Source organism: Ovis canadensis, chromosome 24 (genome assembly GCF_042477335.2).
Source record: "Ovis canadensis isolate MfBH-ARS-UI-01 breed Bighorn chromosome 24, ARS-UI_OviCan_v2, whole genome shotgun sequence".
Taxonomy (NCBI): domain Eukaryota; kingdom Metazoa; phylum Chordata; class Mammalia; order Artiodactyla; family Bovidae; genus Ovis; species Ovis canadensis.
Window position 1 is genome coordinate 39,957,168 of NC_091268.1, and position 139,666 is coordinate 40,096,833.

At 48.1% G+C, this 139,666-nt stretch overlaps 2 protein-coding genes across 13 annotated transcripts; one reads left to right on the forward strand and one right to left on the reverse strand.

The window, feature by feature from the left end:
* The first annotated feature begins 58,385 nt into the window (after positions 1-58,385).
* On the forward strand, positions 58,386-79,859 carry KDM8 (lysine demethylase 8). Of its 3 annotated transcripts, none has more exons than XM_069570771.1 (8): positions 58,386-58,552; positions 69,507-70,002; positions 71,205-71,371; positions 72,411-72,543; positions 74,471-74,515; positions 77,772-77,921; positions 78,715-78,807; positions 78,883-79,859. In XM_069570771.1, the coding sequence occupies exons 2-8, from the start codon at positions 69,535-69,537 to the stop codon at positions 79,045-79,047; spliced, it is 1,221 nt and encodes a 406-aa protein (XP_069426872.1). In that variant the 5' UTR covers positions 58,386-58,552; positions 69,507-69,534; the 3' UTR covers positions 79,048-79,859. The 3 variants fall into 3 exon arrangements, with proteins under 3 accessions (XP_069426872.1, XP_069426874.1, XP_069426873.1); XM_069570772.1 differs by having other exon boundaries at positions 58,419-58,548; XM_069570773.1 differs by lacking the exons at positions 77,772-77,921; positions 78,715-78,807; positions 78,883-79,859 and adding an exon at positions 76,044-77,440 and having other exon boundaries at positions 58,416-58,552.
* Positions 79,860-83,382: 3,523 nt separating this feature from the next.
* Positions 83,383-118,646, reverse strand: NSMCE1 (NSE1 homolog, SMC5-SMC6 complex component). Of its 10 annotated transcripts, none has more exons than XM_069570784.1 (10): positions 118,379-118,425; positions 117,382-117,549; positions 111,447-111,593; positions 92,572-92,693; positions 91,478-91,555; positions 90,128-90,274; positions 85,265-85,381; positions 84,043-84,163; positions 83,783-83,858; positions 83,383-83,598 (listed from the first exon to the last, which is right to left on the reverse strand). In XM_069570784.1, coding segments are annotated over exons 3-10 (798 nt in total). In that variant the 5' UTR covers positions 111,583-111,593; positions 117,382-117,549; positions 118,379-118,425; the 3' UTR covers positions 83,383-83,597. The 10 variants fall into 10 exon arrangements, with proteins under 10 accessions (XP_069426885.1, XP_069426878.1, XP_069426875.1 ...); XM_069570777.1 differs by lacking the exon at positions 117,382-117,549 and adding an exon at positions 117,904-118,027 and having other exon boundaries at positions 118,134-118,406; XM_069570774.1 differs by lacking the exon at positions 117,382-117,549 and having other exon boundaries at positions 118,379-118,631.
* Positions 118,647-139,666: the final 21,020 nt, after the last annotated feature.

Sequence of the window (139,666 nt, forward strand, 5' to 3'; positions counted from 1 at the left end):
CTCAACATTCAGAAAACTGAGATCATGGCATCTGGTCCCATCACTTCATGGGAAATAGATGGGGAAACAGTGGAAACAGTGTCAGACTTTATTTTCTTGGGCTCCAAAATCTCTGCAGATGGTGACTGCAACCATGAAATTAAAAGACGCTTACTCCTTGGCCGGAAAGTTATGACCAACCTAGATAGCATATTAAAAAGCAAAGACATTACTTTGCCAGCAAAGGTCTATCTAGTCAAGGCTGTGGTTTTTCCAGTAGTCATGTATGGATGTGAGAGTTGGACTATAAAGAAAGCTAGCACCGAAGAATTGATGCTTTTGAACTTTGGTGTTGGAGAAGACTCTCAAGAGTCCCTTGGACTGCAAGGAGATCCAATCAGTCCATCCTAAAGGAAATCAGTCCTGAATATTCATTGGAAGGACTGATGTTAAAGCTGAAACTCCAATACTTTGGCCACCTGATGCGAAGAGCTGACTCATTTAAAATGACCCTGATGCTGGGAAAGAGTGAAGGCAGGAGGAGAAGGGGATGACAGAGGATGAGATGATTGGATGGCATCACCAACTCAATGAACATGAGTTTGAGTAAACTCCGGGAGTTGCTGATGGACAGGGAGGCCTGGTATGCTGCAGTTCACGGGGTTGCAAAGAGTCGGACACGACTGAGCACCTGAACTGAACTGAACTGAACTTGCCCACCCAGTTTTCCCCACATTCAGTCCCTCCCCTCAGGAAGTTTCCACAAGCCTCTTATTCTCATCTATCAGAGAGCAGACAAAATGAAGCCACAGTCACAGAAAACTAACCAAACTGGTCACACGGATCACAACCTTGTCTAACGCAATGAAACTATGAGCCATGCTGTGTAGGGCCACCCCAGATGGATGGGTCTTGGTGGAGACAAAACATGGGCCACTAGAGAAGGAAATGGCAAACCACTTCAGCATTCTTGCCTTGAGAACCCCCATGAACAGTATGAAAAGACTTAATGACTAAACAACAACAATCAACCTGGTAACTTTCTTTTGGAGGAGCGTCATTCTCTCTGGAAGATCCAACGAGCATCTCCAAGGTCCCTAGGATGTAGACACACATACGGGCTTCCGGGGGGCACTAGTGGTAAATAATCTGCCTGCCAATGCAGGAGACATAAGAATATTTTTGATCCCTGGGTTGGGAAGTTTCCTTGGAGAAGGAAATGGCAACCCACTCCAGTATTCTTGCCTGGAGAATCCCATGGACAGAGGAACCTGGTGGGTTACAGTCCATAGGATCTCCAAGAGTCGAACACGACTGAAGCGACTTAGCATGTACACACACACTCACACACCCATTGCCATGACCATCCCTTAAGCAGTCCCGTCTGTTTTAAGCCTCTCTATTCTCAGAAAGACTGAATCCTCTTCTCCCTCCTCCCAGCGCCCTGCACCGCTATCCGCCCTGGGCACTCATTCCAGACGTATTATTCATGGTGAATTCATTGGCCCCAAATGCAGATATAAGATGTAATTCCCGAAGAATTCAAATGTAATTTAAAGTTATTTTCCAATATCTAATTTGCCTTTTATTTATTTAGGGCAATATTTCAGCAGCCGCCTCCCAGCCAAAGTGCCAGGGTTCGTTTACAGTGTCAGGCCCGGCAATGGAGGGAAGCCACGTGCCCAAGACACAGACGTTACCAATTTAAAAAGTAATTACAACATTGAACACAGCCTTAGATAAAAGCGAAAAGGCCGGAGACAGGAGGGGAAGCAAAAGCATAAATTGGGAACAATGCCGTTTTCCCCAGACGTTTTGTCATATTTGCAGCCTGTCTGGAACTGGCGCCCTGCCTTGGATGCATCAGGCACAAACAAAGCATCCAGCAAGGAGGGACAGGGTAGCTCCGTTCTGTAAAGAGGTGGAAAGACATTTCTAATTATGAGAAATCGTCTATCTGCCTGTCTGTCTTTTTGGGTAATATCTTTCTCTAATGAGAACACTCTTACACCGGTTCTCAGGAGATAAATTAGTAAACTATACCGTGAGAAGTGACCAAAACTCAGGCCAGCTCAAACGGACCTAATTAGAAAATGGGTATGTTCTGGCTCATGAAAGGACATCAGTATGAAGGAGAAGGGGATGACAGAGGATGAGCTGGTTGGATGGCATCACCGACTCAACGGACACGACTCTGAGCAAACTCCAGGAAGTGCTGAAGGACAGGGAAGCCTGGTGCGAAGAGTCGGACATGACTGAGCGAGTGAACAACACCAAGGGTTAGCTGCAGCTGCAGCTGGATCTAGGCCCTCCAAGTCTTCAAGAATCTCTTCATTTCATCTTTTGCCTCTGTTCCCTGCAGAGTTACTTCATTTTCAGTCAGGCTTTCTCCAGCCGCAGGCCAAGATAGTATCCCAACAGCTTCATGCTTACATCCTTTCAGCCTAGCTTTCTCAGCAGAGCGTGCTTCTCTTCCCACGGTTCTAGCGAAAATCTCAGGTCATGCTTTCACTGGTCGTCCCTGGGTCACCTGCTGATCCTGGAACCTGTCACGGTAGCTAGGGAGTTTCAGTGCTGTGATTGGCCAGGCCTGGGTCAGAGTCCTGCCCCTTGAGAACAGAGGAAGGACCAGTCTTGCCCAAACCACTTGGGCTGAGAGTGGGGAGGGAAGGGTGGCTCCTGAAAGGGAAATTGGGGTCCTCGGAGAGTTGAAGAAGCAGTGGGACTCTGGACAGGCAAAGGCAGCTGGTTTCTACCACAGATATGAATGGTTTCTGTCTGTTTTTAACCCCTGAGCTCTTCCTACATCATTTCTGGACCATGTTTAGAGATATGTGAGCATTGAAGAGGGTAATCTACGCTTCACTGTCAGGAGGATAACAGGACCATCCTGAAGAACATCATACCTCTGGTTTCCTCCCTCAATTTTACTTAAGTGAGTGAAAGTTGTTTGGTCATGTCCAACTCTTTCAACCGCATGGGCTATACAGTCCATGGAATTCTCCTGGCCAGAATACTGGAGTGTGTAGCCTTTCCCTTCTCCAGGGGATCTTCCCAACCCAGGGATCAAACCCAGGTCTCCCGCACTGCAGGGACATTCCTTACCAGCTGAGCCCCAAGAGAAGCCCCAGCTTTACTTAAAGAAGCTGTCAATTACAGACAGCATGACTGGAACAGATGGCCTTTTGTGATCACTGAGCATAGCCTGCAGCGTAAGGACAGGTACAAAACAAGTTGCCCTGAAAGTGGATTACCTTCAAGATGTAACAAGAGCTTTGAGGCTTGAATGAGCCAAATAATTGCTTGTTGTTGTTATTGTTCAGCTGCTAAGTTGTGTCCACCTCTTTGCAGCCCCATGGACTATAGCACACCGGGCTTCCCTATCCTTTAGTACCTCCAGGAGTTTGCTCAAACTCATGGCCATGGGTTGGTGATGCCATCCAGCTTCCTCATCCTCTGTTGCCCCCTTCTCCTTTTTCCCTCAACCTTTCCCAACATCAGGGTCTTTTCCGATGAGTTGGCTCTTCTTCAAATAATCGCCAGTTGTCTAATAATTAGGTCAGAGGGGAAGCAGGATATAATGGTTATGAACTGACTCCATCTTTTACCCAAAGAGTGACTGTATATGTGAAGCAACTAAGTTGACCATAGAGCTGTAACCGCGGGGCCAAATATATGTAATTCTCAGCCAAGCACAGCATTGAAGGAGTCAGATACCCAGAAACTAAACCCATGGTAACCACAGAACAAAGCATCCCCAAGACTGTGCAGAATTTCGCTTCAACAGCGACCCCTTTGGTAAGAAAAAGCAGTTGCAGCAGTGGGCCAACCAGACTCCTGCTCTTGCTATGAATGAACTGAAGGAAGACAAATTCCCTCATGAACTAAGAAATTCTTTGAGGTTCAGAGAGCATGCAAGGGAGAGGTGGGCACCAGGAAAGAACCTTAACAGGACAGTGGTAAATGACCTACCAGTAAAGCAGGTGAGTGTTGAAATAATTGATCAGAAAGATGCAAGCAGTTATGTATGCCCCCACGGAGGTGGAAAGCTCTTGCTGATGACACAAGAAATAGATAAGAGACTAAATCTAAGTGACCATTCCTGGTACGTTTGTTGCTGTTTCGTTGTTCAGTTGTGTCTGACTCTTTGTGACCCCATGGACTGTAGCCCCACCAGGCTCCTCTGTCCATGGGATTTCCCAGACAAGAATACCGGAGTGGGTTGCCATTTCCTTCTCAAGAGGATCTTCCTGATGCAGGGATCAAACCCTCATCTCCTGCTTGGCAGGCAGATTCTTTATCGTTGAGCCCCCAAGGGGGTCCTTCCTGGCACATAGTAAAGGCTATTATTGTCATTGCTGTCCAGGTTCCATGGCCATCTTTCACTCAATACTACCTCATTTTCTTTCATCCTTTCAGACATTCTGTGAGGTAAGTCGTCTTATTGCTATTCATCCTTACATTGAGTTCAGTTCAGTCACTCAGTCGTGTCTGCCTCTTCGCGACCCCATGGACTGCAGCACGCCAGGCTTCCCTGTCCATCAGGGGTTCAGAAAGATGAGCAGAGATGCCCAAAGTCACATCATGGACTAAATCTGGACTTCTTACTTTCCACTCTAGTGCTTTCACTAACAGAAGTCTTTCTGTTTTTGAAGGGAGGGGGCAAAAGGAGCCAGGAAACTTGTGTTTATCAGACACTTATATTGCCTGGCCCTGTGCCCAGCACTTCCCCCCATTAGCCCATTTCATCTTCCCCACAGTCCAGTGAGACCATTATATTATTTCAGCCCCATTTTAGGAATGGAAAGTGGAGACTCAGAGAAGTGAGGTACCTTTCCCTGCATTACTTTACCAGATTGGGCCTCTGGTGAGATTCAGCACACGAAGAAACCTAGAAATTCTCCAGGAACAGAACTCCTCACTCACCAGGGCTGGCACAGCCTCGTCTCCACCCCAACTCCCAAGACATCACTGGGATGCCCTTGCTTCCCAAGAAGCCAAGTCTGTGCACAACCCTGGGCCCACTAAAGAACCCCCCAGCTCTGCTAGCTGGGTGCATCCAAGAGGAGAGATGTCCAGGCTAACAGTGTGATGCCAGGTGATTCTAAGGTAAAGAGACAGACACAGACAATCAGAGCCAGTGAAGATTGGCGGAGAACCAGGAAGAAGAGAGAAGAGGGGGATGTGGAAACGAAAGGAGAGGAAGGAATTAAGAGGAGAGGAGGAGAATGGGGAATGGCAAAGTGGCAGAGGAAGAGGAGAAAGAGGAGGGGGCATCTGGGTGCAAACATACAGAGATTTTGTCATAAAGGAAAAAGGCAAGCTCTTTGTTAAACAGAGTCAACTCCTAACCTGTACTAACCATTGCCAAGATAAAGTCACCACTCTTGAGCGTGTAAATGAACAAGTGTAAGATGATGCACAATCGACGCTGTGGTTGTGGAGGGACTCGATTCCCCTGGAGACGTGAAGTAAGTCTTCACTGAGCTGCTGACGGGGATGCCAAGAGCGTGGAGCAGTTTCCCATGTGGACAGGGGAAGAAAAGTATTCCAGACGATGGGAACAGCATAAGCAAAGATGCAAGGATATAAGAGAGTGTGTGGAGTCCAGGAATGGCAAGGAGCTAGTGAAGGCTACAGCAAAGAATGGAACAGGGCCCAGGAACGAGGCAGTGCCAGAACCTGCTAGAAACTGGGATTTTTATCTTGAGGACCGGTGTCTAAAGCTTTCATTAAAGAGTCCCTGAGAGCTGGCTGATTCACACTTAGGGATTTATGAGTGCCCAGCAAGAACCTGTAAAATGTTGGTGTGTTCACCGAACACTAGCAGGTTCTGATCATCTCCTTGGCAACCAGCATGGGATGTCAATGAACAGGTGATATTTTTGTCTATGATCACTTTGAGGTCTAGTTACAATGTTTTAATTGTCCCAAGACTAAGGGAAAGGAACATAAATAGACCAGATACAGAAATGATGTGTTTGTAACAGATAAAAGCCAATGGATGGCTTGCCATGACAATTAAAGGTTCTCAGAGAGAAAGGGTAGGAGAATTGAGTCTCCACTCCAAACAATAAAGGCAGCTGAACTCAAAAGAACCTTGGCTAGGACAGCAATTCATCTTAGTAAGTGGCAGTTTAGTTTCACCAAAACGACATCACCTGTTTTATTAAGTAAATATACTAATTGAATTTTATCACTTTCATTTGCACTTAGCTTCTCATTTTCTTTAGTCTTACAGCCATTTGTGAACTTTGTCATTGATTCTAAAACAACTATAAAATTGGGATGCATCTCAAAATTTAGAGCCTCTTACAATTACAATTGACAGCATTTTTCCCTCTTACTGCTACAAAAAGTAGTAACGTGTCTTCGTGCATTTTACTTTTTAAATTAATTTTTGGAGTATAGTGTATATATATAGTAAATATATCAGAGTATAGTTGCTTTACAATGTTGTATTAATTCCTACTGTACAGCAAAGTGAATCGGCTATACGCATACATATATCCCCTATCTTTTGGATTTCCTTCCCATTTAGGTCACCCACAGAGCCAGAGTAGAGTTCCCTGAGCTATACAGTAGGTTCTCATTAGTTATCCACCTTATACATATTATCAATAGTGCGTATATGTCAAAACCAATCTCCCAATTCATCCCACTTCAGTGCATTTTAGATTCAGTGAAGATAGCATTTGGGGAATGAGATCAAACTTAGTTTTGTTTGTAAATAACTAAGTAACATAAAAAATTTTAAGTCGATGTGGAGCCCATGGAATGTCTTCCATAAAAGCAATTTATATTGTTTTTATATAAATCAGTAGTCGATTTGGAATATCACCGATGACTATGAGGCAATAAGAAAAAGTTTTAATCACAGCAGTCAAATTCCCAGATTAGAAAGATGCCCTAGCACTGTGTTGGAGAGAAACAGGGAGGCCAGTTTTGCAGGAGACCAGCTGAGAAATTACGAAGACTCAGACTGAGAAAATATAAGGGAAGATGAGGACTTCACCTGAAAAGATATGCAGGAGGCAGAATTGATCAGATTAATGACTGATTAGATGTAGAAGGGTGAGGATGTGTGGAGAGGGAAAGAGGGAGAAGCCGTATCCAAGGATGAGAGGGAATCACATCCCCCGGCTGCAGAAAGGTCATGAAGGTTGGGCTGCTGCGCTTGTGCCAGTAATGACGCTGCTGCTGCCTGTCGTGTTGCAGGCTGCGGTGGTGATGGGGTGGCGACGGGCATGCCGAGAGTGAGGATGGAGATGATGGAGGTGGTGATGTGACGGAGCTGACGGTGTGGTATTGATAAAACTGGCCTGGGTGGTGATGATAATGGGGCTGATGCAGGTGACGGTGGTGGTGATAATGGTGGGGATGGTGATGATGATAGTGACAATGGAGATGATGGAGGCGGTGCTGTGACAGTGTTGATGGTGTGAAAAGTGAAAGTGAAGTCGCTCAGTCGTGTCCGACTCTTTGCTACCTCATAGACTGTAGCCTACTAGGCTCCTCCATCCATGGGATTTTCCAGGCAAGAGTACCAGACTGGGTTCCCATTTCCTCCTCCAGGGGATCTTCCCAACCCAGGGATTGAACCTGGGTCTCCCACAGGTTGTGGGCAGACGCTTTACCCCCTGAGCCACCAGGGAAGCTGATGGTGTGGTATTGATAAAACTGGCCTGGGTAGTGATAATGGTGAAGATGGTGGTGACGATAATGCTGATGGTGGTGGTGCTGGTGGTGCTGATGGGGATAAAACTGGTTAAAGAGGAGACCAAGGCTGCAGTGGTCGTGGTCGTGGCAGCAGTGATGACAATGAGGACTATAGTAGAATCACAGTCAAGACATTATATATGACCATTGACCCCTCAGCTTCCCCATCGACACCAGGCACCTACTGGGGAAGAGGCTACCTTCTCCTGGCCTCATCCATGAAACAAAAATCACAGCTCTCTTTCCCCCATCACAAAGGTAGCTATCACTCTCCCGCTCTACTCACTCAACGATAAACAAATTAAAAGTGAGCCCTGGAACCAACGGATTCCCTCCACAGCAGGGAATATCCATTATTTACCCATAAAAATATTTCAAGGGTTATTAGCATGTAAACTGTGATTAATTAAATTCACAAAAATTGTTTCTCATGCATGCAAATGAGATGGTTCCTGCTGGGTGAGGCTGAGGTTTTACTCTATCTGCCACTGCTAGCAGGTGGAGGGTGAGGTGGACTTTACTGAACTTGTCTCCCATTCCAGAAACCTCAGAAAAAGTAAAACTATAGGGTCCATCTTAAGTGAGGTTCCGCTCTGAGCTCTTCCCAGTCAGGTCTGCACAATTAAGGAGGAGATACATTTGGATGTTGGTTTCCCTATTTGGAAAATTATTCACACCCATGAATCTTGAAGGAGCCTGAAGGTCACAGAGCTTGAGGAAACCAGCGGGAGAAAACCAGCTAGCATTGGTCCACTCTGACCACTGAGTCCAGGAAAAGGCCAAGACTAGCTCCAAGTTACATTGACTCTTCTAGGGCTCTCTGTGTGTCTCCCTAAATTCTTATAGGATTTTCATGAAGTCCTCAAGACCCTGACTGCATACCCAAAGGAAACTGGCCCGGAATTTGTAGCCAGGAAAAAAAAGGGGTGGGGGCAAAGGAAGACGGACAGACCAGATTGAGTTGAATTGCAGTGATCTCCAGCACCCAACGGGATTGTCCACTGTCTCAGTCTTTTAAGCCTCCAAGATCCACCTGGCTGTCTCTCTAGGCATTGGATGCCACAAAGGGCTCACGAGGGTTTCAATTATCCAAGAACTCATCCAGGTCCCCAGCGCCCACCCTGGTACAGACAGTCCTCAGCAAAGGTTGCTCTTCCTGCAGCCTCCACGAGTTCAGTCTTCTTTTCTCCAACCCCAGCAGTGCCCACCTCACCCAGACATCTGCCTGGGTCAGGATGTCTGGAGAAGAAACATACTGTGCGTGTCTGCATGGAAGTCCCAGCGAGTCGGCTCCTTGGGGACACGCCCTCTCCTGCTAGGACCCGCCCACATCCAGATGCGAGGAGGACTTGTCTACACCTATGGGCGGCCAGATGCTCTGATGTGTGTTTTCACTCACAGCCCTGCAGGTGATGCCATTACTCAGGTTTTCCTGATGAGGAAGTGGGGTCAGCCATGCCTGAGGGTACTAGAGGGTAGCGCGCGCTCACCACAACTAGAGAAAGCCAGCGGACAGAAACAAAGACCCAGCACAGCCAAAAATAGAAAAATTAAATTGTAGGTGGGAAAAGAAACTGGTTTGGTATCCAAATCTCCCTTTTTTTTTTTTTTTCTGCTAGTCACAAATAAAGGGATAAGTAAGAGATACAAATGGTAACCAGACTTAGGAGATGAGGGTTTGATCCCTGGGTCAGGAAGAATAGAAATGGCAACCCACTCCAGTATTCTTGCCTGGGAAATGCCATGGATGGAGGAGCCTGGTGGGCTACTGTCCATGGGGTCACAAAGAGTCGGGCATTTCTGACCACAGAACAATTGAAGCAGTATCAGAGGGCGCAGATTCAAAAGGTAATTTCCCCATCTAATCCAGTCACCCGTCCTCATTTTCAATCCCCACAAGCGACCGCTGGAACAGTGTCAGGGGTATCCCTTCTAGGGAGGGTCTCGAATACACAAGAGGACATGAATACCTCCCTAGGCTTCTCCTCTCCCTTCCAGATAGAGACACACCATCAAGACTCTCCCCATCTTGCTTTCCCCCCTTAATATTTATTGGAGACTATGCCATTACAATATGTGCAAATCTGTCTCATAATTCTAAGCAGCTATGGATAACCACAATTTATTTAATGAGTCCCCTTCTGAAGGGCCTTTAATAAGTTATTAAATGCATCCCATTTAATCCTCACAATCACCTCTGAGACACATGTTATTCCTGTTGAACAATTCAGTGCTATTCAAAGGCCATCCTTGTACCATCTAAACTGATTAGGAGTCCTGAGATATTGTGATTATGATTTATAATAAGAAATATGTATATTTGGCTTTTGTCCCTGTTCCTAGCACAGAGTTCCTAAAACCCTTGGAATTTCCTGGGTGATAAGAGCAATAAAGGTGTCCTGATAATTATAACAAACCCCTTTTGATCGCATCTGAGTTTATGTTAATGAGATTACTTTTGGAAAGTACTTTTAAGGGGAACCAGCCACACGATTGGAGGGTTAGACCATTCAATCTGTCGACTTCAAAAAAGTATTCACAACCTAAAAGTTGAGAGTTATGTCTTATTTGGTGGGAATTTTTAGGACTTCAAGCCCGGGAGGCAGCATCTTAAGTAACCCTAAGAGAACTGCTCCAAGGAGGCAAGGAAGGGGAGAAGCCTGATTATATAGAAGCTTTGCACCAAAGCACAGGTAGTCTGAACATCAAAAGATTTACTGTTAGTTAAAGACAACCAGTGGAGAAGGCAATGGCACCCCACTCCAGTCCTCTTGCCTGGAAAATCCCATGGATGGCCTGGTAGGCTGCAGTCCATGGGGTCACGAACAGTCGGACACGACTGAGCGACTTCACTTTCACTTTTCACTTTCATGCATTGGAGAAGGAAACGGCAACCCACTCTAGTGTTCTTGCCTGGAGAATCCCCGGGATGGGGGAGCCTGGTGGACTGCCGTCCATGGGGTCACACAGTCGGACACGACTGAAGTGGCTTAGCAGCAAAGACAACCAGATATCTCAAGTTAAGGAATTTAACACTTTCCTATGCATGGAAAGATGCAAGGGTCTGCGTCCTCTGAAATCAGTCCTCTCATATGCATGTTCCTATCTGGGGCCAGTACCCTGTGTTTCTCACATCCTGAGCTCCTTGGGGGCTCACCTTAGGGAGTGGCTGCAGGCTGGTGGCTATTAGAGCACAAGTATTCTTCTCCGTTCTCTGTGCCCTCAGGGTTTGCCGGGGTACAGCCCTGGTGGATCCAGGGTAATTCGAAGCGGGGATGCAGTCAGCGTCCTAGGAATTACTTGCTTAATTAAAGATATAGAGGGAGATTAGAAAGAAATAGTGTAGTAGGAAAATTAGTGGAGAAAAAGAGGCTGAATAACTTGGTTTATGTGGGATACCAATAAAGCTTTGAGACAAGAAGCTTGCACCACCTACGTAGGCCACTGGCACCCACTTGAATATCGGAGGGTGCCCCACCTTGGGCTCCCTCTCACATGGAACTTAAAAGCCAGGGCAAAATAAGCAGGCTTGGTGAGCACCCACGCTCCAGATGGGAATTCAGCCAGAAAAACGGAGAACAAGAAAGAACCACACGGGGGAATCAGTCTTCCCAGAAACTGATCCATTTTCTTTATTTTCAGGTTTGCTTATATACCTTTTGTTACACATAGAGACAAATGGAAATTTTAAAGTCACACGGGGGTCAGCAGTCCTGACCTTTATCAAAATCAGGTGCTTCATATAAATGTATACCAAAAAAGGTCTTAGGGGTTTTACATCATCTTCTGGCCATGAGGCCTGCTGATATTTTATGATCCTTTCTTTCTGATAACGGTCAGTCAACCAAAAAACTTATTTTCCAGGGGTAATTTTCTTAAACCAGGCACCACCGTCCGAAATTACCAAATAAAATTGCATTCCTATAGGGTGAAGGTGTAGTGGGTTACAATTAAAAAAGGAATTTACTTAGCCTAAGGTTAACATGATTAATCTTAAGGGTTAATACTTATTTCTTCTATATGTTAGTTATATTCATTATAAGGGTGGGGAATATGGAGACTTAGCAGCAAATATTGGCCCAACAAATGAAAAACCCTTCACCAATATAATTCCTAATCAACCCACTATACTAATAATTTCTAACTTCCTAAAAGAATCTGCCTTTAGTAAGTCTAAAACATCTCGTGCCTCTCATGGTTGGGAGGCTGTAAACAATCACATGTGGCTAGACGAACCTGTACAGGCAGGCTAGGTAACCTTCAGAGGAGTTCGTAAGTCGAAACACTCTTGTCACACCCAGGAATTTTTATTAACTGGAGCTGTAGGTTAACTCCTTCTCCGAGAGAGGTGATGGGAGAGAGCCCCCCATAAAGTCAGAGGTGTAGGTGAGAGCATAAAACAGTAAAGTGGGCAGACTCTGGTTTTGGGGGGTAGATGCTCGGGAACAGGGGGTTTCCTGAGGCTCGATCCCGCCTTTGGGTATGCCGAAGCCTCCTTCCTCATGACCTTTGCCATGGACAGAGTTCCTCATGCTGGCTCCCAGCAAGGGTTCACTGGCTCACATTGGAGGGCTGCAATTGCTGATGACTGTGACATCCTTATTTACTGACAAGGCAGGAAATAATCCATTTCTCAAATCCCGCCCCCTGACCTTCCAAGAAGGGAAAGGGGCTGGAAATTGAATCAGTCTCCAATTGTCACTGATGTAATCAATCGTGCTAATGTAGTGAAGCCTCCATAAATACCTGAAGACCTGGATTCAGAGAGCTCCCTGGTTGGTAAACACGTGGAGATTTGGGGAGAGAGGTGTGTTTAGGGAGAGCCTGGAAGCCTCACTTGCTTTCCTATGCCTTGCCTTGAGCATCTTTTCCACCAGGCTGTTGTTGAATTACACCCTTTTACAATAAGCCAGCAATCTATTAAATAGAATGTTTCTCTGAGTTCAGAGAGAGCTCCAGCAAATTTTTGAAACCTAAGGAGGGGATCTGGGGAAACTCTGACTCGTGCCCAATCATTCAGAAGCACAGGTGACAACTTGGATTTTGACTGGTATCTGTGGTTGGGGTGGTGTTGTAGGACTGAGTCTACCTCCAGGTAGATAGTGTGAGGACTGAACTGAACTGCAGGACACCCCACTGGTATTCAAGAATTGCTCAGTGTAGAGCTGGCATCAGAACCATAAATCCTCAGTCCTGGCTGGACCACAGAATTACCCAGGGAGCCAGGCTGCCCCAGAGGTTCTGGTCCTGAGGGGCCTATGCTCCACCCCATCCCTGGGCTCAGCTGCTGGATCCTGTGTGGGGCATGGTCCAGCTTTGTGATGATCAGTCCATCCATTTTTATTTGGTATTAAAGGTGCTATTTCTACCGCCTGCCTCTGCCACCAGGCTACTTCGGGACATTAACCTTTATGGCCAGCCCTCCTCTGCCGCTGTATCTTGGGTAGCATTTTACTCTTCTCAGGAGACCTGGAGACAAAGCAGCTGTGGCTACAGTAACTGGACAGTTAACCCTCCAGGGCTGTTGAAGGACTGCCCTTCCCAGCTGGGACTGGTGGCCTTTGGTTCTGTCCCCTACACAAATATAGTAAAAGAGCAGCTGAGAGGATGGAGACAAGATACCAAGGGAGGCAGAAAAACCGAGAGTTGTGCCCTTGCCTCAATTGACTCGTATGAATTGGCTCAAGGGCATTTTAATATTTTTTTAATCGTATATTCGTGTTTGGCTGTGCTGGGTCTTCGTTGCTGCGCTCAGCCTTTCTCTAGCTGTGGCGAGTTGGGGCTCCTCTCTAGCTGGGGTGTGCCGGCTTCTCACGGCAGCAGCTTCTCTTGTTGTGGAGCACGGGCTCTAGAGCACGCAGGCTTCAGCAGTTGTCACCTGCAGACTCTATAGAACACTGGCTCAGTAGTTGTTTCACAGCATGTGGGATCTTCCCGGACCGAAGATCAAACCCACGTACCCTGTACTGGCAGGCAGATTCTTAACCAGGGAAGTCACAACAGCATTTTAAATCAGATAAATCATCATTTATTAAGACACTACTATCAATAAAAAGCATTATTGGGAGTGCCCTACTGGATGCCAAAGGTAATACAGACATCACTTTGGGTTCTCTCTGAAATCCTACAAGGAGGTATTACTGCAAAGAAACTAGACTACAGCCCAGAGGATTAAGTGTCTTTACCCAAGTGCATCAGTCAGTGGAGACTAGGTCTTGCTGTGGTAACGAACAGTCCCCCACATCCCAGTGTCATGAAACACTAGCGAACAGAAAGCTGGCTCCTGCTCAAGCTACGTGTCCAGCAAGGAATGGCAGTGACTCCACTCCATGTCACCTTCTTTTACGGACACTCTGCTTCATCCCCAAGACAGAGGATGAAGGGCCTAGTCCTCAGTAATGTCCTGGTACATGTGCAGTAACAGTTCTCTGGGAGAAAAAAAAATACATAGATACACATACTTGTTATTTTGCTGATATCAAGACTGTATAGTATACAGTTTATATAAAATGATAAAATACGTAATATTCTTTATTGCAAATTCCATATAGCCCAATAGTTCTCACAGAATGCTGTTATTGGTTTTTACTGAACTCATACATCCACAACCTACCAACAGTAGCAATTCAACAATGATTTGACATATTTTTTACTATTCACAATGGAACAGCTACCCATAACACTGTCTGCTATTTTTTCCTATCACTTTCTCAAGTCTAGACAGTCAGCCAAACAAAAGACAACACCCTGACTGGTAGCATTTGCCAGTTTCGGTGGGATGGATTTCAAGCTGCTGAGGTCACTGAATGCAGAGCTGGAGTTGCATGACAGGACAGCGTGTAGTGTTTCCGCCGTCCGAAGATGTAAATCAGCTCAAGAGCTTCGGGAAAATAAAATGTAGCAAAGCAATTACTTCCTCAAGCGATGTGTTTTGAGTACTTATTACCTTTGTTTCTAATAAAAAGTATCTAACTATACACTTATGTAATTTAATTTTCAGTGAGGACTATATTTAATAACCGGCTCACCAAATTCCTGAGCATTTAATAATCGGTTCTCGTGGGCTGATAGAAACCAGCTCCAGTGCATCGCTGTTATTCTCCAGCTGCTGGGAGCCCTGCCTTCCACCTGCAGCTGTCATTCCTCTCCAGGAACGGCTCTCAGCTGAGGAGCTCCATCTCCTCCAAGACTGCATCCCCTTCCTAAGGGTAATTTACATCCAGTGAGCGACTGACATGAGGTATGAAAGCTCAGGCCATTGCCCCAATGTGGGACATGTCTGAAAGAATACCCCAGCTTCAGAGCTCTTTGCAGAGTCCAAATTCTCCATTTGCCCAACCTTACTTTATTTCTCTCACCCATGAGCATGGGCCCTGACAGCATCACTTCGAAACTTCATGCGGGTTATATACTTTTCAGAATCTGCTTCCCAGACAGCCCAGCCTTCTCTCTGAGGTCTGGGTTGTCAGATCAACACATCTGTAACATTTGTGTGGGTCATCACGGAAGAAGGAAAGAGACGTTTCTGAAGGGTGTCACTTCTGCTCACAACCCACTCACTGATCAGAGTTAGTCACATGATCCTATAACCATCCTGTTTAGTTCCCCCCAAATGGGTGCTCCAGACTATTTGGCAAACAGCATTGGTGATTACCGCTGCACAGACACACAGCTGGGAAATAGAAGCTTTGGGATGGGACTCCATGTTTCTCTGACCACAGAGCCTATGGTCCTTCCTCCAGAACCTTCAGCTCCTTCTTCCTCACTAGGTCCTGAGAATATGAAGATGAGTAATATCCATTCCCCACCCTGAACACCACTCTTAAGCACCCACAACATGAATGCTGATACATAGCTGTGTCAGGTCAGAAATTCACACACTGACTGGATCTTAGTACCCCCAAGAGACCCCAAGAGACCACCAGTTGAGGTGGGCAAATACACTCCATCCTCCCACCTCACATGATACATTGGTGACATCACTAGTCAATCGTGACACTTCCTCCCAATAAACGTGGTTGTGGTGAGATGGCCACTGATGGTTCCAGACAGACATTACTAATCAATCAGAAAATGAAAGCGAAGTCACTCAGTCCTGTCCAACTCTTTGCGACCCCGTGGACTGTAGCCCACCAGGCTCCTCCATCCATGGGATTCTCCGGGCAAGAACACTGGAGTGGGTTGCCATTTCCTTCTCCAGGGGATCTTCCCGACCCAGGGATCGAACCCAGGTCTCCTGTACTGCAAGCAGACGCTTTAACCTCTGAGCCACCAGGGAAGCCCCAATCAATCAGAGGAAGCACATGATTTAAAACCACTTGCCATTCTGACATCCTCCGGAGAAGAAACGATTATAAACCACATCCATGGTAAGTCAGCATGGCCACCCTGTCATTGCAATGAAGACATATATCCTGGAAAGTCAGAGGACAGTCTACCTGACATTTCCAGTCTCAGCCTACAGCTTTCTCCACTAATCCCCTTTGCTTGGTTGGTAATAACTAACAGGAAAAAAAAAATGATGTTTGTCTTTTATTGGGCACATTCCCTGTGTGAGCCCCAATGGTAAGTCCTTGAAATGCACGAATCATTTCTCATCCTTACACCATCCCCAGGTTAGCCATAGGTAGCTTGATGTCTACCCATTTCGAAGATGGAGAAACTGAGACTTAGAGAGTGAAGGTCCTATCTCTCCTGCAGCGAGTGTTTATTACACGGCAGATTCCACCTCTTTGGATCCTCAGAGCAGCCCTATGAAAGGGAGAGTATCACTCCCTATTTGGCAGACAGAGCACTGGGGCTCTGTGAGATTGTGTCTGTGACCTAAGGTCTGGAATCCAGAGAGTCTGACTCTATCATCCAGCTCACGGTGGTGCCTGTGTGCATGTTAAGTCGCTTCAGTCATGTCCGACTCTATGCGACCCTATGGGCTGTGTCCTGCCAGGCTCCTCTGTCTGTGGGATTCTCCAGGCAAGAATACTGGAGTGGGCAGCCATGCCCTCCTGCAGGGGATCTTCCCGACCCAGGGATCGAACCTGCGTCTCTTACATCTCCTGCATTGGCAGGCGGGTTCTTTACCACTAGCGCCACCTGGGAATCCCCTCCCATTGGTAGTGAATGATGATAAACAGAGAAGTTAGGATCTGAACCCCCGGTTAGTCTGACACCCTCAACCACTAAGCTTTACTGACTGCTCACTGCCCATCTGAGGGTGATGTTAAGGAGAGGCTTTGGGGCTGGATCTGGGGTGCCGAGACCTTGCAGTCTGCAGAGCAGGACAGGGCAAGAAAGTGGGATGGCCCACCCAAGGCAAGAGGTGACTGGCCAATAGGAAACTGATCCGGGCAACAGAGTGTTCTGATTGGCCAGATCTCATGCCCACCACCGGGCTATACATCCCCACGGCTCAGTGCAACGCCGGACCAAGGCACCCACGAAATACTCGTTGAGTGATTGTTTCAGTTTACTTTTAGTGCATAGAAACTACCCCTAGCTGCAGTGGCTTGAAATAACAATCACTTCATGTACACACTGGCTAACCAACAAGTTCCTACTATATAGCATAGGGAACTTTTCTCAGTGTCATGTGGCAGCCTGGATGGGAGGGGAGTCTGGAGAAAAATGGATACACGGTTACGTATGGCTGAATCACTGTGCTGTGGGCCTGAAACTATCACAATACTGTTAATCGGCTATACACCAATATAAAATAAAACCAGTCACTGCATTTAGCTCGTGGATTCAGCAGAGTTGCTGGGCAGGCTCACTGGAGGTGGATGGTCTGAAGAGGGTTCACACACGAGTTAGCGGGCTGGTTCACATCCGCCGGGCGGCTCAACTGAGTTTCGCCTCATCTCTGCTCATCCAGCAGGTCCGCCCAGGCTTCTCCACGTGGAGGGAACTAATAGCTGGCACTGTGTTTGCCAGCATCCCATTGGCCAAAAGCCATCCCCTAACCAAGCTCAAATCTGCGATCTGGAGTAGAGTTCACTTCCTAGTGGATGAAATGCATCGCCAAGGGGCTGGATAATGGAAGAATTTTTGTTGCCACCTCAGACAGCGATTAAATAAACAAAGTAGATGAGTAAATAGAAAGGCAGAACGGAACTCACAAAAAGGTTATGTCCAGGTTGAGCCCCTGAATTCTGTCTGACGTCAGAAACTCTTATATTCCTCTGTCCATGGCGAGTAGCAGGGGGCAGAGCACCCACAGCCGTCCGATGGGATGAAGTGGCTGTGGAGAAACCAGCAGGAGTGAGAAGCTGAGCAGGTCCAGGTGCTTGGCTGGGTCTGAGCTCCAGGAAACTCTCCTGTCCAGAGCCCAGGCCTCCTGCTAGCCCTGGGGAGGAGAAACGGGCTTGTGAGGTCACCAGGTCCCTGGGGACCATCCTCCCACCTTCCCCTGCCCCTCCCCAAAGTCTGCACCCCAGCCTCTTGTCCCAGCCACCCCTCTGCCCACCTGAGCATTCTTCCAAATCCCGCCGGTGCCCCGTGTGACGCACAGTGCAAGGGAGTGTAATTGCTGAAGTGATTACTTACAGCCATAACATTAAGTTTTAAAATGCTCCCTTCAAATTGAACAATGTTTTTTCAAAGTCAACAGCTGGTTCACAGCTTGAATGCAACCGTTAGTATAAATTAAATAAAAAGGGTAATAAAATCACAGCCTAAATTTAATTTCTGAAGAGTGCAGAGACTCAAAAAAAAAAAAAAAAGAGCATTTAAATAATGCCTTTAAAATACAGCCAGAAAAGCAGAAGTTAACTCACTCCCTGATTATGTCGGCTAATGGACACACTGTCACGATTAACCACAAAATTGCCCTGGTGTGGACAAAGTCCTGAACTCACTCTCAGGGTTCTGCTGTACAGCCCGCAGGGTCTGCGTGGGAAGGGGTTCTCAGAGAGGGGACTGTATATGCAGAGATCCCCACAAACTGGCTACCACAAACACACGCCCACACACAGGTGAGCACATCATCTATAAGGGACCAGCTGTCCCTTGAAACAAACTAACAGCAAAGATAATGCACAAGGCAGGTCTCCATCCCAAAGCATCTTCCCATTACCTGCAGCTGCCTGAGCCACCATTACCTGGCAGTATGGCTGGAGCCTCTTTGAATTTGCTTGTATGCAAGGTGCAAAATCCGGCTATAAAACCCTTTGGCTCTAAGAGGCTGCAGAATATACCAGCCCAAAATATACCTCTTTGGCCTGAGGATTCTTTTGAGCTAAAGGCAATTGAAAAAAAAAAGGGGGGGATACAATAAAAGCTCTCCATCATCCCCCATTTGTCTAAAGGCAAGACATATATTTGTAGAGGTGTCCCTCTTCTCTGCAAGAATGGACAGAGGTTCATCAGAGACAAGCCTAGACTCTCATCAGCATGGAAATGGCACCAGAGGAGGCCACACAACAAACCTACTGACTAGCTCTCATCTGCCATTTTTGTTGTTCAGTCAGTCGTGTCCGACTCTGTGTGACCCCAGGCACCCCTGCCCTTCACCATCTCCCGGAGCTTGCTCAGACTCATGTCCATCAAGTCAGTGATGCCACCCAACCATCTTGTCCTCTGTTGTCCCCTTCTCCTCCTGCCCTCTATCTTTTCCAGCATCAGGGTTTTTTTCCAGTGAGTCAACTCTCTGCATAAGGTGGCCAAAGTATTGGAGCTTCAGCTTCAGCATCAGTCCTTCTAAGGAGTATTCAGGGTTGATTTCCATCTTCCATTAGTTTCCCCAAATAGTTACCTTCCCACTATTTGCCATCCTGGATACTCAAAGTCCGTTTCCTTTTCATGTCACTTCTCTAGCACTATCCTGTGCCTTCATTAAGACGCTATGTAAGGGCTTCTCTATGGTTTAGTGGTTAAGAAACTGCCTGCAAATGCAGGGGACATGGGCTTGGTCTCTGGTCCATGCACAGCAAGGGAATTCCCTGGTAGCTCAGTTGGTAAAAAAAAAAACTGCCTGCAGTGCAGGAGACCCGGAGTTCAACCCCTGGGGTTAGGAAGATCCCCTGGAGAAGGAAATGGCAATGCACTCCAGTATTCTTGCCTGGAAAACCCCATGGACAGAGGAGCCTGGCGGGCTACAGTCCATGGGTTTGCAAGAGTCAGACACGACTTAGCGACTACACGACCACCATGCACACAGCAACAAAGACACAGCACAGCCAAAAGTAAAGAAATAAATAAAAATAGAGAAATAAAAAAATTTTTAATTTAAAAGATGCTATGGAAGCCCAAGCTCTAACCACCCCTTTGAGTTACATAACACTGTGTACTCTCCGGTATGTATGCTGAACTTACATGTTAACTAACTTCGGTTTGCGTTCCTCTTGTGAATCTGGCTTCTGTGGGTCTAATTCACAGGGCCCCAGCCACTGAATCGAAGATGAGTCCAGGTTCGATCCCTGGTCAGGGAACTAGATCCCACATGTCACAATTAAGACCCAGCACAGCCAAATAAATTAATAAATATTTAAAATGAAAGAAAGAAAAGAAATCCCTGCTTGAAGGAACATAGATCCTAGCAGGCCAGACAAACAATGAAAATAAGCAGGAAGCAATATGCACAGACTGAGAGAAGGCAATTCGAGTTTGGGGAAAATAAGGAAGAGGAGGGAGGGAGTGGGCGTTGTAGTTTTAAATAAGGTGTTTGGGGAAGGTCCTACTGAGAGGGGCCAATTGGAGTAAAGCCTGAAGGAGGGCAGGGAGCCAGCCACGTGGATATCAGCTGATAAGCATCCAGGCAGAGGGAGGAGAATTGCAAAGGTCCTGAGGCAGGAAGGAGGTTAGTGTGTCTGGAGCAGAGTGAGCAAGACAGTGGTAGCAAGTGACGTCAGAGAGCTGCCAGGGGAATAATAAGATCCAATGCAAAGGGCTAATCCATTCATTTGATCAGTATTTAACACACACATCAGATAGGTTTGTTGTGAGAATTAAACAAGATCAAGCAAGGGCAGTTCCGGGGGCTGACTAAGCTCTCGGTACATAGGAGACACTATGACTGCAGAGAGGACACCTGCATTCTGGGCCAGGGGAGGCAGACACACTGCTCCGGGCAGCCTGGGTCCTGGCTCTGCCCCCTGGTCAGGCCACGGACTCACTGCCAGGGAACCTGGCTCCAAAGCCAGAGCCTGAAAGTGTAAACTGTCCTTTAATGGGCTGCCCAAGAGGTTGGGCTCCTCCAGTGCCTCAGACAGTAAAGAATCTGCCTGCAATGCGGGAGACCTGGGTTCGATCCCTGGGTTGGGAAGATCCCCCTGGAGAAGGGAACAGCTGCCCACGCCAGTATTCTGACCTGGAGAATTCCATGAACTGTATAGTCCATGGGGTCACAAAGAGTCCGACACAATTGAGCGGCTTTCACGTATACTTTTCAGGTGGCTGGGGGATTTCTCCTTGGCCTCTAGTCCAGGCATGGAAGGTCTGCATCACAGCAAGAACTCTGCTGTCCCCTCTGCCCTTAGAGGAGAGGGACACAGGAGCTGGTCCCATGGAGGGAACCAGGGGAGAGGGTGAGAAATCAAGAGAAGGTGCTCCTGCTCTGGAAACTGCCCTGCGCAGCCTTGGCTAAAGTGTGTGTGTGTGTGCGTGTGTGTGCGTGTGTGTGCATGTGTGTGTGCGTGTGTGCGTGTGTGTGTGTGCATGTGTGTGCGTGTGTGTGTGCGCGCGCGTGTGTGTGCATGTGTGTGTGTGAGTGTGTAGGCAATCCACCTCTAGAGCACCCCTGCTACCCTGCGATTTTTCCCTCTTCCTTTACCTATTATACCATCGGGCCTGGGCACCCAGGTTCACTCACTACCTGAGTTGGCCACAAGGGGGCTCTCAAGGTTCCCCTTTCCTCTCCCATGAAGGTTTCAGACCAAGCCCATCTCACACACACACACACAAACACACACACACACTCACACACACACTTCCTTCTCCATCTTCTCTCAGTTCTTCCTCTTGAAAGTACTGGTCCCAGGGCTGGCCTGGTAAAGGGGAACTCAAGGTCTCCTCTGGCTTCTGAAGGACGTTCACCCTGGGATGGCCTGCTGAGTCACATGGATCAGAGTTCTACTGAAGCAGGGGGCAATGGCCTCCTCTTTCCACTACTGTGCCCTAAGATGGTCTCTCCTCACCTGAGTGATATAAGACCTTAAAAAAAGAGCAGCCGATGCTTCTTCCTTTTAGGATGAAGCTTCTAAAAGGATCTTTAGGTGAATGAGACTCCCGTAGGCCCCCACAACCTCCCAGCTTAGGCTGTGGCATAAAAAAGATTGTCCAGGGAAGCTTCACAAACACTTGGGCACCTATGGACTCCCTGGGCTTCTTGTGAAATTGCAGACCCTGACTCGGGAGTTCTGGGGAGAGGCCTGAGAATCAGCATTTATAACCAGCTCCTCCTGGACACTCTGATGCAGTTGGTCCAAGACCTCATGAGTGGAAAGGATGCGGGCTTATATGAAGTTTCCACCCCTATGTCTTTTGCTATACCCCCACTCTTTCCCTCTCCGGACAGAGAGCAGGGATTCACTGAAGCACTATTTACCTTGTAAGAAATATTTGACGCAACCCAAGTATCCATCTGTAGGAGTCTAGTAAGCTATTATACTATACTAAATTTTAGTATAGCCCTACAATTAGTGGAGTACCTTACATGTTCATGGCATCCAGCCCTCTGAGAGGGGAAGCCCTGATTGGTAGAGCTTGCCCGCTTCTGTGGAACAAAAACTTCCTCCAAGGCCAATTTCAAGCTACCATCATGGTGTCAGCCAGCTCACACAATTTCTGACAGTTTGACAAGCAGTTCTACTGATTCCAGCACAGCCCACTATGCAGCTATAGAAATATATATACAGTAATAATAGTAGAATAGTTAGAAAGCTTCCTCTGTTGACAGAGGTCCAGAATATACTGGTAAGTGGGGGAAAAAAGCAAGATATAAAACAGTACATACAGTTTGATACCTTTGGTGTAGTAAAGGAGGGAAATACACACACACACTCACACACACACACACATACACGCTTGATTGTATTTGCATAAAGAACTGTCAGGAAAAGTTGCACTAAAGTAATAAACGTGGCCATCTGAGGAGAGAAAGAGAAAAAAATACGATGAACAGAGGTAAGAAAAAGAGTGATGCTGTTTTGTAAATATATCCTTATATTACTTTGCTTTTTGAATGATGTAAACACAATACAGCAACAATTCAAAAACTTACGAAAGAAGGCATATCAAAAAGGCAAGCAAGTGAATGTGACATTCTTATTGGGGCCACTTCTAAAACTCCCGAAGTAAAGATATGTCTCATTTCTTTAGATTTCTAAATCAAGTCATATCCCCATTAATAAACTCAATTGTAGTGAATTTCTGGAGCCTCCTCCTTTCTGTGGATCATAGGATGATTCTAGGGTTTGGTCCAACATAATTAGGAATGATCCTCTTTTCATCTCCTGTAATCATCACCCTCACAGTTACTGCCTGTGGCTGTAGATCACAGGGGCCAAGCACAGACTCTACAGCCTACTGCCTGTATTTAAACCCCAGCTCTCCTTTTCACTGGCTGTGTGACCTTGGGCAAGTTGCTAAACCCCTCTGTGTCTCAGTGTCCTCATCTGCAAACAGGAGTAATAAACAAGACCTATGACTTAGTGTATTTAATAGGAGACCAATCCAATGCCTGGCCCTAGGGAACGATTGATAAATGTTTGCTACTGACATTGTCACCATCGTGCGCAATGCCTCTCTCAACAGCTGCCCTTTGGGATGGGTGACAGATGCTCTTCAATGGTCCTCTTCACTGATGCAGGGCTGTTTGGGGCCCCATGGATCATATTCCCAAGACTGCAGGATGGAGAGTCCAGCTCCCAAAGCCCTAGTGGGCCCACGCCACTGAGGACGTACCACTTGGAGGGCCCTTTGCAAGGAGGCCTCACCCGTCTCACCATTACCTCCAGAACTTCAGCATCTCCTCACCCAGTCCCAGAGGCCAAAAGATATCTCTTGCCCCTCCAAACACCAGCCCCTTGCACCTCTGCCGCCCAGACCTGCATGCTCAGTCGCTCAGTTGTATCCGACTCCTTGTGATCTCATGGACTGTAGCCTGCCAGGCTCCTCTGTCCATGGAATTCTCCAGGCAAGAATACAATAGTGAGTTGCCATTTCCTTCTCCAGGGGATCTTCCTGACCCAGGATCAACCCCACCTTTCCAGTATTGGCAGGCGGATTCTTTACGACTGAACCACCTGGGAAACTCTCTGCCTCCCAGAGGAGCCAGCTAAATTCCCCTACAGGGAGCCTCAATAACCCAGCATTCTAACCAACGACATCAGAGTTTCCTAAGCGCCTGTTTAAAATGCAGAGTCCCGGGGCCCACCCCAGAACTGGGGGTGGGAGGGGGGTGCTCGGGAATCTGTGTTTTCAGCCAGCCCTCTTCATCCTGCACAGCTACTCTTGAGGGTGTGGAGCCTCCAATTTTGCAGCAGGCCCTGGGAAAAGGAAGAAAGATCCCTTTCATTGCTTTCTGATGAGCCTAGAGCAACAGAGGGAAAAGGGGGGGAAAAGACACCAATTAATTTTTCAATAATTCACACCGTTCCCTAGGAATAACTTTGAATCAGCTCTAATTCTGTTAAAGTTAATCATTCCTTGACGTCGGTACTTTAACAGCTTTTAATATCAAATGACTGTGATCAGCCTCACCTCCAATTAGAGCCCCCCACCGCACATCTGGGAACCCAGTAGTAGGGTCTCAACTGTTTTAACCCTCAGAAAACTTTTTGCCCACCAAATCTTGTCTGGAACTCCAAAACCGAGTGTCCCATTTTATGCAAATTTGCATCATGTGACTTGGAAATTGGGCGATTTAAAAATATTAATACAGACTCACCGTATGCTCCGATTTTGAAATCATGCAGATCTTGCTTTACGTTTATCCCTCTGGGAAATTTAGCCTTGAATAATGCATGGCTTCGGGAATGAGTTCCTCGCATAAATCTGATGAGAACCAATCTGCTCTGATGTGGGGAGGGGACCCCACACTTAACCATTTCTTCCTCTCTCTCACCCTCCCGATGTCTCCCACAGGAGCCTGTAGCCTGCAGTCAGCTTGGGTGTACATTCAGCTGTTTAGCTAAGATTTCCTGACCAGTCACCCTGCTGAGACCTGCCCTCTCATCCACTCAATCCTAATCTGTTAATCGCCTACTGCGTGCCCATCCTGTAATGCCAGTGTATCATCTTCACAGAGTCTACACATTGGACCAGTCTTCCCAACAGGCTGAGAAGCCAGCATTATGACCATCCCCAGCTCAAGATGAGGAAACTGAGGCTTAGGTCAAGGTCACCCAACAACTATGCTGTGCAGAGGCCACAGCTGAAAGCAGATTGTCTGATTCCATCTGTCGGTTGAGGGGCAGGATACTGGGGTGGAGGGATCCCAGACCCTGGCCAAACACTGTTGCATCTCAACTACAGGTCTGCGTGGGGAGGTCACTGAGATCATGATCATGCTTCTGTGGTCAACCCTGGAGAGGTGGGCAATGCCTATGTCACAAGACCCTCCTACCGCAAGGGACGTCAGGAAGGCGTTTGGTGAGCACCCTATAAATATAAATATATATACATGAGTTCCGTTATCAGAAGGGGGAGTGGATATTGAGAAGGCAATCCAGAGTGTCTCGTGCAGAAAGGAAGCTTGAGGAGGAGTCTGGGAGAATGCTGGGAACGTTCCAGTTGAACAAAGGCAGGGGAAAAGGCTCTGCATACTGTAACATTCAGAGGCGGGAGAAGGCGGCTATTGACCTGGAGACCCAGAGATGGAAGAGAGGGCCCGGGGGCAGAGAACAGGACGGAAGACAAGACTCCGAGCTTCTGTGAGGAGATATCACCAGACTCGCAGGTTCCAACAGGTAGGACCCCAGCAGGAAGGAAGAGGGGTGGGAGCCTCTCGTCACACCCGTATGGATTCATAGAAGGACGGCCCATCTCCATGCGGATGTGTTTTGAGCTCCTGCGAGTTAAGCCTCTTCTTCATAAGACTGTGGTACTTTCTCCCTGGGAAAGTCTAGATTCTATGAAACGTTACATCTCACTTTGTTTCTGTAAAACCAGCCCAAAGGCCCTCACTCCTCTCACTCTGAATTCTGCATATATTTCTACATATAAAGAGAAACCGCCACATGGGGGGCCGGGGCGGGGTGTGGGGCGGGGAGGGGGCTGGTGCCTGGGAGGGTGGGCATCTCCCTTCTGTGCCTGGCATGTGGCGGGTATGGAGTTAATGACCATCTAACCTGGGGGTCCCCAGGCCCACTTGCCTGATTAATAGCAGTGACTCCGATTTACCTGCTTTGACAAGAATTTTTGGCCTCCAGAGTCCTGTCTCCCCATCAGCAGCATTTACGGGGTCACTCAAAAGTACTCAGGTGCACGTACGCTCACTCACTGGTAGCTCAGTTGCTCAAAGGTCGTGTTCAACTCTTTGTGATCCCACGGACTGTAGCCCACCAGGCTCCTCTGTCCATGGGATTCTCTAGGCAAGAATACTGGAGTGAAAAAAAAAAATACTGGAGTGGGTTGCTGTTCCCTCCTCCACGGGATCTTTCCGACCCAGGGATTGAACTCGTGTCTCTTTCATCTCCTGCGTTGGCAGGCAGATTCTTTACCACTTTACCACCTGGGAAGCCCTTAAAAGGTAGCCACATAATACTCACATATATTGGGTTGGCCAAAAAGCTCATTTGGGTTTTTCTGTAAATGTGATGGAAAACATGAAAGAACTTTTTGGCCAACCCAATAGATCTGAGCCCACCAGGAGTATGTGCTTCTGCGCCAGGCATCAACATTCCCATCACCCCAGTCCTCCAGGTATCACTGCTGTGTACCCTGTGGGGCAGGGGAGAAAGCAGAGGAGGAACATGGATTTTTTTTTTTAATTCACTGTTACAGCAGCCTCAGGTCAGAGTCCCTTGGGGCCAGTGTGTTCCAGAATGAAAGAGCTCTTTCTGTTTTGAGTGATCGCCAACCCCCACAGGGTAAGGGCTGCCAAGAAGTCTGAGTGGCCTCTTTAGCTCCAGCCACAGAAACTTTCTAGACTACGTTTAGATCCTTGGGGATATGAGTACAGCTCCCAACAAATCCTCCTTCCCGAGGGCTGCCAAAGGGAGGGAGTCCAACAAGAGCATCACCCAGCTCCCTGGACACAGCGAAGGGACCGGGCCTGGGCAGCTGACCCACGCTGAGCCAAATGAACTTCTCATGATAACTGGATGCTGAGACCAAGAGACATGGGGTCCCTGTCTGTGAGGACCAGAATTTGCAACCATGGCCCCTCTAGAGGCAAAAATCTGAGAAACCTCACCCACACTCAGGGCCAGGCAGAAACAGAGATAACAAGCACAAGAAAAAATCACATGGATGTTTGTCCTCTTCCCAGGTCCAGGCCTCTCCTTCCCCTTGACTTCCACGAGGCCTCTGTATCATCCACGCTGGCCAGGGCCCTTGGGTACCTGCAACCGGCTCAAGTCAGTTGAGGAAATAAAGGCATTCACCAGACAATGTTCGCTGAGTCTCCAGAAGAATTAGAGAATCGAGCTTGAAGCCCATAAAGCCAGGAAGATTCCCCAGGGGTCACTGCAAAGATAATCACAGCTGAGACCCTGCAGTGACCACTTACACTGTGGGGGCTGGACCCACGGCACTGCTGCCAGGACCTCCTGCTGTCGAAAGCATGGTCCACACCCAAGCGGCAATGAGGGCTGCCAGACCGCACCCCCTGGCTTCTATCTTGAGGAGGAAGGGCTACAAAGAAAGACAGTCTCCCAAAGGTGTTCAAAAGAAATCACAGATGTCCACTACATCACTGTAGTAGTCTCTATCTCTCTACTTTGTCAGTGCCTGCTGCAAAGTCTGATGATGAAACTCTGGGCTCAGCATCCTGACCTCGCTCTGACCACTGGAGCAGCTGAACCAGTCTGGCTTCCTACCAGGGTCAGGAGGGGTGAGACAAGTGTAGTGCTCGGGATGCGAAGCTTAAGGAGGTGCCTACTCTCAGGCTCCTGGACGTGCAGGGCTGGCACCTGGGAGTGAGCATCTCCTTAAATGGGGTGTCTTTGCCTTGCCCTAGTCCAGCCCTGCCCCTTGCTGCTCCCCTGAGCTTTGCTCTTCAGGTTGTCTCAATCTTCACATAAACACAGACGGGGGAACCTACACCCCCACCATTCCCAGCACATTTCAACAGGCCCAGATCCACTTAAAATTCATAGGAACCACTGACACATTTGTTTGGTTGAGTGATTAATTAACAATGATAGAAACAAAGAAAAACGCTAATCACGCACTGATCTTGTGCCAAACGCTTGAGTATTTCATCAACCCCATAGCTCTTTGACCTGATACTTGGATTATCCCCATTTTACAACTTCTAAGTCACAGAGAGGTTAAAGGACTTGTCCAAGGTCACATAGCTAGTTAACAGCAGAACCAGGAATCAGCCCCAAATCTCCACACTGCCTCTTCCAAGCCCTCTTCAAGGAAACCACATGCCTGGCTGTGAGAGTCACAGAAACATTGGAAATGAACATTCTGAGTTCACCGAAGGTGTTTAGAATGGCCACAAGGTAATTGAGTCATCACCTAAATCTACGAGCTATTGCTAAAATTAGTAGCATAAGTGTCAATACCACAACCATGACTATGGACCAATTCTTTTTTTTTTTTTAATTAAAGATGCAAAGCTTTTGCACATGCTTCGATTCATGGGGTCGCAAAGAGTCAGACACGACTGAGCGACTGAACTGAACTGAACTGAACTGAAGGGAGAATTTTTCAAACTTCAGTTTTTCTTTTTTGTTGTTTTAGAATTACATTCACATTATTTACCATTGTCTCATCCTATCATTGTTTTTCTTTTTATTTATTTATTTGGCCGCATTGGGTCTTAGTCACTGCTTGCAGGCTCCAGGGCGTGAAGGCTGCATAGCTGCACTGTAGGCTTAGTTGCTCCAAGGCATGTGGGATCTTAGTTCCCTGACTAGGGATCGAACCTGCATCCCCTGCATTGCAAGGTGGATTCTTAACCACTGGACCACCAGGGACGTCCTGGAGCAATTCTTTGTGTTGGATTTAGGTGGGTGATCCATGTAACCTTCACTACAAGTAGAAGAGATGTCATTATCCCAATTTTACAGTTGGGGAAACTGAAGCTCAAAAAAAATCAAGTGAGTTGCCCACAATCACACAGCTAAGAAGTAACATCAGAGCTTCATGCAGGCGGAGTGACGGGGTGGGTGTGGGTTCAGATGGGCAAGAAGAGCCCATGAAACATATCCAACCCGTCAACCACAGATTCTTGAAATGGACTGAAATCTGCCTCCTCCCAACTGCTCTTTGGGGGCCAAATTAAGGCCCCCAGGTGCCCCTTTCCTCCCCAGAGCCTGTTCAGAGGAAAGATCATTTTCCCCGGAATCCCCACACAGTCTCCAAAAGACCACAGCCTTCCAGAGGCCTCGCATAACCCTGGTGACGGGAACCAGGTCTCTCCCATCTTCTGCTGTCAGCCAAGTGACATTTAATTCAGGCTTATAAAACCCATATAACACATGGTAATAATTATATCACCATATTGAGGGTGAGAAGCAGTAAAGTTCAGCATTATATAAGTCAGACGAGCACGAAGAGGCCTGGAAAAGGGTGGAGGGGGCAAGGGTCCTTTCTGGTGACTCCCAAGCAAAGCCAGCAAGAAATCGTGGGTGGGACTGGGCTAGGGGACACCAGGAGGGGAAGTGGGAGCTGGGTTCCGGGATGGGCTCTGGTATTGGGTGAACACACAAATTTTATAAGATTCAGTTCCGTTCAAAGTAGGGCTTCCCTGGTGGCTCAGATGATAAAGAATCTGTGTGTAGTGCAGGAGACCCGGGTTCCGTCCCTGGGTTGGGAAGATCTCCTGGAGCAGGGCATGGCAACCCACTCTAGTATTCTTGCTTGGAGAATCCGTATGGACCAAGGAGCCTGGAGGGCTACGGCTCATAGAGTTGCAAAGAGTTGGACAGGGGGCTGGTGGTGAGAAGGTGGAGCATGGTGAATGGAGCTGACTTAGCACACACAGCACATTCTTATCAAAGTAACTGTTTAGTCAGAGAGGGTGTGTAATACGGCATTCATGAGGTTCCACTAATAACTGATGTTGATACTGATTTGCACAGGAATCACCGTCCCCTTCTTAGTCATGTTTACACCTTGGCATTTAACACAAGGTGCTTCAACTACAGGGGAGACTCATAAAGTATCTGTGACTTGTCATGAATTGTATCGGTGGTGATGAAAACCGGAGTGATGGTCGCGGTGAAAGCTCTGGTGGTGGAGATGCCGGTGGTGCTGGTGATGTGGTGATGGGGAAAGTCAAGCGGTAGTGCCAGTGGTGGCTTGTGGGGAGTGGTGATGGTGCACAGGCTCACAGTGTAAGGATAGTGAGGGGCAGCGCTGCTGGGGTTGATGACAGTGGCGGCAGTGGTGACGAGGGTGTCACGCTGATGGCAGATGTGGCACCACTGATGGCTTGGTGATAGTGGCAGTGGTTGGTGATGGTCATGATATAACACAATCCTAATGTAACAAGGACAGGCGGCTGGTGGTGAGAGGGTGGAGCATGGTGAACAGGGATATTTATAGAAGGATGATGATGATGGTGATGAAGGCTGTGTCGATGGTAAGTAAGTGAAGGAAGATAAAGGAGGATGGAGAAGGGGAAAGAATCTTGGGGCACTGATGTCATCAGCCCTGTTGACAGGGCCTTTGTTTCATCCCCCTCGGTCACTGGAGGTCAAAAAGCTCATCGTCCTCCAGGCGAGGGACCTCTCCCAATACCACCACTTCCACCAGAAAGCACAGCCTCAACATGTCATGTGTGCTAAGTCGCTTCAGTCGTGTCTGACTGTTTGTGACCCTGTGGGCTGTGGCCCGCCAGGCTCCTCTGTCCATGGGATTCTTCAGGCAAGAATACTGGCGTGGGTCACCATGCCCTTCTCCAGGGAATCTTCCCAACCCAGGGATAGAACCCGTGTCTTTTACATCTCCTGAACTGGCAGGCAGGTTCTTTACCACTGAGCCACCTAGAAGGAGATCCCTTCCTAGAGGGGAAACTGGCCTGGACCAGGTTTCATAAATACATAGATGCCCTCCCTCCTTCCATTGTCTAAATCATGAAGTCGGCTCCAGGAGAGTAAATACGGCAAGATGATTTGGCAGTCAAGAATCTGGGCTCTGGAGTTCTCCCGGCTTTGAATCCTTGCTTGTGTTGTTCAGTTCAGTTCAGTTAGTCAATCGTGTCTGACTCTTTGCAACCCCATGGACTGCAGCACGCCAGACTTCCCTATCCATCACCAACTCCCAGAGCTTACTCAAACTCATGTCCATTGAATCAGTGATGCCACCCAACCATCTCATCCTCTGCCATCCCCTTCTCCTCCCACCTTCAATCATTCCTAGCATCTGGGTCTTTTCAAACGAATCAGTTTGAATCAGGTGGCCAAAGTATTGGAGTTTCAGCTTCAGCAGCAGTTATGTCCTACTCTTTACAGCCCCATGGACTCTTTGTGACCCCACAGACTATACAGTCCATCTCATTCTCCAGGCCAGCATTCTCCAAGCCGACTGGAATGGGTAGCCTTTCCCTTCTCCAGGGGATCTTCCCAACCTGGGGATCGAACCCAGGTCTCCCAAATTGCAGGTGGATTCTGTACCAGCTGAGCCACAACAGAAGCCCTGATGGTGCTGTGTGACCTTAAATAAGTTATTGAACCTCTCTGAGCCTTGGTCCCTTCATATGTAAAATGAAGCTCATAACAGCATCTATCTCCCATGATTGTTGTGAAGACGCTGGGAGACAATGCCTTAAAACATGTGATTCAATAATGTTAGTTATTAGTATTATTGGCCGCCACTGCTGTTAGACAAATAGAAGGGACTTCAACAAAGGCTCAGGTCCCCCAGATTCTATGGAGCAGGGGGACTGGCAACAAGAGGCGCTCTCTCCCGGGCTCTGCATGCTGTCTGGCGCCATCTGTCCATGGGAACCCACGGGAGAGGCACCCTGCTTTCCGAGCAGCAATGCAGAGGTCAGAGTGGGAACCCTGTAAGACTGGGTTGCCTCTGGCTGGGGATGGCAGGGATCGAGTCTCCATCAGAGCACCTGGTGCTGTAATTTAGCTGTTCCTCCTGTCTGCATAGCCTCCAAACCTGACAGTAGCCCTCTGGAAATGCTGTGATCGACCCCTTCATTTGTTATTCCTCTTCAGCTTAAGACTGCTGGAGTGGCTTCTGTGGTCTGCAACAAAGAGACTTAACGGAAACGGCTGTGTTCCCTTGTTTATGGCCCATCTCCTCTGATCAGATGCTGTCCGTGCTCAGCCACACAGCTTCACTTTAGTCCCTCACCCTCTCCCAGGCACTGCCTGGAGCAGTTTTGCCTAAAGAGCCCCAAATCTCAGAGGACTGGGCACCAACCAATATTTCCCTCCTTCATCCAGTCTTAATGGATCAGGAGTCGGCTCAGCAGACTTCCCTGGTAGCACAATGGATAAGAATACACCTGCCAATGCAGGGAACACAGGTTTGATCTCTGGTCTGGGAAGATTCCACATGCCGCAGAGCAACTGAGCCCACGCACCACGGCTACTGCAGCCTGTACGCTCCAGGGCCCGCCACAGAACTAATGAGCAGCTGTGCTGCAACTCCTGAGGCCCACACGCCCTCCAGCCAGTAAGCTGCAACTCCTGAGCCCGTGCACCCACAGCCTGTGCTCCGCACGCAGCAAGAGAACCCACTGCAATGAGAGAGGCCGGTGCCCGGCAACAGAGTGGCCCCTGCTCTCCACAAGCCCACACAAAGCAACAAAGACCCAACACAGCCAAAACCAAATAAACAAAAAGTAGTTTGTACATGTCCGAAAAATAAAAGGCAACAGTTAAAAAATAAAAAGAATCTGCTAAGTATCTCACAGGCCCATGGGAAACCGTTATCACAAGAGGAATGTGCCAGGGCAGGAACAGCAATGAGAAGGGTGTAATAACATGATTTTAGCATGCACTCAGCCCTGGCCAGATAGCAAATGTTTTTCAAAGCACTGTAATTCACTTAATTCCCACAGCAACGTGATGAGATCGATCATAATATTCCCACTTTATAGATAAGGAAATCGAGACACAAACAGGCTGAGCCACTTGGCCAGATTCTTAATGGCTTTAAGTAGAAAGTCAGGATCTGAAGCCCAACAACTGAACCCGCGTTCAGCTCATAACCACGCTGCTATCCTGTTTCTCTAAGGTTATTTAGGAGCACGTAAAAGAAGCACCAGCCCGAGTTTTGTTTTATTTTGTTTTGTTTGGGGGCAGGGGCGCACAGGAGGAAGGCAAGGTAGCCTAGAAGCAGTGGTGCGGTTACCTCAGGGCCTGAAAGATTTGTAGGCGACCATGTGGTGAAGCGAGGGGGAAAGAATGTTCTTGGCAGAAGGGTTAGGAATTACTTGTGCAAAGGCTCAGAGGTGAAAGGAAGCCCAGTTCATGCCTCTGATCTATTCCAAACGCAATAGTGTGCGGAGAGCTGTAACACGATAGCTAGTAAGAGGAAGACAGTCATTTGTTGTTTGCTTTCTGTGTGCCAGGCATTGCACTAGTTAGGATAAGTAATTCCAGATGCTGTAGCAAACCGCCCCCAATAAAAAGTAACTTCTTGCTCGCGGTGAATCAGTCCAACGTGGCGACTCAGGGCAGGCATGCGGCCTTCTACGCGGTTACTCAGGGGTCCAAGCTCCTCCTGTCTTGCAGCTCTGCTATCTCCTAGGGCCAGGGTCGGCAAACATTTCTATCAAGGCGCAGATAGCAAATAGTTTTGGTTTTGGGGGTAATAGAGACTCTGTCACAATTACTTAACTCTGGCATTAGAGCACAAATACACAGTGATAGATGATAGATGATCTATAAGTGAATGGACATGGCTGTGTCCAAATAAAATTTTATTTACAAAAACAGGCAACACATGATTTCTAACTCAGTTCAGTTCAGTCGCTCAGTCGTGTTCGATTCTTTGTGACCCCATGAATTGCAGCACGCCAGGCTTCCCTGTCCATCACCAACTTCCGGAGTTCACTCAAACTCACATCCATCGAGTCGGTGATGCCATCCAGCCATCTCATCCTCTGTCATCCCCTTCTCCTCCTCTGTCATCCCCTTCTCCTCCTGCCCCCAATCCCTCCCAGCATCAGAGTCTTTCCCAATGAGTCAACTCTTTGCATGAGGTGGCCAAAGTTTCAGCTTTAGCATCATTCCTTCCAAAGAAATCCCAGGGCTGATCTCCTTTAGAATGGACTGGTTGGATCTCCTTGCAGTCCAAGTGACTCTCAAGAGTCTTCTCCAACACCACAGTTCAAATCAATTCTTCAGTGCTCAGCTTTCTTCACAGTCCAACTCTCACATCCATATGTGACTATTGGAAAAACCACAGCCTTAACTAGACGGAACTGCAGGGCATTATTTGCCAACCCCCAGGTGGTGCTAATGGTAAAGAACCTGCCTGCCAATGCAGGAGACATAAGATACCCGGGTTCGATCCCTGGATCAAGAAGATCCCCTGGAGGAGGGCATGGCAATCTACTCCAATATTCTTGCCTAGACAATCCCATGGACAGAGAAGCCTGCCAGGATACAGTCCATATGGTCACAAAGCAACATGATTGAAGTGACTTAGCACACAGGCTTTCTTTCTTTTTTAATATTTATTTTTATCTGTTTGGCCGTGCTGGGTCTTCACCGTGGCGTGTGGGTTCTTTAGTTGAAGCATGCGGGGTCAGTTCCCTGACCAGGGATCAAACCCCTGCCCCCTGCATTTGGAGTCCAGTCTTAGTTACTGAACCACCAGGTAAGTTCCACCAACCCTATTCTAAGTTATCAGAGCCTTCCACTGGGGCTTCACATTCAGCTAAGAGACAGGGAGAATAAGAAGGATCTTACGGTGGCGGGGGGAGTATAATAGGTCTGGCTTGGCATTAACAGCATCACTTAGGCCCACATTCCACTGGCCAGAACATAGTCACATGGCCACATTCAACAGCAAATGGGACTGGGAAACGTAGGCTATGTGCCCAGAAGAAAAAGGAAAGGGATTTTGGTGGACATACAGCTGTCTCTGCCACACACACTTTACATGCACCCTCTCACTAACTGCCGGGTAGGTAGCAAGAAGGTATCAGTGGTCCCAATATACAGCTGAGTATACTGAGGCTCAAACAGGGCTAGAAACTGGCTGAGGTCACCCAGTCAGTGGCAAAGGCCTGACACTTCCAGAAGCAGTCTCGAGGGAGAAGAGGAAAAAGTAAGGAAGTCAGCCTTCAGTGAGGAGAGTATAAGTAAAAATCCTCCACAATGGAGGATGAATTTGGACTAAAATTTGCTCGAGCCAAAAACCGAGGCGTGGACTTCCCTGATGGGCCAGTGGTTAAGAATCTACGTGCCAATGCAGCAGACACAGGTTCAGCGTTGCCCACATGCCACAGGGCAACGAAGCCCAGGCACCACAACTAGGGTCCATGCCCTGGAGCCCATGCTCCGCAACAAGAGAAGCCACCGCAGTGAGCAGCCTGCGCCAGCTAGAGAGTAGCCCCCATTCGCCGCAACTAGAGAAAGCTCATGCACAGCAATGAAGACCCCGCACAGCCCAAAAAATGTTGTATAAATACCCCAAGCATCATTCCCTGATGTCTCCCTTGCCCTCACCTGCTACAGCTCCTCAATCCAGGCGAGAGAGGATCCCACACTTTGGAGAACACTGCCCCCATCTCCCGTGGCCGCCACAGAATTAACAGCATCACTTAGGCCCACATTCTACTGGCACAGAACCCCCAAGAAGTCACAGAAATCCTAATGTAAACCTGGCTTCCCGAGGCCTACGAACAGCTGTCTCCCAGGCCTGGACAGCAGAGGGTGTTTCATTTCATAATGGTGTTGGCTCGACCTCTAAATATTAGACACATATAGGGATCCCCATTGGTGCTCTTGCCCTGGTCCTAACCAACAGTAGGGGTGGGGGGACCATCCTTACCCTGCAACTCCACTTCTTAACCATGGCAGGTACCATCTCTCTGTGCCTAAAACATTTCCTGAATTCACCCTCTTCACTCCAACTCCATTGCTTCCACCCTAGTCCATGCCATCTTCACCTCTGCCTGGGCTGGGGTGGTGAATGGCCTCCTAACGGGCTTCCCGGCTTCCCTTGGACCCCTCTCTGTCCTGTCTCCATACAGCAGCCAGAACCACTATTGCTTAATGCAGTTCAAATCCCATTACTTCTCTACTCAACATCCCCCAGTTTCTGCCTGTTGTTCTTAAAATGTTATCCAGATTCTCATCACGAGAGCCATGTCTCATATTCATCTCTTGCTCGTTGCCTGCTATTGCCCAAGCGTTTGCCACTCCTTCAGCAAGCCAAGCCTGTTCCTACCTCAGGGCCTTTGCACTTGCTATGTCCTCTGCCCAGACCATTCTTCCTCTGGAGAGCCACGTCTTGTACAGGATTCCCCAACAATCTGAAAGTAAGAGTGTTCTAGGAAACCTTTCGTAACCTGAAATGGTACAAAGCAAAGAAGCAATTACCTCAGGACACATCTTGTTCACGGATGCACAAAATAAAACAAGGCAAAGCACAGATGCTCACAGACACAGTTCAGAGCAATGGTGGCTTGATGCTGAGCTGCTGGGTGTGGTTCCCAGGGCAGGAGTTTGACGGGGCCACTCACTGCTGAGGGTGCTCCACACCTGTGTTTAACAGCGTGCAGGAGTGCTAAGTCGCTTCAGTCGTGTCCAACTCTTTGCAACCCCATGGACTGTAGCCAGCCAGGCTCCTCTGTCCATAGGATTCTCCAGGCAAGAACACTCAAGTGGATTGCTGTGCCTTCCTCCAGGGGATCGTCCCGACCCAGGGAGGTCTCCTGCATTGGCGGGTGGGTCCTTTACCGCTAGTGCCACCTGGGAAGCCTGTTTAAGAGCTTACTGCCAAAAAAACCCTGACTATGGCTGATTCATGTTGATGTTTGGCAAAAACCAACACAATACTGTGTTTTGTGCCTCTGTTTCCCTATATGCAAAACGAGGATAGTAGTAGTTCTAACCTCATAGGGTTGCAGTGCGGATTTAATTGACTCGACATTTGCAAAGCACTATGCAAAACAGTACATAAAGGATGCTATGCCCGACACACAGTAAGTGCCCTGTTAAATAAATAACCTATCTCTCCCTTCACCTCAAGGGGAACACCAATTGAATAACCAAAATCATGAGCTTGTAGCTCTTCCTCTCTCTCTGAGAGTAATAGCCCCGAGGTGGCACTTACTTGTCTCTCGCTGCTCCTGCGAAGCGGCTTGTTCAAATGCCAGCTGCCACGTGTCACCTTAGCTGGCGGAAAGTTGTTCCACTTGGTCACAGCCCAGAAATTATGACGCTTTGCTGTTCTGCATGGAAATACAGGCTGGGGCAATTTGTAAATTTCAGCACCTGCCAGTCTCAGCAGAGCTGATGGGGGAGAGAAAAATCCAAGGCCAGAAGCAGGCCCTCGTGGCTTTTCCGCGGGGCTCCTCCGCTGAGATGCATGAAATGGGTCAGGCCTCTCCTTCTCTGAACCCTCCAGCCCAGCTAGCCTGATAACTCCCTAAAAGAGTCTCAAGATCAACTCCAGCCCAGCCCTAAAGGCTTTCTCCCACTTAGAGACGCTGGACTGCTTCACTCCTTAAGTAAGGAGGAGGTAAGTATTGGTCCAAGGACTCCCCTAGTGGGCCAGTGTTTAAGAATCTGCTTGCCAGTGCAGGGGACATGAGTTCCATCTCTGGTCTGGGAAGATCCCACATGCTATGGAGCAATGAAGCCTGTGTACCCTGACTACTAAGCCTGAATACCTAGAGCCCACGGCCCACAACTACTGAGCCTGGGGGCTGCATCTACTGAAGCCCACGTACCTAGCGCCCAAGCTCCTCAACAAGAAAAGCCACCGCGCACTGCAAGAGAGGGTAGCCCCCTCGCGCCACAACTAGAGAAAGCCTGCATGCAGTGACGAAGACCAGTGCAGCCACAAATAAATAAAAGAATCGGTCCATTCTGATTGAAAGTCGGTGTCATGGAAGGGGGGCCAAGCTGGACCCTGAAGGAGGGTAGTAGTAGCCCTGCAGCTCAGTCACAGACGGGGTTTCTCAGGAAATATATCCATTTTTTGAATTTTTCAGTAACTCACTGAATCTCCGACTCTTGCCCTTTGTTTAGCTGTGCCAGCATAAGAGTCAAGTTCAGTCTACTTGACTTTCCCATTCCTTCCTGGGGCTGGGGCTCGGCTCTTGGGTTCCACACAGGGTTCAGATGTCTCTATCAGTTTCAGCAGGGTGTGGGTCACCATCCACATGGTTACCACTGAGACTTCTAGCCTTCCATCCACATGACCACTTCAGAAGTAGAAGTTCTCTGTCACTTTCAGAACACCCTGGGGACCCCAGACACTTCACTGAAGCTGTGTCTGGCCCCATCATCCCAAGGTCAAGACGTGAGATGCCCACAGGGGCCAGGCTAGTCAGAGACAGAAGCCAGGTGGACTGGCTGTGATGCAGGTGAGGCTTCTCTAGAAGTAGCAAGTTCAGGCCCGCGGGTTGCGGAGGGGTGAGCACAGGCCCAGGGTTTCACGATCTCTTTTTCACGTGAAACTGCAAATCCAAAGCGGAATTTTCAAGCATTAGTCGTCGCTCAGTAGTGTCTGACTCTGCCACCCCATGGACTGTAGCCCACCAAGCTCCTCTGTCCATGGGATTCTCCAGGCAAGCATACTGGAAGGGGTTGCCACTCCCTTCGGGGGATCTTTCCCACCCTGGGATTGAACCCAGGTCTGCTGCTTTGCAGGCAGATTCACCCTGAGCCACTGAGAATTGGGAAATATCCAATCTCTTAAATGTGGACCAAAATAAATGGAAAAAAGTTAAGACAATTCTCGGGCCAAACCTAGCATCTCTGTGGGCAAGATTCGACCAGAGGGGAGGCTGAGCTGGGGTCTCCCGCCTTACAGGCGGCCTTCTGGCTGAGACCTGGTGGGGGAGGTGCCCGGAAGTAGAGTTCAGTTTAGGCCCCAGCTCCCTTCATCACCCCTCCCCTGCCCCAGTCACGGGAAGCCTCTCTGCATCCTGGGGAGGGGATTGTTCTCCCGACCGATATCCAAGACAGTTCCGCGGTGCTTCAAATCCCTTGCAGCCTCTTCAACGGAGAACGATCTAAATTCTCCTGAAAGAGAAAAAAAAAAAAAAAAAACGAAGAAGACTTATGGATTATTTCCTTCTCCCCTTCTGCTGTATCTCTCCCCTGAGGCAACAGCTGCCTGCCCTGATGAGGAGGGAAAATGGGGGATCTGGAAGCAGGAGAAACAGAAAAGATAAAGTCGTATATCAAGATAGGATGCCGCTCTGCGTACAAAAGCGAAGGGGAGGACGTGGGGGAGGGGACGGAGCGGAGAGGACTGAAGTCCCCGGGACCAGGACAGGACTGGGATGGAGGCCATTCCTCCCCGTGGGGCAGGGGCGTGGACTGGGTTACTGGTTGAGATGAGATAGTCAGGGCAGGCCTCTCCTCCTGAGAGATGACATTTGAGGTGAAACCTGAAGGATAAAGGAGTCGTGGGTGTGAAACTAACCAGAGGGAAGGCTTTCTAGCAAGTACGAAGGCTGCGTGAGTGCTGCGTGCCCAGTAGCGTCGGACTCTGCGATCCCGTGGGCTGTGGCCCGCCGGGCTCCTCTGTCCATGGGATCCTCCAGGCAAGAACACTGGAGCGGGTTGCCATTTCCTTCTCCAGGGGATCTTCCTGACCCAGGGATCAAACCCCGGCCTCCTGCATTCCAGCCCGATTCTTTACTGACTGAGCTACAAGGGAAGCCTCTCTTCTGGGTCTTTTAACAAATTTTCTCTCAATCTGTGACACCCTCCTTCCCTTTGTTTCCTACTCAGCTCTCTGCATAGAACTCAATTCAGACCCAGGGATAGAACCTGCGTATCCCACATTGCAGGCAGATTCTTTACTGCTGAGCCACTGGGGAAACCCAAAAAGAGCAATGGGTCCCCCCAAAATGAAAATCTTTAAAGTGAGCCGAAAATATTTCCTGAGCACCTACTATACGCCAAGCACAGTTCAGCAGGGAACAAGGCAGGCCAGTTCCTGCAATCAGGAGCTGCAGTCTACAGAGCAGACCGGAAGTAATCATTGAGGACTTCCCTAGCAGTCCGGTGACAGAATCTGTGCTTCCGCTGCAGGGGGCACAAATTCAGTCCCTGGTCAGGGAGGATCCTGAGCTGTGCCAGTGCAGCAAAAAAAAAAAAAAAAGAAGAAGAAGAAGAAATTTATTTAAAATGCACATCATGGGGATTTGCCTGGTGGTCTGATGGTTAAGAATCAGCTTTCCACAACCTAGATGTCCATCAGCAGATGAATGGATAAGAAAGCTGTGGTACATATACACAATGGAGTATTACTCAGCCGTTAAAAAGAATTCATTTGAATCAGTTCTGATGAGATGGATGAAACTGGAGCCGATTATACAGAGTGAAGTAAGCCAGAAAGAAAAACACCAATACAGTATACTAACACATATATATGGAATTTAGGAAGATGGCAATGATGACCCTGTATGCAAGACAGGGAAAGAGACACAGATGTGTATAATGGACTTTTGGACTCAGAGGGAGAGGGAGAGGGTGGGATGATTTGGGAGAATGACATTCTAACATGTATACTATCATGTGAATTGAATCGCCAGTCTATGTCTGACGCAGGATGCAGCATGCTTGGGGCTGGTGCATGGGGATGACCCAGAAAGATGTTCTGGGGAGGGAGGTGGGAGGGGGGTTCATGTTTGGGAATGCATGTAAGAATTAAAGATTTTAAAATTTAAAAAATAAAAAACTAAAAATTAAAAAAAAAAAAAAAAAGAATCAGCTTTCCAGTGCAGGGGATGCAGGTTCAATTCCTGGTCAGGGAACTAAGATCCCACATGCCACAGGTCAACTGAGCCTGCATGCCACAACGAAGAGCCCACCTGCGGCAACTGCTAAGACCTGAGGCAGCCAGATAAATTAAAATAAAATTTTTTTTTAAACACATGTCATGTTAAGAAGGCTGTGAGTATTAGGGAGAAAGACAAACCAGCAGAGAGAGGAGAGGAAGGCCAGAGCTGTAATGTTAACTAGTAGGTTCTGAGAAGGGATGTCGAGCACGGCTGTGAGAACAGTGACCCCTGGAGACTGGAGGTGGAGGAGGAGCACTCCAGGCAGAGGAAGCCAGAGCCTCAGAGGCCCTGAGGACCAGGAGCATCTGGAATGTTCTAGAAGCAGGAAGGAACTGGGCTGGCTGGAACAGACAGAGTGAGGCAAGCAGGAGGACCACATTAGCAGGGCCCTGTGGACCACGGTAAGGACTCTGGGTACCCCCCGAGTGAAATGGGGAGTAAGCAGAGGGTCCAACTCATCGAGGTCCACTCCCCTTGGCTACTCTGCTGCCCTCCCCCACATACCCATTAACCCCCTAGAGTCCTAGGGAGGGCCAGACATAGCCCCCTCTTCTCACGGGCTTTTCTAGCCCAGCTGTCATTTCTGGGGCCAGCAGTATATGTGATTTACCAGTCCCTCCCCAGGATGCTGGATTTGGGGGCATCTGGTCCGTTTTTATTGCTTCTGGACAGGGCTTTGGTACTCCTTCACAGATCAAATCACTGCCTGCCTTCCCGCTAATTCAAACAGCTGGTTACCGCTCACCGATTCCCCCGCTCTAATTGCCAAGGGAAGAATTATAAATAAATGTGTACAAGCAAACAGATGCTGTCATTTAAAAAATCGATCCATCTAGCAAAAATGCCCCACTTAGGATTGAAGTGGCAGACTGCAGAGCATGTGTCTTGGTGACATTTTTAATGAAATCAGAAAAACAATGGCGCTAATGGGTTCCCAATGAGGAAAAGACCAAGGACGGAAGGAGGGACGAGGGGGTATGAACCCACTTTGCAGCTCCAACACACGAGACTCAGAGCCGTAGCAGAGCCCCAGGACCCCAGTGGTGTTCTGAATGAGCATCTCTGTTTTCCCCTCCTCCCAGCCTTCTCCTGCCTCTTCAACCTGTTGTGACATCAAGTCAGATCATTTGTTACTGCTCTGTGAGTCTCACGTGCAACTGGTGGTCCTCACTTGGTGGTTTCCAGGAATCTCAGTCCAGGATGAAGTATCATCCCCTTTGCTGTCCTGAACACACAGTTAGACTATCTCCCACCCTTCCTTGTGGCCAGCTTTGCCCTGAGAGGCCCCTGGAACCCAGAACAGAAATGACTGCTGTCAGACATGGCCCATAAAAATCTCCCACGTGAAATCCACCACCATCTTTCCCATCCTCAGACAGAAGGGAGAAGACTTTGAGAGCCCTGCAGAGGGTGGAGCCTTAACTGGAAGGAGGGCAGGTCCTTGAATGACTGTATGGAGCAGAGCCTCCTTGTGTGTCGACACTGGGATGTGGTGAGAGGGAGAAATAAACTTAATGTGTCTGGCCAGAATGTTGGGTTAGTTTCTTCCTGTAGGGATCCTACCCTGGCAAATACAGAAATCACTTATTCACTCACTCACTGAGCACATAATAAAAATAATATTCAATTGTTTCCTTCAGACATCACAACAATCTGGTGTAATGAATGTCATGAGCCCAGTTTTCAGATGGAGAAACTGAGGTTTGGAAAGATTAAGTAATTTGCTAAAAGACACAGAGCCAATAATAATAGTAACAATGGCTCTCATTAATGGACACTTTATATGTGCCAAACACTGTACTAAATGCCTCATCTGCAGAAAAGATACTTTTCTATTCCTCATAAAAATTCCCATTGCTGTTCAGTTGCTCAGTCTTATCAGACTCCGCAGCCCCAAGGACTGCAGCGTGGCAGGCTTCCTTGTCCTTCACTGTCTCCCAGAGTTTGCTCAAACTCATGTCCATTGAGTTGTTGATGCCATCCAACCATCTCATCCTGGCTCCCCTTTCTCCTCCTGCCCTCAATCTTTCCCAGCATCAGGGTCTTTCCCAATGAGTCAGTAAGGAGATCAAGCCATCAATCCTAAAGGAAATCAACCCTGAATATTCATTGGAAGGACTGATTCTGAAGCTGAAGCTCCAGTACTTTGGCCACCTGATGGGAAGGACTGACTCAATGGAAAAATTCTCATAGGCATTTTTATGATCCCTGTTTACAGATGAGGAAACTGAGGTTTAGCAAGATTAATCAAAGGGAGGAAGGGAGGAAGGAAGGGATAGAGGGAGGAGTAGGGGAATAAATAACAGCAGAAAGATTCAAGCTTTCTAGTTTGAACAGGCTAGCTAACACTGCCTGTTCTTGCAATCCCAAGGAGTCTCTAATAAACGAATCACACTGCATCTTAAAATACCAGCTTATCTCAAATCAAGTCAGCCCTAGAGAAACACACACGCACACACACACCATAAAGGTTAAAACAGTTACATCAAAATAAAACATATGGCCACCCAAATCTGCATTTATTACATCTAATTGGAAGAGACGCAGTCAAGTACATGAATATTTTAGCAGTTTCCAACATGCAAATCACCGTGCCAAGACCCAATTACTCTCTAATCTGCACGTGGCCGGCTGCTGGTGGTGCTGAGTTGGAACGGGCTCCATCCTTCCCCTCTGGGGACGCGGTGTTTGGGTGGTCTCTCATTCTGAGTCAGTTTGCATTTGTTTCTGCCTTTAAAGAGCACCCCAGGAACAGAAAGAGTTGAAAAGCTCCCTCTCACCAGGTTTATACCCTTGATTAGTGTCTGGGGAACACTATCAGCAAGCTATTTGTCTCTAAAACCAAATAGAAAATTCAAATCTTTTCATGTAATCTCTGACTAATCAGCTTTAATGAAGAGATTCTAGTGATTGTTGCTTAAGCCATTGGACATACAAGGAACAAATGGGAATTAACAGAGATTTATTTTTCTGGCCAATCCTGATAAAGGCCAGAGTTCCCATGCAGAGATCAAGATGAGAACATGACAGCAGTATTTCCCCAAATGCTACTCATTTAAGTCCTTGCCCTGAAGATTTCCACTGTATCTGAGTATCATGTAGCAAGTGAGTCACTTATTTTTCTTTGAACTAATTCACTTTTTATTTTGGTAAATTTTGCATCATTTTACAAATGAAAACCCAGTAACACTCTATTTAAGGTGTATTAAGGAAGGAAAGTTATGACCAACCTAGATAGCATATTGAAAAGCAGAGACATTACTTTGCCAACAAAAGTCCATCTAGTCAAGGCTATGGTTTTTCCTGTGGTCATGTATGGATGTGAGAGTTGGACTGTGAAGAAAGCTGAGTGCCAAAGAATTGATGCTGTTGACTGAAGACTCTTGAGAGTCCCTTGGACTGCAAGGAGATCCAACCAGTCCATTCTAAAGGAGATCAGTCCTGGGTGTTCTTTGGAAGGAATGATCCTAAAGCTGAAACTCCAGTACTTTGGCCACCTCATGCGAAGAGTTGACTCATTGGACAAGACTCTGATGCTGGGAGGGATTGGGGTCAGGAGGAGAAGGGGATGACTGAGGATGAGATGGCTGGATGGCATCACCGACTCGATGGATGTGAGTCTGAGTGAACTCCGGGAGTTGATGACGGACAGGGAGGCCTGGCGTGCTGCAATTCATGGGGTCGCAAAGAGTCGGACACGACTGAGCAAATGAACTGAACTGAACTGAACTGAACTGAAGTGATGCAGCAATAAGATTTGATCCCAAGAGTTCAAAGGTTTCACATAACGCTTGTTTCATTTTCAGAGTGGGTTGGCAGAAGACCTGCTTCACTCGGTCAGTGAGTCTTGGGCAGAGAAAAGCAATATCATCTTAGAACAGCCAGAGAGAATGGGAGGGTTGCTCACAGGCTTTTAAATCTATGCACAGCCCATTGGCCACAGATAGTCACATGGCCCTGTCAAAGCGCAGGGAACTGGGATATGGGTTGGGGGGGGGGGAGGCGGAGATGAGAGTGCATGCTGATAAGCAGTGGATGTCTCTGTTCCAAAGAGTAACAGCCAAAGTAAAATAAATAGATATGATTAAATTCTACCTAGAAGGTTGTGCTGTAAGAATGCTCTGAACCAGAACATTAGAAAAGAAAAGAAATGAACATGTGTTAGAAATGTGTTAAAGACATTTGTAGCACCAAACTGAGACCTCCTCCTTGACCCCAGGAGAAGGACTAAGAGAGCATGGAGAAGGCAATGATTATCTCACAATGTGGCTTTAATGTTATTTAATGTACGTCCCTCTATCCTCTAAAACCATCAAGAAAAACCACACCATGGAAAGAGTTTCTTTGAGGCAAAATAGAAACCAGACAGGAGTGAAATACATTTTGAATAAAATAAGAATCCTTGGTTGCGTAGCAGTATTGCTAATGTGACAGATATTTTCCAAAAATGATGGCCAAGTATATCCCAACTCATAAGCTTTTACCATATGATAATAACAGACCTCCAACCAACAGGCAGAGAATCTGCAGTCTCTCCCCTTCATTCTGATTACAGCAGAAGGGAAATCCATGACTTCTGAAGCTATGCTTAAAAAAGTGATACACCCCAGTGACAGTGAGCACACCTAACACCCGAATCTTGGTTTCTAATACCATCCTTCAATAAAAAGGAACCAGGGCTTCTTTGAGAAATGGCTGATTCTAGACAAGATCAAGTAATAGACACAATGAGGCTGGAACATCTTGTAGAACCAAAATGTAAGGAATGAACACACACACACACACACACACATGATGGGAGGAGTGAAAGGGACACAGGAGTCAACCTGAAAGGGCTCCCAGTGGGGGCCAAAGCTAGAAGAATTCCAGCGACAAAAAAAGAACATACCCTGAGCACAACACTGAGCCTGAGCCAATGCTAACATAAATCAATGGTTGCACACAGAAATAAACGAGGGAGACTAGACAAATCCCCCAGGCAGAAGAATTTCACATAATTTATGTAAGATACTCTACCCTTAAGAAGATGGAGCCCGACTCCCCACTCCTGAAGCGTGGGCTGTGAATACTGAGCGACTTCCTTCCTCGAAATACAGTATGAAGCAGCGGGGCGGGGGGGGGGGGGGGGGGGGAGGGATTTTACAGTGGAAAAAACTCACAATCACCACCTCAGCCACCTGATCAAGCTTAACATCAACAGTGAACAGTCATGCTGATGGTATGTGCCCTTGGTATGATGTGATAGTAACCACATTCACCACTGTGCTTTTCTGCACCCCCCCAAACCCATAACCCCAGCCTATTCATGATAAAAAAAAACAAAAACAAAAACAAAAACACCCAAGAGATCCCAGTTGAGGGACTGGAAATTGTCAGAGTCATCAGAAACTACGGAAGTATGAGACTCCGTCACAGCCCCAGGGCACCAAAGGAGACTAAATGTCCTGTGGTACCCTGGATGGAACCCTAGGACAGAAGGGGATGTTTGGTAAAAACTTTCATGGCAAATAGATGAGGAAACAATGGAAACAGTGACAGACTATTTTTCTGGGCTTCAAAGTCACTGTGGACAGTGAACTGCAGCCATGAAATTAAGAGACTTGTTCCTTGGAAGAAAAGCTATGATAACACTAGACAGAGACTACAAAGCAGAGACATTACTTTGCCAACAAAAGTCCGTCTAGTCAAGGCTTTGGTTTTTCCCCGTAGCCATGTATGGATGTGAGAGCTGGACCAGAAGGCTGAGCACTGAAGAACTGAGGCTTTCAAACTGTGGTGTTGGAGAAGACTCTTGGGAGTCCCTTGGACTGCAAGGAGATCAAACCAGTCGACCTTAAAGGAAATCAACCCTGAATATTCATTGGAAGGACTGATGCTGAAGCTGAAGCTCCAATAGTTTGGAGCTGACTCATTGGAAAAGACCCTGATGCTGAAAAAGATTGAGGGCAGGAGAAGGGGGCGACAGAGGATGAGATAGTTAGAAAGCATCACCGACTCAATGGACATGAGACTGAGCAAACTCTGAGAGATAGTGAAGGACAGAGAAGCCTGGCATGCTGCAGCCCATGGGGTTGCAAAGAGTCAGACACGACTGAGTGACTGAACAACAAAGGAGATCCCAGCAAAGTATGAGCTTTAGTTACAGAACTGTATCGATATCGGTTTATTAACTGTGATACGTGAACAACACTAACCCAAGAGAATAGGAGAGACTGGGCATCAAGTATTCGGGAACTCTCTATGTTACCTTGGCAAGTTTTCTGTTAAATCTAGAGCTATTCGAAAACTGCTTTGAATTTTTTTAAGTGACAAAGCTTCCTTCTGGTACTTTTACGTGGAGCATACAACTTGGGTGCCCTGCATTGACGTGTAGAAGTCCAGCACCCTGACACCATCCTGGTGCATAGACTGTGTAGCAGCTGCCTGAATTCTCCCAGCCCAGGGACCAGATATGTGGGTGGGCAGCCTTCCAGCTGCCCCAGGTGACACGAAATAGAAACATAGGCAAGCTATCCCCACCCATATCCAGTTCAAATTGTAGACTGGGGCACAAAATTAGTGTTAGAAGTTCTAAGTCACTACCTATTGTGGTGGTTTGTTGGGCAGCATTAGATAAATGGAACCACGGTTCTGCATAATTGACTTTGATGACTGATTGATTGATTTCTTTTACACATATGTGTTGACCTTTGATAGGTGCAGGGCAGTGGAAACAGCAATTCACAAAACCTGGTCCCTGCTCTTGAAGAACTCACATTCCAGAGAAAGAAGCTGAGCTCTAGGAGAGTAAGAACAAGTGAGAAAAACAGCAGATTTGATCGAAGAGATGGATGCAGCGTTTCAGACAGAGAAAGGTGGTAAATGACTCTGAGAGATCCTGAGATGTAAGCAAAGAGGAGAAAGAACAAGCATTTACTGAGCACACAATATTATGCTGTTCTAAATGTGTTACAAGAGTCATGTGGATTAATCCTTCCAATTAACCCTATATATATACACACACACACATATACCAACACACACATGTATTATATTATACAGATATATTTAAGAGACTTCCCTGGTGGTTCAGAGGGTAAAGAATCTGCCTGCAATGCAGAAGACCCAGGCTCATCCCTGGGTTGGGAAGATCCCCTGGAGAAGGAAATGGCAACCCCCTCCAGTACTCTTGCCTTGAGAATCCTATGGACAGAGGAGCCAGGCGGGCTACAGTCCATAGGGTCCCAGAGTCAGACACAACTGATTGACTGACACACACACACATGTAATCCTTCCAATTAACTCTATATTTTAAAATATATACATATATATATGTATGTATGTGTATGTATGTATATATATATTGCTACCCCACACAGAATGCAGAATGTTAGTCACCCAACCAGCAATCAAACCTGTGCCACCCACAGTGGGAGTTCAAAGTCTTTTTATTTATTTAATCAATTTATTTACTTATGGCTGTGCTGAATCTTTGTGGCTGTTGCAAGCTTTCTCTGGCTGCTGCAAGCAGGGGCTACTCTCTGGCTGTGCGCTTGAGCTTCTCACTATGGTGGCTTCCCTCATTGTGGAACGTGGGCTCTAGAGATTCAGTAGTTGCAACACTTGGTCTCAGTAGTTGTGGCACATGGGTTTATTTGCCCCAAGGCATGGGAGATCTTAGTTCCTGGACCAGGGATCGAACCCATGTCCCCTGCATTGGCAGGCAGATTCTTAACCACTGACAATGGTGGGGAATCACAACCAATGCCAGTGAAGTCCCTCCAGTTAATTCTATGATGTCATTGTTCTAGTTGGTTTAAAGATAAGGAAACTGAGGCTTGGGGGAGTGAAGAGATTGCTTAGGGTCAGTCAGGTGGCAGAGATGGGATTTGAAGTTTCTCCCATCTATAAAATGAGGGTATCAGATAATGCACACCAAGGCCATTTCTGCCTCTGAGGTTGTGTTATGTATGGGTTTTGCCTGCTCAGCATCTGCTTCCTTTCTTCCAGTAACAGCATCCCAATTTTCAACAGCAGAACTGCCCAATCCTGACTCTCAGTTAAGGGGGAACGCATATCCAGTCTCAAGCAAGCACAGTATCACAGCCAGCTTACACAGTGATTGGTTCAGGCATATACGTGGGGATCCAGGACACCCAATGGGAGTTCTCTTCAGGACTTTTGTTACAACTCTTTGGAAAGAGGCACTTTATTCCCCTGGAGTTTCTAAGCCCAAGTTGTAAACTTGTAGCTTCCAGCGGCCACCATAGGAAGAGAGTCTACCTAGAAATAAGGCCAATCAATTTAGCAGAAAGAAGAGAGACCAAGAGACGTTGCAATATCATCTGAGTGCCTAGATCCAGCCTTGCCTGAAGCCGTAAATCCTTAAGATTCTCTGTGATGTGATTCAGTAAATGTGACCATTTCAGCTAGATTTCTACAATTTATAATCAAAATATGTCTAATATAAATCAAAAAGGATGATATGTGCTAGTTTGTCCTTATTCTTACTCTCCCTGCTACTAATGCTAAGTTGCCAAGGACATAAAATATGCCTTTTCATCTTTGTAGCTTCATCCTTGCTGCCCCCACCAGAGTCTAACAGTGCCTGGCTTATCAGAGCACTCAGGCAGTTATTTGTGGAATTGCCCTGATGGGGATCACTGATCAATTTCACGCCACACTTCTCCAGCTCCTTCACTAGAGGCAAGCCCTCTGAAGGTCTGGGGTACTCAAGATTTGGTCTGCTCCCTTAAGGAACATGAGGCTCTGGGCAATTAAAGTGTCTTCCTGCATTTTTTGCAATCAACCAGGACTAGAGGACTAGGGGACAGCTGTGCCCCAGTAATTGTATGACCTTGGGTAGGTAACTGCTTCAAGTTTCCCTTTTCTCCACTTTATAATGGACATCTAAGGACTTCCCTGATGGTCCAGTGGTTCAGTTCAGTTCAGTTCAGTTGCTCAGTCGTGTCCAAATCTTTGCGACCCAATGAATCACAGCACGCCAGGCCTCCCTGTCCATCACCAACTCCCGGAGTTCACTCAGACTCGAGTCCATCGAGTCAGTGATGCCATCCAGCCATCTCATCCTCTGTCGTCCCCTTCTCCTGCCCCCAATCCCTCCCAGCATCAGGGTCTTTTCCAATGAGTCAACTCTTCGCATGATGTGGCTTCAGCATCAGTCCTTCCAATGAACACTTAGGACTGATCTCCTTTAGAATGGACTGGTTGGGTCTCCTTTCAGTCCAAGGGACTCTCAAGAGTCTTCTCCAACACCACAGTTCAAAAGCATCAATTCTTCGGCGCTCAGCTTTCTTCACAGCCCAACTCTCACATCCATACATGACCACTGGAAAAACCATAGCCTTGACTAGACCAACTTTGTTGGCAAAGTAATGTCTCTGCTTTTCAATATTCTATCTAGGCTGGTCATAACTTTCCTTCCAAGGAGTAAGCGTCTTTTAATTTCATGGCTGCAGTCACCATCTGCAGTGATTTTGGAGCCCAAAAAAATAAAGTCTGACACTGTTTCCACTGTTTCCCCATCTATATCCCATGAAGTGATGAGACCAGATGCCATGATCTTCGTTTTCTGAATGTTGAGCTTTAAGCCAATTTTTTCACTCTCCTCTTTCACTTTCATCAAAAGGCTTTTTAGTTCCTCTTCACTTTCTGCCATAAGGGTGGTGTCATCTGCATATCTGAGGTGATTGATATTTCTCCCAGCAATCTTGATTCTAGCTTGTGCTTCTTCCAGCCCAGCGTTTCTCATGATGTACTCTGCATGTAAGTTAAATGAGCAGGGTGACTATATACAGCCTTGATGCCCTCCTTTTCCTATTTGAAACCAGTCTGTTGTTCCATGTCCAGTTCTAACTGTTGCTTCCTGACCTGCAAACAGGTTTCTCAAGAGGCTGGTCAGGTGGTCTGGTATTCCCATTTCTTTCAGAATTTTCCAGTTTACTGTGATCCACACAGTCAAAGGCTTTGGCATAGTCAATAAAGCAGAAATAGATGTTTTTCTGGAACTCACTTGCTTTTTCCATGATCCAGCGGATGTTGGCAATTTGATCTCTGTTTCCTCTGCCTTTTCTAAGTCCAGCTTGAACATCAGGGAGTTCTCAGGTCAGGTACTGCTGAAGCCTGGCTTGGAGAATTGTGAGAGTTACTTCACTAGCGTGTGAGATGAGTGTGAGGTCCAGTGGTTAGGGCTCCACAATTTCACTGCAGAATATGTGGGCTTGATCCTTGGTCAGGGAACTAACATCCCACAAGCTGTGTGGTGTGACAAGTAAACAAAATGAAATGAAATAAAAGAGTTTTAGTATCAACATCTCTAGAACTACAAGCAAAGAGAAAAGGTAACAATGTGTATACAAAGCATCTGGCTCCTAAACACTCTAGAAATGGGAACTATTTCCACTGTTGAAAACAAAGGTAGTCACAATCAATTAAGCTCTTTGTCCATATTTGCCCCCTTACTGCCTCTCCCAGTGGACATGGGGATGAACACAGGCGAGGACAGGGCGTCCTGTCTGACTCCTGCTTCTGCTTCATCCTCAGAGGCATCATTACACCAGGCTGAGGGCAGCTCTCAGAAACCTCCTGCAGCTGGGGGACAGCAGGGCAAACAGGCAGCCAGGCTGAGAGAGATGCCTCAGCAGCAGGGACTAGAATGTTCTGTGAGGAGCAGAGCCCAAGCTGTCCCCTCTCAGGACAGCCCAGAGTCTCACACTTCTTCCCTCCCCTCTTTCAGTCTGCACTGAAATTCCTGGAGGAAGGAAGACAGAACAGCGAGATCACAGGTGAGCACTGGAGATGTAAGAAAAATAGCAATCGCGCTGAGCCCGGAGCCAGCAAGACCTGGTTCGGTCTTGGCAGGACCAGGCCAGAAAGGGCCACCATCCCGCCGTCTCCCTGGCCCCTTTCCCCGCGCCCTCTCACAAGCCACAAACCGAAAGTCCTTCCCAAGCAGCTCCCACTCTCCGACTCCCTTTGCCAGTTTTCCCATATTCTGCCAGCCCCTAGTGTTGGTACTATCTTCTTACCCCTCTTGATCTATTCCAAGATAAACGCGCATTTTCACATTTAGCACCTGAAGCCAGGATGCCTCTTGCAGACAATGTCTTCGTGTAATCGCTGCAGAGCAGGTGGCACTTGTGACCAAAATGTTATTGCCTGTACCTGTGCAGACCGGGCGGCTATTCCTGATGGAATGAATGTGACAGTGACACTTCAGCATTCCCCAGCGCGGGAGAAAATGTCTCCCCAGGCAGTCCTTAATCACCAGTGGGAGCACCCACACTTTGGGGGTCTTTGCTATAAATCACCCCTATGATCTCTTCTGCCCCCTCGCCCTCCAGACAGCCTGTTTACTCTGCCTGGAACAGCCACCCTCCTCATGGAAGGTGTCTGAATTACTCCCCTTCCCCTTATTTAACTCTGAACTATCTCAAGCTCATTCATTCAACCCTTATACCAGGCTTGCAGATTTGATGGGGTGGGAAATGGCATGGCAGAGGCAGCTTGTCTCTACTCCATCATAACCAGGGTTCGGCTGGGAAGACTTGCATGCCTAGGGCTAGAATATTCAGAAGCACCCACTACCTGGGCTTCAGGGTGGCCAGACGTCTTATATGGCCACTCTGGGCTCTGAGACTTCCAGCGAACAAAGCAGACGCGTCATCAGTTTCTAAGACTCAGGCCCAGAACTCCCATAGCATCACTCCTGCCATATTCCACTGGTCAAAGTAGTCACAGCCCTGCCAGAGACAAGGAACTGGAAAGGGAAGGGGAACCTGGACCAGTAGGTGGAGCTGGGACACACAGATTCTGGGACAAACAAGGGAATAGGGGATATAGCTTGAGACATATGATTGTCTTATTAATACTCACCATGTAGTAGTCACGGGTATGGAGGTTCTCATACCCATTTCCTGGAGAACACTAGGGCTCATAAAACCAGTAAGTGTTCCGGCCTGTCTGACTTGACGTCAGAGATTTCTTGCCTCCATCCCGGTGGAGTCCAGCTAACAACACACCATGTGTTTTCCTGCCTAGACTTCTAAGATCATCTTCAGTTTACTAACACCTTGCTGAGGCAGTGAAGGTCACATGCCAAAGTGGAATGAAGGCACAGAACAGGCAAGTGACCAGCCCCAGGTCACACAGCAAACCATTGGAAGAGCAAGTATATGGGAGGTTTCCACACCATCTTTAAACAATGGGAGTAAATTAAGCGTCTCTCCTGTTGCCAGGCTAAGTGTTGCTTTCCAGTTTGAGTTTTGTTTGCATGTGTATATTTTAAATAAATGTGATAATTAAGCCACAAACATCCCCAGCACACTGGGGTATATTAAAATTACAGGCTGCTGATCAAATGGAGAGAAATCACAAACAGGGACATAAATGATGACTTTTATTGCTCAGTGCTTCTTGAAGCACTCAAATGGGTCTGTCAGCTTGATGGCCAATTCCAAGGCTGCGGGAAATGAGGGGAGGTGGGGTGGGGGTGAACTGGTGAGGCTGCAGGAAGTGGAATCCCATAGTGAAAGACTGTGGTTCTTTTCTTTTCTAAAACATTTCATCTGTGCCCCTACTTCACCTCAGCCAGTTTTGAAAACACAAACAAGCTGGCAAAAGGGGTATTTATCATTGCCTGACTGGCAGCACTTCCCACTCAATGTTAAAGACCAGAATCTATTTCCTGATTGTTGAAGAAAATCAGGGTACCCTTCTAGAGTTAGGGGGTCCTGGTTTCAAATCTCTTCTGGCCCCTGCAGTGGGGTCTGTCTGGGCTCCTAGAGGCCAAGTGCCCCCACTACTATAGTCTCTGCCCATCCACTGTCAAATAAAAGTAAAATCAGACTTAGTAAGGGGAGGCTTTGATTTGAAAAGAGGATTGCAAAGGGGAAAGGGGGCTATTGTATCAGACAGTGCTGTGACTATAGTTCTGCAAGCGCCTCAGTGAAAGTGAAAGTGAAGTCACTCAGTCCAACTCTTTGGGACCCCATGGACTGTAGCCCACCAGGCTCCTCCATCCATGGGATTTTCCAGGCAAAAATACTGGAGTCGGTTGCAGGCTCTTCTTGACCCAGGGATTGAACCTGGATCTCCTGCATTGCAGGCTGATTCTCTACCATCTGAGCCACCAGGGAAGTCAGGGAATATTTTGTCCTGAGGCCAGTCTCTTCTCAGAAGGGGTTAGGCTGATAGTGGGCCAAAATTAAGGGATTTGGGGGAAGGAGAGAATTTAACCATAGTTTAGTTAACAAGCGTCAACCAAAAAAACCCTCACAACCTAAACACTGAGAGTTATGTTTTGTTCAGACATTACTGAGGGCTAGAGTCCACGATGGGACTTCCCAGGTGGCTTAGTGGCCAGCGTTTTGCCTGCCAACACAGGAGCCGTAGGAGACATGGGTTCAATTCTTGGGTCGGGAAGACCCCCTGGAGGAGGAAATGACAACCCACTCCAGTATTCTCGCCTGAAAAATTCCACGGACAGAGGAGCCTGGTGGGTTGCAGTTCATGGGGGTCTCAAAGATTCAGACACAACTAAGCATGCATGCATAGCTCAGGATACAGCCTCTCAGATAGGAACTGTTCCATAGTAGTGAGGGAGAAGCCAAGATATAGAGGAGTTTTTGCAAAACAAACAAGCAACAACCAAAAACCCATGAAGTGGAACATCAAAAGATTATTGCTAATTACAATATCAGATATCACAAGTTAACAATTTTAGAGCTTTTCTATGTTTGGGAAGATGCAAGAGTGTGAACTCATAAAAATTTTCCTGGGGATATGCATCTTAACTATGGAGGGCCAGTATCCTGTTTTTCTATATTCTGAATTCTCAGGGCTCACTGACAGGGGTGGTTCTAGTGGCCCATGGCTTGATGATGGGCAACATTTGTTGTTTACTGAGATGGTGGGCAACGTTTTCATTTGTCCACAAGAAAATTTGGTTCAGATTGACTGCTGGAGACAAGCAGTTCAGCTAATCACTTATGAGGCAAAGAACAGGGATTCAGAGAGTCTGTGACTGGCCTTGTCATAGGTAAACAAAGTAGGCATCCATGAGTTTTCCCCAGGTCATAAGAGGAAGGGTGGTTCTTTGCAGCAAGTGGTTTTCCAGAACAAAAAAAAAAAGGTAAGGGGACTTTCTTTCATCCTGTTTCCCAAGAGCATAGGGTACAATTGAACCCTATCATCACTCAACTGGGGATGATAATTAAAATAGCTCTCTACAATTTTAATATTTTTAAAGTAACTTAGAAGCACTGAGTGCACAGTAAAGGCTCAATAAATATCCATGACTCTCACTGTGAGGTCCCTAAGGGCCGGGTACGTTGATTCAGTGTGTTTTCTCAGGTGCTAGCACAGTTGCCAAAATCCACTGATTAGCTGAAGTGGCCTTCAGCAAGCTTCAGTATCCTGGACTATAAATGAGACATTTATAGTCTATAGGACTATAGGACCATCTATAGGCGATAGATGGGCCTCAGACTGAGCAGCTGAAGTTTGTCCCAGTGGACAGATATTCCAAGATGAAGAGTTAGAGGAGATGAGCCCCGCCCAGTCAAAAGACAGAGACCACGTATTTCTCATTCTCAAAGTCAAGGAGATCATCCCAACTATACATATGCTCAGAAAGCTCCCTTGGAGGTCAAAAAGAAAGCGCTGTCATCCAGCCCACAAGCCTCTACTGGAATCCACCTTGGCTAAGAGACACATGTGCATGCAGGGAAGGACCGTGAGTAACCAAATAGGGACTCAGAGCCAGACAAAGCAAGATGATTGGTCAAAGAGAATCCGGAAGAAATGCCCCATATGAGTGACTCAACCTACCGTGAGGGCATGACTCTTTCTCTGAGTCCACCCGTGTGTCTATCCCCAAGCACTCTTTTCCCTCCTAATAAACACCTTACTTGCTTCACTACTCTCTATGTGGAAACGCATTTCAATAGAGCTTACGAGCCAGGGCTTTGTCACTGGCCTCTGCCCTGGAGGTCTAGGGGCTAGATTTAGCACTCTCATTGTCAAGGCCTGACTTCAGTCTCTGGCCGGGGAACTGAAATTTTGCTTAAAGCTACTGAGATCAACATGATAATCTTGACTGCACAGGGTTGTGGGAAAAGCTGGTTTAAAACATAACATTCAAAAAAATGAAGATCATGACACCTGGTGCCATCATTTCATGGCAAATAGACGGGGAAACAATGGAAACAGTGACAGACTTTATTTTCTTGGACTCCAAAATGACTGCAGATCAGGTGACTCCAGACATGAAATTAAAAGACATTTGTCCTTGGAAGAAAAGCTATGACAGACCTAGACAGTGATTAAAAAGCAGAGACATTACTTTGCTGACAAAGGTCTGTCTAGTCAAAGCTATGGTTTTTCCAGTAGTCATATATGGATGTGAGAGTTGGACCATATAAGAAGGCTGAGCTCCAAAAAATTGATGCTTTCGAACTGCAGTGTTGGTGAAGACTCTTGAGAATCCCTTGGACTGCAAGGAGATCAAACCAGTCAATCCTGAAGGAGGACTTCCCTTGTAGCTCAGTTGGTAAAGAATCTGCCTGCAATACAGGAGACCTGAGTTCGATTCCTGGGTCAGGAAGATCCCTTGAAGAAGGAAATGGCAACCCACTCCAGTATTCTTGCCTGGAGAATCCCATGGACAGAGGAACCTGGCAGGCTACAGTCCATGGAGTCCCAAGAGTCGGACACAACTTAGCAACTAAACCACCACCAATCCCAAAAGAAATCAATCCTGAATATTCATTGGAATGACTGATGCCGAGGCTGAAGCTTCAATACTTTGGCCACATGATGCAAAGAGCCGACTTACTGGAAAAGACTCTGATGCTGGGTAAGATTGAAGACAGGAGGAGAAGGGGACAGCAGAGGATGAGATGGTTGAATGGCATCATTCGATGGACACGAGTTTGAGCAAGCTCTTGAAGATGATGAAGGACAGGGAAGCCTCGGGTGCTACAGTCCATGGGGTCACAGAGAGTTGGACATGACTCAGCGACTGAACAACACAGGGTTGTGGAGACAATTATGTAATTTTGGGAAATCCAAGGGGCCCAGACAACGCCTGACACATCCCTAGTAACCAGTGACAAAGACTCTCTCCTCAACTTAACTCTACTCAGACTCTTCTGAAGAGTCCTCTTTGTAACTAGACCATGCCCTTGGGCTCTGTTTTTAATCTGTTTAGTCTAGTTTCACCAAGAATTCTGATGGGTCAGTTTAGCAAAAATCCCTTCATATCTGATCACAATCCTTATCCTCCGCCCTTGATATCTTATCACCCTGGCCTGCCATCAGCAAAAATTCTGTGAACTTGGTTCAGTTAGAATTCCCCTTACCCATGACACTTCCTCTTAGCAAGTTTCTGTCCACTGAGCCAGACCTTGCTCCTTGGCTATCAATCTCCACTTGTCCTTCCTGTGTTCAGAGCTGTACTTCATCTCTACCCTATCACAACATAGCGTGCCCACACCCCACGCTCCACTGCAGTAGTCTTCCACAGATAAAGCCTGCCTTTAGGGCTTCCCAGGTGGCTCAGTGGTAAAAAAAAAACTCACCTGCCAATGCAGAAGACTGGGGTTTGAACCCTGGGTCAGGAAGATCCCCTGGAGAAAGAAACGATAGCCCACGCCAGTATTCTTGTCTGGAAGATCCCATGGACAGAAGAGCTTCGCAGGCTCCATTCCATGGGGTTGCAAACGGTTGGACACGACTTAGCGACTAAACAATACCTTCTTTAAAAAATGTCACAAAGTTTTCGTTAACACCAGCAAATGAGTTTCCTTCCCATTTCTACCTAGCCTCCAAAACTAGTATGAGCCAAACTCTCAGCGCTTCCAACGGCCTGATCCTTTAAGGTCATAGGGTGAATGATCAAAACCAGACGCCCTGGGGTGATGCTCACACCACCCAACATCAAGGCAGCAGGGGCAGAAGTGAAGGCTCTGACCCCCTGCATGCCACTCCACACTGACACCCTGGTCCTCCTCACTTCTACAGGCCATGGATGCAGGACTTGGGGGTGAACTTTGAAAAGTCAGCATCTGCGACTTTCCTAAAGTACAAATATTTGGCCACTTTATTTCACTGAACCTTGATTCTGCTGTTGTTCAGTTGCTCAGTAGTGCCCAACTCTTTGCAAGACCACGAACTGCAGCACACCAGGATTCCCTGTCCTTCACCATCTCCCGGAGCTTGGTCAAACTCATGTCCATCCAGTCGGTGATGCCATCCAACCATCTCATCCTCTGTCATTCCCTTTTCCTCCTGCCTTCAATCTTTCCCAGCATCAGGGTCTTTTCTAATGAGCCGGTTCTTCGCATCAGGTGGCCAAAGTACTGGAGCTTCAGCTTCATCATCAGTCCTTCTAATGAATACTGAGGATTGATTTCCTTTAGGATGGACTGGTTTACCTTGATTCATCTCTCTGAAAAAAGAGGACTGACTGATAAAATGTGGGTGAGAAACTGCTTTGTATACGGTACCGTTACAGAGGTAATCGCGCGTGTCCCCATTCCACAGAGGAGAAACCAAGGGAAAGGCCCAACAACCCTAGGCCACAGCTCCACCCTCCCGCCTTTAAAATCGGGCGGGGCGGGGCCACGGCATCGATCACTCGGCGCTTTGCTAGGCATGCCTTGGTGGGCAATCGAGCTGCAAGTGATCGATACCCAGGCAAGCTTCTGACTACTCGGAGGGCCGGAGCGTTCGGTTTTCAAAGGACAAGTCGTCGCCGGCCTCCGGCGTGTCGATACCGTCCAAATCTGAGCCAGGCAGGTGAGCAACTCGAGAGGAGTGAACAGCTCTGGCTCCTTAGAAACGGAGGCCGGACTAAGGGGGAGGACTGCGCAGGCGTCGGATGTAGAGGGAAAGCGGGCAGGGACCGTCTCGCGCGTGCGCCTTGGAAAGCCCGGGGCAGCCCTTCAAAGCCCGAAACTCAGCGAGGCCTTGGGGAGGGGAAAACCAGGGCGGCGCATGCGCTCTGAGAACGCAGTTTAGCGGGTCGACTCTCCAAAGCCGCCGAGGAGAGGGCCTAGGTTCCGCGCATGCGTAGTGCTCCCCTTATGCCAGGTATTGCTTTTTGCGCTTGCGTGCGACCAGGCTGTTGTGCGCTTGCGCCGTTTTTGGTGTCTGATTGGTTCGTAGCTCACTTGCCCGGTAGCTCAGCAGGTAAAGAATCCGCCTACAATGCAGGAGAGACCCGGGTTCGATTCCTAGGTCGGGAAGATTCCCCTGGAGAAGGGATAGGCTACCCACTCCAGTATTCTTGGGCTTCCCTTGGTGGCTCAGCTGGTAAAGAATTCGCCAGCAATGGGGGAGACCTGGCTTCAGTCCCTGGGTTGGGAAGATCCGTTGGAGCGGAAGGGAAAGGTACCCCACTGCAGTATTCTGGCCTGGAGAATTCCATGGGGTCCATGGGGTCGCAAAGAGTCGGACACGACTGAGCAACTTTCACTGATGCGACTCGAAGGCCCCTGCGCTTCGCAGTGTTTGTACCGGCAGGTGCATGCCGCCCATCTCTGCCTGGCCAGTTACCTTTGTTGTCGGTCTGGAACTAGGAAGACTGAGCAGGCTTGAACCATCGGGCCCCGAATGCAGACCGAGGGAAATAAAAGTCCCGGGAGAGGTGCTGGGAAGGGAAAAGGTGTGAAATCTCCCGGTAGAGGTATGGTGGGGATACATAGAGCCCGTCCAGCCCACCCGTCCTGGAGGACCCGATGCGGCCTGTGCATGTGGCCGCCTGGAGGAAGCGGGTGGCTGACTCAACAGGGGTTAACTCTGAGCATAGGTGTCGCCCTCGGAATCCAGCAAAGATAAGTCGTGGTGCTTAGCAGGGTTAGAGCAAGTCAGGGCAGGTGTTGGGATCACACCAGCAGGCTCCACCCCAAGCCTTTCGGCACTTTACAGAACTGAGCAGCCTGTTCCCAGAAAGCTAGATTGAAGCTGATATATTCCGAGAAGCACTTCAGAGCCTTAAAGATAATTTAAGAGAATTCTGGGATGGCTGCAGTGGCTTCCAGAAGGCTTTATGTTAGAGCTGACAGGAACCCACTTGGGTTGTTGTCTAACAGCCAGCCAGACACCACTTTCCAATGATGTACTCCATCTGGATGTGAATTCATGAAGCTCAGGACCCGAGTTAGGCCATTGGTTGTGTACAGCCTGTACTTGGCTCCTTGGTGTTTTACGTGACCAGGAAGAAGCTGTTTTGAAGTTCACTTTAGAGTGGTCTGTACAGCCAAGACTAAAGTCACTGTGAGAAGCTAGCTCATATAGTCTTTTTCCGACAAGCCCCCCAGCACCACCCCCACCTTTTCAAGATTATTTCATATGCCAGCAAACAGACCTTTATGTAAGAAGTCAAGTCAGTCCACTGAGAAGAGCAGTTCTATGCAGCCAGTACCTGACCTTCCCATGAAAGCTGTCTTACATGGAGAGGCCAGTACAGACAGGTGGTGCTCTGGGAGGTCAGTTTACAAAGCTAGGACACAGGAACATTCTTTGGAAGGTTCGTTCATTTAATACAACCTTTTATAAAAGACAGTTCACCTCTACCCTCACCCCTTTCGAAAAACAGCCATCTGTAACCAACAAGACATCTTTTAAGGCCAATGCCAGTTAATCCCAGGGAGACTGACTTTAAGGTGAGTTTAGAAGGCCACTCGGGCTTTTTTGTTTGTTTGTTTGTTTTCACTCGGGCTTTTTTGTATGGCAGCATTCAGGAAACTGAGATCATGGCATCTGGTCACATCACTTCATGGGAAATAGATGGGGAAACAGTGGAAACAGTGACAGACTTCATTTTCTTGGGCTCCAAAATCACTGCCGATGGTGACTGCAGCCATGAAGTTAAAAGACGCTTGCTGCTTGGAAGAAAAGTTATGACCAACCTAGACAGCTTCTTAAAAAGCAGAGACATTACTTTGCCAACAAAGGTCCATCTAGTCAAAGCTATGGTGTTTTCAGTAGTCATGTATGGATGTGAGAGTTGGACTATAAAGAAAGATAAATGCTGAAGAATTGATGCTTTTGAAACGTGGTGTTGGAGAAGACTCTTGAGAGTCCCTTGGACAGCAAGGAGATTCAACCAGTCCATCCTAGAGGAAATCAGTCCTGAATATTCATTGGAAGGACTGATGCTGAAGCTGAAACTCCAATACTTTGGCTACCTGATGCAAAGAACTGACTCATTTGAAAAGACCCTGATGCTGGGAAAGATTGAAAGCAGGAGGAGAAGGGGATGACAGAGAATGAGCTGGTTGGATAGCATCACAGACTCAGTGGACATTAGTTTGGGAGTTGGTGATGGACAGGGAGGCCTGGCATGCTGCAGTCCATGGGATCGCAAAGAGTCAGACACGACTGAGAGACTGAACTGAACTGAACTGATGATTTGGGGGACTGTGGGTCTCAATTTGCCTGGAATAATGCCAGTTTATGACTTGTCCCTGAAAGCTACTTCCAGTATTCAGAACTTCTGGTATTTGACTTGTGTAAGGTGAAATTCCTACATGCAGAAATGACAGTCCCAAGCAGTAAAGAACAGAGAAAGTGATGAAAATAAACAATTTTGAAAGAGAAAAATAAATGTATATTTTACCAAGCTTAGGCTTATAAATAAAAGGCTTATATACATAGCATCCTGCTTCCCAGGTGAAGAAACCACCTACCCGTGCAGGAGACATGGGAGCCTTAGGTTTGACCCCTGGGTCGGAAAGATCCCCTGGAGTAGGAAATGGCAGCCCATTCCAGTATTCTTGCCTGGGACATTCCACGAACAGAGGAGCCTGGTAGACTATAGTCCATGAGGTCACAAGAGTTGAACATGACTGAGCAACTCAGCACTGCCTGGCATCCTGGTTTGTATGGTAAATTCTGTGGTTACCGACCTATAGCTAATTACCAGAGGCTGTTTGTTCAACAAGCGTGTCCCTTTTATGTGGAGCTCTTGGTCAGGTGTGGGGGGTGGGCAGATGGGCAGTGTAAAGGCCAGTCCACAGTCCCACTCTGAAAGATTGTTCATACAATTTACCCTGATTCCCTCCTCTGGAAGGCCCCCTTCATTTACTACAACCTTTTATTAAAAAGGAAATTCAGTAAGGAACTCTGGGACGCAAATCAGCAAAGCCAGGCCATGAGGCTATTCAGGCTGATACCTTTCTCCAGAAAATTGCTTGGTAACAGTTGTCAAGAAACCTTTCTGTCAGACCAATGGGGAATGCTGGAAGCCTGATCTGTAAAGCCTGGATGTGAGGCCTGAATGAGCTTCCCAGTGGTGCTACTGGTAAAGAGCCTGCCTGCCAGTGCAGGAGATGTGAGAGATGCCTGTATGATCGCTGGGTCGGGAAGATCCCCTGGAGGAGGGCATGGCAACCCACACCGTGGGTTGCCTGGAGAATCCCATGGACAGAGGAGCCTGGAGGGCTATGGTCCATGGGGTCGCAAAGAGTTGGACAGGCCTGAAGCTACTTGATGCACACATACGCACGCACACGGATGGTGGCCAGCATGGCACCTCACTGTGGCTGCCACGTGGTGCCCTCGTAAGGCTCTCTGGGAGGCTAGTGTTTAAGGTCAGTCATGAGACCTGCAGGGCCATTTCAGTGGCTCATACAGAGGCAACCTGTAAAACCATTTTGAAAACGAACTCGGCTCTCCTGAAGCCCCCACTCTGAAAGGCTGTGTCGTGCAGTGTCAGCACAAGATCCTGAAGGCCTGGTTGTAAGACATTTGCTGAGAAACTCTGGATTCAAAGTAAATTCCTCTGGCTGTTTCATGTGGCCAAGAGGAGGCTGTTTTTCACAACCGTCTTGAGGCCCTCCCTCTCAGAAGGGTGGTCCATATGGCCATCCACCTGAGGCTCTCCCGCGACCAGTTGGCAAAGCAGCCATTCAGCCACCTTTCATTTGTATTTATGAAAACCAAATGCAAGACCACCTTGGGAAGCCATTTTGCAAAGCAGCACATAAGGGCACCTTGAAGGCTGGTTTTGTCAGGCTTTTGTGAGCTCTGCGACATCACCTGGGGAGGCCGGTTTGCAAAGGTTAAAATTCTGCATCCCAGGGAACTAGTTTATAGGTCATTTGAAACCCTCTAGGAGGCTATTTAATAAGGCCACAAGAGACCAATTTACAGAGCTGGTACATAGGCCCAGTAGAAGCCGTTTTTCCATTAAGGCAAATAAGTGGTCTTCTGGGAGACCTTTTTATAGACCTTTGTGAGAAGCCAGAATATGAGGCCTCTGAGGTCTTTGCACACCCAAGATGAGATTTTTCAAATACCACTTAAGGAGCTCAGACCAGTGCTGTGTGACAACCTAGAGGGGTGGGATGGGGGTTCAAGAGGGAGGGGACGTATGTATACCTGTGGCTGATTGATGTTGCTGTATGGCAGTGAAAGGCGCTCAGTCCCGTCTGACTCTTTGCAACCCCATGGACTATAGAGTCCATGGTATTCTCCAGGCCAGAATACTGGAGTGGGTAGCCTATCCATTCTCCAGGGGATCTTCCCGAGCCAGGAATCGAACCAGGGTCTCCTGCATAGCTGGTGGATTCTTTACCAACTGAGCTATCAGGGAAGCCTCGCTGTATGGTAGAAACTAGCACAATATTGTCAAGCAATTATCCTTCAATCAAAAGCAAATAAAAATGTTTTAAATATGGAAAGCAGAAAAGAAAGAAGAAAATTAAAATTACTCATGTTTTGCCACTTGAAAAAAAATTGCTTTATAAGACTTACATGAGACACTCAGGGAGATGAGCCCTGAGGCCACCCAGTTGGTGGGTCCACGTGCTCTTCTGCATGTGGCTGGTGGATAAGACCACCCACGCTGGAAGGCTGCACTGTGAAACTTTTCTAAGGTTGCTATTAACGAGGCCAACGCAAGGTATTTAAGAATCTTCTAGGAGCTGGAGACAGGAATCATCCTGGCACGCTTGGGCAGACCACTCAGGCTGTCTGAGTCCTGTCATGCAGTAAGCCAGCTGGGAAGGATAACCACTGTGAACCAAGGCCTGAGCTGGGATCCAGAGCTCCAAAAGCTGACACAGTCCTTATGCCTGAACACAAAGCGTGTTCTGGGTACACACTGCCACTTGCTATAAAGTTTTGGACAAATTGCTTATTTTCTCAAATCTCACTTCACTTACCTGTAAAACCTCACATTGTAGAGTTGCGAGGGATATGTTAGATAATGTACACAAAGCAGGCAGCATTGGAGACTCCCTGGCGATCCAGAGGCTCGGACTCGGCGCTTTCACTGCAGGAGCGCGGTTCAGTCTTAGCTGGGGAGCTAAGATCTGCAAGCTGCGTGACAAGGCCCAAGAGACAGACAAAGCCTGGAGCATTGACGTGGCACAGAGGAAAAGGGCATGGAGGTTGACCAGAAGTTTTAAGTCCTGTCTCTGTGCCCTTGATTGACTGTGGTGTTTTGGTTGAGTCACTTCATTTTTTCTCCTGGACTTTAGTTTCCTCATCAGCGAAATAGGAGGGTGGGGTTTCAGGGGAAATGACCACATACATCCCTGTTCACTTCCCAATATTGTGAGGAGCAAAATTAGACGGGGATGCTAGGGAAACCATAATAGACTGCTCTTACTTTTAGACAGGACCAGGATGAGGTCCCTCAAACACAGTAACAAGTGGGAAGGGCTTGCCCTTCTCTTATGGGAAGTGATAGGATTTTCTCATCTGCAGAATGAGGATAATAATAATTCCTCAGAGTTTTCTTCAGAGTTAACCTAGGGAATTCCCTGGCGGCCCAGTGGTTAGGACCCTGTGCTTCCATCACAGGGGCCATGGGGTCAATCCCTGGCCTGGGAACCAAGATCCCACATGCGGCATGGTGCGGCCAAAAAGAAAAATGGAATTAACCCAGCTGTCTGGCTTCACCATGTGTTGGCTCGTGGTCTTGCGGCTCTGTTCCCTCACCTATAGGATCACAGATTGGGGGACTAGACTGAGGTTTGGGTTTTTTTTTTTTAATATTTATTTATGTTGGCTGTGCTAAGTTGTCCTTGCTGTGTGCGGGCTTTCCCTAGCTGCAGAGAGCAGGGGTTACCCTCTTGGGTTAATCCCAAGCAGTGCTTGGGATTCTCATTCAGGTGGCGTCTCTTGTTGTGGAGTATGGTTTCTAGAGCACAGGTTCATAGTTGTGATGTACAGGCTTAGTTGCCCCGAGGCATGGGGGATCTTCACGGACCAGGGATTGAACTGGTGTCCCCTGCACTGGCAGGTGGATTCTTAACCACTGGACCACCAGGGAAGTCCTGCCTGAGTTTGAAATTTCTGCTCCACCTCTTAAACTAGCTGAATTGCTTTGGGAAGTCGTTTAACTTCTCTGCTGTAGCTTCCTTATCTGTAAGATGGAGGTGATAATACTTCCCTCAGCATTTCTGTAAGAAGTGAGTGTATATAAAGTACTTGGAGCATTCCTGGCTTACAGTAAACACTTCATGTACGTTATCAGCTTTGTAAGGTCATCATTTGGGGGAGGGAATGAGGCAATTCATATCATACTCTTATGGATTCTACCTGCTGAATACAAATATTCCTGAGCTGGTGGTGAGTGAGCTGGAATGGGGCCCGGAAATAGGAATGGCTTGCCTGGCACACCTTCAGGGGCCGTATCTCTAGCATCCTGCACACAAGTTTGCTTCCCTGTCTACTGCTGACCTCTTCACACACATTAGGGCCGAAGGGAGCCATGTCTGTCTTCCTGTTCTCTCGGAGTTATAGATAGAGTCCCAACGTGTCCAGGAAATCTCATAGAAGTGCTTACTATCTTCTGTTGTTCTGTCACTAAATCATGTCTGACTCTTTGTGACCCCATGGACTGCAGCACACCAGGCCTCCCTGTCCCTCACTATCTCCCGGAGTTTGCCCCAAGTTCATGTCCATTGAGTTGGTGATGCTGTCCGACCATCTCATCCTCTCCCGCTGTCTTCTCCTTTTGCCTTATTATCTATGGCGTATTCCATGGACAGAGGAGCCTGTATGCATGGATAGTAGCCTGCCAGGCTCCTCTGTCCATGGAATTCGCCAGTCACGAATACTGGAGTGGGTTACCATTTCCTACTCCACTAAGCACCTGTGGTTGTTGGGAAAATTCAGTTCCTGGAGGGCTGTTGGATTCCAGGAGGGCCCTCAGTTCCTAGTTTGCTGTTGTTCTAAGCCACCCTGAGTTGTTTGTCATACGGGCCCCTACGGCAGGGCCACTTGCTCATCAGTGCATGCAAACCAAGAAGGCAGTAGAGAGAGTCTGCCAGCAAGATGAATGTTCCAGTCTTATGGAACCTGATTCCAGAAATGACATCTCATCTCTTAGGCCAAAAAGAATAGCTTCACATGGCTCAGATGGTAAAGAATCTGCCTGCAATGCAGGAGACTTGGATTCCATCCCTTGGTTAGAAAGATCCCTTGGAGAAGGGAACAGCTATCCACTCCAGTATTCTTGGAGAATTCTATGGACAGAGGAGCCTGGCAGGCCACAGTCCATGGTGTCACAAAGAGTCATACATAACCGAGAGACCAACACACTTAACACATACCAAACCTACACAGCTGTTGGTTGCAGGCATGTATTAATAGTTTTCTATTGTTGATGTAACTAATTATTGCAAACTTGTTGACTTAAAACAATAAGAATTTATTAGCTTACAGTTCTGTAGGCCAAAAGTGCAACATGGAATCAAAATCAAGGTCGCAGGAGGGCTTCATCCTCTTCTGAAGGCTCTAGGGGAGAATGTTTCCTTGCCTTTTCCACCATCTAGAGACTGCCCGCGCTCCCTGGCTTGGGACTCCCTCCATCTTCAGAGCAACACTGCATCTCTTTGACAGTTCGCAGTCACATTCCCCTCTGACCCTTGCTTTGGCCAGGAACGATCATGTCAAGGACTTCAGTGTTAGGTTGGGCCCAGCCAGATAACTCAGGGTAATCCCTTATTCTTAGTCACATATGCAAAGTCCCTTTTGCCATGTTAGGTAACATCCTCACAGGTTCTGGGGTTTAGGATGTGGACATCTTTGGGGGACATTATTCTGCCTACCACTCAAATTACAGGTCCTGCCCATACTCAAGAGAAGGGGGATTAGATGGGGGATTGATAGTAGCAAGCAAGGATCACTGGGCTCTCTTCCACCAGAGGGTGACTGGCTTTCTTCCCTCACAAGAAGTGAAGCATCTGATGGGGCTTTATCACAAGCAAGTCTTCATTTTTGCCTTCACCACCCACCAGTGGCTCCTGAGTGTGAAGGGTTCTTTCATTATGAACCTCAGAAACCAACTCTGGCTGACATAAGCAAGAGGAAATTTCTTGGCAGGCTTTCGGAGCCCATGGAATAGACAAAAAGCTGGAGAACTGGACTTGGAAAAGACAAGAGCTAAAATGGTTCTGCGTCCTAGGACTAGTAGGCCGTGAGTACGAGACCCTAGCAAGAACGGTCTGGTCCAGAAGCTGCCACTAGGAAGAATGAAATGGCAGCTGCCTCTGGTCTAGCTGATCTCCTTAAAGCTTACATCCAAAAGGGGCAACTCATTGACTAGCGTGGGTCACATACCCACCCCTTGGCAACATCCCACCACACTGAACTCAGGGGGGCATGAAGGAATCTCTCAAAAGGAAGTGGAGATGTGTTGTTAAGAAAGAGAAAAGATTTCAAGCCACCGATACTCAACAAATGCCCCCTGTGTTCTCTGCCTCTCTTTCCTCAGCACCAGAAGGAAGTTACTGATCAGTCAGTTCAGTTCAGTTCAGTTCAGTCGCTCAGTCGTGTCAGGGCAGGGTAACTGTTACAGCAAGCATCAACACTGCAGTGGCGAAACACACGTTTATTTTTTGCACACGAAGCATTCCAGCCTGGACATTCCTGGTTAGGGGGCTGTCTTGTGGCTCTGCCATCCCCTGGGGCCTCAGAGTCCTTCCCTTCCAGTCAGTGGGTAGGGGTAGTGTGGAGGTTCGTATAGGAAGTGTTTATGGACCAGGCCTGGACCCTTCCATGCCCCGTTCCATGCATTAGCTGGAACATGGTGTCATGCTCACATCTAACTGCAACTGAGACAGAGAAATGGGGTCTAACTGTGTGCCCAGGAAGAAGATGGAACGGACTGTGGTGAACTTTAAGCCAGAGTTTGTTTTTGTAAATCAGGTTTCATTGGGACACACCATACCCATTTGTGTACACGCTGTGTAAAGCTGCTTTCATGCTACCGTAACAGAGCAGCAGCAACAGTGACTGTATGGCCGGCAAAGCCTAAACTGTTTGAAATCTAGCCCTTCACAAGTAAAGTTTGTTGACCCAGCAGTCTCTGCAAAAGCATGACGGTCCCTATTTCTTAGTTTCAAATGTGATAGGGATATGACAGCTGTTAGTGTAACACCTACAACCTGTGTGCGTGCTCAGTCGCATCCAACTCTTTGCAACCCCATGGACTGTAGCCCACCAGGCTTTTCTGTCCTTGGGATTTCCCAGGCAAGAATAGTGGAGTGGGGTGCCCTTGCCTTCTCCAGGAGATCTCAGCCCAGGGATCGAACCAGCATCCTTTGTGTCTCCTGCATTGGCAGGCAGATTCTCTACCACCGAGCCACCTGGGAAGCCATCACCTACAACATAGTAGTGCAAATAGATAACCATAAGTGTGAGCAGTATACTAGTCACTTATTAGTAGTTTTTCCTGGAGACCGGCCTGCCATCTGTGTATAATGTCCAGGCTAAAATTACTAAAGGCATCAACTGTGATAAACCTTTTTGTATAGGATTTATGTATTTCCAGGTTTCTTCCTGAGACGGTTAAGGTAACATTCCTTCAGTAGTCTGAATTTAGTGCCCACTATGAGCTTGACTGCAAGAAACTCAAGGGCCATTCAAACCCAAAACACTGTCAGTGAATCTTGGCTGGCTTCACATAGGGGATCATTTAAGTTGGGCCTTAAAGGTGGGATAGGAGTTTGCCAGAGAGGAGGGGTGTTGGAGGCATTCCAGACAAGGACAGTTGTTCCCCTCTGAACAAACATGGGTCTAGTGACCACTGCGTGCCTAGTATTATGCCAGGCCCTGAAGATACAGTGGTGACCCCAAACAGACGGGGACCCTGCCCTCACAGGAAAAGACCAGTGCTGAAGAATCAGTGCAGATAAGATGTACATTACACGGGACAAGTAGGGAAGCCTTGAGAACCTGTAGGGGACCAGGTCTGTGTATGGTCTCTAGAGCTCTTTATCTAGGAAAATTCTTTATATATATTGGGTTGGCCAAAAAGTTCATTTGGGTTTTTGAAAAATCTCAGTGGTTGACATTCTGGCCACTGGATGTCATCACAGACCTAGCTTTGAAGAAAGCTTATTTTTTGAAAATATAGAACCACAGGTATATAGGCATAGAACATGTTTTGCTGTAACTTATTTTTCCCCGTGTGTGCATGCTAAGTCGCTTCAGTCGTGTCTGGCTCTTTGCAACCCTGCAACCCTGCCAGGTTCCTCTGTCCATGGGATTCTCCAGGGAAGAATACTGGAGTGAGTTGCCATGCCCTCCTCCAGGGGATCTTCCCAACCCAGGGATCAAACCCATGTCTCTGACATCTCCCGCATTGGCAGGTGGGTTCTTTACCACTAGCGCCACCTGGGAAACCCATCTATATATCTATATATCTATATAGATGGGCTTGTTTTATATACATAAATATTTTTATATATGTATATATTTGTTTGTTCATATATATGTTTTTTCCCTCTAGCACCCATTAGACTGAGCTGCCTGGCCCGATGGCAGGGCCCAGCGCGCTCTGGGAGGCCCTCCAGGCCCTCCTGCCCCACACCAAAGAGGAGCTGAAGCTAGAACTGGGAGAGAAGGTGGAGGGCAGCGTGGTGATGCTGCTGCAGGAAGCCGCCGAGCTCTTCCACGGGGGCCAGCGGCGCAAGTGTCTGCAGACCTGCGAGGTGCTCCTGGACTACTCCTGGGAGAAGCTCAACACGGGGCCCTGGCAGCACGTGGACAAGGACTGGCGGCGGGTGTACGCCTTTGGCTGCCTCCTGAAAGCCGTGTGTCTGTGCGAGCCGCCCGGGGACGCCGCCTCCGTGGCCGCCGCCCTGAAAGCCTGCGACATGGGCCTGCTGATGGGGGCGGCCATCCTCGGAGACCTCCTCCTCAAAGTCGCTGCTGTCCTCCAGAAGCACCTGCTGTCCGGAAAGAGGCCTGCCCCCGGCCCGAGCCAGGAGCTGCCCGGCACAAAGGCATGGGGGCCGGCTGGGGGGGTCGGGGTGGGGGGGGTTGGGGCAGCCAGTGGCCACGCCCAACAAAAATGCATCAGCCCTATTTTCCTAGAAGTCAGGGGTCAGCTCTCCCCTGGGGGGAAGCCCCCTGGTGTTCTGACCCCTGTTGAAAAATGGCATCTGCATCAATTTGGAAACAGAGCAACCTCTTTCCTCAACTTTTTTTTTTCAGCTTGTGCAAAAGCCATGCTCCTTGGGGAGAGTGGGAGGGTAGGAGCTTTGTGGCTCCTGAGAAAAAGGACTCAGGGGGTTGGTGTGGCCAAGCCCTATTTCCAACAGGAGCCTGTCTCGTTCAACTTCTTCCTGGCTCCTGGGTGGAAGTGTCACCGACTTTTCTGGCTGACTCTGTCTCTGTGGCCGAGTTTGAGATGCTACAACTTGTGTGACTGATTGGTCCTGCCCTTTAGATCCTTGCCTGTGTCCTCATGGGCTTCCCTGGTGACCCAGTGGTAAAGAATCTGCCTGCAATGTGGGAGACCTGGGCTAGATCCCTGGGCTGGGAAGATCCCCTGGAGAAGGGAATGGCACCCCACTCCAGTATTCTTGCCTGGAGAATTTCATGGACAGAGGAGTCTAGCAGGCTTTAGTCGTGGAGCTGCAAAGAGTCGGACACAATTGAGTGATTAACAGTTGTGTCCTCGCTGGTGTTTACCCCACAGATCCTGGGGGTGGTGGCCAGTCGCTCAGTCGTGTCCAAACTGTTTGCAACTCCATGGACTGCAGCACGCCAGGCTTCCCTGTCCTTCACCATCTCCCAGAGTTTGCTCAAACTCATGTCCATTGAGTCGGTTGATGCCATCAAACCATCTCATCCTCTGTCACTCTCCTCTCCTCCTGCCTTCAGTCTTTCCTAGCATCAGGGTCTTTTCCAATGAGTCAGCTCTTCCCATCAAGTGGACAGAGTATTGGAGCTTCAGCTTCAGCATCAGTCCTTCCAATGATATTCAGGGTTGATATCCTTTAGGATGGACTGGTTTGATCTCCTTGTAGTCCAGGGGAACTCTTAGGAGTCTTCTCCAGCTCCACAGTAATACTGATAAAGGTTAACTGTTACTATTGTTACTAAGTACATCTCCACTCTCCTAGCATTGATGCAAATTCCTGGTGAAATGCCTCAAATTCTGACCTTTCTGTGGTTGTTGCCATCTTGCTTTTCTGAACAGAAAGCGAGGAATGACCACATGCCGATTCCAGATGTGATGACAGAAAGAACAGTGCCCCGGCTTCATTGTCCATCCCTCCAGTATTTCAAGAAGCATTTTTTGGTTCCAGGGAGGCCTGTGATTTTGGAAGGCGTGGCCAACCACTGGCCGTGCATGAAGAAGTGGAGGTGGGTGTCTGCTGAGGGCTGTAGGGTTCCTCTTCCTAAATTAGCATCCCCAAAGATGCCCAAATTTCTCTTCCCATGGTCCCCCAAGAGAATACAGCCTCATAGATGCTTAACTGCCAATTAAGTGAGACGGACTGCTGAGGGGTTAAACCTACATTGAAGGCACCGTCCTCTGAAGCAGTGCCAGAGGTTATAAGGTCCTTACCAGCTGCAGTCTGTTTGCCCTAAGCAGTTTTTCATGAGTGCATCATGGCAGTCCAGTGTTAAGTGTATTTATGCCATTTTGCAGGATCTCAGGAATTCTGTGAACTTTCTCAGGGGTCCCCGAGGCTTGAAAGTAGAAATAAGAACCCAAGACAGCCCCACCCCCTCTCCACGGGCTCCTGGGTTTGCTGTCTCCTCATGGCTGCTTTGAGTCCCTCCCCAGGTTCATGGTGGAGGCATCAGATCAGGCAGCTGGATGGTGGCCTGGAAACGAGGAGGCGTGTCTCAGCCAGGTGACAGAGCCAGCCTGAGTCTTGGCGGTGGCTTTGTGGGAGTAATCGTTTTCCCTGACATGGGATGGGCACTGTCGTCACCTGCATTTTACAGATGAGGAACAAGGGCTCAGAGAGGTGAAGAAACTTGCCATGGGTCCCCTGGTGGGTGACAGGCAGGTTTGGACATGGCACCCGGCCACCAGAGCTGAGGACTCACCAGGCACCTCACCACCCTGTACTGTCCGCCACTGGCCCAAATAAGGTCTCTCTGCTTGTGACAAGGCATGCGAGAGAGAAGTTAGGAGGCTAGGCCAGCTGGAAAACAGAGCTGCCCAACAAGAACCAGATTCATCGGTTTTATCTGCAAACAGCTGCCCAGTGCCAGGCGGGCAAGTGACCTCACCTCTTTGCACCTGCATCTCCTCTGCAGTGAAGTGGGGTCTCCCTCCACCTTGTGAGCTTTTGTGCCAATGAAAGGAGCCCAGTGTGAAGCACGATTAGCAGGGCGCCCAGCAGGTCTTAGCATAACGATGGCAATGCTGACCCCGTCTTCCGAATAGTCTAGAGTACATCCAGGAAGTCGCTGGCTGCCGCACTGTCCCCGTAGAGGTCGGGTCCAGGTACACGGACGAGGAGTGGTCCCAGACGCTCATGACGGTCAACGAGTTCATCAGCAAGTACATCAGGAATGAGGTGTGTCATTCGACTCCGGCCCCCTAATACTCCAGAGGGAGGGAACACATTACATGTGTGGGCAGAATGACTTCCATATGTCACCAGGGGAGGTTTTGGAGGAGTCAAGAAACCATACTTGAAGGGCCTGTGGTCAGTAGGCTGGCCAGTGCAAGGAAGGCAGGATGTATGGGTCCCCATTTCAGGTCCTTTTGTTTTTTGGAGGGTTTTAATTATTTATTTTTGGGTTGCAATTCAGTGCTTTTTGGTATATTTACAAGATGGTGCAACCATCACCGATTTGTAATTCCAGAACATTCTCATCACCCTAAAAAACCGCACACTCATGAGTAGTCACTTCCTGTATCTCCTCCCCACCTATCCCCGGGCAGCCATGAATCTGCTTTCTGTTTCTGTGGATTTGCCACTTCTGGATATTTCACATAGTTGGAATCACACAATATGTGACCTTCTGTGTCTGGCTTCCTTCATTTAGCATAATGTTTTCAAGGATCATCTCTGTCACAGCACGTACCTGTTTATGGCCGAATAGTATCCCTTTGACGGATAGCCCACGTCTTGTTTATCCATTCCTCAGTGGATTGCCATTTGGGTTGTGTCCACTTTTCAGCTAGTATGAGAAATGCTATGAACATTTTTGTGTGGACGTGTGATTCCACTTTTAGGTCTATATGCAGAGAGGGATTGCTGGAGCAGGTGGCCACGCTGTGTGTAACCTTTTGAGGAACTGCCAGATTGTCTTCCATTTTGTCATTTCTTAACAGGGAGGACCTTGGTGTCTTCCTCTTCCTGATACCTGTTGGCCGCTCTGGCCACTGTTGGGGTCAGGGGCGCCCAGCGTTGTATCTAACCTGCCCGCATCTGACCCTTGCAGAAGCCCTCAGGCATACTCAGAGAATCCCTCAGCATCCAGGAGCCCGGTCTGAAAAGCACTGATCTTTTCTTTCTTCTGCTTGGCAGAATTTTTCACAAAATGATCATCTCCTGTGTGGTCAGAGATGTGGGAAAGTGGGCGCTCCCATTAACGGCTGGCGAGGACATAAATGATGTAGTGTTGGGAAAACAACCTGGCAGAAGCTGTTAAGATCTAAAATGTGTGTAATGCGTGTGCTCCTTGACCACACTGTTCTAGTTTTGGAGGCATATAAACAGAAGGACCAGAGCATTCGGCTGTTTGGGTTTCCCAGGTGGCGCTAGTGGTAAAGAACCGCCTGTCAATGCAGGAGACATAAAGGACGTGGGTTGGGAAGATCCCCTGGAGAAGGGCATGGCATCCCACTCCAGTATTCTTGCCTCAAGAATCCCATGGACAGAGGAGCCTGGCAGGCTACAGCCCATGGGGTCGCAAAGAGTCGGACATGACTGAGCGACTCAGCAGGCACACTCGCGTGCTTACTGACACACCATGGTAGAACCACGTGAATGTCTACCAGCTGGGGGACGGTTGAATGGATAATGATGCATTATCTCTAAAACATGCATCCATCAAAAGAATGAGTCACATATGCATGTATCGACTGGAAGAGATAGTCACGACGTATCATTAAATTGAAAAGCAGACTTCAAAGTAATGCATATTGTATGATTCCATTTTTATTTAAAAAAAAATCCTTATGTGTGCGCAGCCCCTTCACATTTCATGGAAAGTGAGCCCCGGGGCTCCGGGTGACTTACTCAGGCCCACCTCTTTAGCACAGGCAGTACCAGACCCTGAGTGCCCCCATCAGCCCATTCCTGCTGGCTGGCAAGGGATGACATTGGCCCTGGGCTCAAGAGGAGGGGGTCCAAGGGGGATGAAGAGGAGGGCCCTTGGGTGGTTGCCATGGGCAGGATGCTGAGAGCCAGCTGAACTGGCAGCTCCAGGGACCTCTCTGTCACAACTAACAGGGCTTCCTGTGTCCCTTCTGGTTTTTCTCCCGTGGAGCAGCCGAAGGACATCGGGTACCTTGCTCAGCACCAGCTCTTTGACCAGGTGAGTCAGACCACGCCCCTCCATCCTTCCCCCTCTCACCTTCTCCCACCTCCCTCTGGGGCACTAGCCCCAGGGGGCAGGAAAGGGGTAGTAACCTCAGTTGCCTCCTCCTGGTTCTGCCTCCTGCTCTGAGTAGGGAGGCACACTCACCTGATGCCCTTCTCACCAGCAGGCAGCAGGGGGCAGGCCAGGCCCCGGGACTGGGTTGAGGGAAGAGGAGGCCACCTCCGGGTGGCCCCCAGGGGATGGAATGGGAAACCCAAATGTGGTAAGAACTCCCAGAACTGGTTCTGGGAGCCAGGTGAGGGTGGCAGGCTCCAACCTGACCCAGAACAAGTGAGTTCATGCTGATCTTGACCCCTAGCCCCAGTTGGGACTCTGCCAGCCTCTGGGAGCTGCAGGTCCAAAGTTACAGCGGGGAGGCGGCGATGGGGCCAGGAGAGCTATGGTCTCCTGCCTAGGCCTCCCCATGTGAGGACTCATGGGTCCTTTCCCCATCCTCTCTTGCTAAATGAGGAAAAGGGGGATTTGAGTTGATCAGGCCTCTGCTGTGTGATCTCAAGAGACTGGCCTGTCCCATCCCCTGGCCTCAGTCGTACCAGGGCTCAGCACTCAGCTTGGCTCCCTGTCCTGGAGCAGCTGGTTGCCATTTGACTAGAATACGAGGAAGCACATTGGGGAGAAGGCAAAAACATGATTGTTTTTAAGATGGACAAAGGCTTTGAAGCCGTTTTTGTCTTAGGCCCCCAGAGGTGTGTTTTCTCCTCTGTTGTTCCAACTACCATGGGGACAGTCTGAGCAACCAGAGCCCTGGGGCCGCCATGCAGCACAGAAGGGATGTCTGGCTGGCTTCTGCACGGCTTCTGGGGCCTTCTCCACCAAGCTCAAGGTCTCCCACCCAAAACCTTTTGCCCCAAAACCTCTTACTGACTTTCCTCCCAGTGACCCCATGTTTCATAATATTTTGTGCTAGGCCTGCCTTCAAGTCTCAGCCCCACCTGGGACAGTTTCTCCTCTTACGGTCTCTGAATCCTTGGCCCGTGCCCCCAGTTACATCATCTGGCCAACCAATCACCTCTCAGGAATCCTGATGATGTCATCAGGAACCAGTCAGCTTCCCAGCATCCCACAGGGCCAGGGTCTGGTGTAATCCCAGCCAGAAACTGTGTGGTGTGACGATGAGCCTGGCGGGGGAGAAGCAGGTGCTTCTCAGAGGCCTTGGGGATCCTGCATGTAGCTTGAGGACCCCCCTCACCCACAGGACAAGGCACCTCAGGTCATGAACTTCTGTGTCAACCCAAAGCAGTGGACACAGCAGCCTTTTTACGAGCAAAACAGCCCCAGCTCCCGGCAGGGAGAGCATTCCAGCCTTCCCTAGCGGTGTGTGCGCTAAAGGAATGGCCAGTCGCCTGCAGACGTCCCTTCAGACCTGGAGAGCTCGCTCTGAAGATCCCTGATTAAACTAGCAGAGTGGGTCCCCTTTGCAGCATCTGGGGGACCAAACTTGATTCTGTGTTTAATTTCCCAGAGTCCCGGAGCACCAATATGGCAGGCAGTCTTGTCAGTTGGGGTTCGGCAGGGCTACGTTAGATTGGCCTTGTTTGGAAAGAACCAGAGTCTCAGAGGAAACCACTCACACTGGCTGAAACCACTTCCTGACCAGACCTGTAGAGGCAGCTCCGGCCCCTCCCTCTCGGCGATGGATTCCGCGCCAGCCCTGGCCGTGGAGCCCCAGCTGCATGCTGTCTGGTCGGAAAGTAGGGTGGGTGTGGGGGATAGGAAGACATGAGAGGGCTGCACGAGGGTACTTGCTGTTTTAAAGTACAGACAGTCCCCAAATGATGATGATTCCACTTTATGGTCGTACCAAAGCGATAGGCATTCAGTAGAAACTGTAGTTTGGATTTTGAACCGTGCTCTTTTCCTGGACTTAGTGGTATGTTTACCATACTATGTGATGCTGGGCTGAGTCTCCCGGTCCCTCAATGCAGTCCATCACACAGTCACACCAGTAAGCACTGGATACACTTGAGCCACTCTGGACCTGGATAACATTCTGGTTTTCACTTTCAGTACGGGATCCAATAAATTGGGTGATATCTGTCAACACTCCATTATAAAATAGACTTTGTGTTTGATGCTTTTGCCCAGCTGTAGGCTAACGAAAGTGTTCTGAGCACGTTTAAGCCAGGCTAGGCTCAGCTATGATGTTCTGTTTTCAGCTTCTGATATTTTCAAACTACCATGGGCTTATTGGGATGCAACCCCACCATAAGCTGAGGGAGAATCATCTCATTAGAGATGTTCACTGATGATGCTGGGGCAGGTGAGCCCACCTACCTCCTCGTGCAACCTTGTCTGCCTGCCCCCCACCTGCCCCGGAGTCCCAACTTCACTCCTCCTGGAGGACACCCCCACCCCAGGACACCTCCACACAAAGGCACAGCACAGGCTCACTTCCAACTGGGTCAAGGTCTGCACAGCTTTAAGACTTCCACATATGATCGCTTGATGCCACCAGCAGCCTGGCATGGGGCTGCCCACATTACCACATCCTCAGCACCACTGGGTGTTATCACTTTTTCAGTCTTTGCTAATTTGATTAGTAGGAAATGATGACAGTTTTTAATTTGGATTTCTTTGCTGATGGGACTGAAAGCCTTTTTATGTATGATCTGATTTTTGTCCTTTGCTTATTTGTGTAACTTATACATATTGGGATCCTTATTATTTTATATGAATGCTCTACATTAACCTTCATTTACCACAGTTCAGATATTTTCCATTTTATTGGAATACACTTATTTTATATTAATATACTTATTTTCATTTACCTTAAATGTACTGATTGTGATTGCTTTACCATCAGTAAATTTTGGAAAAACCTTCCTCTCCAGAGATTTGATAAATAAATACTTAGTCTCATCTTTTTTCTTTGACTTTCTAAAATGTTGTGATAGATTTAGAAAATGGTAAGCTGGTTTATTTTTAAGACAAAGTAGGGTTGTCAGGTTTTTTAAAAAAGGAAATAAAGATAAAATGCATGTGACATGGAAAGAAATCTGAAAATTATAACCCTTCCCTAGTAATTATATATTTACTTTTTAAAATTGATTTAAAATTCCTATGCAGTAAAATGTGGCTAGCGTCATATTACACAAGAAGACAGTATTGGCCTTCTGCTTAAGAGTCAGTTGACATCTAGGCTGCTGAGTTGCACAGGCCTGGCCTTAACCCGCCTCATATGCTCTGTCAGATCCCCGAGCTGAAGCAGGACATCAGCATCCCCGATTACTGCTGCCTGGGCGACGGGGAGGAAGAGGAGATCACCATCAATGCCTGGTTCGGCCCACAAGGCACCGTCTCCCCACTCCACCAGGATCCCCAGCAGAACTTCCTAGCCCAGGTTGGAGCCGCTCAGAACCTTGGCCTTCCCCTTCCTTCTGGCCCAGCCACACATTATCCATGTTTAAACACCAAGGAGATGAACCACAGACAGGGGCATGGACCAAAGTGAAACCAGAGACTCAGTACCGGGCCTCAGGGAGGGGAGGGGCTGCTTCCAGACTCCTGTATCGTCTGGGATCCCATTGGATGCCTCACACAGGCAGAACAGGGCCGGGTGCCATCTCAGCATGGGGCAAGTGCCCCAATGGCTGCCGCCCCCCTGCCATCCATCAGAGCCAGGTCAAATACAAGGAAGCTGCTCAGCCAGTGGGTGGTTTTCCTGGGACACAGACAGGGGAGCCTGCGTGTGTTATAAGGGGAGGGGCGTGGCAGGGAGCGGGGACATCTGTTATAAAACCTTCCGTCATAGGCAGAGAGGTTTGACAAGCCAGAGTGTCCTTCCAGTCCAGGGCCCATTCCCCGCCCGGGATGCGACAGAGAGGCTGGAAGCCCGACCACCTGGCGTGAACACAGCTGTCCCCTCTCAGCTTTGTGAACGTGGGCAGCTCAGCCTCTCTGTGCCTGCATTGTCGGGGGGGATGATAAACCACCTTGGAGGGTCATGGCGAGGATTAGCTAACACACACAAAGCACTTCAACAGCAGTGGCCACAGCCAAGTGCCTTCTGATGGTTCGGGACAGCAGCAAATGCACTCGACCTAACGCGTCTGCTGGGAGTGGGGCAGGCTGGGCAGGGAGGGCGTGCGTGGGGACAGCGGGCACCTGCTCATGGAAGGGTCTCTTCCCTGCAGGTGATGGGCAGGAAGTACATCCGGTTGTACTCCCCGCAGGAGTCGGAGGCACTGTACCCCCACGACACACACCTTCTTCACAACACGAGCCAGGTGGGCCTGGGGGCCCCGGTGGGACCCCCACCCTGTCTCTTGAGACCAGACAGGTGACTCCCTTCACTTTCTCAGGTTGACGTGGAGAATCCCGACCTGGAGAAGTTCCCCAGGTTTGCTGAGGCCCCCTTCTTGTCCTGCGTCCTGTCCCCGGGCGAGGTCCTCTTCATCCCAGCGAAGCACTGGCATTACGTGAGGGCCCTGGACCTGAGCTTCTCCGTCAGCTTCTGGTGGTCATAGCTGAGAGCAGGGGGCCGGGCACACAGAACGTGCTCATGGTCACACACATCCTTCACACTGTGCCCGGCCCAGGGACCAACTGCCTGAGGACACCTTCGTCAGAGACACGTAGGCCCAGGGGTGGCCCGGCTGCTGTGGGTGGCGGAGGCAGACAGGCAGGCCCCCAGGAGGACAGTCCAGGTCCTCAACCCACATGGAAGCTCCTGGGCTCCGAGCTGGGCTGCCTGGATTCAGGCCAGGGGCCCATCGCTGAACTCCTGTGTGGTTTGGGGCAGGCAACTCTGCTGTGCACGTCTCCGTCTGGAACACAGGGCAGCGCTGGTCCTCGCCACAGAGGGCTCCAAGGATGGGCACGGGCGGAGCTGTGCTGCAGACCTCAGCTGCTGTCACCAGGCCGCATCATTAGTCTGGTTGTTAACACCATTCCGTGTTGACTGGTCCGTCAGGACAGCCGCAGCCTGCGGGCTCTAGAGCACAGTGGCCGTGGCCCGGTCACGGGGCGGGGGGACCCTCAGTGTCTTGGTCAGCTCAGGCCTCTGCTGGGTGGTGAGGAGTCTGGGGTGGTTTCTGTCTTTGTTACCCAAGTGTAACCTGCCTTCAGAGAAGTGCTCACCCCCGCTCGCTTGGTGGATTTTCCACTCTGCACGCCCCCGACCAGTTTCCAGTCAAAAAAGAGAACATCTGGTAGGCCCCCCTCCTGCGCCTTGCTGTCTCCATTACCCAGGGGTCACTACTCTCCAAAGAGGGTTTTAGGTCAGGAGAGACCCAGGCTTCAGACTTCACATAAACACATTTGTTTCATTTGTATAAAACATGGTTGGTTTTCTTCTGAGTTTGGACCAGGTGAGGATGCTGGGGACGGGGGTGTCACAGACCTACAGAAGAGCTGCAGAGGAAGCTTGGGGCCAGGCCTCCACCCACCAGGCCTCCTCCCTCCCTGCCACGCACGCCTGCTGGTCTGGCCTTGGTTTGTGTCTCTCCTCTCTTGCAGGTGGGTAGCTTTCTCCCCTGGGGAAGATGGCCCCAGCAGGTCAACTCCAGATCCCTGCACCTTGACCCACAGCTCAGAAACCCCAGGGAGGGTTCTGACCAGTGGGCCTGGGACCTGGGCCCACCCAGGGGCGACGCCAGGATGCCAGGGTGGCCGCTCTGATTGGTGAGGCCCGTCTCGCAAGCCTGCCCCTGAACCCCCCTCCAGTTACTGGGAGACGCAGGGATAGAAAGCATTGATGGGCAGCCAAAACTAGCTCCTAATGTCCTCTGTAATCAGGCCAAGGAATTTGAACCTCACCATGTGGGTCTTGGGGCTTCAGAGTTTTGAGCAGAGAGACCTTAAGAATAGGTCCTAGAGGAAGCTGCCTCTTGGCCAGGAAGAAGAGGGGCTGATGGTCAAAGCTGTAGGGAGGTCGAGGGGCTGATTCTGAGTAAGCTGGCGCCAGGGCCCTGTCCTGACAGACGGGGAAACGAGAGCCATTTAGAAAGGAACCGGGGGCTCTGAGCAGGTGCTCATGAGGTCGTTTATCCCCTACCTGGCAATGTCAATAGTTATCTACCTGATTTTTCATATGAAGAATTTATAGTAAATAACACCACTGAAGGTAGTGAGGCGTAAAACATGAGAGCCACCGTGTCCACAGGCTCACCATCAGTGAGGAGCCTGGCCACCAGGCCGCAGACGAGCTGTTGCTCCAGAGCTGCCCATGGAGCCCTCACCCCTCCCCGGCTCCAGCTCCCACGGCGGCCCAGGCCTGCTCTGAGCCGCGGATGACGGACAAGGAGCGGGTCATCTGGGCTCTGGTTCTGAAGTTAGGGACTAGGGGAATGTTCTTTAGAACATACCGCAGCCTGGCCGCCTGAGCAGATGTCCCTGGTCAGATGGGGCTGTCACAGTAGACATCTGAGTAGAAGCCTGACGGACCTGGAATCCGGAACTGACAGACTTGAGGAAGGTGCTCCCCACAGCAGGGGCAGGGGCCCTGAGGCAGGAACACCTTAGTGAGGAAGGGGCCCACGCAGTGCTGGAGAGGGCATGTGGGGTCAGCAGGGCCTGGATGGTCCCAGGACAGGAGGGACAAGGTCTGCTGGAGCTGCCCTGTGAGAACAGAAGGGGGAGGCTCGAGAGCGGATGAGCAGTGAGTGTCCCTGGTCCAGTGACCCCTGGGGTGACACGGTCAGGGTACCAGTGGGAGTGCTGGGCAGTGGAGGACAGGCTGTGCTGGGGGACAGGTGGAGGGGTCACAGGGGCCCTGAGGGCCTGCCAACTGGGGGTTGGGGTACCCAGGAAGTTCACACTGGTGGCCACACAGGGGAGAGGGCAGCAGGGCAGCGCCCAGCAGCAGGTGCTCAGAGCCTCCTCTGCACCGGCTGGGTGCGACCCTGCCTCCTCGACCGCCCAGCCTCCTGCTCAGACAGGCAGCAGGCCGCAGGATGCTGCTCTGCTCCAGGCCCCCAGCCTCCTGCCCCCTTGCCTGGAACAGCACTGTGGAGAACCCCCTCTCCCCAGGGGTGCAGCCTTGAGGAGTACAGCAGCTGGGGATACCTGCATCTTGACGGCACAGCAGAGGATGGACGGAATAGTGGGAGCTGCTGTTTGGTGCCCACTGTGGCTAGGGAAGGGGTCTTACCAGCCAGAACCCCCAAGTCCAAGACTGTCTTTTCTGGAGCAGCTCTCCTGACTTGCTGTGCTTTCAGCGACCTTCCTCAGAGCCTTGTGAGAAATCCCTTTTCTGGGTAAGCTGATGGGGGTGGTTTCTGTGGCGTGCCTGGCACACACCCCCACCCCCACTAGTCAGGGCTCCTACAGGGCTTCACGAAGGCTTGCATTTGCCCTCAGAAGGCTGGGCCAGGGTCCAGCCTGGCTCACATGGGCTCCAGCTGAACACCTTTCACCGCCTGGGAAGCAGGCCTCAGGGCGCAGGCTGGACCTGGGTCACACTCCACACCCGTCGACAGAGGTGAATCGGGCACAATGTCCCTCCCTGCACGGGTGGAAGACACCCCACTCTTTCAGCGCCCACTGCTCGTTCCCTCTCTGCCCGTAACATCATATTCAATTTGCTGAAACGACTTCTTCCTCACTCAGCCATGTGGCTCAGGAGGGGCTCCTTCCTGTGGCTGAGGGGAGACCCAGGTCACCAGTGCCCCCTGGACTCTCCCACCTCACTTCCACAAGTATGCAGACTGGATGCTTGCTGAGATGAGGCAGCCACTAAATGAGACCTGCCCTCTTCCTCCGGACGGTGGGGACTGGGTGTGCGGGTCCTGGAAGTATGGTGGCCATTTTGCTACCATGAAGAAAGAGGCTGATTTGCTGAGACCGTGTTTTAGCCCCAGCACGAGGCCAACATATAACAACAGGGTGGGACAGCGATGCAGACGCGTGGGCACCCTGGGCCCACTGCATCAAACCTCTTGAAGGGCCCCCTAGCCTTCTGTGCTGAGGCCAATCTGAGTTGGGTTTTGTATCATGACTGAAGGGGTCCTGATTGATACTGGGCTGGAAGGGAGGGGAGTCAGGGAATTAAAGTAGTGTGGCAAGTGATGGTCGAGAATGTACGGGGAGGTGGGGGACTGGGCATGGAGGTGGTGACCACCTCGCCAAGATCTAAAGGGTGAATAGGTGGTGTTGGCAAGGGCAGGACATGTGGGGAGAGAGCAGGCAGGCGGAGGGACCATGTGTGCAGGCTGCAGGGTGAGGAGCAGGAAAGTTCATCCAGGAACAGAGAAATGCCACACCCTGGAAAGTGGGAGGGGGGACAGTGAAACGCACAGGGCCCCTGCATGGCGTCAGCCTCAGGGCAACGGGGGCCATGGGAGGGTGACCCTGAGGGAGAATCTGGAAGCAGTGCGGAGGGGAGGGGAGCTGGGCCAGCCTGGGTGGTGGCCGTGGGGCTGAGGGCCATCTGGCAGGTGGGCTGCACAGGATTTGGTGGTAGGCGTGATGCAGGAGGCCCAGGGGAAGGTGGCACCCAGGCCAACTTCCTGGGTCAGGCCTGGGGCAGCTGCAGGCGAGGCAGAGCACCCAGACTTGACACACAGCCACAGCCCCTCCCGCAGCCTCGTGCCGTGCAGGCCGGTGCACCTCGGGCCAGGGAGAGTGCGGGGCATGGGGCGGGCCCAAGGCTAAGGCTCCCACACATCCAGTAAGTCGGGCTGGCCAGTGTGAGTAGGACCAGTGACCAGAGCTAGGGACTGAAAGCAACGCTGTCCTGAGCAAGTGGCCTCGGGCCATGCTGGGCAGGAGGCGCTCGGCCAGCCGCAGCCCAGACCCGAGCCCAGGCCCCCAGCTCTCAGTGAGTGCCAAGAGAGGGGCGCGCCACCAGATGAGGCCGCAGAAGCTGCTGAGCAAGTTTATTCCAAACCTGTTAACAAGCAAACGTAAAAGGTAAAAAGGTGATCCACGCAAACCGTGAAACTGATGCCTCTCTTCCAAATGGGGCAGGCGGTCACTCCCCCGAAGGCGGCGGCCTGGCTAGTGCTGCCGGGACCGTAAGGACCTTTTGTTTGATCTGGACATACCGGTCTCCCTCTCCTTCTCGGGGTCGAAGACTTCTGCACAGAAAAGCCAGAAGGCACTGTGAGTGGCGGGGCTGGTGGGCGCCCCCAGCCATAAGCCTGTGCCGAGGACTCTGTCCCACGGAACAGTTCACCCCCCAGGGAGGCAGGATGAGCCCGTCTGGGGATGCACTTTCACCTCCCCTCCAGAGACAGCTGCAGGGGAGCGTGTTTACTATACCAGACCCTCTCGCGTCTCAGGGTTTCTGCTGGGTTCCAGAGCACCTTGCGGAACCAACACCAGCAAGCAGGCCGGCCTCCAATGACCACAGAAGGTACTTCAGTACATGGGGCCCAGGGCCCGCACACACATGGAGCCCTTGTTGGGGTGCCCTGCCGCCCCTCGCCCCGGTGCCCCCTCAATGCTGGGCACGCACACTCTGGCATACACACAGCCCTGCCACAGGCCAGGAGGAAAGCAAGTGGCTGGGAGACACAGACCTGGCACCTCGTGGGGCCAGTAGTCGTTACAGTGGGGACAGTGCGGCTCCGAGTTGGACTGGAAGTACTTAGCCACACAAGGTAAGTGCATCCTGATTCCACACGTCTCACAGCTTTGACCCTGAAATGAGAAAGTGATGGCTTGAGAACACATCTCTGTGTTCATAACCCTTCAGCGGACTGCAAAGAAGGCATCCCACTGGCTTGGTAATTTTGTCTTCCAGGCCCCAAACGGACAATGAGAACAACTCTGAGTCTTCAGTGCAGTGGGTTTTAGTAAAGCAGCTGACAAGTGAGTGCAAAGGGAAGAAGCTCAAGGCTCCAGAGGCCAGAGCAGGGCAGAGTGGGTGGCGGCCAGGACCTTGGAGCAGCAAGGCCACCCCCAAGCCTGGACTCTGAGCATGAGTGGGCCCTGGAGGGGGCATGAAGACGACCACGGCTTTCAGAAGGCACTTCAGCAGCGTGGGGCAGAGCTTTAAACAGCCGTGTGCACACTCTGTTCTAGAAATTCCACTCTTGGGATTCCAACCCAAGAAACATAACCACTAGGTAGGTGCCCAAGGATGGATGTGCCAAGAGGCCCAGCCCAGTGCAACTGATAAATGCAAAAAGAGAATGAAAAAGGAGGAAACACAGGGGCTTCCCTGGGCCTCCTGTGCCTTCCAGCACAGGGGGTGCAGGCGCGATCCCTGGTCAGGGAGCTGGTCCTACCTGCCTCACTGCCGAAAAACCGAACCATAAAAAAACAGAAGCAGCGCTGTAACAAACTCAATGAAGGCCTTAAAAAAGGCATCAGAAAAGTCTAAAGCAAAAAGGCAAAAGCAGAATCATCCAGCACTGGTCCAGCTGCTCTGCTCTGAAGCTGTACAATGTACTCAGAGGCCAACAGACGACAGGAATCTGTGGCTGAGACAGAAAGATGGTTGGCGCGTTGCTGCCACGATAATAGGAGACGCAGACTTCTGAGAGCACGCGTTGTAGCCCTGGGGCGACAGTGGGGGTCCTGGGCAAAGGCACACAGCAGGGCGGGGGGCAAAAATAAAAAGAGCCTGGGACAGAGCAGAAGGAGCAGGGAGAAGCAGGCCTTCGTGCACTTGTCGTCAGATGCTTCTGAGGAGATGCCCGTGGTCAGAGGCCTGGGCCCTGAGTGAGCCCTGGGCCCTGAGTGAGCCCTGGGCCCTGAGTGAGCCCTGCAGAGTGCGCCCCGCCCGGCCCCGGGCACCTGGATGAGCAGGCTGCGGCAGATGTTGCAGACCTTCACGGCATCGGGGTACGTCTCCCGGATGTACTGGTCCATCTCCAGGATGGCCCGGCCGTGCAGGGTGAACTCCCCTTCCTTCTGCGGGGACACAAGGTGGGGGCATCTTTTATGAACTGGCACACCCAGCCTGCTTCCCGCCCAGGAGGTACCTCTGTTCCCACGGCCCGAGGCCAGGAAGGGGCAAAGGTCCGCACACCCCTTGCCCCGCAGGCATTCACACCGACCCCTTGTACAGCCTAAAGTGGGGAAAACTTAGGTGAGACCTAAAAGAAAAGCAAGGCGAGGACCACTGCCCCACATTTCCTTAGCACCATCCTCGTGCCTTCACAGACAGGAATCCTGGAGCTGCCCCAGCACTCCTGGATGAGGACAGAGGCCGGGAAAGGGAGCCGTGACCCCACGGAGTGAACCCCACAGCCCTGAGCCAGGCTCTTACTCCTTCCTCTCCCTCCCCCAGTGCCTCCCGCCCCGACCCCAGGGAGCAGCACCGCAGTGCCTCCCAGCACCACTGCCTGGAGCCTCTGCCTGGACCATCCAAGATCACTTCCGCCCACACCACTTCACAGATGATGCCGGAGGTGGTCCAGGGAGGCCCCAAACCAAGTGGCATGGGGTGTGGTAAGGCCTTCTGGTTCCCATATACACACAGTCCACACGCTGTGTAACCCCAAACCATGGGAAAGCCAGAAATATGGAAAAACTTGGCTGACCCTATGGCCAACTCACAAGGAAGAGGCAGGATGGAGACCTGACTGGAGACAAGTGTCACAGAAGCTCATGGACGTTTACGCATCCAAGTCAACTAAGGAACTGGGATGGAACTTCTTGAGCACGTGTTGTAGCCCTGAGGCTATAGTGGGGGTCCTGGGCAAAGGCACACAGCAGGGTGGGGGGGCAAGCCTTGCAGGGGCCGCCCCCGGAGCCTGCGGCGCTGGGTTTGGTTCAGTGCCCCTGCGCCTGCTTCTCCACCTCACATCACACAAGAGGGGCTGCTGCTCCCACCCCACACCCCATCCCCATGACTCCTGCCTCCATCCAGTGTGTGCAGTGCCACCCGGCCAGGGAAGCACATTCATCCTGGGCCTCCAGTGTCGGGCAGGTGACCACCCAGGAGAAGATGGGCATGGGCACAGAGTTAAGAGAGCCACAGCTCTGACCGTGGGGAGCAGGGCAAGCAGGCAGGACAGAGCCCAAGGACTCCCGCAACGGAGGGAGGCCCAGCACAAGGCAGTGGTGCCCTGCACCGCAGAGTCGGGCCAGTCAGGAAGGGGACAGGAGCTCTGTGCCCCGTGGTGCTGGGCATGAGAGGGCGGGGCCCAAGGCTGTCCTGGGCCCTGTGGCCGCTACCTTCTCAAAAGCCCCAAGTCCACAACGAGGCTGTCTCCACGGCCTCCACCCTGATCTACCCTTCCCCTGCTCGCCCCTCTGGGACCCTCTTTGGAGACCTGACCTCTGTGAGGCCCAGCCCCTGAGGCGCCACCATTCTTGGGCTGAAGAACCGAACCCCTGTCTGCCCACCTCCAGGCTCACCTTGTGCCCCTCCCCAGAGCACCCGGCCCCTCTCAGCTCCTGAGCCCACCCCGCCCGCTCGGGTGCAGGCCACTCCCTCTGCCCTGGACTGTCGTCCCCACCCCAACCAGCTGCCTCCTCCCCAGCCTGCTGCGGGGTGCCACTTCCTCCGCTGAGGGCAGGTCCCCTGTGAGCGCTGCTTCCTCTCTGTCTGCGACTCTACTTCAGCGAGAGTGGGCTGACCTCCAGCTCTCTCCCCAGACTGTGAGCCAGGCCTGGTTTTGCTCACCCTGTGTCCCCAGCACCTGACGCGTGGCCCAGCACTAGGCCGTGTCATGATAAACATCTAAGGGAAGAGTATATAACAGCCCTCGCATCGATCCCAAGGAGGAATGCCAAGGCTAGAGTGAACAAGTTGAAGTTCAGAGTCAGGCTTGAGTCACGTTTACTGAACGCCTACTAGCTGCCTAGAAGTGCCCCATGCTCATCACTCACGATGGCGCTCAGTCCTCTCACTAGGAGGGGTGGACTGCCCTCGATCTCCAAGGAAGATCCAACCCCAAGTAACCTCCTAGGCCTGACAACCATCCTGAGCTGGGGCCCTGTGCTGGGGACTGGTCCCTAGGCCGTGCGAACGTGCAGCTGCCAGCAGATGCCCAGGTTCCGAGCATCCACACTTCTCTGAGGCAGCCTCTGTCTCAAAGCCTCACCCACTGATCCCGACCACCCCCACCCCAGGGCCCCCGAGGGGCTGCACAGCTGCCTCAGCAGCTCTGTGCCAAGGCAGAGCCTTGCACAGGGCAGGGCTCTCCCAGTACTTGGCTGGGGGGAAAAGGGGTCCCATCATAACGAATACAGTGCTTCTGAGGAAAGCCCCATTTCTGAGAGGCCAAGGGGGAGACTCAGACACGGTCCCTCCGGTCAAGGTGCTGCTCCAGGAAGGCTGGTCAGAGCACCGGCCAGCACTCACCCCGTGGCCCCTCAGCTGGTCCTTCAGAGTGACTCAGAACACACGGCCACGGCCGTGCTGACCAGCCTGGGGAGCACTCCTCCCGCAGAACCAACACCGGCCAACCAGCATGGTCCTCGTCTTCCAGGTGGGAACCGGGCTCAGAGGCGAGAAGCCACCTCCAGAGGGAGCGGCCAGGCCAGAGGAGGACCCTGAGGTGTCTCACCACCACGCCCTGCCCCTCCCTGGTCTGTTCCTTCATCTACATGAGGGCCAAGGGATCAGTCAGCAAGGAGGGCTCCCTCAAGACTCACGGGGCTTTGGAGCCAGGCCTCAGGAAGGCAGCACCAGCACCTCCAGTTCCCCGAGGAGGAAACAGAGAGGACGGGAGCTGGGGCCCAAGCCAAGTCCAGCAGACCCCCAGAGGCGTTCTTTGCTCCAGTTGTCCCCGCTCCGGGCAGCAAAGCGCCAGTCCTGATCAAGTCGGGCACCCAGCCCTGCATCGTGTTGTGACAGCATCTAAGTACGCTGGACCCGCACGGCCACCCATGGGCCCAAAGCTGGGCACAGAGGCTGTGCCAGGGCGGCAGAGGGTGAGCCCCGGGGAGATGACAGGTGTTCATGCCAACGTGGACTGTATGAGTGCTGGTACCTTCTAATCTACGAGGAGTTCTTGTATCATCTGGGGGGTGAGTGTGAGGTACACTCTGTTCCTCTGGAACTTCAACTACCTGCCCAGCCGCAGTTCAGTAAGCAGCGCCTCCAGGAGTGATGAGGTACAAAGATGAGGTCACAGTCCCTGCCCTTAGAAAGCTTGGCCCGAGGACAGAGTGCAGCCAGTTATGACCCCTGAGGTGTCCAAGAACATTCCGTATTGCCAAATCCACCCAAGAGAGGAAGAAAAACTATGACGAAGCAATTGATAGGGGCCTGCAGTCACGCTCGCTGGAGCCTGGACACGGCTCAGCCACTTGCCGGGTGGGGGACTTCATCCAGATCAGGGAGCTGCAGTGGGTTCAGCTATAGAAAAGAGTGAAGGGCTCCCCGCGGTCGTAGGGGCTGAGCACCCGAGTACACGATGTGCAGAGCTGCCCAGAGGCGCTGACCCCACTAGCGGCTCCCACTACTCCTGCCCTCACCACTGTGGCCTCTCCAGACAATTCCTCCCACCCAGAAAGCACCGTAGGAACTGGATGTTTCTGGTCAGACTACCAGGGCAGCCCACCCCAAGATCAACAACTCAGAGCACGGCTGCCACAACTCCAGAGCTGAGCTCTCCCCAAAAAGGAAGTGAGCATCATGTCACCACAGCAGCGGCCTCCAGCCACAGGTCTGACCACCAAGTGAGGAAGTTGAGGGCCCCTCTGAGCAGTCCTGCCCAGACACAGCCCAGAGGGGCAGGAGCAGGACGCGCAAGGTGGCACGGAGCCTGTCTGGCTCGGGTTTCTTGGAAACAGTGGTGCATTTGTGGAAAAAGAACTGAAACGTCTGACTGTTCCAGCCAACAGAAATAGACACAGGGCATCAAGAAACTCAAACCTTTCACAGATTGCTACAGCTCCTCTCCAAAAGCTTGTCAACACAAGCTCTTTGCTCTTTGAGGGCCACCACCTAAGTGAAAGAATCCCAACAGCACTGGCGTTGGAGTACATGACAGTGATAATCACGATGGGGACAGTGACTCCTGTGGGCGCCCAGCACCGGGGCCTGACTCCCACCCCTCATCCTGCTCCTCACTCACCTGGAGGTGGAGCTATTCCTCCTCTCACAGACGAGGAACGCGGGGGCACCTGCGGCGGAATCTGGCAGCAGCCCCATGCTCCTGCCGACCGCACTACACCACCTGCCTGGGGACCAGAGTCCAGGGCCCGCACAGTTGGGGCTCCCACCCAGGTCACTGGAGTAAACAGGGTTCTCCTTGCAGGGTCACTGCGGGCCTCAACGCAGACAGCAGGGGCTCCTGACCTCCAGGATCTAAAGCCTGACAATCTGAATGTGGAGCTGACGTAATAATAATACCAAAAGAATGCGCAATGGCCTTCCCCAGGGCTTAGATGGTAAAGAATCCACCTGCAGTGCAGGAGACCCGGGTTCGATCCCTGGGTGGGGACGATCCCCTGGAGAAGGGAATGTAATGCAATGCAATGCGCTTGAATCATCCCCAAACCATCCCCCCTCCTCAGTCTGTGGAAAAACTGACTTCCACAAAATCAGTCCCTGGTGCCAAAGAGGTCGGGAAGTGCTGAGATAAAGGAACCTGAACAGGCTCAGCTCAACAGAGACCCATTAAATGCAATACGATTCTGGAGGACACAGTGAGACTCGCGGTAAAAAGTGAGCCAGGCTGGACCTGCAGCGAGAAATACCTCAATCAGCCACTTGCTTTGTACGAACTTCTGCAGCACGTGCTCAGCTTCCTTCTTCCTCATCTTCTTGCCTTTAAGCTGATCAACCAGGTTCAAAATATTTGTGGAAGACGCAAAGCCAGTGTCTGAGTCGATAATCAGCTCCAACTGGAAGAGACGGGAGCCACGCCCATCCATTAGACTGGGGAGAGCAGCTCTCAGGCCGTGATGCCGATTCTGGCGGGGTGCGGCGAGACTGCTCGTATCGCAGGCAGAGCTGAGGGGCTCTCCAGGAAAACAGCTTAACAATATGCACCAAAAGCCACAGATATGTTTTGACCCAAGTCGCTCCTGTAACACCATTCCAAATGAAGGACCTTAATGCCCCCTGAATCAGGAAGGATCACTTCACCTCCCTGAAGATGGAGAAGATGAGGAATGAATGAATAAGGAAATGGGGCAGCGCCTCTTCTACGCAGAGATGGGCAGGCTGGAACCGGGAAGGGAAGGCACCAGGGTGGCCCAGCGAGAGAACACACCTGGGAGCCACAGGGCTGCTGTGGACTGGGGCTGGGAGAAGCTTGCTGGAGGCTGCCTTGAAACTTCTGCCCACAGCAGAGCAGAGGAACCAAGAAGATGGGCTGCTTGTATGCACACACATGCACACACACACACACAGAGCCGTGTATTTACTGTCTTAGAATCTGATTCTCAATCCTGGCTGCTAATCAGCCCCAGAGGCGGCTTAGGAAGGAATGATTCTAGGACTCAGACCTGAGACCTGGACTCGACAGACCTGGAGGGAGGCCAGAATGTCTGCATTACTTTTACCTCCTCAGTTACTGCGGGGCACCCAGGGCTGAGAACCAGTGTCCTAACCAGGTGCTCACCCAGGTGAGTAGCAAGGTGGCTGAGTGAACGGCTCTGAAGCCGGGCAGGCAGAGCAGCACCCCTCAAATGATTGGGTAGGCGGATCACTGGGCACCTTCTCAGAATTCAGGCTCAGATTCAGCAGTCTGGGTGGAGACTAGGGTTCAGCCTTTCTGGCAAGGTCCCTGGGGATGCTGTTGCACCCTGGGACTCGAGCAGCAACACCCGCTCACCTGCATCCCACACCCAGGAGGTCCACTGTTATTCAACCAGTTAGAGTCAAACCCAGACCAGCTCTTCTTTCCCAGGCGGCCGTGGCAACCTCCCCAGCAATTACCTGGCAGCTATGAATTCTGAGAGGGGCACTCGGTGACATGCCCCTGCCAGGGCTTTCTCAGGCAGCAGGGGGACCCAGTAAGGTTGAAGTTTCCATTTCTGATGAAATACGGAAGTTTTCTGTAAGAAGCCTGGCTGATGGGCAATGGGAGTTGCTGTACTTACAGCCTTTCTAAAGAGATCCAGCTCATTCTCGGCAAAATCTGATGCCATTTTGGAAATTGAAGTCGTTGCAAGATTCACCTAAAAAATAAGTTAGCGTGAGAATCAGGCTGTGCCCTTCACTTGTCACAGTTAATTCACCTGCAGGCTCTTCCTTCCTCCCCTCTCCCTCCCCACCTCACCAGTCCTGGAGTACTTTGTGTCCAGGCACTGTGGGCCATGGGGATAAATTTAGAACCAGTCTTACAAGCTTAAATCTTTAGCTCAGTCAATATGTCTAATTTTCAGAGATTTCAGAACTCCCAAGGTTGTGCGATAGCTTCCAAACTCAGAAGAATTCGGGAAACTTGTCTGCATGCTAGCAGGGCTTCAAATGCACAAGGCATTCAGAACTCTGGCAGTAAATAATACTGATTTACCGACTTAACCCAAGATTTCCACAACCCTTTCTTCCAAGCAACAGGGTTTGGGAAACCCTGGGCTAGAGCCCCATTCTGTGTGGGCCTGGCGGTAGGAGCCTGGTCTCTGAAGGCCTAAAGCAATTCCCTACCCAAAGATGGGGGCTTGTATTTCACATCCTTCCCTAGCCAGGAGGGAAAAAAAAAATCTGAACACAGCAGGAGGGCCCAACAAGGTCTCAATCCTTAGTGACCTCACATGTTTCTTTCTTTCCAAAGCTTCTATGTCTTGTTCTAAATGAAAAGGCATTTTTATCCCTTTATCCCTAATATTCCATTCATCTAGGGTGACTTGCAGATGCCTGGCAACAACCAAAATAAAACCTAAGGCATGCTGCCCAGTCTCAGGGTGGAAGGGGCATTCCATGTGGGGCAACAAAGCAAGTGCTGTGTTGAGAGCCAGGCCCAGGTTCTATTACCCCCAACCCTGATGGCTGCAGAGGACACTACAGACCAGGGGGCCGGCAGCGAGCATGGAGAGACGGGACTGGGTCAGGGAGGTGGCCAGGCCTGGTGTCTTTCGCCCTCCAAGCCCCTGGTGAGGTGGGTGCGCCTTCATCCACACCCCAGGAAGGAGGGCAGAGGCTGTCTCCACTGCAGTTCCCCAGACACCCACCAGGGGGCTCTGTCTGCTCTCACCAGCGCGTAAATGGGTCTCCCGTCATCCTCAGTGACACCTTTCTTTATCTCTATGTACAAGGATTCCAAGACACTGTTAATGTTGTTGATGAAGTCCTCCAGCTTCTCTATGGTAGCATTACCTGGAAAAAAAGAGGAGAAAGAAGAAAGGCGGAGGGTGCTGCATCAAAAGTGTAGCTTGTTTCAATCTGCCATCAACCCGAACACGAAGCAGCAAAGCCACAACTGGGCGAAGGCCCCGGCCCTGCCGGGTCAGTGCCGATGCCTGCGGCTTCTTCCTTCCTGGAGCATTCAAACAGACGGCGCTGTGAGGCGGAAAGCCCGCCGAGGTCTTCCTGTCTTGGGTGGCAGCCCCGGCCTCCTCACCCCCCCAACCCCACCCCTAGTTCCCCGCTGCCTGGTCACCGTCCCCACCCAGCACCACGGTGCAGTGGGCATCACAACCCAACTCCTCCACAGAGCCTCTGTCCCGCCTCACGCAGGGATCACGTCCACCTTTATCCCTCCTCCTTTCAGTCAACACGTAAGCCCGGACTGAACACTGACACACAGGCCCTGTATAATGGCCCAGGGCTGCAACAGTGAAGAACAACCCCATGGCAGGAACAGCTGCTCACATCGAGCACCCATCCCGGGGAAGGCCCTGATTTGAGCACTTTTCACACAGTTATGAACCCATCCTGCCTGCAGAGGGGGGCAGACTTGCCCAGGGTTCACTGGGAGCCCTTGACCTGAGTGCCAGCCGCCTCCTGCTGCCCCTGATGGCAGGAGGTGCTGCCCAGAGATGTACAAGGAAGCCAGCACCCTTCTCCAGGGTCATCAGTCCACCAGCCTGGGACAGAGCCCGTGGAGCACTGCAGGGGCGGGGAGGATGGACAGCAGACTGGCGGGGGAAGGACGGACGGCCGGGAGGGCTGCGGAGGCTGCAGTGGAAAGTGGGAGCCAGATGGCCCAGGGCCCCGTGGGCCGGAGGGTACAGAGGTGTGTGCCCATCCTCCTGGGGGCCACGGGAGCCTTTCAGATCTGGGAGCACAGGAGGGACATGGTCAGCCTTGTGTCCTGGAATCACCCTGCTGAACTGAGAGACATTTCTTTTGTTTTTGTTTTTTTTTTGGTCTCATCTCACTGCATGCGGGATCTCAGTTCCCTAACCAGGGATCAAACCTGTGCCCTTGGCAACAGAAGCACAGGGTTTTAGTCATTGGACCACCAGGGAAGTCCCTGTGAGACTTTTAAACCCAGAGCATGTATTACTGTTTTCACTTACTACAATAACAAATTTCAAAAAATTTGTGCCTTAGAAAAATAATTACTCTAAGGGGGAAAAAAAAGCAGTGAAACAGACAATGTAACATTTATGAATAAAGCAATAATAAAACAAACAAAACAAAACGCTGCAGGCAAAAAGGGCAGGAAGGTTATCTACCACACTGATGACCAAGGCCACCGCTAGGAAGGGAACTAAGGTGAGCCGGGGGTCATCCCAGGGCACTTGATATCTGGCTTCTTACAGAGAGAGGTATGTGTAAGCTCTTTGAATTGCTAAATACTACAAAAGTCTAGAAAAACAAAAGGTCACTCTGGTGGCAGTGGAGGTCATGGCCAATGTAAGGGCAGCAGCTGTGTCACAGGCACAGCTGAGGAGGCCCGGGAGGCCCGGACAGAAATACCAAGATGCACATCACAGCGGGGTCTAACCTTCCCTGGTTTAAGTTGCTTAAGTTAAAAAAAAATAACTGAAGAAAAAAATCATATTAATAAACATGGTACATGGACGTGGCAAAATTGTAACAGTAGTGTGATGATGTGGCCACAGATGCTGTTTTAAAACTGTGATCAGAGGAGTGAGACACGCTCACATTTCCTGCCTCTGTGCCTCTGAGCAAGAGCCCTCCTTCTCACTAGTTACGAAAGCCAACTCACAGGACACTTTTTTCCAAAAGCTGCTCTGGTGCTCTCCTCCTCTCCCACACCACGCAGAGCACCTCCACCGTGGACTCCTCCACCCAGAAAAACTCGGCCGTGGGGAGAGGAGGCCCAGGCACCAAGACCCACCTTCCGCTGATGGACAGGAGCTACCCCATCTACCCCAAGTGACACAGCGGCAAGTCCCACCTCCTCTGAAAGTGAGAATTCACTTTTTCCACTGAAAAGGCCTCTCCTGGGTGCCATTCAGAAAAATGTACTCTGGGGGCGGATCAAAAGCCTTCTGCTGCCTCGGACTTTCCAGAAAGCCTGTCTGCAAAGATGAGCTAATAGCTGCCCTGCGCTTCCCTTCGCCCACCGCCTCTGGTTCGTTGTCCAGCCTCACTTTTCAGAAACATGAATGTTTTCAAAATATTTTCATCTAAGGGGAAAAAAATCCCACTTCCTATCACTGTCCTTCTTGCAGCAGCCCACCCCCTGCTCAGGGGCTCCTGTGCGCTCCACTCACCCCGCCCTCCGTGAGTGTGAGCGTCCGTCAGGGCTCAGCCACAGTCCTCACCTCGGCTGACCTGCACGCGGTTCCCACAGACAAGCTGTACCATGTCATTACCTGGGAATAAGCTTTCCTCCTGTTCAGCAGCACCCCCTCCCCAACTGGACTTCTTGGGGGCAACCAAGGCAGCTGGAGGGCCAGCCCAGGCCCGCCCTGCCCCTCTGGGGCCCCCAAGGCCCACCTCTCCCTTCCTCTGATCCCTGAAAGCCACATGGTGGCCTCAGAGCCAGCCTTCCCTTCACCCTCTCTCCTCCACCACCCCCGCTCCGCCTCTCAGGCGTCCCAGAACCGCCCCTTGCTGCCCTGCCCACTAGACAAGGGTCCTGGGCTCTGCCTTGTCCTCCCAGAGTCCTCAAGCACATCCTCCCCTCTCATACTTTGTTCCAGGCACCAGAGCTGGCTGCCCTACTCCTGGAGTTTTTCTGTCATATGTGTGACTTTTGCGGGGAGAAGAGACCCCACAACCAGAGAACCAGAGGGCAGGAAGCTGGGGGGGGGGCGGTCAGGTCCCAGGTCAGCCAGCAGTGGACCCAGGACCCATGTGCAGCCTATCAAACACCCTCTCAGTCTGAGCGAGAGAGGCTGTGACCGTGAGGTGCTGCTGTGCTTCCCATGCCTGGTAACCGTGGGCTCCCTGTGCCCGTTCCCCAGCCTGGCCACGAGCCCTCTACCAGTCCTGCGTGCTCCCTTCCCAACAGCCTCCCACACGTTTCTTTCTAAGATAGCCAGAATTGGGAACGCTTGCTTGCTACCAAGATCCCTGACGTGCCCATTAACGATCAAGGTAACACAGATCGGCGCTTCCCAAAATCAAGCCTTCACAGCAGCTACTTTTCACTGCTCTGGCCCCTCTCCCTGGAGCCCACAGTAGAGAAGCTACAGCTGGCAAGTCTGGGCTACATGAGTGTCTAATGATCCATTTGGCCCCAGTATCCCGTGAGTCCAAGGTCATGATACCGGGCATGAGACACCGAGCATATCACGTGATTCTGAAGCAACTATTTCTAGTCTTGGTTCTACCACTTCCAGGGATTTTAGCAAACTAACAAATAACATGACTCTTCCCTTCAGATTCCGAATCAACTAAGGAAAAACGACAGGCTTTAGGCATCAGTGTATCAGGTTTCTGTGGGTAGCCCTGGCTCAGAGGCTGGGTCCCTCCACACTAATGACCGGCAGTCAGCAAGGTGGGATGCCCATGCTCGGCAGCATGGCTGGACCAAGCAAGGGTCTGTAGCTCCCCGGCGGCCCTGTGCTCTCTCCCTGTATGCACAGCGTGTGTGCCCACACCTTGTGGGCTGTGGTGAAGTCCTCCTGTTGGGTTGGGAACAACAGGCCTGTAAATGCAGGGCTCATTTCATCACTGCAAGAACACTAAGTCCGTAAGGTGAGTTGCTATCATCAGCTTTACATACCAGAGTTAAAGCACTTGCCCCGAGCTCCTCCAAGTGGAAATGAAGCCCAAGTCAAGCATGGGCTCGAAGAAGAGCCCTCGGGGCCTCTGGGGAGCAGAGCAAGCGTCCCCTGGGAACATTCCTTACCCCAGACCCCACCAAAGTCACATCTAATTCCTCTAGAACTTGCCCTTAGAGTCACAAAGAGAGACGCGGCCAATACAGAGAGACAGTGAGTGTGCAGGCAGGCCCTGGGAAGGACGCCAGAGGGCCATGCCCAAAGGATACACGCTGAGGCGGGCCGGCCAACACCTCATCCATCTGCCAAGAGAGGAGGTCCAGACCCTTCGGCCAGGTCACAACTACGGGAGGAACTGAACTAGAGGACTCAGAACAGAACAGAACTGCTCCTTCTGTAGCAGGAAGTGCCTCCCCGTAGGGCCAATTAAAAAATGGGACTCAGGGCAATGGACAGGCTGGGGCAGCAGAGAACCAACGGGACGCTTCTCTGAGGAGTAGGGGCTGGTTCAGTTCCTTTTGAGAGACTTTTTTCTGGCCATCACTGCATACATTATCTCTTTTTCTTTAAAAACAAATTTTAATTTACCCAACAGACTTCTTATTCATCAGTCTCTGCTCCCAGAAGCCTACGGGAGCCCAGGGTTCACTGCATGCTTGGGCAGCAGGAAGTCTGCTGCCCTAACTTCTGAGCAACAAATAGTTTTGTTCCAAACTAGACGCCACGGATAGGACATTTTTAGGCAGAGGAAATACTATTTTAGGCAAAGGAAATAACAGCAAAAAATAAGACCCCAGGGGACTGAACCACGCATGGGCCAACTTGCCCCATGGGAACCCTCTCATCTGGTGGGGCGAGCTGGGTGGTCCTCCTGAGTGCCGCACTGAGGACAGGGCCACCCAGGCCCGGGCCAGACATGGGCGCTGGGGCACAGAGATGTGCGAGGGGTCATGTCCCGGCCTGGGGCTTTCGTATTAACTGCCTGGGGAAGGTGGTCCTCTTGACCAACAGTGCGATGGGTGAGTGGGAAGACGAGAGCTGACAATGTCACTTCCGTGGAGCAACTAGTGAACAGGGCTGGGAAGAGCTGGCATGAAAGGTGGACAGCCTTTCATGGGGCAGAGAGACTAGACAAGAGTTCTCTCCATCCGTAAAGCACCTGCGACAGTTTCATTCCCTCAGGATCTCATAAAAGGCCCCCACAAACGACTGCCAAGAGAATACCAAGGGTCAGAGAGGTTAAGGACTTAACCAAGATCACAGGGCAGGTGACAAAGTCTGGACCAGAAACATGTGGCCTTCAGCCTGGCACAGCGACCAAAGGACTTGAGCATTCATTTTTTAAAAAAAGGAAAAAATTCTTACTCAAATATGCAATGAGGTCTGAGAACTACGTCAAAATGATACGGGGGTGAGCAATTAGGAGGACAGATAAAATAAGATTAGTCATGAATTGTTTTAACTGGGTGATGAGTACATGAGGCTGCACTGTATTATTCTCTCTCCTTATCTCTCTTTTTCCATAATAAAAGGTTTAAAAAATATTTCAATGCTCAACAATACACCCTGGTGCCATTAACCCTCCGGAGTCTGAAACAAGGGAAAAATGACAGTGTCCTGTGACAACAGAGATTAGCTCAGGGCTCTGATGGTGCAGAGGGAACAGGCTTTTAATAATGGGCTCTTTTAAAAAAATCTATTGGTGAGAGATTTGTCTCCAGGTATAGACATCATTTTTTTTTTCTTTCCCCAAAATCAAGAGGTCATTTCAGTTAGGAAGTCTACTCTTGGGCCTAAACGACAGGGCATAAACCTTACCTGATAGCCCTCGGCACAGCTCCAGCATCTCGGCCACAGGCATTAAGTGCCATAAAACCCATGAGAACATTGCTGGAGTGGCGACAGGGACAGACGCCCACTGTCCATATGAGTGCAGGAAGCCTACTCATCAGCCATTCCCCTGGCTGAGGCCTACTGTTCAGCAGTTCTGGCAACAAAGCAACAGGACTCCCATCATGATGGTGCTGAGATGGGGCAGAGTCCAGATTACACGGTGAGTCATCCCAGGAAACCCAACCACTTTCAGCAGAACTTCACTGCGGATGCTCTTCATGTGCATCTCATTTTCATCTCGCCCTCTGAAAACAAGCAGTCCACCCATCACTGAGATGTGTGGCAGCCCCCACCCGCAACCATCCAAGCAGTCAAGGAGCTGATGAAGGCTCTGCAGGGCTGGGCTGCCACCCCGGCTGGACCGAGCAGCTCAGCTGCGTCCCCGAGCTTCTCCCTCAAGCTCATCTGAGCAGAGCTGTGGAGACTGACAAGCCAGATGTCCACGCAGACCAGGCGGGAAGCTAGCAGTGGGCACAGAGGGTGAAGTGGACAGCGAGTGTCCCGTTGAGAGAGGCAGGGCTCTTCTGCTCCAGGCATGTGCCCAATTTTTAGATTTTTATTAGAAAAATTGTTTTTTCTCATGTGAGAAAAGTTTTTTAAAAAACAGTTTTTAAAAATTAGAATTACTATAGGGTAAAAACTACACTTGCAAACTAGATCCCAATGACAGCACCAGTTTTCAAAATGTGGTTTGGGCTGGAACCCTGCCATAAAGACAGAGGGAGACTGCAGAGGCCACGGTGTCCCAGGTCCACCAGAGAAGCAACTGTGGTTTCTCAGGGGAAACAACTCAGAGGAATTGACTGTGTCACACACATTCATCTGATAGACTGAACGTACAACGGACAATAACCATGTATAAAAACAGGGCACTGATCCACAACTGGCACCAACCAGCCCAGGAAACCAACCTATCACCCACAGGAAGCCACCAGTAACCTCTGTAGAATGACCAAGTCTTGATTAATAACTGACAGCTTCCCTGATTTCTGCTTTGGGCCCCACCAGAGAAAGTCAGGAATGTTCCCCCGAACCCATCACAGGCTGTCCTGCCTCTAGTTAGCCCGCCTCCAGCTTCCCGAGCCGCAGCCTCCAATTGGGCCCGCCGAGGCCTTCCCTCTCCCCCACCATGGAGCTTCCCCACCCCTCTGCCTGCCATCAGATCTCCAAAACACAAGTGCCTTGAGAGAGCAAGCTCTGAGTAAACAGCCGTCGCCTGTTCTCACCTGGGTGGTCTTTGCTTATGCCCACACCTCATACACGTGGGAATTGGCTCAGCGGCCCGTTCCCAGCAGGGCTTAGGAAGGGGCTGAAAGGCGTGCAAGCCTGCGGTGCTGTCAGAAGAGGACTGACCACTTCCATCCTGCTCACTGTAGCCCTCCTCTGAGTCCCCACCGCCTAGCCCCATCCTCCACATGCAGCTAGGGTGCGACCAGATCCCGGCACTACAACCACCCACCTGGAAGCCACCCGTGACTCCCACCACTCCCAGCCACACTCCCGTGTGCCTGCTCGCTCTCCACTCGGCTGTGCTAGCCTTCCCCTGGCATTCACACCCCCCTCGGCACCTGCCCTCGTCATCTCCTTCTACGAGGAAATGATGACCACACTGTCTGGATTTTCTAAGAAAACCCCTGTATCAGAAAATAAGCTTATAGAGGGCTTCCCTGGTGGCTCAGTGGTAAACAATCTGCCTGCCAATGCAGGAGACACGAGTTCCATCCCTAGTCCAGGGAGATCCCACATGCCACAGACTAGCCAAGCCCATGCACCGCAACTACTGAGCCTGCGCTCTACCGCCCAGGAACCGAGAACTACTGAGCCCACGTGTCACCACCACTGAAGGCCACGTGCCCTAGAGTCCATGCTCTGCAACAAGAGAGACTAACGCAGTGAGAGGCCTGTGCACGGCAACCAAGAGCAGCCCCGCCCGCCACAACTAGCGAAAGCCCATGCAGCAGTGAGGACCCAGCGCAGCCAAAAATAAATAATTTTAGGAAAAAAAAGAAAGAAACTGAGCTTATGAATTCCTATTGCAATTCCATCGCACTAAGGACCAACATCACGGACCTTCTGGGGCTCACTTCCCCACCCCCAGCCCCAGGATCTGAGAGTGGACGCTATGGGGAGGGACGTACAGGAAGGAAGGGGCCGCAAGGAGCAGGAAGTACTCTGAGCCAGGCACGTCGCCTAAGCTCCCTGTGTGACCCTCACAACTTTTCCATGAAGTAAATCAGATTTCCTTTACAAAACAGAAAGCAAAGACAGAAAGTGAAAAAAACAAAAAACAAAAAAACTTTTCTGAGTCCCCGATTTGAACTTGCATCTTCAAGAAAAGGCTTCCTTGTTCCTGCCAGTGGCGTGTGTGGTGATCCTGCTGAAGAACTGACTCTCCGTCCTCCCACACACCCACAAGTCCGCCCTTCATGGGGGGGATGCAACGCAAAACACATTCCGAACCTAATGAGGCCCACGCTTAGGAGAGCGTGGAGCACACAGAGGTCCCAGCTCAGCAGATCCACGCTGGCCTGGGAGGGACCGTGCCCACCCTGCCCCCACCTCACCCCACAAACTTGGACACAGTCAGTCTTTCAAGAGCCAGAGATGTGAAAGCCACAGCATTCATTCCCTCCTGGCTGCAGAACTTCCAGAACCCAAACACTCCAGCCTGAGCACACATCACAGCTGCCTGCTGTGAAATTCCATATGTTCAAAAATTCATCAAGTCCCGTCGGAGATGTTACTTTTCATGCTAATTTTATGCCACTTTTCAGTTATGGGCACACGCGTAATCCCCCCTGATTAACTGGAATGGCAAGCCGGCTGACATCAGTAAGGTTATTATCACAGCAAAAGGAGGGGAATGTGCAATGAGATCATTAAAAGCAGGAGGAAAACTTATTTGGAGCCAGCATCTGATCATCGCTGAGTCCTCCGTGGAAAGAGAAGGTGCGTTTAAATGTGACTGCGGACACAGGAGGGAACACTCAGCGGAAAGGTGGGCAGTATCACTGCCTCGCCACTAATACAGGCCACGCACCACGAGCCGGAGCCCTGAGTGCAGAAATGGCCATGTAAACCCACATGAGAAAACAAAGCTAGCAGGAGAGGCTTGACAAACACAGAAAATACCCTCCACTCCCAAGGTTCCTCTGACAGTGTGCCCTAACCTGTTTTTGGTACATGCATTTCAGTTCACTAGTTTTTTGCCTGAGCATCCTATTGCTTATTCTACTCACTGAAATAATGTGTCAATTTTTTAATCTAAGATTTTAGACATTCTACCTAATTTGTCCTTTCGACAAACTGTATATGACAACTAAATGTAACATGTGACACTGGGGTGGCTCCTTTGCTAAAAAAGACAATGTTGGGACAACTCGAGAAACTCCAATGGGATCTACGGACCAGATGATAGTGATGATCAATGTTAATGTTTGGGTTTTAATGGTCGTCCTGTGGTTATGTAGAATGTCTTTGCTAGAAGGAAACACACGCTAAAGAATGTAGGGGCAACAGAATTTCAAACTGGTAACCTACTCTCAGATGATTCAGGGTAGGGGAAGTTCTTACAACTCTCCTGTGAGTTTGGAACTACTTCAAAATAAAAAACGAATTTAAAAAGCAAGGCTAGGAGCTTCAAGCAAGGCAGGCCCTCTGTGAATCTGGCACTAATGTGGAAGGCAGCATGGGGCAGCGAAGGGGGAAGCCCAGAGCCACTGTGTGAGAAGAGGCCGCACAGCAATTCACACTCCAGGGGTTTCTACTTCCTGCTCTGTAAGACAAGGAGGCTGCACCCAATGATTCCCTAAAACCCAACACGTTCAACCACACAAAACCAGAAAGACCAGCCCCCAGAGTTTAACAAGGCAAGTAACTTTGAGAGACTTGTTACCATGAAACTGCGGACCTGGCAACATTTTGCTTCTGCCCTTAAAGCCACATGATCAATGACACACATTCCATCCAAGAGTCAGATTCAGGTTCAGGGCCCCCTCAATCCCCCAAGGGGGGCAACACCATTCCCTGATAACATCATCAGGAAGAAATACCTACTTCCCAAGGGCTCCTGGGCCTCTTACAAAGGCTTCAAAATTCAGGTTTCCATGCCTGTTTTGTTTTTCAGAAACTGAACACCAACTGTCTTGGGAGTCATTTTGAGGAGGGGGCCTCTCCAGGTAAGTAGAAAGAATACTTCTCCTGAATGCTGCATCTATTTTCATTGAGTCCCACACTGATGACACAGGGCCTTATGAGACCGAGAGAATGAGCTGCATTGTGGAAACCTGCTGACTTCCCTACACGGCACTGACAGGCCACAGATCACATGCCATACGTTCCATTCATACAGCTCTGGGGTTGAGTGACGTCATCAAGGTTCCACAGCTACCAAGGAGCAAAGCTGGTTTAAATGCAGAATTTTTTTTAAACAGCTTTGTTCAGATATAATTCACCTGCAATTTTAAAGGGCACAATTTAGTAAGTTATGATACGTTACACCCTTGAAACCACGACGATCAAGATACTAAGCATACCCATCACCACTGAAAAGTCTCCTCGTGTCTGTGTGCAGTCCCTCTCCCACTGCTCACTACCCTCCCCTGTGCCATATCCCCAGGAGACCGCTGAACTCCTTTCTCTCACTACGGCTAAGCATGCGCTGTCCAGAACTGTGTCTATATGGATTCATACAATATATACTCTCCTTTGCTTGGCTTCCCCACTGGGCATGACCATGTTGAGATTCATTCATAATGTAGCACATAGCAATGGTTGGTCCCTTTCAAATGCTAAGTAGCACCCACCATCAGATGGATAATACCACAGTCCATCTACCAGTTCACCTGTCGATGGGACAATTAGTTTTTTCATTTTGGGGCCATTACAAGTAAACCTACGCTGAAGACTTAGGCATGAGCCTTTGTGTGGACACATATCTTCATTTCTCGAGCCTAAAAACAAATACATGAGAGAGAAATAGCTGTCATGAAACTGCCGCACTCTTTTTCAAGATGGCTATAGCATCTGATACCCAAGAGGAAGTGAGTGCTCCAGCTCTTCCGCTGTCTTGCCAGCACGCGATACACAGTCTTGTAAACCACATATATTCTGATAGGCATTTGGTGGTCCCTCACTGTGGTCTTAGTTTGCATTTCCCTAAGGTCTAATGAAAGGATAAGCATCTTTTCATGTGCTCGTCTGCCATCCACAGAACTTCTTTGGTGAAGTGTCTGTTCAAGTCTTTTGTCCCTTTTTTAACTGGGTTGTATGTTTTCTAATTGTTGAGTTTTGAGAGTCCTCTATATATTCTGGATACAAACCTTTTATCAGATATGCGATATACAAATATTTTCTCTCGGTATTTGGCTTGTCTTTTCATTCTCTAAGCAGTAAGTATATTTCAAAGAGCAGAATTTTAAAATTTTGAAGTGCAATCAACAATTCGTTCTCTTATGGATCATATCCAAGAAATCTTTGCCTAATCCAAGGTCATGAAGGTTTCTTCCTTTATTTTCTTCTAGAAGTGTGATAGTTTTAGGTTTTATGTTTAGGTATGTGATTCATCTTAACATTTATATATGGTGCAAAGTTGGCTCAGGTATTTTTTTAATACGGATATCTAATTATTTCAGCATTGTTTTTTGAAAAGACTATTTTCCCTGAGTTGCCTTTGCATGTCTGTCAAAAATCAGCTCTTTTCTATTCCACTGACCTGTAGATCTTTCTTTATGCCAATACCACACTGTCTAGTTATATAATGTCTTAAAATCAGGTCATCTTAATTGACCTAATTAACCTAATTAATCAGATAATTAATCAGCATTAATCCTCTAAGTTTGACTGTCTTCTTCAAAACAGTTTTTGCTCTTTCTGGTTCTTTGGATTTCCATGTGAACTTTGGAATCAGCTTTTCAATTTCTACAAAACAACAACAAAAAAGACCCTGCTGGAATTCTGATAGGGACAGAGTGAAGCGGAAAGTAGGTAATTAAACAGTTAATCCCGCTCAGGGACTGTAGGGCTTCCCTGGTGGCTCAGACAGTAAAGAGTCCGCCTGCAATGTGGGAGACCTGGGTTCCATCCAGGTAAGATCTCCTGGAGAAGGGAACAGCTACCACCCACTCCAGTATTACTGCCTCGAGAATTTGATGGACAGAGGAGCCTGGTAGGCTACAGTCTACCAGGCTAGATTCGGACATGACTGAGTGACTTTCACTTTTCAGGGGACTGTAAGTAAAGCAAAGAGTATGGGAGACCCCCGAAAGTTAACGATCACTCAAGAAAGCAGGTTTGCTTAACCACAAAACCAAGAAGGCTTGCTTAGCAACAAAACCATGGAGCAGGAGCAATGAGACACACCCTACAGCAATGAGACTACAACAGTGGGGGCGAGAGACCCGCATCCTGCCCAGTGAGCTAATGACTCCTAAGCACCCTTCTGCTTGCACCAAAAATAAAAGTCTAAGAAAAAAGTGACAGTATACTAAAACCTGAAATGACTTACAATTTTTAGCATATGTTACTACCTTTTTGCTCATCTCCACTGTGCCATGACAAGTCCCAGCTTGACCATGTAGCAACAAGAAAAACTCCCCTGCCCAACCTGGAGGAGCTGCTAAGGGAAGCATGATATCTACTCAAGAATGAGGAAGAAGGTGGTCTTTCAACTCCTTCCCACTTCTCCTGTGATTATAAAACTGTAGCCCACTAAGTTCTTGGCACATGCCACCCTCTTGCTGGCCCATCTGTAAGCCTCACAAGCATCCTATTCTCATAAATCACTTCTTACCTATCACTTTGCCTCTCACTGGATTCTTTCTGTGCTGCGACATCAAGGATCAGAGTTCCCTGAAGCCCCCTGAAATGCCACCAAATCATTCAATCTGAGTGATATTGAGTTGAATTTATTAACACATGTCATTTTGAGGAAAACTGGTATCTTAGCAATACTGAGTTTTCCAGCCCATGAACATGGTGTGTCTCTCCATTTATTTAGCTCTTTTTAAATTTTTCTCAGCAGTATTCTGGGATTTCCAGTTTACAGGGCTCCTTACAAACTTTTGTCAGATTTATTCCTAAGTATTTCATAGTTTGATGCTATATAAATGTGGTGCTTTAAAAAATTTTTTCAGTTTCTGATGATTCACTGCTAACACAGAAAAAATGCAAATGATTTTTGTATACCGATCTTGCAACCTGCAACTTTACTAGAGCCACTTATCAGTTCTGGTAGCTTTTTCAAAGACTCCATCTGATTTTGTAATACACAGATGAGCACGTCTGTGAATAGACAATTTTACTTCTTCCTTTCCAATGTGGATGCCTTTATTTTATTTTTCCTTGCCTGAGTGCACTGGCTAGAACCTCTAGTACAATGATGAACAGAAATGATGAGAACAGACATTCCTTCCTGTCTTGCTCCTGAAATCAAGGGGAAAGTATTCAGTCTCTTACAATTAAGCATATTAGCTGTAGTTTTACATAGATCCCCTTTATTGGGTTAAGGAAGTTCCCTTCCTTTCCTATTTATTTGTTGAGGGTTTTTTTTTTTTATCAGAATAGACTTGAGATTTTTCAACTCTGTGCAGACAGTTGTTGATTCCTCTCTCCTGCTCTAAGCCCTGAGATCCTGTTTATCTTGCTTACACCCTGCTCAGGAGGATCTCATTGGTTTTCTGTAAGAGACTCCTCTTCATCATGCCAGGGTAGATAACTGGATTTTGTCAAATGCTTCTTCTGAACCTACTGAGATGATCTTACGGTTTTGCTTTTTTAGTTTGCTAATATGGTGAATTACTACACTGACTGATTTCCAAATGCTTACCCCTTGCATTCTTGGGGTAAACCCTACTTGGTCATTTTATATCATCCTTTTTATATATTGCTGAATGAAACTGGCAAAAATTGTGTTTAGAATTTTAACACCTACAGGGATTTCCCTGGTGGTCTAGTTAAGAATCCGCCTGCCAAGTCAGGGGACATGGGTTCGATCCCTGGTCTGGGAACTAAGATCCCACAAGCCTCAGGGCAACTAAGCCACAACTACTGAGCCCATGCACAACTACTGAAGCCCACGTGCCCATGCTCCACAACAAGAGAAGCCATGGCAACGAGAAACCCATGGACCACAAGTAGCAAAAGCCCACATACAGCAACAAAGACCCAGTATGGCCAAAAATTAATAGATAAAAAGAATTTTAGCATCTACATTCAGAAGGGATCTTGGTCTTTAGTTTTCTCTCCTTGCAGTATCTGTCTGGTTTTAGTATCAGGATAATGCAACTCTTATAGAATGACTTGGGAAGTGTTCTCTTCAAGTTTCTGGAGGAGCTAAGGTAGAACTGGTATTACTTCTTCCCTGAATGTCTGATAGAATTTACCAGGGAAGCCATCTGGGCCTGGAACAGGCACTATTCCCAGCCCCATGTGAAAATCCCACACTGCTTCCCTAATGCTTTTTCTCAAGTGTTTCTTAGCTTCAGGGAGTTCCCTTGCTGATCAGTTCCCAGCTCAACCCTTGACAGGAGTGGAGAGGTACTCTACAGATTTCTGCTCTTCTCTCTGTGCACCTCTCTTCTCCAGGACCCTGTCCTGCAAACCCTAGCTGCTTTCGTCTCCTGAACTCTCAGCTCCATCTCCTCAGCTCAGAGAGTCTGTCTGGCTCTGCCTGGCTCCCCCCGCACCATGGCCTGAAGACGCTCTCACGGCAGTGAGTGGAGGCAACTGTCGTGCTCACCCCCCTCTTCCCTGTGGTGTAAGAAGATCCTTGGTCACTGTTCCTGGTTCCTGGTACACAGTTCCTAAAACACTTGGAATTTCCCGAGTGACAAGGTGACAGGCAGGTCTTCTGTTCTGATGAGATGACTCTTGGCAGGTCCCTAACTAACTTCAGGATGAGGGCCGCTTGCAGAAAGAACAAGCCTTGATTTGATGCTTGGAACTTTCAGCCTCATCCCACAAATCTGGGGAGCAGAAATTGAGCTAATCACCATCAGCCAATGATTTGATCAATCACACCTATGTGATTAAAACTGCACTAAAAAATCCCTAAATGTTGAGATCTGGAGAGCTTCTCTGAGGTGAACACATCAAGGCCCGAGGAGGGTGGAGCACCCAGAGAGGGCGTGGAGGTTCTAAACCACCCCCGCCTGCCAGAGCCTGGCTTTGCGTCTTATCTGCACAACTATTCTTGAGTTGTATCCTTTACAATAAACTTAGAAAGCTTCCCCAATGGTGCAGTGGGTAAAGAATCCACCTGCAGCGCAGGAGACACAGGAGATGTGGGTTCAGTCTCTAGACTGGGAAGATCCCCTGGAGAAGGAAATGGCAACCCACTCCAGTATTCTTGTCTGCAGAATCCCATGGACAGAGGAGCCTAGTGGGCTACAGTCCCTGGGGATACAAACAGTCAGACAAATAATAAACCAGCAAAGGCAAGTAACATGTTTTTTTAAGTTTTAAGACCCATTCCACCAAGGTATTGAACCTGAGGAGGGTGTCATAGGAACCCTTGATTTACAGTCGGTCAGTCAGAAGAATGGGTGGCCCAGGACTTGCAACTGGCACAGGAAGTAGGTGCAATCTCACAGGACTAAGTCCCTCCCTCACTGGTGGGATCTGACACCTAACTCCAGATACATAGGGTCAGAACTGAACTGAGTTCTTGGACACCTGGGTGGTATGTAGAGAACTGGGAAGGTAGTGTTGGGCGGGGGGGGGGGACAACAATGAATATTTAGTGTCAAGATGGAAAAACCCCTCATTGCTTACCTCTCAAGAGATCACTGTCCTTCACTGACTAAAGTTCAGGGTTGCAAGGATTTTGTCCATTTTTCAATTGTTTCAGTCAGGAAAGTAAAGAGTCCCTGTTGCTCTAACCTGGTCAAAAGGGGAAATCCTCCAGCACACGTCTTCACCCGCACTCCACAGGCCTCCTGTACCCACGCCCATCAAGGGGGCTTACACTGGACTTGTCTGATTGTGTGTACATGACTCACAAAACCCAGAGTAAAGTTTATCTCTGTGTCATCAGCCCTTGCCCAGAGGCCCGGCCCACCAGGGAGTCTCAGGAAGTGTTGCCGGATGGCCACATGCTTGCACACAAGCCCTGGGCCAAAATCGAAGGTGCTCCAGTGCCAGGAAGAAAGGCCAAGGCTTCATACCAGGATGTCAAAAAAAAAAAATTCTTTCCTAGCCAAGAGATGTGGGGAATTGGTCTTCCCGCAATGACAGTAACAGGGGAGCCCAAATTAGGAAGCATTTTGATAAAAGGGACAAACGCTGCGGGCAACAGCAAGGAGAAGAACTTGCAGTTTCAACAGCTTCGTTGCTTCATCTTCTCTGAGGCCCTGAGCACTTTTCTCGTTGGCAAATGGGGAATTTCCTAGGAATCTCTTCAAACGATAGGAGATTAATAATCTTAGTCTTCTAAGCTTTTACTTAATTTTAGATGATTTCTTTTTATCATCCCTTGGGGATATTAATCTCTCAAATAACACTGACACTTAAAAACAAGCTTTTCTCTCTCACTCTCCTTTTTTTTAATGAAGGATGGGAGAAAACATCTACAGTTCTATCCTGACTATCCTAGCCATAACCAGATCTTGATGAACAGAAACGGTACATGAGATGTGAGGAATAAATCAATTCCTAGACACATTTTACAGGACTTTCCTAAATTAGGTCATGACAACTTTAAAGGTCAGATAAAGGCAAAAACACTTTCATTCTTAGTACTGAGGCATCATACAGCTCCTTACAGTCAGCTCTGAAACTTCCCCATCAACAATAAAGCTCAAGGCCAGAGCTTAGGTAAGAAACTAAAAGAGAGAAGGAACTGTCATGTAAGTAAGATTAAGAAAAACATGACTCTGCCTATCGCTGGAGGACACTGATGGCCAGGGTTAAAGTCCTGCTGTATTTTTTAAAGAGCAAGAGAAGGCAGCTTGACAGGTGTAATATTCCATTTCTATAAAGGAAAAGTGAAAAGTGAAAGTATGAGTCACTCAGTCATCTCTTTGCAACCCCGTGGACTGCAGCTGGCCAGGCTCCCCTGCCCATGGGATTTTCCAGGCAAGAATATTGGAGAAGGTTGAGGCTCTCACCAAAGACCCCGACCCACCACAGTACAGGCAATCAGAGCAGATATATTTTCACCAGGAGGAAAGTCTCAAGCACAGCAATAACTATGTCACTGTCTTGCTTCAAATCCTTCCAGAAGGTCTGCAATGTCCACAGAGTTAAAAAACAAAAACAAACAAACAAGCCAGCCCATGACTATGGAGTACAATTATGGGCTCTTCATAACCTGTAAACCTACACACCACAAGAACACGTTCTCTTCCCACAGAGCATATGTTCTTGTCCAAAGTTTCCCAAGGTTCATATGTCAATTAAGTCTGGACACAAAGGATCGAGGGGAGTTTAAAGGGATTCCTTATTGAGGGCCCCGCCAAGCTTTTGACTTGTTGCCATGCACCATCCAGCTCTCAGAATTTCCCATGAACACATCAGCGGGCCAGCCACTTCAAACCTGCCTCCTCTCTAAACGCCACCCTCTTCTGTCCGCCTCCTCCTGCACATCAGGAAGGACACTGCTCTGTACTTGCCGTCTCCCCTTACTGCTCTTCCCCGCTCAGCTCCTGGGGACCTGGCTTCTGCCTCCGTCACATCACAGACTCCAGTTCTCTAACGAGGCAGCTGGTCTCAGGTCCCTTGACCAGTGTCCCCAGTGCCCCGCTCATACCTTACCCCAGCCCTCTTGGCTTAGCTCACTACTTCTTTTGAAAATTAAAAATACCAAAAGGGGGCCTTCCCTCGTGGTCCAGTGGTTAAGAATCTGCCTTGCAATGCAGGAATGGAGGAGGGGGCATGGGTTCAATCCGTGTTCACAGAACTAAGATCCCACAAGCCGCAGAGCAACTACGCCTGAATGTTGCAACTATGCCTGAATGTTGCAACTACTGAGTTCACACACTGTAACTAGAGTCCGCGCATCGCAATGAAAGATCCTGCATGACACAAGGAAGCGCCTTCATGCCACAACTAAGGTCTGATACAGCCAAAAAAACTCACAAAACTACAGAAAGACAAAAACATACAATAAAAAAACACTTATTCCTGTTAATCAAGACAACGACTACACTATCCTAATAATGTCACATTTACTTCAAGTCTTTTTCTTTTTCAAAGAACAAAATAGACAATGAGGTGTCCATTGATTTCTAATGACAAAATGATCCCCCTCCTCCTCTCCCCAAAGACAAGCACCGCACAGCGTACCCCATATCCTTTGAGTCCACTTTTAGATTTCTACACGCAGACGTATGTATTCATGAACAGTAAAGATTGTTACGTTTTACAAAATACTTAGCACAATGACATTGTACAATAAGTATAATTTACCAACTTTTTCACTCAATGAGATCTACCCACACTGACATTCCGCTGAGTAAGATCTACGGATGTGGATTTCACTGATCTGTCCAAATGGATCCTCTTGCTTCTCCTGAGCCCTCCAGTTACTGAAACCAGGTCCTGTCTCTAAGTGCTCCACGTGTGTTATCTTCGCTTCTCCCAATAACCCACTAAGACGACGCTCCCAATGCCCACAGCTGGCACAAGGCAGGGATGAGCTTTACCAGCTGGGCCAAGTCTAAGGCTGTGCCCTTCACTGCTGTGCGAAGCTGCCCTCTTACGTCAATAGCCAAGGGAGCACCTTCCATGCCAGGTGTTTAGCTCGTATCATGTCTCTTAAGCCTTTGAGCCACCCCAGGTGCCAAGTACAAATAAAAATCCTCATTTTAGAAGTGAAGAAACTCGGACTAGAGAAGGCGCTAGAGCTTTAGTGTGAACCATAACTATCCAGCCATCAGAGTCCAGATTCTTAGCCACTGGGCTAAGCGTCACATTTACTTTTTAAAAAAAATCAAGAGTTGAAGATAAGCAAGATGGGCTGGTGTGAGACAGTGACAGACCTGAATGCCCAGGTCAGGAGCATCGGTGGACTGGGTGCGCAGCGTCAGCCCAGCATCACTAGCCCCCGATCGTACGGCCGCAGAGCAGCCTGGGGGCAGGGCAGGGTACTCACAGTCATGGACCTTATAGCAGTGCTTCTGCAAGCGCTTGACGTCGCACTCTTCCAGCACACCGTGAGTCATCAGCAGCTGCAGAAATCGCCGGTGGACATCGGTCATGATGCCCGTTCTCCTCGTGTTGCCCTGCATGGATGGAGGAACTAAAAAAGGAAGCAAAGGAAATCCAGTCACGTCCGAGCACACCAGAAGCGATGCTCCATGCTGTGTTCCAGTCTACAAGTTTGTGACAGTTTCTAGAATCAAGTTCATCATGCTGATTAGTACAAAAATGAAAAGGACACAAGTCAGGGACAAGGCACATCAGCACTGTGCAGAGGTAAGAAGCTTGAGCTTCCCTGGTGACTCAGTGGTAAAGAACCTGCCTGCCAATGCAGGAGACGTGGGTTCAATCCCTGGATTGGGAAGATCCCCTGGAGGAGGAAATGGAACCCACCTCCAGTGTTTTTGCCTGGGAAATCCCATGGACAGAGGAGCCTCACAGGCTACTGTCTATAGGGTCACAAAAGAGTCAGACACAACTTAGCAACTAAACAACAACAACTGGTGAAAATAACAGACTCTGGAAGCAGCCAGAACGCCAGGTTTCACAGGTTGCTCCACCACACGGGTGCGTGAAATAGGGAAATGGACCCTCTACGCGCTTCAGTTTCTGATCTGTTAAGTGAAAAGGACAAAAACATCCTCCTTAGAATTACTATGAGGAAAAACGAACAAAGAACATAACAGCCTGTGACAACTATAAATGGAGTATAACCTTTAAAAATTGTGAATCACTCTGTTGTACCCCTGAAACTTAAAATATTGTGTAACAACTATACCTCAATTAAAAAAAATACATATAGGAGCCTGGGGGTAACAGTCTAAATGCTTGTTAAAAAAAAAAAAAAAGTTAGCTATTTTTACTAGTAGACAATTCTGAGTCTGAAAGTTGGCTCAACCTCCCACCAGGTCTATGGTTTGGGATAAATTTAGCTGAGGTCCCTTTTCTCACTATAAAATTAGAATAACATTCACTGCTTAGAGAGATGAGAGGAAACAATAAGAGCTGGTTTCCCTCTCCTCTCCCACACCACTGATAAAACAACTGTTGTGCTAGGACTGCAGGGTGTTTTGAAAATCTCCTTGCTCTCTACTAAAACGCTATCTTTCCACAAACCACAAAGATCAGAGCTGATAAAAGGAGCCTTGATTTTAAAAAAAGCACAAGTCTGATCTAAAGGCCTGCTCCTGCCACAGAGAGGTGGTGCGGTGCAGGGGTAAGACCTGGGGTTTAGAACTAGACAAAGGGCTCCGAGACCAGTGCGTGCCAGACTCGCCTGATCTTAAGAATCACCCAACTCGTGTATTACAAATGCAGATCTCCAGGTCTTTTCTGGAAGTTCTGACTGCACAGGGGCTTGGAATCCTGAGGTTTTAACATCCACTTCCCATGATGCCATGATCTCATCAGAAAGTCACTATTACCTTAGAGAAATATAACACAGAATAAACACAGGTTTAGCTAATATGCTTAACCTCAGTCTTTTCATCTATAAAATGGGGATAATACTATCTTTAACACATACGATGAAGTTTAAATGAAATATGACTACCAAGGGTTTGTCAAGAACTAGCACCAGGAGATATGCAAAAAGGTTACTATTCTTTCTAAAGGCATCATTGGCTGAGCCTCAGAACTAGGAAGACACACTATCTCACGACCAGCCCCTCTGCCTGCCTGCTAGCTACCCTCGAGTATATCTCACCAGCATCTCAATCTCAACCAATCCTAAACTGGACCCACCTTTTCCTTCCTCAACCCTTTTCCTCCCTGCAGTCCTCCTCCTTCCAGAATCACTGGTTCGGGTGTTACAGTCCACGCAGATATTCAGACACCACAGACCTGATCTTCAGACTCTGACCCTTCTCTTCTCTGGGGTTGACTCAGCTCCAGCCAGTGCTCAAGTCCAGCCAAGTGTATTTCCTAACATTAGGATAGGATATCTCATTCATTCATTCTATTTTTAGGTACTGTGTGTGCATGCTCAGTTGCTCAGCCATGTCTGACTCTTTGCAACCCCATGGACAGTAGCACATCAGGCTCCTCTGTCCACGAGATCTCCCAGGCAAAATACTGGAGTGGGTTACCATTTCCTACTCCAGGGGATCTTTCCAACCAGGGATTGAACTCACGTCTCCTGCACTGACAGGTGGATTCTTTACCACTGAGCCACCTGGGAAGTCCGTTTTAGTACTGAGTACACCCTTAATTGTCAGTGGTTGTTCCAGGGACAAGAACAGAATATTCTGTGGACTTTTATCCTAGAGACTATGGAAACTCAGGTTCTCCAAATTAAGGGTCTTTAAATAGATGATGCAGCCAGGCTGTTAGATCAAAAACTTGCCAAATTGAATAATGAATAAAACCTAGCTATATGACATAGAAGTTACTTCTAAAACATAAGAATGCCAAAAAATTTACAGTAAAAGGATAGGAAAATACACACTCTGCCAACTAACCAATATTAATATGACACAAAATAGACTTTAGGGCAGAAATTATTACTAGAGATAAAGATGGTCCCCGTAAAATGATACAAAGGTTCAGTTCCAAAGAAGCTCTAACAATTTTAAATGTTTAAGCACCTAGTAACAGAGCCTCCAAACAGTTAAGGCAGAAATAATCAGACCTACAAAAATAAACACGTAAATCCATAACTATAGTGGAAGATTTTAACATAGCCCTCTCAATCACTGATAAAATGAATAAAAAGAATCTGTAAGTTTATAGAAAAGACTTGTAAAACGCAGCAAAAAGCTTAATCCAATGGACATGCATAAAACACTGCACCCAACAGCAACAGAATACAGAATCTTTAAGCATACTCAGAATAATTTTGCAAACTGCCACATATGGGCCAGAAAGCAAGTCTCAGCAAACTGTAAAGGACTGGTCTCATTCAGAGTATGTTCTCTGACAGCAGTGCAATACAGGTGGAAACCAGAAACGAAAACTAGAAAAGTTGTTTAGAATTTAAGAAACATACTCCTAAATAAGCCATTATTAAAGAGGAATTATTAATGGAAATTAGAAAATATTTTGAACTGAAAATAACAAAACATTACACACAGAAACCAGCAGAAGGAAACTAAAACAGAAGAAAGAAATTAATAGCCTTAAATTTTTATATATACTTGAGGAGGGAGGGCATGAAAATTAGTGAGTTAGACACCCATATCAAGAAGCTATAAAAATAATAACAGCAAATTAAATACAAAGAAAGTTAAAGAACGAAAAAACCAAAGACCAGAAATTAATGAAATAGAAAATAAGTACATATCTGAAAAGGTCAACAGAACTAAAATTAATTCTTTGAAAAAAATAATTAAGTGACAAATCTCTGACAAGATTTTTCAAGAAGAGAGATAAAATTTATAAATAAATAACATTTGGAATGAAAAAGGGAAACCAAATGCAGACACAAACGTTTTAAAAAGATATTATAGACAAACTAAAATAACCTGAATTTTAAATGTGTATACAGTCATAGGAACTCATTCAAAACTAAAGATTATTTTAAAACATAAACAATTTTATAACCATTATAGACATTTTATGGGAAATTTATCTTCCCACAAAGAAAACTTCAGGTCCCAATGGATTTATCAAGAAGTTCTACCAAGTATTCTAGAAACAAATAATTTCAAATGTTACACAAACTATCACAGAGCCGGAAAAAGAGCAAGCTGTCCCCAAAGCATCTGATAAGGCCAACATAAGTTGGGCACGGAAACCTACCAAAGACGTCAAAAGAAAGTAACATGAAAAGTTCAATATTTTTCATGAGCACAGATGCAGTAGGCCTAAAGAAAAAAATTAACAAACCGAATCCAGCAACGCAAAAAGAATGATAGGTTGTGATCAAGCAAGGGTTTAACACTGAAAGTCAATCAAATGGCATCTGTCAATAATATCTCAGTAAAGCTGGAGGGGTCAGGGGACAAAATCAATGTGAGCGACCTGGATTGGGAAGATCCCCCAGAAAAGGAAATGGCAACCCACTCCAGTACTCCTGCCTGGGAAATCCCATAGAGAGAGGAGCCTGGCAGTTCATGGGGTCGCAAAAGAGCTGGACATGACCTAGCAACTGAACATCAACAATCATATTAGTAGAATAAAGAAGAAAAAGCACAAAATCACATAATAGCTGATAAAATTCAACATTCATTCATATAGAAACTCTTTTAACAGACTTGGCATAAAAGGAAACTTCCTTTACTAAATGACATCTACAAAAACCACAGCACACAGAACACTTAAGGATGAAAAGTTAAAAGCAGTTACTTTAAAATTCAAAGTGATCCAATGTAACTGAATCAAAACAATTCCAATCAAAATCCTAACAGGCTTGGTGGGCATGATTGTGTGTGATTTGACAAGATGATTCTAAAATGTATATGGAAAATGTAAACACAAAACAGCAAAGACATTCCTGGAGGACTTGTCATACCAGGTCCCAAGACTTAATATACAGCTAGAGTAATGAATACAGTGTGATAATAATAATAAAGTTGTGGTAATAGTACAGAAATGGACAAACAAGGCCAATGGAATAGAACAGACAACTAAGGAATAGAAAAGGGTATATATATGGATACTTGGCATGCTGCAGAAATGGAACTTCAGGGAAAAGCACTTTTCAATGAAAGGTGCCAGGACAGCCCATTATACATACATGAACAAAATAAAAATAAAATTAGACACTTATTTCACAGTATCCACAAAAATCAATTCTTGAGGGTTAAGATCATAAGAAAGGAACATTATAAAACTTTTAGACAACACAGGAGTTTGTCTTTAGGACCCAAAGGTAGGAAAGAACTTCTTTAAAAGATATGAAAAAAACAAACCATACAATACACTGATAAATCGACTTTGTTAAAATTAAGAACTTTGCTCACCAAAAACAGAAAGCACGGGAGTCAGAAACAGAAGACAAGCTCAAACTAGAAGATACTTGAAACACATTTAAACCACAAAAGATCCATAATGAGATTAAAAAAAAAAAAAAAACTCCTACAAATCAGTAAGAGGAAGACAACTGGAAGAACGAACATGGAGAATTTTATGAAGACAATGCACAAGTGATTAATAAATTAAGATAAGAAACGTTCAATCTCGCACCAGGCAAATAAGTGTTAAACCACAGTGACTAATGTCTTATCCATCACCAGACGGGCATACATTCTTAAAAATGGTTGAGGCTGAAACTTGCATCAACTGCTGGTAGAGTATAAGCCCTTCTAATTACTTCAGATGTTTATTTGATAACATTAGCAAATCTGATATCCCCACAAAACCACTCTTAGGTATATGCCTTACAGAAATTTTCACATTTACCTCAGGAAGTACGTTTATAAACTTCCTAAAGTAAAAATAGCATGCTGTAATAGCAAAAATCTGGCAACAGTTTCAACTCAAGAATATCTACATAAAGGCATTTATAAACATACCATGGAATTCAAAGCAGCAATGAAGTAGAGCTACTCATGGCAATATGGATGCATCTCTTAGACGTAACATTATGTGTAAGAATCAACTCACAAAATATATATCTGGATCCCATTTATATAGAATCTAAAAACTAGCAAATCTGTGCATTGCATTAATGAGATAATACTAAAAACTACAAAGAAGAACAAGGGAATGATAACACAATATTCAGGGCAGTGGATATCTTCCGGGAGGGAAGAAAAGAATTCAATGTAGGCTTTGAGAAAATGATAATGTTCTATTTCTTAACTAGGTGGTGGATGGTCATTGTACTTTTGTTCTTCAAACTTATAGTTGTGTGTTACTATCTTAATTAAAAAAAGGCTTGTTTGTGCATTGAAGTCAGTTGCCTCTATGAAGGGGGCAGGGGTTAACCATGGATATGTATTACCTACCCAAGTAATTTATAAATAGAAAAGTTTGTGGAATAAGAAAATCTCAAACATAACCATCTGTGCCAAGTGCCAGACACAGTATAAACGCTTCACGTGCAGTCTCATTTCATCCTTGTCAGAATCTTATGAAGAAAGCATGATCCTATTTTACAGATGAGGAACCTGAGGCTGAGAGGGTAGAAGGCAACAGAATTAGTAATGGAGACAGGGAGTGACCATACAAAAGCAGAGTTAGGAATTCTGACACCCTCGGTTCAAATATTCAAGAAATATGAGTGAACAATAAAATTATCATCCAGGTCCCTTCTCTGCAATTCTCAAATCGAACACACTCTCAAAACCAACTCTTTTCAGTTTGAAAACCTGATCTAACCTAAGGTGAGGTTATTTAGGGTTGTTGCTTACCCCCTATATATATGTGTACATACGCATATATTTAGCTGTGAAAAAAGTATCTGATTACAAGACACTGCTCAAGACCCTGCTGAAGATATGACAGGACCTACAATGCATGTACATTACCTTTGGAAAACTCGAGAAATTTTGGCATTCTGAACACATGTAGCCTCAGGGCTCTGAAATAAGGAGCTGCGCACTTGTACAAGGTAATAAGTTCTGTACCCAAAATAGTAGGGAAGCACAGAGGCTGTCAACACCGAAAGCATGGTCAGTGGAAGGCCGTACTTATTCAGATTAGTCAATTTTGTATTTCGCTTTTACAACTAATATTCTGATTTAAAGTATTTCCTCACCTAATACTACGACTTTAAAACGTCTGTCTCCGTGTAAGGGCCTAGCTTCCAGCCTGCCCCTCTCGGGGCCTCAGTTTCCCCACCAGGAACTGAGAAGCCCCAGGCCCCCGGACCCCGGCGACACACTGTGCCACACCACGGGACCGACCCCGGGGCCTGACCGCACCTGCTGCCCGCCCCTCGCCTTTCGAGGCCGCCGTTTTCTTTTCCCTTCAGCCTCCCGCCCGGACGCCCAGATTACCCACCACAGCGCCCAAGCGCAGTCCACACAGAAGACGACGAAGGCAGAAAGGAGGGTTCGGCCCCTCCTTCTAGGCGGGGCGAACGCGTATGTGGCTCTCCCATTGGTTGCCATCGCAGATCTAGCCCTCCCATAGGGTGACGCACTTCCGTTCTGCAGCCCGCGCTGTTGCCATGGTGCCGCGGGATCTGTCAATTAGGTCCGGAGTTAGAGCATCCCAAGCGACTCTCTGTACCTTATGGGAAAGGGCTTCCTCTTCTCGTCCTCCGCCTTCCACCTCACAGTGGCACCCCGCGGCCCAAGAAGAGGAAGGAAAAGAGTGCTGTGTGCCCTACGTAGTGGGTTCGATTCCACGGGCACAGCTTAATGCTCTGTCCTGGGGCAGTTTCCCATCTTTAGAACAGATAGTGTTTGCCCCATGGTCAAGAACGAGGCCTCTGTTGTCAAATAGCCTAAACTAGAATCCTGGCTTTGCCACGTACTGGTTGCCGAATCTTGTGCAAGTCACTGAGCTGCACTGAGCCTCAGTTTCTTATTCTGTCAAATGGGGATAATAATAGTACCAATGAAACTGTGTTTGTGAGGTTTAAAAGCGATAATGGCACACTGCTACTGCTACTGCTAAGTCACTTCAGTCGTGTCCGACTCTGTGCGACCCCATAGACGGCAGCCCACCAGGCACCCCAGTCCCTGGAATTCTCCAGGCAGGAACACTGGAGTGGGTTGCCATTTCCCTCTCCAGTGCATGAAAGTGAAAGTGAAGTCGCTCAGTCGTGTCCGACTCTTCGCGACCCCATGGACTGCAGCCTACCAGGCTCCTCCGCCCATGGGATTTCCCAGGCAAGAGTACTGGAGTGGGGTGCCATTGCCTTCTCCGATAATGACGCACGGAAGTGATTAAATGTTAACTACTGTCTTACCTGGGGATTGTTGTGAGAAGTAAATGACGTTATTAACAGAGGTGAAAGGACTGTTTTGCATCTCCTGGACACTCATATTTACAAATATTTGTATTCCTGTCCCTGGTCTCAGTGCTAGCCGTGCAGTCTAGTAGGGGCAACAGGTAACTAATGACAGACCAGTAGAAAGTACAAGTGTCTATCCCTGTGATGATAGCTTCAAGTCACTTCTTGAGGGGTTTCCACTCCTGTGATCTTGGACAACTTCTCAGTTTCTCTGGACTTCAGTTCCCTCATCTACAAGGGGAGGAAAGCAGTAAAGTATAGTGGTTAAAAGCTTGAGCTCCAGAGCTGGGCCATCTGGATTTGAAACCTGCTTAAAACCTCTTGAGACCCAGGGCAAAGTACCTGGGTACTTTGCTCTCCACCTCAGTTTGCTCCTTCTATAAAGCAGGATAATAATAGCACTTTGTTGATAGGGTTGTTGTGAAGACTGAATGAGTTAATAATGCAAACCACTTACAAGAGTGTCTGGCACAGAGTAAACCCTCAGTAAATGTGAATTTTCATTACTAATAAAGCATACCTTATAAATTGCCTTAGGGGCAGTCGAATAAGAAAAGAACAACCCTCATGAGAACATCTAAGCTTTATTTACTCTGCAAAGTTTTTGGCAAAGTTTCAGCTCATCATCCATATTTAAAGTAGAAGCATTTCAGTTAAAACTCTGAGGTATCTGACAGCTCGTGAAAAGTGGGGCAATGTGATGACAATCAGCCTGCACTTTCCCACGGCAGTGTTTGTGCAGAGCTTGGTAGAGACTACACCCGTTTGTAATGAATCGTGTGCTTCCTGGTGTGTGGAGAAATAAAAACTGAGGACCAGGAGTAGAAAACGCTGGGGATGTTTCAAGATCAAAGGGCCAAGAAAGGAGATAGAAAGAGAAGAAAAAGACAATGGTGTCGGGGCAAATAGGTAGGAGAGAGTTTTGAGAAGTAGGGCATAGTCAGTATCATCAGCATTCTGGAGAGATCAGGAAAGATGTGACACTAATTTAAAGTCAGAGGGCCAATAAGAGCCCATAGAGAGGGGAGGAAGCTTGTTGGCCTCCAAGAGAAGTGGATGCATGGAAGCTGAAGTGGGGGTTGCTGACTACTTTTAGGAAAGATGGTTTAGGAAGAGGAGATGCAGGAGCAGAGGGAATAAAATAGAACAAAAACAGGGGAGACAGGAGAGGATGGGGTCAAGGACACAGAAAGGATTACTTTTACCCTAGACAGGAAGAGAGACACTCTGAAACAGGAAGAAAGGAGGTGAAATGACTTGACAAAGGCTCACCCCTGATGTTTTCTATTTTCTCCAAAAATTAGCAAACTGTCATTCTGCTGAGTAAAGAAGCTGGGGAAATGCGAGGGGACTTAAATGGAGTCAAAAGGTTTGCTGAAGAGAATGCAGAAGTGAGGTTTCAGCTAAGGTTGAAACGATAAATGTGTGGAGAGGACTGGTCCTTCCCGCAGTCTCCCATCCCCATGTCAGGAGCCTCAGAACAGAAGCTCGGCATGGATTCATCCTGGGGTGGATCTTGGTTGGGCCTACGCAACTGACTGTGGAAGGCAAAGGAACTGGAGGGCATTGGTGGGAGGGCCTGTGAAGTGATCCACGGTGGTGGGCAGGCAGAGGCAGGGAAGAGGGAAAGGGCTGAGAAACTGACGTGGAGAGTGCCATAACCAGAGGTCTCATGAGGCAGGCTGGTTCAGAAGAAGCAAGCAGAGAGTAAGGATTAGAGTTGATAGGGAGTGACCACCTCTCACTGGGTGACCTTCCTGTCTAAGTGTGACTCCACCCTCAGAAGACAGTCCATTTTCTAGTTGGCTCAATAAGCCTTTGCAGTGCCAGACTTGACTGTCTGCTACAAGACAAGCATCTTTTTGAAAGATGAGCTTCAGAGGTTACGAGTCCCATGTCCGTAAATGTGTTGGACCAAAAGAACATGACTCAAGGTTTGGCTAACGAGGAAGCTGGGGGCAAAATCATAGGCTGGGGCAGTAGGTCTTTAACCTGAGGACCATAGAAGCTATCAGAGGGGAAGTGATGAGGTCAGGTTTGTATTTTAGACAAAGAACGTTGCACATCTGTTCTTTTCAAACACAGTGGCCGCAAAGGAAGCCTCAATAAATTCCAAAGAATCTACCGACTGTATTCACAAACCACAATGAAGTAAAATTAAAAATCAACAACAAAAAGAGAGCCAAAAAGAAACCCATTTGATTCACAGAATATACCTTAAATAGTAACTGCAGTTACTTCTGAGGAGGGAGCCAGGAAGACAAAATGATTTGGTTTTTATCATGTGCATCTATTACTCACATAAAATAAAATTGAAAATCATCAGCATACATTTGAGTTTTATTTCTTAAGCTTGTTTGTTTCATTTCTTATTATATATCATTTTTACTGTAAGATTTTATAAGACATCTTTAAAAGAAAAAAAACATACATTTGGAAACAGAAAAATACACATGAAAAGAAAACCAATACAGAAATTTAAAAATATTTAGAAATAAATGACAATAAAAGCCTGACATAAAACCTGTGAGATCTACCTAGAACAATTAGAGGGGTATTTATAGTCTTAAGGGTACTTATTACAAAGCAAGAAAACAAAATTTAAGTGTTCCATTTAAGAGGTAGAAAAATAAAACCTAAAGAGACAATAAAAGGAAAGAAATTTTTAAAAAGCAAAGAAAGAAGAGTAAAATGAAAAAAGGAAATGAAATTGACTATGGAAACCAAAAAACTTGTGTTCTGTTAAAGACAAAAGACAATCTCCTTGTAAAACTGATCAAGAAATCACACATGTAGGCAGTATTATAAATGGCAAAGGGGATGCACCAGATAGAGTGAAAATGTTAGAAAACATTAGAGTATACAATGAACAGCTTTATGTCAATTTGAAAACCTAGATAAAAGGGGTAATTTTTGACAAAAATACAAATTACAAAACTTGGTCCAAAAAGAATAAAAGTAGACCGACAATCATCCATGCAACTGAAAAAGTAAGATAGAAGATTGGCTCCAACTGCCAAAATGCCTAGATCGAGGTAATTTTACCGGAATGACACATACACACACAAAAAATTGTGAAAAGCAAAAAACAAAACAGAGCTGTACAATGCAAACTACAGGGGAATGTGAACAGTAGTCCATCCAACACATTCCATGAGGCTAGTCTAATCTTGATACCAAAATGAGAACAGCAGAATTAAAGAAAATGTCAGTTCCATGTATATTACAAATATGGATGCAAACAGTCTTGCAGTGTATCTTCCCAAAGAGGAAATTCAAATGGCTGCAGAGTGTGTAGAAAGATATTCAACGTTACCATTACTTGGAAATAAAAGCAAAGAGATACCGATTTCCCCCCATAAGAATGACAAAATGTTGCCAAGGGTGAGAGGAGTCTGACATTCCAGTACCTATATGGTGAGGTTGTAAACATTACAGCTGCTCTGGAGAGCAATTTGGTGTTACTGAAATTGAAAAAGCTCATCTAGCAACTCCACTTCCAGGAAATTAAGTGGAGAAAAACTCCCTTGTGCTCTTGAAGAGGGTTGCTGCCACAGTGTTAGCAACAGAGGAAAAAAATGAAAATATCTTTAATAGGGAAATGAAAATGCAAAATATTCAGGTACAATAGGCAATCGTTTAACATTAAAAGGGATGGGTTAACTCACAAGTATTTCCGTGGATGAATCTCAGAAGCATAGAATGGAGTGGGGTTTAGAAAAAAAAAAAACAAGATATAAAAATAATGCAGCAGAATTACCATTGGTGCAAAATTGGCAAAACGCATGATGGGAATAGTTTATATTTCCAAGAGATACATTTGCACATGCAAAAATATTTTCTTTTGAAGGATTGGAAATATTCTCACAAACCTGAACCTAGAGGGCCTTTAGGAAGGTGGAAGGGGGTTTAGGATGGGGTAGAAAATAAAGAAATCTTGAAGTAGATCTATAATATGCTAACCTTAAAATGATAAAACCATATATGCATGTATTGTTAGTACAATATTCCAAACATTAACTTTAAAAAAGAAGATAAATATGCCAAAACATTAACAGTGGTTAAAGCTGGATTGTGGGAAAATGGATGACTGTCAGTTTTTTTCTCTTTCATTTTTCTGTACTTTCTTTGAATTTCTCATAGGAAGAGTGAAAATAAGAAAAAGAACAAAAACCATATTTTTATTTTTAAAAATATATAGCAATCAATGGAGACTAGAAACTCTTTTCAAAGCCTTTTCATTTTTTCGTGACAGTCCTCCTTAGCATCTGTTATTCACATAATTTGGGAATTCATTACATTTGAAGTTTGATGCAGTGGAGGTCATGGGTATGAGTTGGTGGGGCAAAAAGGCAAAGTCCCCTCTCTACTCATACCTTATCTTATAAGGATGGAGATAGGCCCCAAAGGTCAACTTTTATTATATTTTACTTTTGCCCGTACTACAGCAAGCGGGATCTTAGTTCCCCGACCAGGGATTGAACCCTTGCCCCCTGCAGTGGAAGCCCAGAGTCCTTCCAAAGCGCCAGATCACCAGGGAATTCCCTTTTTTCCCCCTCACGGGTCAACTTTTAAAACAATCCCTGTTTAGAGTCTGAGGAGGACTCCGACAATGGCTTGGGAACGCTGCGCACTGCTGGAGGCAGAGTAGGCTGTTCAGTCTTTGTAAAGGGCATCTTGGCTGTACTCATCACCAGTCTAGACATACCATGCTCTTTGACTCATAAGTCCACTTCTGGAAATCTATCTGAGAACACAATCAGAGACACACACAAAAGTTAATGTACAAAGTGTATCATAGCCTTAATTCCATCAGAGGAAAATGGCAACAAGTTAAATGTCTCCATAAAGTTCAAAAGGAGAATGACTGGCATCAATTAAAATTCTGCAGAACATTTATTTACAGCCTAAAAATCATGCTTTCAAAGAATACTTGAGGTCGGAGAAAAACCATAAAGAAGATTATTTTAAGAGAGTGAGAGAGAGAAAGCTGGAAAACAAGATATACTAAAATATTATCAATGGATATCCCCCATTACAGGGATTATGAGGAGGGCATGGCAACCCACTCCAGGATTCTTATCTGGAGAATCCCCATGGACAGAGGAACCTGGCAGGCCACAGTCCATGGGGTCACAAAGAGTCAGATACAACTGAGCGACTAAGCATAGAGGGATTATAGATAAAATTTTTCTTGTCACTTTATTATATTTTCCAACTTTTTTCCAAAAGCCTATCTTGTTTCCTATTCATGAAGAATATTATTTTTGAAAATAAATTGATTCTATGTGATCATAAAGATTTTGGATATAATGGAACAGACACTATAGAAATCGGGGTATAGTTACAGCCATGTTTATCCAGCGTCATCCGAGAATTGTTGCATAGAAGGGAATTTTCAATATAACTGGATTATCCCTTTAAGCACAGATATTTTTTAAGGTTTTTCTATATTTTGTATTAATATTAATTAATTTTTCTATTCTGTATTCTATATCAATAATTCTAAAATACTTATCTGCTGTCTTAATCTAACAATGATTTTTCTTGATGAGTACAGGGAAGGCTTCAAGGACAATTACTACTTCTAGGCCTTTTTGCTTTTGCATAAAATATCCCAAGTTTTTAATTGTAGCATCACCTTTTCATAGTATTTCTATCTTCTTCCCTCTGTCAAGCTACCAGCAGTCCTAGTTTCTTCTTGTAATTGCCTTGTTTCATGTCTCCTCATCTGAGAAAATCAATGGTCAGTTTTGTTGGAAAAATGGCAAAAAAAAGTAATAATAAAGCTAAATATTAGTAAAGTAGCCACATTTAGTGGAGAAGGCAATGGCACCCCACTCCAGTACTCTTGCCTGGAAAATCCCATGGATGGAGGAGCCTGGTAGGCTGCAATGGAGTCACGAAGTCGGGCATGACTGAGCAACTTCTCTTTCACTTTTCACTTTCATGCATTGGAGAAGGAAATGGCAACCCACTCCAGCGTTCTTGCCTGGAGAATCCCAGGGACCGGGGAGCCTCGCGGGCTGCCATCTATGGGGTGGCACAGAGTCGGACACAACTGAAGCGACTTAGCAGCAGCAGCAGCAGCAGCCACATTTAGAATTTGCTACGGCTACTTTCACTTCTCAGACCTCTGTTTCACCTGCCTCTGTGCGCCTCTTTTCTAAAGAGTGAAATTACCAGAAGAGCGAATTTCAGATAAGATGCAAGGTCATAGTGATTCCTAACTGACTTAACAAGAAAACTGATTAAAGTTTGAATTCGGGGCAAGCTGATGAAAACTCCAAATTCAGTGTGATCTCAAGCTGGCCTTTTAAGAGCTCTTGAATTTCAATGACTGCTCTCATCGCATCAGAAGCATTCTGCATTCACTCTCCCAAGGGTGATCCATGGACTAGCAGCATCAGTATCACTTGGGAGATTGTGGGACATCTCAGGATGCGTCTGAGGCCCTCCCCTGACCTATTGGAGCAGAATCTGCATATTAACAAGATCCCCAAGTGAATCACAAGCAGGTCAAGTTTCAGCAGGACTGAGTTAAAACAACACAGCTTAAATTTATTCATGTATCCCACGGCCCATGCTCTTAAAGCTTATTCAAATAAAAGAAGTTTCTCTCTCTATCCTTTCTCTTTCTCATTGCGAGCAGGCTGTAAATCATTTTCACTTACATGTATTTCTTTTAAAATAAAGAAAAGTGGAGAATTCCTTCTTCTCCATGTTTCTTATTCTTGAGTTGGGCAGCTTCCGAGGGCACTTTTTTCCCCTCTGATTTGAAAATTATCAATTCCTTTGGGAACGATAGACACGGAGCTCCAAATTGCTGCTTCTCTCTTGGTCTACAAAATAATATTAAACATCAGAGTTGGGGTGAGGTGGGGTGGGGAGATGAAAAGCAAAGTAATCAACATATAGTATCTGTCATGAATTAAGAGCTTAGTGAATATAAATTTTGTTCTGGTATTTCAAAAGTATTTTATTCTTTGGCATTTAACAAATGTTTTGAAATTATGACAATCATAATATGATTGAAAACATACATATGTGTATATTGCCACTATTATTATAAAAATAGAGATATAATCATATTTTTAAATCTCTTAATTAAAACTCATGTGAAAATAGATATGGAAACCAAGATTGAAAAGAACATATCTAGTTGACTCATCAAACTTTTCATTTTCATTCAACTTTTGACTTCATCCTAACAAATAATTATTGAGAGTCTTATAAATGTACAGCAATGTGGTAGGATGCAAAAATTAAATCTTAGTAGTCCTTAGCCCAGCTGCTTATATATAAAGATAGCTGATTAAAAAGACAAGATAGATCCACATTCATGCATGTGTGCTGAGTCATGTCTGACTCTTTCTGACCTCATAGACTGCATCTCACCAGGCTCTTCTGTCCATGGAATTTTCCAGGCAAGAATACTGGAGTGGGTTGCCATTTCCTCCTGCAGGGGATCTTCCCAATCCAGGCATCGAACCCTTGTCCCCTGAAGCTCCTGCAGTGGCAGGAGGAATCTTTACTGTTAAGCCACCTGGGAAGCCCAGATGCACATTAATAAGGGTAATCAGAGAAGAAACTGCCAAGTACTGTAGAGTTTATCAGTTAAGATATTTTAGGTGTAATAAACTGATTCTGGGAATTTAAGCAAAAAAATTATTGAAAGGATATTGGGTGTATATTATTCAGGATAGGATAAGCTATGGTGCTGTAACAAACATCCCCCTAATCATAATTTCTAGGTCATGCTACAGTCCTTGTGGGTCAGCAGAAGTTCTGCTTTTCACCGACTGGGGACCCAGAAGAACGGAGGCTCCACAATCATTTATAGCCACATCACCTGAAACGTGTAGCCCCCTTGGTGACCAAGCCAGGATCTCTAGAGACTGGAGATTTGCACAGGGGTTTTTTCACTGCCTCAGCCTGAAAGTGACACGTGTCATTTCTACTCCATTGTCATCGGTAAGAACTAGTCACATGGTCTGCCCTAACTGCAGGGGACTGGAAATTGAAAGGGGAAAATGGAATCACTGGTGATCTCCCTGTCTCTGCTACAGGTGGGTTCAGAGACTCAGAGAAAGAGCTGAAGAATCACGTCTTGCGCTGAACGGGCATGACAGCAGCTTGGGGGATCCGGCTGGCAGGAGCTGTGAGGATGCGGTCAAGCTGCCATTCCTTTGCGGTTGCTTGTCACCCATCTCAGGATTTGTACCGGAAGGAGAGAGCAGCTGATTGGCCCAGTCAGGTTTTATGTCCCACCCAAGACAGAGGTAAGTGGACGACGTGATTGACAGTTCCACCCAAAAGAAGGAGAAATCATCCATCCAAACAAAATCGGTCCGCTGTTACAATGGAAAGGGAGGGTGAAGGCAGGTGGGCAAAAACACACACCTGCTCCAGAGCTGATCCAAATACCCAAGTGTTCAGGATTGACATTATTGAGAATTTATAGAAGAGGTGACATTCAAGCTGAGCCACGAGGATGGGATAAGTGTGATGAGGAGGAAGCCTAATCTAGGCAAAGTGTGTGATGCAGAGGAAGAACACCACCTGTAAGAAAGAGGAGACTAGTTGAGTTTGACCAGAAGAAATGGTTTTCAGGCACCTTTTCACCCCAGCACTCCCAGTTTGTCTTTGCTCCACTGGGTATCAGCTCAGGGGACACAAGGGAGTGGAGGCTGGTGGTAATGGCTCAACCTCCATCAAGAGTTGGGGGCCTTGGTCTTCTGTCCTGGCCAAGATTCTCATTTCTCCTTGTGGCCTCTCCTGGGGTTCACTTACACTTCCTTGCGTGTGGTGGTCTCCTGGTGGTTAGATGGCTTATCTGATGGCTTAGGGCTCCTGAGGAGGCCTAAGTGGAATCTGGTGCATCGTCCTGACCCAGAGTGACAGCATCAGGCCCTCTGCAATCGAAGAGCTAAAGTTTTTGACAAGACCTGTGCAGATTCAGAGTGGGAAGGAGCTGCACAAGACTGTGGCTTGTGGATCATGGGAGATGGGCTCCACTGGGGGCCATCTTTGGAAACCAGGTACCATGGAGGATATACTTACTCTTGGGCTTCTTACTCCCAGCCTCCAGTAGGAGGTATGTGGTGAGAAGTGAGAAGTGGGTAATGTTGCAAGAAAGGTAATTAGAGAGCTAGGTTGTCTAGGCACCAAATGTCAGCCAAAAGATTTGACACTTGTTTTTCCTTTTTTCCCCCTATTTTTTGATCAAGCAGCCTGCAAGATCTTAGTTCCCCAACCAGGGGTCAAACCTGGGCCCCCTGCAGTGGAAGTGCGGCATCTTAACCACTGGACCTGCAGGGAAGTCCCCAGAGTTTAAACTTCTAAAATGTAAATGAGGGAATTCCCTGGTGGTCCAGTGGTTAGGACTCCACGCTTTCACTGGTGTGTGTCTGGGTTCAGTCACTGATCGAGGAACTAAGATCCCACAAGCTATGTGGTAGGGCCAAAAATTAATCAATAAATAAAATAATAAAATATAAATGAAAATGATAGTACTGGTGGGGATGAGGGAAGAGAGGTTTTCCTTTTCATGAGCCTCTTTCCAGATCTCCCCTGTATGTTTTATTCACCAAAACTGAATCACATCACTACCCTCTTGGTGCAAAGGAGCCTAAGATAGTGAAATCTGTCCAAGAGGATTAGAACTGCTGTTTCTGGCTTCAGTCAACCATGATTCACTCTCTGGGTATGAGCCATCGCAGCCTAAATGAAGTGGGAGGGGAGCAAGCATCCAACGGTGGTGGGGAGGCTAAATACAGGAGCCGCCAGCAGCAGCAGAAAGCAGTGTGTTGCTTTAGTTCTGCTGACAGGGAGCTAGGGCTTGGACTAGGGCAGAAGCAGCAGGGAGAAGGAAATAGGGCAACTGTGAAAACAAATCGAGGAGTGGAGTGGGCAGACCGTGGTGGCTCATGGCTGTCTTTCACAGACAGGCGGAAGTCAAAGATGGCGACATGGTTTCCAGCTTGCTTCATTGAATGGTGACACCATGAACTGAGGCTGAGAATACAGAAGGAGAAGTCGAGTTTGAGAAAGATGATGAGCTTGGCCTTCGGCAATTGGAGTTTAAGAGACAATGAGGGGGAAATGTATACAAAGAGTAGGTCTTGAAACATTACAACTTGGGAGGACAGGCAGGGCTAGATGTAGAGACTGCAATTATAGTCAAAACCACACTATCAAATTATGTCTGTACAAACTCCAAAAGAAGGCACATCTGAGCACTCATAGAGGTGTCTTCTGGTAAGAGGGATTGGGCGGATGGAGTGCAGGGGAGTAGATCCAAGGAAAAAACATTAACTGACTTTACATCCTTTTGTGTCCTCGAAGTTTTGATAACAGACATCTGTCCAATAAGGGAAATGTAAGTTTGTAAACGAGCTGAACAACAAGGAGAGTGCTGGAAGGAAAAGAAGAGGATGTGGTGAATGATCCCATTTTGAGGGCAGGATGAAAAGAAAGAGGAAAAGATGGTCAGAGTCTCTGTATGGAATCTTGTGGGCTTCCAAAGCTAGAGACCTAGGTTCAATCCCTGGCTTGGGAAGATCTCCTGGAGGAGGAAATGGCAACCCCCACTCCAGTATTCTTGCCTAGGAAATCCCCTGGACAGAGGAGCCTGGCGGGGCTGCAGTCAGCAGGGGTCACAAAGAGTCCGACATGACTTAGCGAGTAAACACCAATAGCGTGGAATCTTGTAAATCCGTGCAGGAGAACATTTGAGGAAGAATGGGAGGTTGCAGAGGTGAAGGAGACTGGGTAGGGCCTGGGGTGGGAAAGGCCTTTGTGTTGAAGCTACCGCTGTTGACTCTAGAAAGTTCTACAAGTGTGGAGATGAAATACAGTCACATAGAAATGTGGTAACATAAGGCAAGAACACAGCAGCTCAAGAAAGCGCTAGGGGGAAAGAAATGATATTTCTTAGCAACAGGAGATCAATCACACCCTTAAAATGCATTATCCCATCCCTCTTCCCATTGTCGCTAGTTTTTGACCCGTGGGGCCCCCCGCACCCAGTGTAAGTGCTCGGCGAGCCTGTACCAGGCGCCCACCAGTTATTCCTGTAACATCCTGCAACACCATGGGACCGGTAGTTGTTGTGGTAAAGGTACGTTGTGCATTTGTCTTTCCCACGAAATTTTTTCTAGCCACAAAATTAACCAGAAACAAAAGAAGCATAACCCCTGCCTCCCCCTCCCCCTTTTCTCAGCAACAGAAAGACAGAGTCTCTGATACAAGAGAATGAATAGCATGGCAAAACTAAGTTAGAAATACCACCGAAACAAGGTGAGGATAGGCATGGGTTTCTTTGCCAGCCCCCGGCAGGCTGACCCCCGTGTTGCCATTCCGATTACGGAACACCTCGGATTAAACAAACAGGGCTGTGTGATCAGATGGAGGGCAAACTAAGCCCGAGGGGGTTGGATTGTTCACTCATACGGGATTCCTCCCTGCCTTGTGTGTTTTCTCTGGCTGTGCATTCACCTGTTCTCTGATGGGTACACTGCAGAACTGCCTATGAGGCCAACACGTGTATTCGTGGAACAAGAAACATTACCTATCTATGTCCTCCATTGGCAGCCAGCTCTTGTGTTAATATGAGTCTGGCCGAGGGAGTGGGGGCTGGAGAGTGATGCTCAGTGAAAGCCCTGACCAGGGCCCCAGGAGCCCAAGATTTCCAGCCTGATACTGCCACTTTCTTTCAACAGTAACTGAGCATAAATTTCTATAATAACGGATTCAATGGAATGGCTTTCCAGGTGGCACTAGGGATAAAAAACCCACCTGCCAATGCAGGAGGCACAAGAGATATAGGCTCAATCCCTGGATTGGGAAGATTCCCTCGGAGGAGAGCACGGCAATCCACTCCAATATTCTCACCTGGAGAACCCCATGGACAGAGGAGCCTTGCAGACTACAGTCCATAGGGTTGCAAAGAGTTGGATACGACTGAAACAACTTAGCATGCACACATTCAACGGAATACTTTCAGCTGCTAATACCAGAACCCTCAACTCAAAGTAACCCTCATAAAAGGGACATCTCAAATCTACCTTAACGGTGTTCTAAGACAGGGAGTTCCTAGATTGGGGCAGCTATTCAACAGTGTCATAAAGCTCCCTGACCCTTGCATCTTTCTGCTCTGACAATTTCAGCATGTTGACTTTTGATTTTATCTCTGCCCTCATTGTCACAGCATGGCTGCCACAGCTCCAAGCATCACCTCTCTCTCTTTAATAGTGTCCATGGTCTCTACCTTTCTGTCTTTTTATCAGAGAGGAAAATCTTTCCCAGAAGCCACTTGCATACTTTTATTCAAGTCCTGTTGTTCAAAATTGGGGTACATTTTCATATCCCGGCTGCAAGCAAGGCTGGGAAAGTGAGTACTTTGCATTTTCAGTTTCTAGAGCAGAAAAAAAAGGAGCTGAGAATGACTGTTGGGTAGGCAGCCAAATATCCACAACAAATAACAATAATGAGACAAACAAGTAATAGTAACGAATATTAATTAAGTTTCTGGTATGAGACAGGCACTCTTCTAAGGAATTAATATATTTTACCTTGGTTCATCCCAACCAAACTACTATGAGACCAGTCTCATTTTAGAGAGGCTAGGAGAGGTTTCAAAAATTTGCCTTGGTTTCACCATTAGAAAGCCCCTTCTCGGGGTTTTGGAGACCAAGGTCAGTGAAACGTTTCTTGATCTCAGAAGACACAATTCAGAGGACGATCCAAGCCAGAAAGTAAATCATTGCAATGTGGTGAGGTAGGTGCTGATAGATGCATAATAGGGTGTGAGTTAGTAAGAAACCGTCTTGCCTCAGCATCCCTTGCCCCCTCCCCTAGGCAAGCAAGACCACCCTGTGTTTCCAGTGAAAGCTCCCAGGGAGGAAAGGATGAGAAAGAAGAGCTTAGAGGAGATGAGCAGAAGCAGCCAGTTCTCCAACTGGAAAAAGGGAAATGAGGGCATTTGGGGATCATCTGACAATGCTGTGCAGACTCAAGGTACCCAGGGAGGTGACAGGATCCCAGATGGCATAACGATGTGATGCTATGAGGGGACGCTTCACTCAGCCACTGCCAGACACTCATGCCCCACTGCTGGGAGGGACCCGGAAGGATACCCACCTTCCAGGGTCTGGCAGGATTGGACAACAGCCTTTCGGTGGTACCCGGAGGGCTCTGCATAATTGTCTGCACTGCAAACATGCCTCCACCCTCTGTCTCAGCCTGGAGGTTGAAAGAGTCTACAGCAACTGCTTAGAGTGATTTACTATGCTCTGGGGAATGAGCTCTTAGCACCAGACTTAATTTTATTGTGGAACAACAAATTCCTGTGTTGTGTCGTACCTCCAAAGAGAGAGCCAGCCTGACTTTACAACTATATGCACAGATAGATGGAAATGTTAAAAAAGGAATCTCTGTCTCTGCCATGGGAGAAGGGATCCAGGAATATCTCCGCAGATGAAGCACAGGTGAAGCAGGGTACTGAAGAACGAACATTAGGTGCGGACAGAGGGGCTTCCCTGGTGGCTCAGATGGTAAAGCATCTGCCTGCAATGCAGGAGACCCAGATTCGATCCCTGGGTGGGAAGATCCTCTGGAGAAGGAAATGGCAACCCACTCTAGTACTCTCGCCTGGAAAATTCCATGGACAGGGGAGCCTGGTAGGCTACAGTCCATGGGGTCACAAAGAGTCATACACGATTGAGCAAGGAACAAGAGAGGAAAAAGATCTAGGCAAAGTCAAAGAGGTATTAAAGACATTGCTCCTCCTCAGAACTGTCAACATTCTGTGGCTGCTGCTGCTGCTGCTAAGTCTCTTCAGTCGTGTCCGACTCTGTGCGACCCCGTAGATGGCAGCCCGCGAGGCTCCCCGGTCCCTGGGATTCTCCAGGCAAGAACACTGGAGTGGGTTGCCATTTCCTTCTCCAATGCATGAAAGTGAAAACTGAAAGTGACTGAGCATTGGGCAAATGGCATTGAAGTCAGGTGATGACTCTGGTGAAGACGACATCGGGGTTTTACCTTTTTTAAAAAACTTTTTATTTTGTATTAGAGTATAGCCAATTAACAATGTTGTGGTAGTTTCAGGTGGACAGCAAAGGAACTCAGCCATACATGTACATGTATCCATTCTCCACCAAACTCCCTTTCTATCCAGGCTGCCACATAACATTAAGCAAAGTTCCCTGTGCTATACAGTAGGTCCTTGTTGGTTATCCATTTTACTTATTTTATCTTTGATTGTCCTGGGTCTTCCTTGGTGCTCTTGGGCTTTCTATAGTTGCTGTGATTGGGGGCTACTCTCTCGTTGCCAAGCGTGGATTTCTCATTGCGGTGGCTTCTGTTTTTGCAGAACATGGGCTCTCTAGGGACATGGGCTTTGACAGTTGCAGCGTGTGGGCTCAGTAGTTGTGGTGCACAGGTTTAATTGCTCCTTGGCATGTGGAATATTCCTGGACCAGGGATTAAACCCATGTCCCCTGCATTGGCAGGTAGATTCTTACCCACTGTACCACCAGGGAAGTCCCGATTATCCATTTTAAATATAGCAGTGTGTACATGTTGATCCACTGGAGTTTTATCTTAATCTCCAAGACCATGAGTAGCTAAGCTCACCTCTTAAAACTGCAGAAACGAGTTTGAATGATAATTTTCCAAACCTGCACCTTTACATAGGAGAACGTTTTCTTATTCAGGAAACCCTCCATAAGCTGATATTAACTGTAACTCCAATATAAAAATCAGATGTAATAGGGACACATTTTTCCTTGACCACAACTGTCTTGAACATGATTTCACTAAAAAAAATTAAATTAAGCCCCACCCTGTACGTGCAGTGGCAAGGCTGCTGAGAAAGCGAAACTTCATCGGAATGGGAGAACTCTATTACATCCAGAGTCGAGTGAAAATCCAAAGTCAAATCCAGTCCATATGGGAGATGAGAGCCTTGTGGTTTTCATCCACACAGATGACTTCCAGAATGTTGGCTGCCTTCTGCTGTCACCCCCAAGCTGACTCCCTGATGGAGGAGATAGGATTCTTCATGTGGTCCAGATTCCCTGGGGACACCAGGCAGCTGTTTCCCACTGAGCTGGCCAGGACCTCCCACCAGCCCTGTTCCCAGAGTGGAGAACCAGCCCAGTTCAGCCCACTTCTGGAGACTCCGACCTCCCCAGGCAGGCTGTCTCCAGCTAAAACCTGAAGTACCTTGAGATTTCCCTAGTGGTCCCGTGGTTGGGAGTCTGCCTTCCAATGCGGGTCACGTGGGTTTGATCCCCGGTTGAGGAAGGGAAACTAAGATCCCACATGCCTTGGAGCAACTGAGCCCAAGCGCTCCAGAGCCCATGTGTCACAACTAAGACCCAGCCAAATAAACAAATAAATACCAAAAAGAGAAAATTTAAGTGCCTTGTGTCTGTTAGTCACTCGGTCGTGTCTGACTCTTTGTGACCCCATGGACCGTAGCCTGGCAGGCTTCTCTGAACACGGAATTTTCCAGGCAGGAATACTGCAGCAGGTTGCCATTAAGTGCCTTAACTGGGTCTAAAGCAGTGTTTTTTCAAACTGAAGGTCATGACCCATCAGTAGCTTATAAAGTCAATTTTTTGAGTCATGACTTCTAATGCTTTCACCATTATATTTATTATTTATTATCATTTAAGATTTGAAGGGTGGAATGACTCATTTTTAAAAATTTTCTTGATCGATTTTGTGGCTGAACTGGGTCTTCATTGCCGCGAGGGCTTTCTCTAGTTGTGGAGAGCAGGGCCTATTCTTCCTTGCGGTGCTTGGGCTTCTCATTGCAGTGGCTTCTCTTGTTGTGGAGCACGGGCTCTGGGGCAGGCAGGCCTCAGTATTTGTGGCACAGGGGCTTAGGTGCCTCGAGGCATGTGGAATCCTCTCAGATCCACAATGGAACCCAGGTCCCCTGGCATGGCAGGTGGATTCTCAACTATTTTTTATTTATTAATTGTCTGTCTGTTTTGATCATGCACACATTTATTTTATCAGTCACTTATATCTTTTTGATGACTTTTGCCAAACATCTGATTATGAACTTATTCAAACATACCAAACGGAGAAGGCAATGGCAACCCTCTCCAGTACTCTTGCCTGGAAACTCCCATGGATGGAGGAGCCTGGTAGGCTGTAGTCCATAGGGTCACTAAGAGTCAGACACGACTGAGCGACTTCACTTTCACTTTCACTTTCATGCATTGGAGAAGGAAATGGCAACCCACTCCAGTGTTTTTGCCTGGAGAATCCCAGGGCCGGGGGAACCTGGTGGGCTGCCATCTATGGGGTCACACAGAGTCGGACACGACTGAAGCGATTAGCAGCAGCAGCAAACATACCAAAACGATGTAAAAAGACATATTTCCACCATCAGATTCCACTATCTAAATATATTTAAAATTTTTAGATGAAGATTATTTAAGTTTTAGATTCATCTTTAGACCATGTTTTTGGGCTTCCCTGGTGGGTCAGACAGTACAGCGTCTGTCTACAGTGCGGGAGACCTGGGTTCGATCCCTGGGTTGGGAAGATCCCCTGGAGAAGGAAATGGCAATCCACTCCAGTGCTATTGCCTGGAAAATCCCATGGACAGAGGAGCCTGGTAGGTACAGTCCATGGGGTCGCAAAGAGTCAGACACAACTGAGTGACTTTACTTTCCTTTCTATTTTTAGATTAATTTTTTACATTATAGTTTGCCTACCATAGGATTCACCTCCTTCAGCGTAGAGTTCAGTGAATTTTGACAAATACAGTCAAGCAGCCACCACCACAATCACATCTCAGGGCGGTGCCTTCACCACAAGAAAACTCCCCCTCCCCTTTTGCAGTGATCCTGCTTCCCAGCTGGTCCCTGGCAACCACTGACCTGGTCCCTGGCAACCACTGATCTAGCATCTCTCCCTAGAGTCTGTCATATGAACAGAATTATACAGTCAGTGGCATTTTTGAGTCTGGCTTCTTTCATAATACATCGTGTTTTGGAGATTTTTCCATAGTGTTGCGTGTATCTGAAGATTCCCTTTTGATTGTTGAATAGCGTTCCATCGTGTGGCTTAACTGAGGTTCATGTACTCATTCACCAGCTGGGGAACATCTGGTTTTTGGCAGTTATAAATAAAGTCACTGTAAACATTTCCAGACAGATTGCTGTGCGAGGCTGAGTTTTCATCTCTAGGATAAATATCTCTGAGTGGAAAAGTAGGTCATAAAATGTGCTTTATTTTATGAGAAACTGCCCAATTGTTTTCCAAATGACTGTAACATTTTGCATTTCCACCAGAGGTTGTAAGAATTCCAGTTGATTTACTGGCACATGGAACTGTGATATATTTTTTTAATTTAATGTGAAAACACTAGCCATTCTAATGTGTGTTGAGGTATCTCATTGTGATTTTAATTTGTAGTTCCCCAAAAAGTTGGCTTAAAGCTCAACATTCAGAAAACAAAGATCATGGCATCCGGTCCCATCACTTCATGGGAAATAGATGGGGAAACAGTGGAAACAGTGTCAGACTTCATTTTTGGCGACTCCAAAATCACTGCAGATGGTGATTGCAGCCATGAAATTAAAAGAGGCTTACTCCTTGGGAGAAAAGTTATGATCAACCTAGACAGCATATTCAAAAGCAGAGACATTACTTTGCCAACAAAGGTCTGTCTAGTCAAGGCTATGGTTTTTCCTGTGGTCATGTATGGATGTGAGAGTTGGACTGTGAAGAAAGCTGAGCGCTGAAGAATTGATGCTTTTGAACTGTGGTGTTGGAGAAGACTCTTGAGAGTCCCTTGGACTGCAAGGAGATCCAACCAGTCCATTCTGAAGGAGATCAGTCCTGGGATTTCTTTGGAGGGAATGATGCTAAAGCTGAAACTCCAGTACTTTGGCCACCTCATGCGAAGAGTTGACTAACTGGAAAAGACTCTGATGCTGGGAGGGATTGGAGGCAGGAGGAGAAGGGGACGACCGAGGATGAGATGGCTGGGTGGCATCACTGACTCGATGGACTCGAGTCTGAGTGAACTCCGGGAGTTGGTGATGGACGGGGAGACCTGGCGTGCCGTGATTCATGGGGTCGCAAAGAGTCGGACACGACTGAGCGACTGAACTGAGCTGAACGACATGATGCTGAGCATCTTTTCATATGTTTATTTGCTGTATGTCTACATGTGTTGGTCTGTTCAAGTCTTTTGCCCATTTAAAAACCTGAGTTGTTTTTCTACTGAGTTTTAGAGCTCTTTAGATTATAGACACAGTCTTTTACTAGATATACAGTTTGCAGATATTTTCTCACTGTGTGTAGCTTGCCTCTTTATTTCCTTAGTAGTATCTTTTCAAGAAGAGAAATGTCTCATTTTGGTGAAGTGCAATTTGTCAGTTTATCAGTTGCTTCACTTATATCTACATTCACATGTTCAAACAGCTTTATTGAGGTAAAAACCATACAATTCAGCCATTGAAAGTATATAATTTAATCACCTTAGCGTATTCACAGATTTGTGTAGCCTTCAGCACAATCAAGTTCATTACCTTTTCATTAGCCCAAGAAGAGACCCTGTATTCTTTACCGTTGGGATCCTGCCCTCTCATCCCCACGCCAATCTCTGGGCAACAGGATCTACATCCTGGCTCTTTAGAGTTGCCTGTTGTGGGCATTCTGTATATACAGAATCCACAACATATGGTCCTTCACAGGTGGCTTCTTTCACTTGGCACGTGTTCAAGGTTGATCCATGTTGAAGCATGTATTGCTACTTCATTTCTTTCTATTCCCAAATAATGTTCTCCTGCATGAATCTGCTCCTTTGCGTGTATCCACTGTCACTCAATGAACATCTGCGTTGTTTCTGCCTTTGGGCAATTATGAATAAACTTCCTGTTGTGTGTGTGCAAGTTGTTTACGTATTCTAGGTACAAGTCTCTTATCGGATCTATGATTTGCAAAAATTTTCTTTGATTCTGGGGAATTGTCTTTTCAGTTTCTTAAAAGCCCCAAAGCTTTTAAATTTGATGATGTCAGATTTACTTTTTTTCCCCTCTTGTTGATTATGCTTTTTTGTGTCATAACTTAGAAACCATTGCCCAACTTAAGGTCAGGAAGATTTACATCTATGTATTCTGGTGGCTCGTGGTAAAGAATCTACCAGCCAATGAAGGAGACGCAGGTTAGATCCTGGGTCAGGAACCCACTCTGATATTTTTGCCTGGAGAATCCCATGGACAGAGGAGCCTGGTGGGCTACAGTCCCTGGGGTCACAAAGAGTTGGACATAACTTAGCAACTCAACAACAATAACAATTCTTCTAAGAGTCTTATGATTGAACTCTCACATTAAGGTCCTAAATCTGTTTTAAGATAATTTTTGTATCTGATGTGAAGTAAGGATCCAACTTTATTCTTTTGTATGTGAATACCCAGTTCTTCCAGCACCATTTATGAAAAGGTGGCTCTTTCCTCATTGAATTGTCCTGTTGTGTGTTGACAGTTTATATTTACTTCGTCACTTACCCGTAAACATTTCCATTCCTCTCTCCACCCACCAATCTATTTTATTTTCTGATGCATTTCAGAAAGTGCGTTGCACTTTCTCCTAACATTTCAGCATGCATATCATCAACTATAGTTCACTATTTGTCCATGATTTTTTCTTTTTTTGTAAAATTTACATACAGTGAAATACACAAAGCTTAAGTGTACCACTTGATGAGTTTTGACAGATGCACTCGGCTGTGCATGCAAATTCCTTATCAAGATATAGAACATCAACACCAACCCAAGAAAGTTCCCTCCCATGCATTTATTTTTATGTATTTATTTTTGACAAATGCATGTGCCCATGTAACCACCACCTTAATCAAGATACAGAACATTTCCATCTCCTAAGGAAGCTCTTTCAGTTCTTTGCTTTTAATCTTGCCCCACCCCATCCGCAGCCCAGACAGCCACTGATTTCATCTGTACCACTGTAGATTAGTTTTGTCTGTTACATAATTGCATATAAATGAAATCATATCATGTGTACTATTTTGTGATAAGCTTACTCCATCCCTGACCAACATTGGAAAAACAGAACAAAACACAGCAGAACGACTGGCAAGTTCCTTTGTGAAATATTGCTTTGTGGATCTTTGTTTCACACATACACATATGCACATGTGTGCGTGCGTGTGTGTGTGCGTGCGTGCGTGCGTGATTGTACTGAGCCAAAATAGAAAATGCATTTCTTACTGTGGGTTGCAGTCAAAATGATTTAAAAGCGACTGTACTCCTGAACTAAAACTCCCATGTTTCTTT

What these genes read in the sequence shown, in the direction of transcription:
- KDM8 (XM_069570771.1), top strand. Translation starts at nt 69,535, where the DNA reads ATGGCAGGGCCCAGCGCGCTCTGGGAGGCCCTCCAGGCCCTCCTGCCC. An exon ending in CCGTGCATGAAGAAGTGGAG is followed by an intron (nt 71,372 to 72,410) that starts GTGGGTGTCTGC and finishes TCTTCCGAATAG; the next exon opens with TCTAGAGTACATCCAGGAAG. An exon ending in GCAAGTACATCAGGAATGAG is followed by an intron (nt 72,544 to 74,470) that starts GTGTGTCATTCG and finishes CCCGTGGAGCAG; the next exon opens with CCGAAGGACATCGGGTACCT.
- NSMCE1 (XM_069570775.1), bottom strand. Translation starts at nt 118,508, where the DNA reads ATGGGAGGGCTAGATCTGCGATGGCAACCAATGGGAGAGCCACATACG. An exon ending in CTGCTATAAGGTCCATGACT is followed by an intron (nt 92,694 to 111,446) that starts GTGAGTACCCTG and finishes CTTTTTTTCCAG; the next exon opens with GTAATGCTACCATAGAGAAG. An exon ending in CTGGCCCCACGAGGTGCCAG is followed by an intron (nt 83,599 to 84,042) that starts GTCTGTGTCTCC and finishes TTTTCTGTGCAG; the next exon opens with AAGTCTTCGACCCCGAGAAG.